This window comes from Aquarana catesbeiana, linkage group LG01 (genome assembly GCF_042186555.1).
Source record: "Aquarana catesbeiana isolate 2022-GZ linkage group LG01, ASM4218655v1, whole genome shotgun sequence".
NCBI lineage: Eukaryota > Metazoa > Chordata > Amphibia > Anura > Ranidae > Aquarana > Aquarana catesbeiana.
The window spans coordinates 302,377,176-302,521,354 of record NC_133324.1 but is presented as its reverse complement, the minus strand read 5'-3'; positions in this window follow the sequence as shown (position 1 = coordinate 302,521,354).

Here is a 144,179-nt window from a genome sequence, read left to right as displayed (position 1 = left end):
AATCTATAGAGTCTACAAACCATGGTATATATTTTTTAATTGATCAATCCTGATGTTCTGGTTGCACGTCTCATTTCTTGACACCCAAAAATGCCAGGAATGGATAATAGAAATACCTCCAAAATGACCCATTTTTGGAAAGTTAGCTCTCTAAAGGTATTTAGTAAGAGGCTTTGTAAGCAAAGCATAGGTATACTTACAATTACAGCACAAAACATTCTTGTACTCATCCTATGAGCATATGTGAGACTTTCACAGTCTAGGGACATAGAGGGGCCCAAAACCCAAAATGCACCATCAGGCTTTCTAGGGGCATGAATTGCGTATCTAATTTCCTGACTACCTATCACATTTTTGGGGGCCCTGGATTAGTCCAGGCAGCAGACAGAAATGGGTCAATTAACAGGCCATGGTTAGCTCAGGTGGAAGGCAGAGTCATAGTCAGTATGCAGGCAAAACATCTTCAATGACTGTGCGAAGTTTCTGGATATTGGCAGGAACTGGAACACGCTGTCGTATACGCTGATCCAGAGCTTCCCAAACATGCTCAATGGGTGGCATGTCCGGTGAGTATGCTGGCCATGCAAGAACTGGGATGTTTTCAGCTTACAGATCCTTGCAACATGGGGCCGTGCATTATCATGCTGCAATATGAGGTGATGGTCGTGGATGAATGGCACAACAATGGGCCTCAGGATCTCATCACAGTATCTCTGTGCATTCAAAATGCCATCAATAAAATGCACCTGTGATCATTGTCCATAGCATATGCCTGCACATACCATAACCCCCAGCCACCATGGGCCACTCGATCCACAACATTGACATCAGCAAACTCACCCACACAATGCTATACACGCTGTCTTATAAAGGTATCCTGAATGGTGAACCGCCCTTCAAACAAACAATACCTCCACCGCACCACTGAAAACTAAATCATCAAAAAAAAAATAATTAATTGATGTGAAAGATGAGTGATAAACTCCAAATAAATTATACTAATTAGTGTTGAGCTGCCCCTTAAGTGAATAAATACATGTACCAAATATTTAATCCCAAATGTCAGCTGCTCACAAAATACCTCCTAAAGACACATAGGATAAATATGAGTCGCTCTAAACGTCCATAATACCAAAGTGTTTCTAACACAATAGTGGTGTGAACCTCTTACTGTGATCTATACACCACAGTGAGGTCTAATATCGCTACAAACCAATAACATTATATAAATATATCAATGAATAATTGTGAATAAGTGACAATCAAGTGAAATAATATGTGCAATCACTTCACTCCATGCTGTGAATCAGCAATTCCAAAGCATAACATATGAGATGCTTTGGAATTGCTGATTCACAGCATGGAGTGAAGTGATTGCACATATTATTTCACTTGATTGTCACTTATTCACAATTATTCATTGATATATTTATATAATTTTATTGGTTTGTAGCGATATTAGACCTCACTGTGGTGTATAGATCACAGTAATAGGGCGTACACACGGTCGGACTTTGTTCGGACATTCCGACAACAAAATCCTAGGATTTTTTCCGACGGATGTTGGCTCAAACTTGTTTTGTCTACACACGGTCGCACAAAGTTGTCAAAAAATCCGATCGTTCTAAACGCGGTGACGTAAAACACGTACGTCGGGACTTTAAACGGGGCAGTGGCCAATAGCTTTCATCTCTTTATTTATTCTGAGCATGCGTGGCACTTTGTTCGTCAGATTTGTGTACACACGATCGGAATTTCCGACAACGGATTTTGTTGTCGGAAAATTTTATCTCCTGCTGTCCAACTTTGTGTGTCGGAAAATCCGATGGAAAATGTCCGATGGAGCCCACACACGGTCGGAATTTCCGACAACACGCTCCGATCGGACATTTTCCATCGGAAAATCCGACCGTGTGTATGGGGCATAAGAGGTTCACACCACTATTGTGTTAGAAACACTTTGGTATTATGGACGTTTAGAGCACCTCATATTTATCCTATGTGTCTTTAGGAGGTATTTTGTGAGCAGCTGACATTTGGGATTAAATATTTGGTACACATACATGCTGTCTGCCATCTGCCCTGTTTAGTGAAAATCAGGATTCATCCGTGAAAAGAACACCTCTCCAAAGTACCAGAAGCCATTGAATGTGAGCATTTGCCCACTCAATTGGTTACAACGACGAATTGCAGTCAGGTCGAGACCCCGATGAGGGCAACAAGCATGTAGATGAACTTCCCTGAGATGGTTTCTGACAGTTTGTGCAGAAATTCTTTGGTTATGCAAACCGATTGTTGCAGCAGCTGTCCGGGTGGCTGGTCTCAGATGATCTTGGAGGTGAAGATGCTGGATGTGGAGGTCCTGGGCTGGTGTGGTTACACCTGGTCTGCAGTTTTGAGGCCGGTTGGATGTACTGCCAAATTCTCTGAAACGTCTTTGGAGACGGCTTATGGTAGAGAAATTAACATTCAATTCAAGGGCAACAGCTCAGGTGGACATTCCTGCAGTCAGCATGCCAATTGCACACTCCCTCAAAACTTGTGACATCTGGCATTGTGCTATGTGATAAAACGGCACATTTTAGAGTGGCCTTTTATTGTGGCCAGCCTAAGACACACCTGTGCAATAATCACGCTGTCTAATCAACATCTTGATATGTCACACCTGTGAGGTGAATGGATTATCTTGGCAAAGGAGAAGTGCTCACTAACAGATTTAGACAGATTTGTGAACAATATTTGAGAGAAATATTCCTTTTGTGTACATAGAAAAAGTCATAGATCTTTAAGTTTAGCTCATGATATATAGTAGCAAACACAAAAGTGTTGCGTTTATAATTTTGCTCAGTGTATATAGGGATGAGCCGAACACCCCCGGTTTGGTTCGCAGCAGAACATGTGAATAGGCAAAAAATTTGTGTGCAAACAACGTTAAAGTCTATGGGACACGAATGTAAAAAATCAAAAATACTCATTTTAAAGGCTTATATGCAAGTTATTGCCATAAAAAGTGTTTGGGAACCTGGGTCCTGCCCCAGGGGAAATGTATCAATGCAAAAGAAAAGTTTTAAAAACTGGTGTTTTTTCGGGGGCAGTGGTTTTAATAATGCTTAAAGTGAAACAATAAAAATGAAATATTCCTTTAAATATTGAGCCTGGGGGTGTCCTTAGTATGACTGTAAAGTAGCGCATCTTTCCCATGTTTATAAAAGTGCCACAGCAAAATTACAATTCTAAAGGAAAAAATGTCATTTAAAACTGCTTGCGGCTGTAATGTATTGTCGGATCCCGGCAATATAGATAAAAATAAAAAAAAAAATGGCATGGATGTCCCCCCAAAATCCATACCAGTTAAACAGTCCTTCCTTTTTCTCACAGGTACCTTCCCCTGCAAGGAGGCTTCCAGATAGGGATGAGCCGAACACTCCCCCATTTGGTTCACATCCAGAACATGCGAACAGGCAAAAACTTTGTTCGAACATGCGAACACCGTTAAAGTCTATGGGACACAAACATGAAAAATCAAAGTGCTAATTTTAAAGGCTTATATGCATGGTATTGTCATAAAAAGTGTTTGGGTACCTGGGTCCTGCCCCAGGGGACATGTATTAATGCAAAAAAAGTTTTAAAAACGGCTGTTTTTTCAGGAGCAGTGATTTTAATAATGCTTAAAGTGAAACAATAAAAGTGTAATAATACTTTAAATTTCGTACCTGGGGGGTGTATATAGTATGCCTGTAAAGTGGCGCATGTTTCCCATGTTTAGAACAGTCTGAGTGCAAAATGACATTTCTAAAGGAAAAAAAGTCATTTAAAACTACTATTGCTAACGCCGGCTAGAATGAATTGTCGGTCTGGCAATACACATAAAAGTTCATTGATAAAAACGGCATGGAATTTCCCCACAGGGGAACCCCGAACCAAAATTTTTTTTAAAAATGCGTGGGAGTTCCTCTAAATTCCCTACTAGGCCCTTAAGGTCTGGTATGGATATTAAGGGGAACCCCACGCCAAAATTAAAAAAAAAAAATGGCATGGGGGCCCCCCTCAAAATCTATACCAGACCCTTATCGGAGCACGCAACCTGGCAGGCCACAGGAAAAGAGGGGGGATGTGAGAGTGCCCCTCCTCCTGAACCGTACCAGGCCACATGGGGAGAAGGGCCTCATCCCCACAACCCTTGCCTGGTGGTTGTGGGGGTCTGCAGGCAGGGGGCTTATCAGAATCTGGAAGCCCCTTTTAACAAGGGGACCCCCAAATCCTGCCCCCTGTGTGACTTGGTAATGGGGTAGAAATGTACCCCTACCATTTCACAAAAAAAGTGTCAAAAATGTTAAAAAAGACGAGACGGTTTTGACAATTTCTTTATTCATTTTTTCTTCCTTCCTGGCTTCTCCTTCCATCTTCTTTCTTCTGGTCTTCCTTTGGTGTTCTTCTTCTTCCTCCATCTTCTTCTTCCTTGCTTCTTCCTCCGCTTCTTCCTCTGGTCTTCTCGTCCGGCATCTTCCTCCGGCTTCTTTTCCGCTTTGTCCTCTGCACGATCCGCCTCAGCGGGAGTTTTCAGCTGTGTGACGCTTCTGTTGAGGTGACAGTTCTTATATAATGGAGGGCGGAGCCACCCTCATGTTGTCAGAGGGGGTGGGGTCATCCTGTTTACGTAAATGGGTGACCCCACCCCCCTACGACACAGGGAAAGCCATAGAAAGTCCCCCGTGTGTCAGAGGGGGTGGGGTCACTGGGTGGCCCCACCCTCTGTTATATAAGAACTGTTACCTCAACAGAAGCGTCACACAGCAGAAGACTCCCACTGAGGTAGACCCTCTTTTCCTGTGGCCTGCCAGGTTGCGTGCTCAGATAAGGGTCTGGTATGGATTTTTGGGGGGACACCCACGCCATTTTTTTTTAAAAATTTGGCGCGGGGTTCCCCTTAATATCCATACCAGACCTGAAGGGCCTGGTATGGAATTTAGGGGGACCCCCATGCATTTTTTTAAAATATTGGTTCGGAGGTTCCCCTGTGGGAAAATTCCATGCCATTTTTATCAATGAACTTTTATGTGTATTGCCGGACCGACAATTCATTATAGCCGGCGCTAGCAATACTAGTTTTAAATGACTTTTTTTTGCTTTAGAAATGTCATTTTGCACTCGGACTGTTCTAAACAGGGGAAACATGCGCCACTTTACAGGCATACTATAGACACCCCCCAGGTATTAAATTTAAAGGAATATTACACTTTTATTGTTTTATTGTTTCGCATTATTAAAATCACTGCTCCCGAAAAAATGGCAGTTTTTAAGACTTTTTTTGCATTAATACATGTCCCCTGGGGCAGGACCCGGGTCCCCAAACACTTTTTATGACAATAACTTGCATATAAGCCTTTAAAATGAGCACTTTTGATTTCTCCCATAGACTTTTAAAGGGTGTTTGCAGCTTTCGAATTTGCTGCGAACACCCCAAATTGTTCGCTATTCGGCGAACGGGTGAACCACCATGTTCGACCCAAACATAAAGCCCATCACTACTTCCAGGCAGGACACTGCCGTTCACTTTTATCACTGTACACAAAACCACCATCCACAGTCTCCTCTACACTCCTCCACACCCACCTACAACTTCCTGTCTTTTTTTAAACCCACTTCCTCTGACAGGTGAGTTAACCGTTTTGTTCCCTTAAAGGGACCACAGTCCAAACAGAGGGGAAATAAAGCGTCCTTCCACGACCCAGCCATGGTGTCCTGTATATTAATACACCGCTTGAAGTGTATTAGAAATAGTACACCACAGAATGTACTGTAGATATATATATATATATATATATATATATATATATATATATATATATATATATTAGACTGTATATATATATATATATATAGTATAGTGGGGATAGAAAGTATTCAGACCCCCTTAAATTTTTCACTCTTTGTTATATTGCAGCCATTTGCTAAAATCATTTAAGTTCATTTTTTTCCTCATTAATGTACACACAGCACCCCATATTGACAGAAATACACAGAATTGTTGACATTTTTGCAGATTTATTAAAAAAGAAAAACTGAAATATCACATGGTCCTAAGTATTCAGACCCATTGCTCAGTATTTAGTAGAAGCACCCTTTTGATCTAATACAGCCATGAGTCTTTTTGGGAAGGATGCAACAAGTTTTTCACACCTGGATTTCTGTCAGGTTGGATGGTAAACATTGGTGGACAGCCATTTTTAGGTCTCTCCAGAGATGCTCAATTGGGTTTAAGTCAGGGCTCTGGCTGGGCCATTCAAGAACAGTCACGGAGTTGTTGTGAAGCTACTCATTCGTTATTTTAGCTGTGTGCTTAGGGTCATTGTCTTGTTGGAAGGTAAACCTTCGGCCCAGTCTGAGGTCCTGAGCACTCTGGAGAAGGTTTTCGTCCAAGATATCCCTGTACTTGGCCGCATTCATCTTTCCCTCGGTTGCAACCAGTCGTCCTGTCCCTGCAGCTGAAAAACACCCCCACAGCATGATGCTGCCACCACCATGCTTCACTGTTGGGACTGTATTGGACAGGTGATGAGCAGTGCCTGGTTTTCTCCACACATACTGCTTAGAATTAAGGCCAAAAAGTTCTATCTTGGTCTCAACAGACCAGAGAATCATATTTCTCACCATCTTGGAGTCCTTCAGGTGTTTTTTTAGCAAACTCCATGTGGGCTTTCATGTGTCTTGCACTGAGGAGAGGCTTCCGTTGGGCCACTCTGCCATAAAGCCCTGACTGGTGGAGGGCTGCAGTGATGGTTGACTTTCTACAACTTTCTCCCATCTCCCGACTGCATCTCTGGAGCTCAGCCACAGAGATCTTTGGGTTCTTCTTTACCTCTCTCACCAAGGCTCTTCTCCCCTGATAGCTCAGTTTGGCCAGACGTCCAGCTCTAGGAAGGGTTCTAGTTGTCCCAAATGTCTTCCATTTAAGGATTATGGAGGCCACTGTGCTCTTAGGAACCGTAAGTGCAGCAGAATTTTTTTGTAACCTTGGATAGATCTGTGCTTTGCCACAATTCTGTCTCTGAGCTCTTCAGGCAGTTCCTTTGACCTCATGATTCTCATTTGCTCTGACATGCACTGTGAGCTGTAAGATCTTATATAGACAGGTGTGTGGTATATGTATATGTATATATTATATATATATATATATATATATATATATATATATATATATATATATATATGTATATGTATATGTATATGTATATGTATATGTATATATATGTATATGTATATGTATATATGTATATGTATATGTATATATATATATGTATATATATATATATATATATATATATATATATATATATATATATATATATATATATATTTATATTTATATATATATATATATATATATATATATATATATATATATATATATATATATATATATATATATATATATATATAAATACACTGCCTGAAGTGTATTAGAAACAGTAAATCACGGAATTCACTGTAGATATAGGCTACACTGAATGCAGAGTATATATATTCTGTCATGGCCTGGATACATAAACATTTTTCATAATTCATGAAACACTCAGCTAAGGAGTTGTCATACCAGAGGAGTGCCCCCCTTCCCAACCCACCAGAAAATGTTGAATGAATCATCTTCTCCAAGTGGAGGGTGGAGGTCAACACACAAACCTTATGTTGAAACAAAGTCACCTGAACAATAGGGCCCATTTTCACGAAAACAAAAGATATTTACCTGTTTTGTTCTCCTCTTGAAACCACTTAAGACAAGAATAGAGAGAAACTGGTTCTTCAGACAATAAACTCATTGCGAAGCAGAAATCAAAGATATTTACCTGTCCTTGTTGGGTAGATAAAAGGATAGACCCAACACTGCCATAAAAAGTTACACAGATACGTAACTGGATTGTTCTCACAGCGAAATCACCATTATTTAACGGACCCTATTGTTTAGATTCTAGGAATTGTGTATACAGCTAAACTCTAAATATTCATTGAGTCTGTCCAAAGTTCACTTCAAAAGACTTTTAGGAAAACATTTGAAAGTTGTGCATTTAGCATTATTTTAAAATACCTATATTTGATTGACAGTCCCTCAAATGTTATATTATATTCCAGATTATAGGTACAATTATGATTTTAGTGTCTACTGACCCAATGATAATTCTGTCGTAGGATAAAAACATAGGACTATGCCCAGTACACACGGTCGGACTTTCCGATGGAAAATGTGCAATCAGAGCTTGTTGTCGGAAATTGTGACTGTGTGTGAGCTCCATCTGACTTTTTCCATCGGAATTTCCGACACACAAAGTTTGAGAGCTGGCTCTAAAATTTTCTGACAACAAAATCCGTTTGCATAAATTCCGATTGTGTGTAGACAATTCCGACGCACAAAGTGCCACAGATGCTCAGAATCAAGCAGAAGAGCAGCACTGGCTATAGAAATTAATTTTTCTCGGCTCGTCGTACGTGTTGTACGTTACCCCATTCTTGACGTTCGGAATTTCCGACCAACTTTGTGTGATTGTGTGTATGCATGACAAGTTTGAGCCATCAGAAAAAAATCTGATGGATTTTGTTGTCGGAATGTGCGAACTTGTGTACAGGGCATTAGATGTAAGAACAAATTAGAAGTAAGAATTGTTTTAAAATGCCAATCAGTGTTATGAAAGACATATGAATTGTGACTATAATGCCGCGTACACACGGTCGGACTTTTCGTCTACAAAAGTCCAACGGACGCCGACGGACTAAAGCTGGCTGGTAATCCGATCGTGTGTGGGCTTCTCCGGACTTTCAGCAGACTTTTTCAGCCTCAAATCCGACGGACTTTAGATTTGAAACATGCTTCAAATCTTTACGTCGTAACTACGACGGACCCCGAAATCCGCTCGTCTGTGTGCTAGTCCGACGGACAAAAACCCATGCTAGGGCAGCTATTGGCTACTGGCTATGAACTTCCTTATTTTAGTCCGGTGTACGTCATCACGTACGAATCCGTCGGACTTTTGTGTGGTCGTGTGTAGGCAAGTCCGTTCGTTAGAAAGTCTGCTGCAAGTCCGCCGAAAGTCCGCAGGAAGTCTGTCGGACAGGCTGTCGGACTTTTGTAGACGAAAAGTCCGACCGTGTGTACGCGGCATAACTGTATAAAAATATACCTCTAGCATGTATTTTCCTAAACAACTACTCACATGATATACCAGAATTATACATTTATCCATATATGTAACCATTTTATATGATATTGATTCATCAAAATTATACTGAGAGTATTTTATATTGGACCGGTTACCAGAGTACTTAAATAATATATATATTCCAGCACCAATACACAAACAGATACACATTATGAAAAGAGAACATATTATTTAACAGATTGTTCAGAACACGTTTTTTCTGCCCTCAGACATGCCTCGTGGTTGAAGGTGATATTACCTGGACTCACCAAAGTAAATCATTAGATTTTTCCAACCAGTGGAAAATAAGCCATACCTTCTGGGCTGAGCTTATTATAATTTTATGAGCTTATTGTCCCAGATGGTATAAAGTATGTGAGGTGCCATAGAGAGGTGCCATAGAGAGGGACCACAGACCCACATGCTGACATACACTCTCTGGATGAACACACAGTAATAAGCGACCACTCCCCATCTCGCTGGACATTGCTGCTAGGACGAATCGGATATACATTCTTTCCTTTAAACAGTGGTGAGATACTGATCATATAATTATTGATATTATTTTTCTCTTCCCTAAATCATAGGAATTGTATCTTACTGTATACTTTTATCTTATCCAATACTGTGTGAAGGGAAAGTTATAGGAATCGTAATTTACTGTCTACATTTATCTTATACAATTCTGTGTGAAGGGTAGATTAGTATACACAAGGCCACGTTATTGGCCTTGTGTGTTGAAGCCATTTGTGGGTGAAATTAAGATCACCTGCATTACAACAAATTTGACTACTGTGGTCCCAGGGAAATTATTTATCGCCCCATCCAATCTGGTAGCTCTGTTAAATTAATACCTCCTTCAAATTGACAATATCTGTTGACTCCGCTAGACATACTTTGTATTCCTTCCGACCGGAGAAATTCAGAGGATTGTTTTTCCGAGCGACAAGAGATTTTGGGGGTTATTTAGGTAATGCAAATCCACTTTGCACTACAAGTGCACTGCAAGTGCACTTGAGAGTACACTGCAAGTGCACTTGGAAGTGCAGTCGCTGTAAATCTGAGGGGTAGATCTGAAATGAGGGGAAGCTCTGCTGATTTTATCATCCAATCATGTGCCAGCTAAAATGCTGTTTTTTATTTTCCTTGCATTTCCCCCTCAGATCTAGAGCGACTGAATTTCCAAGTCACTTGTAGTGCAAAGTAGATTTGCCTTTAGTAAATAACCCACTTTGTGTTTTTGAACCTAAGGCGCGATTACATCAAATTATTTTTTACATAATCATTTGGGCTACACTTGGGTTATTTGTCAAATATTAAGTATAGATAGTGAACCGCAGAGAGAATTATAGTATTCTCAATATGATGTTGCCAACATCCCAAACATTTGTTAAGTAGAGACCCTAAAAAAGGGCACAAGTACCCCCCAGTACATTGGGACTTTATGGGCGAACAAAAAGAAAATCATATATAAAAAAATATCATTTATTTGAAAAAGTTATTCTTAAAAACACACACAGTCAGGTCCATAAATATTGGGACATCGACACGATTCTAATCTTTTTGGCTCTATACAACACTACAATGGATTTGAAATGAAACAAACAAGATGTGCTTTAACAGCAGACTTTCAGCTTTAATTTGAGAGTATTTACATCTAAATCAGGTGAACAGTGTAGGAATTACAACAGTTTGTATATGTGCCTTCCACTTTTTAAGGGACCAAAAGTAATGGGACAGATTAACAATCATCCATCAAACTTTCACTTTTTAATACTTGGTTGCAAATCCTTTGCAGTCAATTACAGCCTGAAGTCTAGAACGCATAAACATCACCAGATGCTGGGTTTCATCCCTGGTGATGCTCTGCCAGGCCTCTACTGCAACTGTCTTCAGTTCCTGCTTGTTCTTGGGGCATTTTCCCTTCAGTTTTGTCTTCAGCAAGTGAAATGCATGCTCAATCTGATTCAGGTCAGGTGATTGACTTGGCCATTGCATAACATTCCACTTCTTTCCTTTAAAAACTCTTTGGTTGCTTTTGCAGTATGCGTCGGGTCATTGTCCATCTGCACTGTGAAGCACCGTCCAATGAGTTCTGAAGCATTTTGCTGAATATTAGCAGATAATATTGCCCGAAATACTTCAGAATTCATCCTGCTGCTTTTGTCAGCAGTCACATCATCAATAAATACAAGAGAACCATTTCCATTGGTAGCCATACATGCCCACGCCATGACACTACCACCACCATGCTTCACTGATGAGGTGGTATGCTTTGGATCATGAGCAGTTCCTTTCCTTCTCCATACTCTTCTCTTCCCATCACTCTGGTACAAGTTAATCTTGATCTCATCTGTCCATAGGATGTTGTTCCAGAACTGTGAAGGCTTTTCTAAATGTTGTTTGGCAAACTCTAATCTGGTCTTCCTGTTTTGTGGTTTACATGTTGTGGGGAACCCTCTGTATTCACTCTGGTGAAGTTTTCTCTTGATTGTTGACTTTGACACACATACACCTACCTCCTGGAGAGTGTTCTCGATCTAACCAACTGTTGTGAAGGGTGTTTTCTTCACCAGGGAAAGAATTCTTCGGTCATCCACAACAGTTGTTTTCCGTGGTCTTTCGCGTCTTTTGGTGTTGCTGAGCTCACCGGTGCATTCTTTCTTTTTAAGGATGTTCCAAACAGTTGATTTGGCCACACCTAATGTTTTTGCTATCTCTCTGATGGGTTTGTTTTGTTTTTTCAGCCTAATGATGGCTTGCTTTACTGATAGTGACAGCTCTTTGGATCTCATATTGAGAGTTGACATCAACAGATTCCAAATGCAAATAGCACACTTGAAATGAACTCTGGACCTTTTATCTGCTCCTTGTAAATGAGATAATGAGGGAATAACACACACCTGGCCATGGAACAGCTGAGCAGCCAATTGTCCCATTACTTTTGGTCCCTTAAAAAGTGGGAGGCATATATACAAACTGTTGTAATTCCTACACCGTTCACCTGATTTGGATGTAAATACCCTCAAATTAAAGCTGAAAGTCTGCAGTTAAAGCACATCTTGTTGGTTTCATTTCAAATCCATTGTGGTGGTGTATAGAGCCAAAAAGATTAGAATTTTGTCGATGTCCCAATATTTATGGACCTGACTGTATGTGTATTGACAAACACATCAACAATTTGTACCGTACATTTGTATGAACAGCATTATGCTCATAATGAGATATTACAAATTCCAGTAAGCGTAATTTTCCTCCTTTGGCCTGACATGTTTCAGGAATTTTATCCCTTCCTCAGAGGCATTATAGCAGAGAGTACAAATACATTCTGAAAAAGAGCAGGAATAATAGTTTTAACATGACATTTCAAAGTGGCATCAACATTGTAGCACATGAGCATGTCCAACATACATTCCGATACTGAATTGTAAACGATTTTCATAGAGATTCTTTAAAATCAAAATTTCATGAAAAAGCAAATTTGCTGCTGCTTGTCCATCGAAAAAAAAAAATGATGAACCCCATCTGGGCTCGGTACAGTCCTCACAAGGGTCTCCACAAAACAGCCCCCACAGTTCAGCCGCAAACAAACTGGTAGGTGGTCAAAAATCCTCATATAATAAAAATGTATATGTAAATATACAGAAAATTAAAATTGTTGAACGATATACAGCTAAGTGGCCAAAATATTTGTATCACATAACAAATAGTGTATAAATAATACACACTATTATTATGAAGTAATGAAGGAGAGGGGGGAAAAAGAAAAGTTTCTCTTCCCCCTTCTCCAGGGATCATCTGAGTATATGAAAAAAGAGAGATACAGAAAATAGCAACGAAAAGGGTACATATATTTTAGCTTACCTAAGATGGATATATGTGTACACGTGGCTAGAATTTTGTTAGTCCTGAGAGGTAAAGTCTGCAATGGCCAGTGTGCCGTCTGCAGACTTTAAAGGACGCTGGCACATGCGCAGTAGGCAATTCAACTGCCATTGGCGATGTTTCCTGGTGTCAGTGAAAGACGTCACCATGTGAGATGACGTAGTGACGTCATCTCACCACGACTAAGGCTAAAGGCGAGTGGGTAACTCGCAGCGCTCGAAAGTGGCGTAAGTATGGTGTCTCAGTGAACCAAACATGGCAAGAAGATATCCCCAATGATCACCTTGGCAACCGCCGAGTACTACAATGCTGATTGGATGTCAAAAAATTTAAAAAACAAAATAAAGAATGAGCACTGAATCAAAAAAGGGGAAGGGGTCTAAGTATGTAAAGAAGAACATGGGGAGACATGTAAATGAGATCCTCAGGGCAAAGGCTGAACAGCATCAACTCATTATTAATAAACATGGGAGAACGTCATGCAGATCAAGCCCACCAGCGCAAAACAGCGGCAAAATATCCCATGGATAATCAAGGGGCACCCGGGCATGCCACGTATAATGAGTGCCCGCCCTCCCAGGAGGAAGAAACAGGCTCCCATGCCCTGGGCAGGGATGAACCGAGCCCGAAAGGCGGGAACATGTATGCAGCAGCAGGGTTATTTTATTCTAATGGCTTGCTTGGTATCAAATAAAGAAATAATTGAGCAATTCTACATGAAAGCCAAAAAAATAATGGCACCATATAGGTAATGAAAATTATATATAGATGTGGATGTGCGGACATGATCAACTGCATTCAATGGAGCCAATTAGGAGAACAATTGTGAAGGCATACAATCATAACATACATGTATATAAAAAAAATTACCCTCCTGAAGTGAAAACATCCAAGGAAACTTAATTGGGTGTTAAGGCCTGGAAGCGAAGTTGCATTAAGGTCAGCAATCCAACAAGCCTCCCTTTGGAGCAGAACTTTGTTCCAGTCACCACCCCTGCCATCCAGATGGACTCGGTCAAGGATGGTGAATAGAACACGGGGGTTTATGCCCGCATGATAATCTTGTACATGCCGTCCCAAAGGGAGGTCGGGATTGGCACATTTAATGCATGTAATATGTCGTGCTGCTCTCTTGTAGAACTCTAAATTGGTTTTTATCTGGTTTTTTTTGGTTTTTATCTCAGACCTTTTGTCACTATCCTATCTTAGTGCATCAAAGATACTATCCATTTATTACAAAACTTAGAGGGATTGCATATCCCACCTCAGTCTCTTTTAGTTGCTATTGATGTTGAAGCGTTATATAGCTCCATTCCCCACGATCTTGGCCTTTTGGCAACAAAACATGCCATATCCCAATCCCATAAGGATGATCTTAAGTTCAACTCTTTCTTGATAGAGGCATTAGACTTTATTCTAACGCACAATACCTTTTCTTTTGACGGATCCCACTACCTCCAGGTGCAGGGGGTTGAGATGGGGACTTGTTGTGCCCCGTCGTATGCCAACCTGTACCTGGGGGAGTGGGAGTGATCTCTTCTATCTAATGACAGCTTATCATCATATACCACCCATGTTTTATCATGGTTCAGGTATATAGATGATATTCTGATGATATGGGACAGTACGCCAGACAATTTACAAGCTTTTATTTGTGCCATGAACAAGAATGCCTCTAATCTCTATTTTACAATGATGTTCAGTGATACTTCCATCACATTCCTTGATTTGAAAATTACCAAATTAGTGGATGGTTCACCTTCCAGCGGTCTATATCGCAAAGAGACCACTGGAAACACCATTCTACATGTGTCCAGTTCGCATTCTGAGCCTCTGGTTCGATCCATTCCATATGGACAGTACCTGAGGCTCAAACGCAACTGTTCTACAGATACAGAGTTGATCTGGGAGGCTAAGTCTCTTAAGAATCGCCTCCTAGATTGAGGCTACTCATCTACATGCCTCAAAAAGGCCTTTAGACGAGCAAACGGACAAATGAGACAGGATTTACTCTTCTCCAAAAAAACATCTGATGTTTCAAAATCAGTCACCAGACTGATAATGACCTATAACAAGCAACATAAAGCTATTAAAAAAAAATCTTACAAAAACATTGGCACTTATTACAAATTGACCCGAACCTAAGTCCACATATATCCGCAACTCCCATCATTACTTTTAGAAGAGCACGATCACTAAAAAACCAATTGGTCAAAAGTGAGTATGTTGGGACCTTTCGGTCTGACCCTTGTAGAATGCACATGTTGTCGTTACATGAATACACAATCCAAATTCTTGTTACCAAATGGCAAAAATGCATAAACCGAGACTTTATGCAAATTGCAAAACACCCGGGGTCATTTACCTACTAATGTGCCAGTGCCAATGTTTTTATATAGGCAAAAACAAATTAGAGTTCTACAAAGAAAGCAGAATGACATATTACAAGCATCAAATGTGCCAATCCCGACCTCCCTTTGGGATGACATGTACAAGATCATCATGCAGGCATACCCCCCCGTGTTCTATTCACCATCCTTGACCAAGTCCATCCGGACGGCAGGGGTGGTGACTGGAAAAAAGTTCTGCTCCAAAGGGAGGCTCTTTGGATTGCTGACCTTAATGCACCTTTGTTTCCAGGCCTTAACACCCAATTAAATTTCCGCCCTTTTCTGGATGGTTTCACTTCAGGAGGGTGTGAAAAAGAGTAATTGTTTTTTTTTTGTTTTTTTTATACATGTATGTTATGATTGTATGCCTTCACAATTGTTCTCCTAATGGGCTCCATTGAATGCAGTTGATCATGTCTGCACATCCACCTCTACATATAATTATCAATACTTACTTATTAATTTCATTGGGAGATATTTATAGGTTGGTAAGAATTCTCCATAGATTAACAAACTCAGGAAATTGTTGTGGTGTGTTACTGATTGTCTGAACAAAGTTCACATTTTTACCGTAAGGTTGGAGGCACTGTGCAAAACACTAACATTTTATGTAATTCAAATTCCCCATATGTATTATTAAGATTCCATACCATACTCACAACAATATATACTAGACTGTATATATATATATATATATATATTAATACACTGCCTGAAGTGTATTAGAAACAGTACACCACCGAATGCACTGTAGATATAGGCTACACTGAATGCAGAGAATATATATATATATATATATATATATATATATATATATATATATATGCTCTGTAAGCAGCCTTATATAGTGTGGGGCATGGACTTAGTCTCCCTGAGCTATGATTGGCCAAAGTCACACTGCCTTTGGCCAATAATGGCTCTCTCAGCAGAACGCGCTGTGATTGGCCAAAGCATGCACCTAACATGCATGCTTTGGCCACATCATCATACAGCAATGGTACATCTCTCAAATTTCCCGCGAACGCCCCCCATATGTTTGGTTCGTTTTAGAACAAACAACCACCCGATGTTCGAGTCGAAGTTATGTTCTAATCGAACCGCTGGCTCATCCATATATATATATATATATATATATATATATATATATATATATATAAACACACTATATTACCAAAAGCACTGGGGCACCTGCCTTTACACGTACATCTCAGTCTCAGTCCATAGGGTTCAATATTAAGTTGGCCCACCATTTGCAGCTGTAACAGCTTCAACTCTTCTGGGATGGCTGTCCACAAGGCTTAGGCATGTGTCTATGGGAATGTTCGACCATTGTTCCAGAAGTGCATTTGTGAGGTCAGGCACTGATGTGGACGAGAAGGTCTGGCTTGCAGTCTCCGCTCTAATTTATCCCAAAGGTGTTCTATCGGGTTGAGGTCAGGACTCTGTGCAGGCCAGTCAAGTTCCTCCACCCCAAACTTACTGAGGAAATGAGGAAACTGAAAAGACAGTTTCCTCTGAATTAAGCAAACCCTATGGAGCCTGTCTGGTTGAGCAACCTGGGTCATAGCCTCTATATATATTATATATATATATATATACACTGTGTGTGTGTGTATATGTATATATATATATATATATATATATATATATATATATATATATATAAATTTTAATAATCAGGGGATGTAGCACCTCAGGACCATGTGCAACAGCTTGTTATCTTAAACATAAAAGTCTTTCTTTTTCTTGAAGCAAACACAAAAGAGCTTTCAGCAGCAAAACAAACTTCAGAAAATGTAGCACAAAAAAGTCAGCTTATCTTCAGCACAAATCAAACTATTAAATAAGCAAAAGTCCAGGAAGGTTTTTACCAGCAAGGTTAGCAGCATCCAGCTTCATGTGTTTTGTAACACACGTGTAACACAGAGCCAGATCTCCTCTCCATTTTTACACACATCACACCTAATACTAGGAGCTTCCTGTTTTATGTGCTGCTTCCTGGAGGCTGCTAAACCCCGCAGGGACTGGAGTCCCGTAGTCAGGAGTGGAGGTTCTTTTCCCACCTGAATGTCACTCCAAACCTCCAAAGTTCAGTGTCCCAAATATGTCTCTGCTAAAACCGAGAGGACTGCAAGTCAGTCCTCTCCTTTACATGACTACCCTGGAATTCCTCACCCATCAAGGGTGAGACCACTTAATACACACACATTTCCCTTGAAGGGACCATAACCCAAATATTGGTGCCACATAGCACCTGTTCAGGATCCATCCTTGGCGTCCTGTACAATTTATATATTATATATATACAGTATCTCACAAAAGTGAGTACACCCCTCACATATTTGTAAATAGTTTATTATAACTTTTCATGTGCCAACACTGAAGAAATGATACTTTGCTACAATGTAAAGTAGTGAGTGTACAGCTTGTATAACAGTGTAAATTTGCTGTCCCCTCAAAATTACTCAACACACAACCATTAATGTCTAAACCACTGGCAACAAAAGTGAGTACACCCCTAAGTAAAAATGTCCAAATTGGACCCAAAGTGTCAATATTTTGTGTGGCCACCATTATTTTCCAGCACTGCCTTACCCTCTTGGGCATGGAGTTCACCAGAACATCACAGGTTGCTACTGGAGTCCTCATCCACTCCTCCATGATGACATCACAGAGCTGGTGGATGTTAGAGACCTTGCGCTCCTCCACCTTCCATTTGAGGATGTCCCACAGATGCTCAATAGGGTTTAGTTCTGGAGACATGCTTGGCCAGTCCCTCACCTTTACCCCCAGCTTCTTTAGGAAGGCAGTGGTCGTCTTGGAGGTGTGTTTGGGTTCATTATCATGTTGGAATACTGCCCTACGGCCCAGTTTCCGAAGGAAGGGGATCATGCTCTGCTTCAGTATGTCACAGTTAATGTTGACATTCATGATTCCCTCAATGCACTCATGCAGCCCAAGACCATGACACTCCCATCACCATGGTTCACTGTAGGCAAGACACACTTGTCATACTCCTTACCTGGTTGCCGCCACAAACGCTTGACACCATCTGAACCAAACAAGTTTATCATGGTCTCATCAGACCACAGGACATGACTCCACTAATTCATGTCCTTATTCTGCTTGTCTTCAGCAAACGGGCTTTCTTGTGCATCATCTTTAGAAGAGGCTTCCTTCTGTGGTGACAGCCATGCCTACCAATTTAATGCTGTGTGCAGAGTATGGTCTGAGCACTGACAGGCTGACCCCCCCCCCCCCTTCAACCTCTGCAACAATGCTGGCAGCACTCATACATCTATTTCCCAAAGACAACCTCTGGATATGACGCTGAGCACGTGCACACTGTTAAACCGCTGTATAGTCTTGGCCACTGTGGTGCAGCTCAGTTTCAGGGTCTTGTCAATCTTCTTATAGCCTAGGCCATTTTTATGTAGAGCAACAATTATTTTTTTCAGATCCTCAGACAGTTCTTTGTCATGAGGTGCCATGTTAAACTTCCAGTGACCAGTATGAGAGAGTGAGAGCGATAACACCAAATTTAACACACCTGCTCCCCATTCACACCTGAGACCTTGTAACACTAACCAATCACATGACACCAGGGCGGGAATATGGCTAATTGGGCCCAATTTGGACATTTTCACTTAGGGGTGTACTCACTTTTGTTGCCAGTGGTTTAGACATTAATGGCTGTGTGTTGAGTTATTTTGAGGGGCAAGCAAATTTACATTGTTATACAAGCTCTACACTCACTACTTTACATTGTAGCAAAGTGCCAATTCTTCAGTGTTTTCACATGAAAAGGTATAATATAAATTTTACAAAAATGTCAGGAGTTTACTCACTTTTGTGAGGTACTGTATATATATAACTTTTTTTTTAGTCTAGGGTAAGGTGAGAAAGGTTTTCAAACTCAGAAACAATGATAGACTTCAATTCAAACAGTGAGTCTTAAAAATAATTGAGATTTCTAAAAATGAATCAATGGACAGGTTACATTGTGCCACAATTAAATTGAATAATTCTTCTGTGAAAAACAAATCATTTGGTGATATTAGGATTGGAGTGGTTTGCAATCAGGAACACTGCTCTTGATTGGGACTGGTCTGATGACATTATGACTGGTGTAGCTAGCATTTAGTAACACTGTTGTTGGTTTACACTGGTCTTGATACACTGGGACTGGTGTTGTTAGTGATCATGGACACTGTTGCTGGCGATGCTGAAAGTTTAAAATATGCTGCTGGTAATCACAGTTAGTAACACAGCCAACAAGTGTATAAGAGGAAACATTGCGATAGATGCAAAATGCAACCTTTGTTTACATTTGTGATTAGCTAAAACAATCACAAGTTACAGGGCCTCTTTTATTCGCTCTTCAACCTCACTGGCTCTAATCACTTGCTTCGAAAAAAAGAAAAAACCCCATTGAAATCCATGCGTCCGGCGCCGTGCATGTAGATTAGGAGCCGGACACATGGATTAGAGGGCCGGCACCCCTGCTCCCCGTATGGAAGGCCTGCCACTGCATCTGACTGTTTTAATATAACGGCCTTATGGCAAGTGGTTAAAGTGTTACTACATCAAGGACCCTGCATTCACTATATCTGGTCTCCCACAGTACACAGGACATGGAAATGCAATTATTTTATTAAATAGAGACTGCTAAATATCTTTTCTCATCAGCAGTTAGATGAATCTTGTGGCTTCCATCAGTGTCCAGCAAAGCACTGATTAAAGCTTGTAGGAGGAGTTTTCTGTCTATCCTATGAGACTGCAAGACTCCTGACCCTCTGTCTGGACAGTGCTGATTGGCCCTCTGCTGATCACACACTCTCCCAAGAAAAAAAATAACCTCTCTAGTAATACCAAACTGAGCATGTGCAGCCTGACTCCATAGACTCTATGTTACCAGGAAATTATCAGGGGACAGTGGAAGGAGGGGAGGATCAGAGAAGCCAGGATCAAACAGCCTTTTTACACAATGCAGAGGGTTAACTTCTTAAGTTACACAGTGAGTATAACAAGCATGTTTTACTGCGTATACAGATTAATTTTACTGTTGTGGGTTTAGTAACACTTTAAGTTTTGATTGTTTGTGCCTTGTCCATCTCTGTTTTGCATGTGCTCTGCTATGTGTTAATCAACTGTACACAAGGGTGTGAAACAAAAGCAATATTATTTCTGTACAAGCTATTTATTTTAATGACTGAATTGTTATCACTTTGGAAAGATATATACTTGCCCTCTTGGTACTACTGGTGCATTAATGACTTTTAGTTGATTGGTGGTATAACTAACGAAGAGATTCATTAATTTTCTAGGGGAGTTTGCATGATTAGATTTACTTACTTACTTTTTTGGCAGTCTTTGTTTCTGGTATTCTAAAATGTTGTGTATATTTTTTCTATTGGATAAAAATGCATCCCAGTAAAAGTGTAACAATTTTAAGTAAAATACAGTATAACCAATACATTGAACTGTTAGAAATGTGTTTATTTCAATTCTTGAAAATGTTAGCATAAATAAACATTCATTTTTCTTATGACCAGGGAGCTAAAGTCCAGAAGATACAGACAGTCACAAGCTTCAGTAGCTGAGGCATCCCTGCCAGCTATATTAAGCTGTCAACCAGGAATTCCTTACTGATAGGTGAATGTATACAAATGGGTGGGGATAGTATAAAAAACGAGGTCCCCAAAAATCTATACCAGACACTTATCCAAGCCTGGCATATCAGGAAAGAGGGGGCACATCACATGCCCTCAATATGGGGAGAGTAACTTGCCAGGGGGACCCTCCTGGTAAAGTAGCTTGTTAGCCCAATGATTGTGGGTATCTACTGGTGAGGCTTATCAGAATCCAGAAGTCCCCTTTAGGAAAAAAAGGGGCCTCCAGCTAATACCCCCATGTGAATGAGTAATGGGTACATAATACCCCTACTCGTTCATGAAAAAAATAATGTAAACAGTAAATAAAGACACATACTTTGTACTGAGTTCTTTATTCCAGAAAAGTGAAAAATGATTATATGAACAGCCATGAGTAACTTGTTTTGTAAGCACTGAATCCTACTTGTCAGTCTATCTGCAGTTCCAACCCAGCTCTCCCTGATCATTATCCAGCACCAATGATTCCCTGTTCAAGATACTTTCCATGATTCCCTGTTCAAGATGCTACCCACAGACAGGTGTCTTTACGTAGACATCCAAACTGAGCAACTGTAATCCAATCTGGAACAAAACAGAAAAGAGGAAATAATGGTCTGAAAGTTTGTTCCAAATACTTATTCTTCCTTCAGCTCCCACCACTGAACAGACTCTTCAATGATTGGCTGGAGAGGATAAATATTATAATTTAGCTATTGGTTTTTCACACTCATAGTGCTGTATCTTCCTCAACAGTAGTAGGCCGAAGCAATCAAAAGCTTAACACAGTACAGAAAAGGTAAACAAATGTTCAGTTACAGTCTTTATAAACCTAACACAAGAAACTAGGGACACTACAGCTTTACGGCAGGATCCCTATATGTAACAAAAAGATAAGGCCATGGTGGCTGGTGCTCGATAAAAATAACAAACATGTTATACTTACCTGCTCTGTTGCAGTGGATTTGCACAGAGCAGCCCAGAGCCTCCTCTTCTCGGGTCCCTCTTCTGCTCTCCTCCCTCCTGTTCAGTGCCCCCACAGCAAGCAGCTTGCTATAGGGGGCACCCGAGCTGAGTCACAGCTCCCATTGTCCATTCAGACATGGAGCCTTTACCCGGCCCCTCCCCTCTCTCCCCTGATTTACTAGCTGACTTTGATTGACAGCAGCGACAGCCATTGGCACAGCCGCTATGCCTCAGTCAATCAGGAGGGAGAGTCTCAGACGGCTGAGACAATCGTGGACTTTGCTGGACAGAGAGGGACCCCAGGTAAGTGTTAGGGGGCTGAGGGGGGGCTGCTGCACACAGAAGGCTTTTCAGTTTTGAATAACGTAGAGAAGGGTTAAATGCTTAGTGGAACATACCCTGTTGGCCTTTACTTACTGTCCTAGAGGAAAAAGTGTGCGGTGTTCCATTAGGTAGCAGTTGTCACCAGAACAGGTACCCCTGTGTTCCTATGGGAAGAATTGCCCTTGACTCTTGTGATATTCTGGTGGCAATTGTAATATGCTGAAGATCTTTGAACTTCCTGCATACTTAGTGACAGTGGTCACAGAAACATAGAAAGGGTGAATTTATCTAGAATAGACAACAATAGACCAGTATTCTAACCTCTCCCTACTCACTAGGTTTTGTCTATAAATACACATTAATTAATATCAGATGGTGAAGATGACAATAACAATCATAATGTGTTTTCATTATATCTACCTTTGCCTTCCTATATTCTATGCAACAATAGACTAGATAAAGATGTATATTAGAGCTTTTCTGTAACAAAGCACAGCTATACTTTAACACTGCTGATAAGCTGGCCAAAGACCAGAAGCATCTGTATCAACAGGCTCCTGGCTATACCATTCACAGCATCCAGTGTATGATGCAGAGAAAGCCAGACTCTGAAAAAGACTGATCGAGACTATTTCTGGCCCTGACATTTTCCTCAAGATATCTGAATTTCCATATATTTGAAAACCTAATATAAACAAGAGAGAAGGAATTTGCATTTCGGGCAGCAAGGAATGAAAAATGGAGGCTGTGTAATCTATTGCAGTTTTGAGAAGAGGAATGACAGTGGTAAAGTTGAGCGCACACAATGTCTTGTGGCAAACTCATTTCCTGGCAGAATATAGGGTTTCATCTGCTGGAACATTTAATAGGTATCAAAGAAAGATCACTCTCAGCCTCGTCTATAGATGGAGATCCCTTCTGTTTAGTTGCTTTCATTCTCCCACTAACATTTTATTAAAACCTATATATGCATTCTTAATACAATATGTATGACTTTACCATAAACAAATATATCTCAGTGCAATTTTGCATTCTAAAGATTCTTTAATGTTTTATTTATAATTCCATATAAATATGAAGGCACAGCAAAGGCTAACTAAAAGTGCAGTTTATTTGTCCTTCTAGAAATGCAGTATTACATTGATCTCATTTTCATGTGTAGGATTTCATGTAAATAGGAGAAATGCATTTGACAGAAATTATATCAGAGTGCTGTATCTTGAAAGCCCTTAAATAATCTTGGTACATAAATGCAAATATGCTCCCAAAGTGCAATAAGTTTTGTGTTTATGGTTGTGAAATGGTAATGAATAGGGGAAAATGAAAGGTAGGTTTATAAGGTCCTATAACTATATTGCTTATTGTTAATTTGATATATGGGGCAGATTTGTGTAGGTGAATAAACAGCTTCATGGACAGAGAAAATTTTAAATCCCTTTAATTTTCCCAAGAAGGCATTAAGGGTCACTTACTAAAAAAAATTACAAATCAACAGTACTTTTAGCAGTGTACAGAAGTATCCAGGTTTATGTAGCCTGCCCTCTCCTGTAAACATGAACACAGTGTAAATAAATCCTCACTAGGGATGAGCCGAACACCCCCCTGTTCGGTTCGCACCAGAACATGCGAACAGGAAAAAAGTTCGTTCAAACACGCGAACACAAGTCTATGGGACACGAACATGAATAATCAAAAGTGCTAATTTTAAAGGCTTATATGCAAGTTATTGTCATAAAAAGTGTTTGGGGACCTGGGTCCTGCCCCAGGGGACATGGATCAATGCAAAAAAAAGTTTTAAAAACGGCCGTTTTTTCAGGAGCAGTGATTTTAATGATGCTTAAAGTCAAACAATAAAAGTGTAATATCCCTTTAAATTTTGTAGCTGGGAGGTGTCTATAGTATGCCGGTAAAGGGGCGCATGTTTCCCGTGTTTAGAACAGTCTGACAGCAAAATGACATTTCGAAGAAAAAAGCCATTTAAAACTACTCGCGGCTATTGCATTGCCGGTCCGACAATACACATAGAAGTTCATTGATAAAAACAGCATGGGAATTCCCCACAGGGGAACCCCGAACCAAAATTTTAAAAAAAAATGACGTGGGGGTCCCCCTAAATTCTATACCAGGCCCTTCAGGTCTGGTATGGATATTAAGGGGAACCCCGGCCAAAATTAAAAAAAAATGACGTGGGGGTCCCCTAAATTCCATACCAGACCCTTCAGGTCTGGTATGGATTTTAAGGGGAACCCCGCGCAAAAAAAAAAAAAAAACGGCGTGGGGTCCCCCAAAAATCCATACCAGACCCTTATCCACACAACCTGGCAGCTACGAAATTTAAAGGGATATTACACTTTTATTGTTTGACTTTAAGCATTATTAAAATCACTGCTCCTGAAAAAACAGCCGTTTTTAAAACTTTTTTTGCATTGATCCATGTCCCCTGGGGCAGGACCCAGGTCCCCAAACACTTTTTTATGACAATAACTTGCATATAAGCCTTTAAAATTAGCACTTTTGATTTCTCCCATAGACTTTTAAAGGGTGTTCCGCGGCATTCGAATTTGCCGCAAACACCCCAAATTGTTCACTGTTCGGTGAACTTGCGAACAGCCAATGTTCGAGTCGAACATGAGTTCGACTCGAACTCGAAGCTCATCCCTAATCCTCACTCTGAGGTGTCCTCAGAGTGCAGATCTTGGGGCAATTGTTGGGAACATGTATGGTGTCATACAGATACATTCACAGGAGGATTATGGAAAATTGTTATCAATACTCACCGTAATTCTCATTTCCTGGTCCGTCCTCCCGTCAGCACACTATGGGTTAACTGTTCCTCATTAACCCTCAGGACCACCTTCTTCCAGCGTTGTAAATCCCTGTCCTCCCCTCCCCCTCCTATTCTTTTGTAGTGGTGCCAGGCCACTTAGGGAGGGAAGCAAAGTTGGGCTGACGGGAGGACGGAGCAGGAAAGGAAAATTACGGTGAGTATTGATAACAATTTTCCATATTCCTGGTCGTCCTCCGTCAGCACACTATGGGATATACCAAAGTCAATATAGGGTGGGAAAGAAACGACAAAGACACTTCTAATTCCATGCTTAACCACATTTTTAATTAATTAATCAAAGGAGTCGAAACTACTGCCGCTCTAAACGCCGAAGAGCTAGCGGCGACTACATCTAGTTTGTAGTGCCGAGCAAAAGTCTCACAGGAGCTCCAGCTAGCAGTCCTGCATATGTCTTCCACCGGGATCTTTGCTACAGACGCCCAAGAAGCTGCCATCCCTCTTGTAGAATGAGCCTGTATAGTCTGCGGAGGGGCAAGGCCCTGTTGCTTGTATGCCAAGGAGATGGTCCTTGTGATCCAGGTGGATAAGACCCTTGATGGTGCGGCCTCCCTCTTCTTGGGTCCCGAAGGGAGGATGAACAAAGTATTCGATTTGCGTATCTGTTGTGCCCTCTGAAAATATGTTGATAACAAGCTGACCATATCCAGAGGTCTCAAATCTAACTGGTGTGCCTGCTCTGGAGGTTGCGTAAAGCAAGGTAACACTGATTCCCAGTTTACATGAAAACTTGACACTACCTTAGAGGCTAGAGCTGAAGAGGGTCTCAGGATCACTCTGTCTGGATAAATAATGCAGAATGGTTCTTCACAGGATAAGGCTGCTAATTCGGATACCCTTCTGGCCCTTGTAATGGCCGTCAAGAAGACCAGCTTGATTGTCAGAGACCCCAGTGTGCATGAGTCAGCTGGACTGAATGGGGGCTGTTGTAGCGCTTTTAGGACCGTGCCCAAGTCCCAAGTTGAGAAGAGGTTCTTCCTTGGTGGCCGTACTCTTATTGCGGCTCTGAGGAATTGTTTTATTAAAGGTTCCTTAGCTCATCTATGTCCGGTGAAGCAGGACAGAGCTGACACTTGGACTTTAATCGAGTTGTATGCCAAGCCTATAGTTAATGCTGTCTGTAGAAATTCCAAAATATTTGCGATACCCGGAGTTAATGGGGAGAAATTATGCTGTAATGCAAAGTCCACAAATCTCCTCCAGATCCTGGAATATGTGGTATTTGTTGTAGACTTCCTTGCCCCTAGTAAGGTAGCAATTACTTCCTCTGAGAGGCCCTGTGCCTGCAGTCGGGCCGATTCAACAGCCAGGCCATCTGCCGCAATCTCTGCGGGTTGGGGTGCATCCATTGCTCCTGCTGTAACAAATCTCTCCTGAGGGGGAGATGTACTGGTGGGGCTGAAGCCATCTGCAGGAGTAGTGGAAACCATGACCTCCTGGGCCAGAAGGGTACAATTAAGATGGCATGCACCTCCTCCTTCTCGATCTTCAGTAAGGTCCTCATAATTATTAATTGGGATTGGAGGAAACAGGTACACTAGGGGAAAACGCCACAAGATTGAAAAGGCTTCTTGGGCTATTGCCCCATTGCACATGAACCTCATGACAAATTCTGGTACTTGAGCATTCGCTGGTGTGGCCATAAGGTCTACACTGGGTGTCCCCCATTTGGCAAAAATTGGTTGAATATAGCGACTGCCGATTGCCCATTCTCCCTGGCTGGGAAAACTCTGGCTCAAGCGGTCCGCTATCTGGTTTTGACTGCCTGGAATGTACACTGCTGTTAAATCTTCCACATGAGTCTCAGCCCAGTGGAGAATCTTGGTTGCCACTTGGAGTAATGCCAGACTCCTGGTTCCCCCCTGTCGGGTGATATATTCTACTGCCGTCTGGTTGTCCAACCGAATCTTGACTCGAGCTCCTTGAATCATCCCCTTGAATGCCATCAGGGCCATGTATGCTGCTTGAAGCTCCAGTAAATTGGAGTGTCTGGTTTCCGTCATGCTCCACCTGCCTTGAACCTCGCCGAGGCAGTGAGCCCCCCAGCCCTGGAGACTGGCATCCGAAGTAATTACAATCCAGTCTCCCGGGCTGAGAGGCATGCCCCATGACAGGGTTTCTGGAAAGGTCCACCAGTTCAGACTCTGACGGATTCGTCCCGGTACCCAGATCTTCTGGTCCAGTCACCGGTCGTCCCATTGTCCCAGGAGGGACGTCTGGAAAGCTCTCATATGGAATCTTGCCCAAGGTAACGCAGGGATAGCTGTGGTGAACATCCCCAACATTGTCATGCAGTCTCTTGCCGACAGTGTCGGAGCCTCCATTACCCTGTAGACACAGGCTTTAAGTTCGGCTGCTTTGCGATGTGGTAGGAGAATCTGACCTGACTGCGTGTCGAACACCATGCCTAAATACTCCATCCATTGGGAAGGAATGAGATTGCTCTTCTGACTGTTTATTAGCCATCCAAAGTTGGACAGGATCGCTATCACCTTGTCGCATTGTAGTGTCAGCTGTTTGCTTGAACGTGCCACGACAAGAATGTCGTCTAAATAATGAAAAATCTTTATTCTTTGCAATCGGATAAATGCTATAGTCTCTAAAAGGATCTTGGAAAAAAACCTGGGAGCTGTGCTGATGCCAAAGGGCAGACATCTGAATTGATAATGTCTTTCCTCTATTGCGAATCTGAGGTACTTTTGATGATGTTTGTAGATTGGGACATGTAAGTAGGCATCTGCCAAATCGATCGATATTAGCCAATCTCTCTGTTGAACTACGGATGTTATTGTATATATTGATTCCATCTTGAATCTTTTGGGTATGATGAAAAGATTTAGGGACCTCAAGTCCAACACTGGTCTGAGCTCTCCAGATGCTTTGGGTACTAGGAATATTGGAGAATATACTCCCTTCCCCTGGCACTCCTGTGGCACTGGAATAATTGCTTGTTTTTGAGATAATTCGGCAACGTAGTCCTGCAGGCACTTGCGTTTCTTCAGATCCTGTGGATAATGAGTTTGGACAAAAATGTTTGGAGGTTGCCTTCGAAATTTTATCTTGTATCCATGTTTGACTGTCTGTCGGGTCCAGCAGTTCTTCACCTTTGTTGCCCATTCCCTCCAGTATCTTGCCAACCTGGCTCCAACCTGGAGGGTTTGGATGGAATGACTGTCAAAAAGACTTTTCAGACTTTTTCACCGCCTGTCCTGCGGTTGACTTCACCTTGCGCAGAAAAGAGCTCTGTGTACCCCTCCATTGCGGTCTGTTGTATTCCCGGCCTGGTCTATATGACCTGGCCTCGCCCCTTTTGGAATCAAACCGACCCGACCGAAAAGGTTGCTGTCTTTTCTTAGAGGTCTGAGGTAACAGGCCTGACTTTCTACCTGTGACCCGCTTGATTGCCTCCTCCAGGGTCTTTCCGAACAACATCTTACCATTGTATGGAAGATTGCATAGTGCCTGTTTAGATGCCGTATCCGCGGTTCAATGTCTGAGCCATAATGCCCTCTTTGCGGTCACTGCATGTGCCATCAATCTCGCCATTAATCTTACCATATCAATCAAAGATTCAGCCAAAAAGGCTGCAGTCAGGTTGAGTTCCTCCAGTGCGTCAATAACTTTGGCTGCTTCTACTCCAGCCCGCAGTGCCGTTTCCACATTCGAAACCCAGACTTTTAGGGCTCTTGAGATTGATGTTAGGGCTATGGATGGGCGACAGGCTGCTCCTGCAACAGCATAAATTCTTTTAAGATCGGCGTCTGTTTTTCTATCCATCGGATCTCTAAAAGTTGTGGAATCTTCCATCGGGAGGGAGACATGCCTTGCAAGGCATTGTAGGGCTGCATCTATCCCTGGTGCCGATTCCCAAAAAGAGGCATCTGATGGGTTAAAGGGATAGAGTTTATTAAAGCGATTTTGGATTCTCGCCCTTCTCTCTGGCTTCTCCCATTCATCCTCCATCAATTCCCGGATTTCTTCCATAAATGGGAAAGATGGCCCCTGTTTCCTTAAATTAGGAAAAAAGCTCTTAACCTTCTCTGGAGGTTTTGAGTCCTGATCCCATTCTATGGCCTCTTTTATGGCCGTAACATATGGCTCAATCAGATGATAGTCGAACAAATGCTTGGGCATGTCCTCTGTCTCTGATGAGGAATCTGATAAGGTCACACATATCCTTGATGATCTTTGTGTTTGATCTGTGGAGGAGCCTGGTGTAGGCTCCTCTTTAGAGCAGGATGCGCTGGAGGCTAGCTGCATACTTTCGGTCACTGCTTCCTGAATATAATCCTTAACCCTCTGGGCTTCTGCTTCCTTATCCGTGGCCACATCTTTAATGCATTCGGTACATAGAAGTTTCCCGGCAATAGCTGGTGCTGCGCAAGCCCAGCATAAGCCCTCTGCCGGTCTCCCGGATTGTCGTGGTTCTACCGCTGAGGATTTGCTACAGCTTGGACCACTAGGAGATTGATCCCTCCGTTTGGAGCGGGACCTAGAACGGTGGTGGGAATTTTCATTCCAGGAATGTCTTTTTTTAGGGCTCTTGCTCCTAAAAAAGATTAAACAACACGTTACTTGCATGTGCGGCACTCTTTTGCAGCATTTTGTCCCCCATAGACCCCCCCTACCTTTCTGCAGATCTTCGTGCCTGCTGTGGCGAGCTCATAGCTACAGATGAATGAGAGAACAATAGGTTAAACAATAGACGCATCCTTGTAACTATCCTCTTCCTCTCCCTTAAAAATTTTTTTTTTTTGTCCTACCCCTTTAAATCATCGGCCATCTTGCCTGCAACAAACAAACTGAGAAGTGCAGGCTGACAGAGAGGCCAGTGGTAGTAACAGCAACCAATTCAGCCAAACCTGGATGGAAAGGAAGAGCAAGCAGAGTGTAAGAAGCACATAAGACATTTAAAGAAAAAAAGTTTGGAGATAAGGACCGTGAATCACCTGCCGGAATCCTCTGCAACACACAGCGATCAGCGCCTGCCACCGCTGTGGTGTCCGGCTTTATGGTGTGCTGGTTTCCCCAGCAACGCTGACCACTCCCGCTAAGCCCTGCCCCCCCCGTGAGGTCATTCGGCGGCGATCAAGGCTCCAGAGGGGAAGATGCAGGTAAAAAACCTCTTCAGCTCACCACAGTTTTAAGTGTGTCCTTTAGACAACAAATGCCCACAGCCTGGCACAAGGCATCCAGTGTCATAAGAGGCTTTACCTCCATCATTCTGGACCCTCTAACCCCAAGAGAGGCTCAACCTGGGGGGGAAAGGTTCAGTAGGGGGGTATAAGCTAGAATTCAGTCCGGTGGTCTGGCGACCAATGAAAAAAGAACACGAGGGGGAGGGGAGGACAAGGGATTTATAATGCTGGAAGAAGGTGGTCCTGAGGGTTAATGAGGAACAGTTAACCCATAGTGTGCTGACGGGAGGACGACCAGGAAAATATTATTACTGGGAGCATATTGAAAAAAATATAAAATAACCATAAAATAACTTGTAGATAACCAATTTAGGTGGGATCGTCACCATACAAGATGAACATGTCCTGACTAGTTCATATTTACTACCATATTCTTATGCTGGTTTTTGTGGTACATGTGATTTTCTTTCTATGGATATGTCAAAGCAGGGGTAGATTATGTAGGTTAATATCATGATGTGACAAATGGATGGATTGAACCGACAACACTGTAGTCCGTATAACAATTTATTGTTATACGGACTACAGTGTTGCCAGCTCAATCCATCCATTTGTTTTGTTCTGGTGTGTACGGACATACTGTGACTAGGCACCTGTGTGTGGATCTTGCAGTCAGATTGGGTGTTCCTCGTTGTGTGCTCTGCTCCTCTCATTGTGCCCCATTTGTGTTACACAAACCCACATTACTTAAAAATTTGAGGTAAAGCTCTCAGATATTGAAGGGTTAAAAAAAATAGCCAGTGGCCCTAAAGATACAGATTGTTAGCTCTCCTTTTTTCCTAACACCTCACTGCATTATTTTAAAAAGTAATACAAAAGTGTACAAAAACCACTTCACACATAAGCCCACATTTCCTGCAAACCATCCCCCCATTTTTAAATTCCCAAATTTCTATATTAAAGCTACACCCCTCAGGTATGGTTAGGTAGAAGTTGGCTACCAGCAGATTAGTTTGCCTCGGTACTTACAATGAGTATAAATGTGGACACACAAGGTACAGGTAGGCTTTTTTCTTTTTAAATCAGAGCTTCAGAGCTTTAGCTCTTAGACACAGTTGTGCCGAGATTAACCAGTTGCAGCGGAGTTTGCCAGCCAGTACAAAAGTTCTATATGTGGAGGTGCATGGCCTGGAAGGAGACGGGCTGAAGCTGTTTTTTATTCATAGTTTCGTATGTCTTCGGTGTGCGGCATCCTATTCTTGTTGTCAAATATTCCTATATGTGGAGCCACAATGCACAGGTAGCTTTTTTTTCACTTCAGTGTATCTGAGGACTGATGCTCTAATTTTTATAATTAAAGCATTCGTCCTCAGCTGCACTGGAGGGCTAAATAGCATTAACCACCTCCTGTTGCTTAATTTGCTTTCTCCCTTCCTCAGCCCCTACAAGTCCACCTCCAGAGAAGAAAGGAAGATGAACTTATCATAATAATCTGCCCTTGTTTGCAGCACCTCCTGCTGCAAACATAAATGGAGTGCTGGAATAATTTCTCCAACTCTTCATGAACACTTTGCAGGGATAAGATGAGAATTTATTTAGGTAATTTAGGTTTATTGCCCTACTGCAGTTTTTCTGGGCTATACAAATCCCAGAGTTTCTCCTCAGCTAAAAACTGATAGCTGTTTGTCGTCATTTTGCAACATAAAAAAAAAAACTTAGTTTAAAAAAGTTGGTATTAGAGTTATAGAAGAAATGTGTGCAGGAGAGATTACAATTACCACAAGCCATAGTATAACATATTGTGATAATTCATTATTATTGCTATTATAACTCTTTTTTCTCACTGACTACTACAACATTTATTTTTGGATTTGATTGCTGTGGCAGTAGAAAAGGTGTGTGTGTGTGTGTGTGTGTGTGTGTGTGTGTGTGTGTGTGTGTGTTTGAATTTACATAGAGGCCAGGAGATCTGAGATGTTAAAAAAGACCAGTGGGCTAATGAGGACAGATAGTTAGCTGACAAATGAATGTTAATTCACTTTATTTATGCCCCCTTCTTCCCCAACAACATCTGTCCACAGTACTGGTCCCTTGTAATTTACTGACTATGCTGGCAGCTCTCCTGCTACCTGCCCCATAGACATACTTTATGCTAAGATCAACAACAGTAGGGAGGTCATATCAAAAGTTTGTTGTAGTGCTCCATGATCTATAGTTGTGACAAAGAAGAACAATGAAGCACAGTTAACATGCAGTACTTCTAAGCAGGAAGCAAAACCTGCACATGCAATCAATAAACATGGCTACCCCTATGTACTTATGTATATTTGCACACTAATGTGCAGTATATACTGTATAAACACAATGTTTTTAGAATATCAAGTAATTAATTAGCTATATAAAGCTAATGTGATTAGCTTTAACTATTTAAAGCTGATCACATTAGCTATATAGCTAATTAATTGGAAAAAGGCTATCGTTTCCCTATATATTATAGTGCTAGGAATTAAAGGGTCATTCAGCTATCTTCATATTCTGAACTATGAATTGTTTTACTTGATAAGGAGGGACCCTACTATATATTATCCTGCTCCAAAATAAATTTACTTTATCTGTATGTATCCATAACTTTAACCCCTTTCCAACCAGCCGCCGCAGTTATACTGCGGCAGGTTGGCTCCCCTGCGCGAGCCGTCGTAGCTGTACATCGGCTCTTTAAGACACTGTAGCAGGCGCATGCGTGCCCACAGCATGTCCCCAGATCCTATGCGTGTCCCTGGTAGGCGCGATGACTGCCGGGCACCCGCAATCGCTCGTGACAGAGCGAGAACTGGGATCTGTGTGTGTAAACATCCATGTTCTGTCAGGGGAGAGGAGACAGATCGTGTGTTCCTAAGTAGGAACAATCTCTAGTTAGCCACATCCCCCTCCCACAGTTAGAACACACATAAAGAACACGGTTAACCCCTTGATTGCCCCTAGCGTTAACCCCTTCCCTGCCAGTGACATTTATACAGTAATCAGTGGCTATTTATAGCACTGATCGCTGTATAAATGTCAGTGGTCCAAAAAAAGTGTCAAAAGTGTCCAATTTGTCCGTCACAATGTCTCAGTCCCGATAAAAATCGCTGATCGCCGCCATTACTAGTAAAAGAAAAATAATAATAAAAATGCCATAAATCTATCCCCTATTTTGTAGATGCTATAACTTTTGCACAAACCAATCAATATACGCTTATTGAGATTTTTTTTACCAAAAATATGTAGAAGAACATATATCGGCCTAAACTAATGAAGACATTTTTTTTTGGATATTTATTATAGCAAAAAGTACAAAATATTGTGTTTTTTTCAAAATTGTCGCTCTTTTTTTGTTTATAGCGCAAATAAAATAAAAACCGCAGAGGTGATCAAATACCACCAGAAGAAAGCTCTATTTGTGGGGAAAAAAAGGACATACATTTTGTTTGGGTACAACATCGCACGACAACGTAATTGTCAGTTAAAGTGACGCAGTGTCGTATCGCAAAAAAATGGCCTGGTTATTAAAGGGGAAAATCTTCCGGGGCTGAAGTGGTTAAACAAACACATATTTTATAATATGGCTCTTTCTATTAACATGCACACACATTTTTGCTAGGCTAAATTTTCTGAGATATTTAGAATGGGATTGACCAGTTGATGTCTGCAGAAGTTGTAGTCTATTCATACACTTACAAACCTGTTTAATATATTTATTCATTTTACACATTGTGATAACAAAAAGGCACTTGGGTTGCAGGAAAGATAGTCAACTTGGTTTGCGTGTTACAAAAAAATTTGTACACATACATCAACATTGTGTGCAACAAGGAAACCTCTCTAAGTGAGTGATCATTAGCAGGAGTTCAAATGAATGACAGTGAACTAGAGCATGAATTCAATATGGATAGATATGTAAAGACCAATAGTAATGGTCTTACAGTTCAAAGTGCTAACAAAACAGGGAGTGGTGAGTTTGGGATCCTCAGTTGCATTTGAACAAATAGGAAAAGGAAGGGAGGGGGGGAGGAAGAGGGGTGTGCGAGGGTAAAGGGGATGGTGCCCTGGGGGATTGCTTGACAACTGTATTGAAGGAGCATCATTACAATATAAGGGTGAAAGTCATCAACACAGCAGCAAAAGTGTGGCATCGAAGTATTGGGGCTTCAAACTATGGACCTCCAGTTGTTCAGGAACTACAATTCTCATCATGCCCAGTCATGTCTGTCAATGTCAGAGTTTTACAATGCTTCATCGGATGTGTAGTTCCGCAACAGCTGGAGGGCTGTAGTTTGAAAATCCCTGGTGTACATTGCTCTTCTCATGTTCGGAAATTTATAATAGGGCTCCCTCAACACCCTCTGCACCAATGGGAATCTGTAACAATCTGAATCTCACTAAAAAATAACTGCAAATTGTTTTAAAGACGCCAATGACAAAATCAAGTACACAACATTCTTGACAATAAACTATTCCAAAATTACAGGAACTATCTTCTCATAGCACACACTTAATAATGAAAAACCTCTAAAACCCCAATAAATGTACCCCATAAAACCAATGCTATTCACAAGACCAATATGTAATAGATCTTCTGAGGTCTAACAATGTTGTTTCAAAAGAAAAAAAAAAACAGGACAGAGCTTCACAAAAATACAGATTCCTAATAATATATATAAAAAATCAGTGTATTTTAAACACACCATATAGCAGTACCCTATTGCCCATTGTGACTATGGGGGTCATTTACTATAACTCCAGGAAGTACTGGGCACTATGGCAAATAATAGAGCCCATTTTAGCCAAATGGAAACAAACCGGCGAATTTGCGCATGAAAATTAGCGATATAAGCGGGGAACAAACGTTTGTAAATTCTAAATAGCCGCTAATTAGCGCTTCCGCATATATACAAATGCCAATTCTTATCAAGTTGTTATATAGCACTGTACTGTAGCCATGATCCATGTATGTGAAAGAAACATTTTCATCAGAGATGTGCTCTAGTTCCCGTGCATCTATTGATTTATATTGCAATTAGTATTCCTAGTTTTTTTTTCCTTCTTTTGCTAAGAAATGCAGTTCTGAATGATAATTACATAGTAATGTCTGCTATTCTGTAAAGTTACATGTATTAATCATTTAAGTTACCTATTTGTTGTATGTTGTTTTTTTCATGTTTTTGATTTATTATTTATTAATTTAGTTGACTATAAAGCAGTAATTATTTATGTTCATTCTTTAATAATACTACACTCTTATGCAGGTCTTGTACTTAGCACAATGGCTTAGTGGTCTGCTTGGATATCTGCACACCACTCATGGTATGAGTTCAAACAACAGCCAACCTACCATCCACCAGCTGTGTTTATTTTTTCAGTGCACAAGTGAATTAAAATAAACAAACAAATAAATGTAAACTGCCCTTTAGTTAGTGTGTGGTGTTTGGAATGTCACATCATATTATAATTGAATACTTACATACCATTGCAGGCATTTAAAGAGTTACAATAAAAACTTTCACATAAAAGTGCACTGGCTACTTGGCAATCACCTATTTTCAGTGTATGTATATATATATATATATATGTATATTTGTGTTGCTTTGGCTAATTGGCTAACTGGCATTCTTCTTTTCCCACCAATGCAATCTTTTAGGATTTTTCTGTGGGATTTGAACCCATGAGTCTTTCAATACCTGAATGTTTGAAGGTAGAGGTGCTAACTGCTAGCCTATTGGGCCGAGCACAATTATATGTACACAATACTTTTACTAGTGTTTGATGTGTTATATACTATACAATAAAGTTTATCAAATGTAAACTGCTTGTTAGCTAGTGTGTGGTGTTTGGAGATTCACACCATAATATTAGTGAATACTTACATACCATTGCAAGCATTTGAAGAGTTAATACAATAATATCAACCACATTAAAGTGTATTGGCTACTTGGCATTCACTGTATGCTGCTTTGGGTAATTGGCTAACAGTAATTCTCCTTTTCTCCACCAATAGTAATCTTTTAGGATTCTTCTGTGGGATTTGAACCCATGAGTCTTTCAATACCTGAATTTTTGAAGGTAGAGGTGCTAACTGCTAGCCTATTGGGCTGAGCACAATTATATATACAAAATACTTTTACTAGTGTTTGATGGTGTATATACCATACAATAAAGTTTATCAAATGTAAACTGCTTGTTAGCTAGTGTATGGTGTTTTGGAGATTCACACCATAATATTAGTGAAGACTTATTTATTTTTATTTAAGGTACTTCTATAGTGCCGTCAATTTACGCAGTGCTTTACATATACATTATACACTCACATGGGCCCCTACCCTCAAGGAGCTTACAATCTAAGGTCCCTAACTCACATTCATATACTAGGGCCAATTTAGACAGAAGCCAATTAACCTACCAGCATGTCTTCGGAGTGTGGGAGGAAACCGGAGTACCCGGAGGAAACCCACGCAGGCACAGGGAGAACATGCAAACTCCAGGCAGGTAGTCTTGTGGTGTGGTTGGGAATACGAACCAGCGACCCTTTTTACTGCTAGGTAGGGATAAGCCGACCCCCTCCCCCCTGTTCGGTTCGCACCAGAAGATGTGAACAGGAAAAAAGTTTGTTCGAGCACGTGAACACCGTTAAAGTCTATGGGGGTCATTTACTATAGTGCCAGGAAGTACTGGGCACTATGGCAAATAATAGCTCCCATTTTAGCCAAATAAAATTTCAACAGGCGAATGTTCGAATGAAAAATTAGCGATATTAGTGAGAAACACATGTTGGTAAATTCTAAGCTGGCGCTGATTAGCGCTTCCGCGTATATGCAAATGCCAATTCCTACCAAGTTGTTATATAGTACTGCACTGTAACCATGATCCATGTATGTGAAAGAAACATTTTTATGTGAGATGTGCTCTACCTCGTGTGCATCTATTGATGTATGTTGCAATTAGTATTCCTAGTTTTTTCCTTCTTTTGCTAACTAACGCAGTTATGAATGATTATTACATAGTAATATCTGCTATTCTGTAAAGTTACATGTATTAAACATTTAGGTTACCTATTTGTTGTATGTTGTTTTTTATTTTTTAATTTAGGTGAATATAAAGTGGTAATTATTTATATTCATTCTTTAATCATACTACACTATTATGCAGGTCTCATACTTAGCACAATGGCTTAGTAGTCTGCTCAGATGTCTCCACAGCACTCACGGTACAAGTTCAAATACCAGCCAACCTACCATCCCCCAGCTGTGTTTACTTTTTCAGTGCACAAGAGAATTAAAATGAACAAACAAAAAAATGTAATCTGCCCATTAGTTAGTGTGTGGTGTTTGGAATTTCACACCATAATAGTATTGAATACTTACATATCATTGCATGCATTTGAAGAGTTAATATAATAGAATCAGCCAAATTTAAAGTGCATTGGCTAATTGGCATTCACCTCTTTTCAGCATATGCTGCTTTGGCTAATTGGCTAATAGTCATTTGCTTTTTTTTCACCAATTCAATCTTTTAGTATTTCTCTGTGGGATTTGAACCCATGAGTTCTTCACGGTAGAAGTGCTGACCGCTAGCCTATTGGGTGTAGCACAGTCATACATAGAAAATACATTCACTAGTGTTTGATGTTTCTTCTCTCCGAGCTGTCTCTCCTGCTGCCACCATCTTCTTCCGCTGATGTGTTCTTCAGCGCAGCCGGTTACCCACTAATAAAAAAAAAGCCGCTCTTCTTGTGGCCATCCGATAATGTCACCCGGAGAGTCCGCTCCATGGCTATGTAAGAGACGCCACACAGCGGGTGACAACACAGCGAAGGAAGACCACCATGGAAGAAGAGCAGCTTTTTTTTATTAGCGGGTAACCAGCGGTGCGGAAGAACACAGCAGATGGAGAAGATGGAGGCGGCAGGAGAGACGGCTCTGGGAGAATACAGCTCGGGGAGAAGATGGAGGAGGGAGAGACAGCGTCTGGAGAAGATGGCTCAGGGAAGAAGACAGCTCAGAGCTATTTTACAATAAAGGACTTGTCAAAAACCGGCTATTGATTTTTTTACATTTCACTGCTTTTTTTGGTGAATGGGTAGGGGTAAAATGTACCCCATACCTATTCACATAGGGGGCAGGATCTGGGAACCCCCTTTTTAAAGGGGGCTTCCAGATTCTGATAAACCCCCTGCCTGCAGACCGACAACCACTGACCAGGGTTGTCGGGAAGAGGCCCTTGTCCCCATCAACATGGGGAAAAGGTACTTTGGGGCATGAGGCCTGGTAAGGTTCAGAAGGGGAGGGTGCTCACTCATCCCCCCCTATCCTGACCTCCAGGCTGCATGCTCGGATAAGGGTCTGGTATGGATTTTGGGGGGCCCCATCAAATTTATTTTACATTTTGGTGTGGGGTTCCCCTTAAAGTCCATACCGAAGGGCCTGGTATGTACTGGGGGGACCCTACAACATTTTTTCCTTGAATTTTGGAATTCCATACCATAATATTATTGAATAAGTACATACCATTGCATGCATTTGAAGAGTTAAAATATGGAATAAAGCAAGTTGATGTGCTTTTGCTAATTATGCTTCTGAGTACAATGCACACTTCCAGGAGGTGATGCTGTCAGTGGCATTTGAATTCATGGCTTGAACTTTTGGGGGCAGCAGGGTATACCGCTATGCTACAGAGCTGAGCACATACCTACAGAGAAAATACATTTACTAATGTTTGATTCTATACAATAATGTTTTGCATTTCAGGCATTAATATTATAGTAACAACCATGCTCATGCCGATGTGGCATTGGCTAATAGGCATTTGCCTCTTTTCAGCATATGCTGCTGAGTACAATGCAAGCTTTCAGTAGGTGATACCATCTGTGTGATTTTCAGCCATTTGAGCACAATTATATTGAGAACATATGTTTACTAGTGTTTGATGGTGGGACTACTTTATATTCTAGGTATAAAATAGTACTCAGCACAGTGACTTAGGCACCTTTCACACTTGTGCGACCTGAAAGTTGCGAGATTTTAATGTGACTTTAAGCAATGCCTGTGTAGTCGCAGGGAAAGACACGCGACTTTCCCACGATTTTGCATCAGCAATTTTGCTGCAATTCCAGGGAATGCCTGTGTAAACTTGAGGTCTATGGACCTCAACTCGCATCAAATTCAGACCAAAGTAGTACAGGGACTACGTTGAAGTCAGTGTTACTTGAAGTCGCACAGATATGAATGGTACACATTGAAAATCATGGGGTATGACTTGTCATATGACTCTGATGTCCAAAGTTGCACAAGTGTGACTCAGCCCGACTTTGTCAGCGATTTCATAGACATCAGTGCACTTTCCTGCACAGATTTCTAGTGAAATCACATAGGTCCCAACTGTTCTCCTTTAAGAAGGTGTCCTATGCCTACCTACTTTTGCTAATAGGTGTCCCTTATACCCATCTCAAAAAGTTGGGAGGTAAGAAATCGCCCCCTGAAGTCGCCCAAAGTAGTGCAGGAACTACTTTTGGGAATCGTTGTGGCATCGCACCAATTCGGACAGTTCCATTGCCATCAATAGGCGCCGATTTGGCCTACAATTTGACATGTCAATTCAGACGTATGTGAACATGGGTGAAGTTGCATAGATATTAGAGCTGCACAGTTCTGGCCAAAATGAGAATCACAATTTTTTTGCTTAGAATAAAAAGATCACGATTCTCGCGACGTAAAATCTTTCACATTATCCCACAAGAAATTGGGCTAACTTTTCTTTTTTTTTTTTTATTCATTAAAGTAATTTTTTCCAAAAAAAATTCATTTGAAAGGCGCAAATACAGTGTGACATAAAATATTGTAACAACCACCATTTTATTCTCTAGGGTCTCTACTAAAAATATATATAATGTTGGGGGTTTTAAGTAATTTTCTAGCAAAAAAAAAAAAATGATTTTAACCTGAAACCAACAAATGTCAGAAAAATGTTTAGTGTTTAAGTGGTTAAACTTTCCTCACTTACACAGAATTCTATTTAATTGACAAATTGTTACAAGGTTTCTAGTTAAGTTCACTGATAAAGAATGTTCTAATTCTTGGCAGACTTCCTGGTTTTTCGGCTGTGGCTTCAGAAGAGCAGAGAGAGTTCTTTGCATAGCAAGAATCGTGAAACGCTTTTTTCAAGATCTTAAAGGGGAAAAAAATCACGATGACGATTAATTGTGCAGCTCTAATAAATATGCATGGAAATCAAGGGGGACAACTTTTCATGTGACTTTGAGGTCCAAAGCTCCATGAAAAGTCACCCAAGTGTGAAAGTAACCTAATGCGATTAATTGATAACACCTTTGAATAAGGCCCCATTTGCACTTGTGCGACCTTAAAATTGCACAGCTTTGTCATGACTTGAAGCAATGTCTATGTAATCTTGTGGTGTATGGACCTCAAATTGTATCAAAGTCAAACCAAGGTAGTGCAGGGATGAATTTGCTACACTTTCAGTATGCACAAGTGACAATAGGGCCAAATTTAAAGGTGTTATCCTTGAATCTCATTCACACTGCTGCAACCTGAAAGTCACACTATTTTGCTGTCACTTTACCGCTGCAACTTGGCCCCAACTTCTGGGAATGCCTGTGTAATATTGTACCCGATATAACTCAAGTCACACCAAAGTAGTACAGGGACTACTTTGAAGTTGGTGTGACTTAAAGTAGCACAGATATGAATGGTTATCATTGAGAATAATGGGGTACAACTTGTCATGCAACTCAGAGGTCCAAATTTGCTGGAAAATTTGCCCAGGTGTGAAACAAGTCATATATATTTTAATAAAAGGAGCTCTCGTTTATACTTGCATAGTCCTTACTGATTTACATCAGCAGAACAAATGCAGGAAGTGATTTGTGCACATGGGACGGAAGCAAATGTGTGGTGATGCCAAACAAATCAATGAACCCCACCCACACCAAATCTAACTATGACATCCACCCCCGCATTGATTAAGTACAAGTACATGTCCTACACTTACCCGGCCAATGAGCAGCACCTCCTCTCTGCTGAAGAGACCTCGCCATGTCCACCTAGATGGAGATCCTGACCAGCACAAGAACTTCCGGGTGCATACAATGACTAATTTCCAGGTCAGAAGGTGAAACCACTCTTTTGATTGCAGCTGCGAATATTTGATCTCAACTATGATTAGTATTTTTTATTTTCAGATATGCAAATCTGTATTTCTACATATATTTGAAGGTAAACTTAAGGGAGTTTGATAAGAAATGGTGTCCCTGGGTTAGCAGTAGGTGAATTACAAAGGCAAAAAGGCCCAGTTTGAGCCCTGGTTCACACTGACAGCAGGAGGAAGGCGTTCAGCTGAACTCCCACAATTTCATTCCTGCATGTCAGTCCCAACTATGGGGGCAACATCAGAGACATCAGTGCAGGTTTCTGCACCAATATCAATACAAATCGCACCAATTAGAATAGTACAATTGCCACAGATTTGACATGTCAAAACACACCAATGTGAACCAGAGCTGACACATTCAAACACTGCCTATCCACCAGCTGAATTCATTACCTGCAATTCTCCACAGCTGTTAATGATAAAGGTGGAATCTTTATATAGAACTTGCAGAAGCTTAGGTTTACATTGGAGCGATTGGTCATGTGATTTGAGAGATCAAATCGCATGACTATTGGCAATGGCACTGTTCCAATCGATGCAACATTTTTTTGTGGCACCGCATCAATTTGCTAAAGTAGTTCCTGCACTACTTTTGCCGATTTCAAGTGTAACTTCAATAGACATTTGTGTATGAAGCCACCTGAAATTACGCTGACCTTGCTACTTTGAAATCATGCTATTTCAAGTGAAGTAGCGCAATTTCAAAGTAGCATGTGAACCAGGGCAAAGAGATTAGTTTTTTGGTGCACAAATACATATTGAAATAAAATATAAGAGATATTGCACTTTCCCAAAACCACCACCCACAAAAACTAAAGAGAAAGAAAAGTAGAAGGAAAACACACACACACACACACACACACACACACACACACACACACACACACACACACACACACACACCAAAAGCTCAATAATGTACTTTTATTTTACCAGCAGAAAAAAAAAAAATTTACATTTACTAGCTTCAAAAAAAATGGACAGGATATATGGTGCTACATTTAGCAACGGAATTTTAAGGGCCCTGCTCATAGGAGCTTACAATCTAAAATTAGACAAAACCTTAGAGTGGACACAGCTTTAATTTCAGTGTATAGCGGGCAACACATCACATTATTATCTGCAAGATTATAGAAACATACTTAACAGTCATTCTTACAAAGCATTCCAACATAATATTACAAAAGACTCATTCAAAACACCCACCACCAGCCCACAATCCACACATACATAGGTGACCATGTTCTGCTGGAAGCTGCATTTCGGTGTACGTGATTAAATGAGATCAAAAAGAGTAGGTCAGCAGATGCTTCCAAATGATGTTTGCATGATCAGACAGGAACAATACACGCACAACATTGACAGCATGGCCACATAAACCCACTTTTGATTGAAAAAATGCACAAGAATTTCATCAAATCTCCCAATATCATTCCTTCTCCCTCACAACAAAAAAACCTGACCTTCTCAGGCCAAACTAACCCCCTACTGCAGGCCTTTATATAAGAGAGGTTGTATTGTTAGCACACTGACACACCCAATAGAAGTACACGCCCAATAGAAGTACACACCCAATAGAAATACACGCCCACCAGTATCTTTCAATCTTTCTCTTCATGTATGTCTAACCACTTCAATACCAGGCACTTAGACACCTTCCCGCCCAGACCAATTTTCAGCTTTCAGTGCTGTCGCAATTTGAATGACAATTGCGCGGTCATGCTACACTGTACCCAAACAAATTTTTTATCATTTTGTTCCCAAAAATAGAGCTTTCTTTTGGTGGTATTTGATCACCTCTGCGGTTTTTATTTTTTGCGCAACAAATAAAAAAATACCAAAAATTTTGAAAAAAAACACGTTTTTCTTTGTTTCTGTTAAAACTTTTTGTAAATAAATACGTTTTCTTCTTCAATGACGGGCACTGATATGGCTGCACTGACGGGCACTGATATGGCGGCACTGATGGGCACAGATGAGGTGGCACCGATGAGGTGGCACTGATGAGGTGGCACTGATGATGGGCACTGATAGGCGGCACTGATGGGCACTGATAGGTGGCACTGATGGGCACTGATAGGTGGCACTGGTATGCGGCACTGATGGGCACTCATAGGTGGCACGGATGGGCACTTATAGGCGGCACTGATGGGCACTCATAGGTGGCATTGATGGGCACTCGTAGGTGGCATTGATGGTTACTTATGGGTGGCACTGATAGTTGGCACAGATGGGCACGGATGGGCACTGATAGATGGGCACTGATGGGCATGGATGGGCACCGACAGGTGGCATGAATGGACACTGATGGGTGGCACTGATGGCATTGCTTATTTGCAGTGATGCCCCTAAGGGTGGCATTGCTGGGCATCACTGCAACATAATTGTGCCAATCAGTGCCCATTTGTGGGCACTGATTGGCACAGATTTGGCACACTGGGCACATGTGGATGGCCATGGGGTACATACCTGGCCATCCACATGTTGCCCCTTCCCTGGTGGTCCTAGTGGCGATCCCTGGTGGTCCAGTGTGGTGATCTGCGGGGGGCTGCGCTGATAAACAATCAGCGCAGACCCCCCCTGCCAGGAGAGCCGCCGATCGGCTCTCCTCTACTTGCATCTGTCAGACGCGAGTGAGGAAGAGCCGATCAACGGCTCTTCCTATTGACATCGTGATCAGCCGTGATTGGACATGGCTGATCACGTGGTAAAGAGCCTTCGCCGGAGGCTTTTTACCAAGATCAGTGTAGCGGTGTGTCAGACTGACACACCGCTCCACCGATCGCCGCGATGCGCGCCTCCGGGGGCGCGCTGCGGCATGTTATCCTGCTGGACGTCATATGACGTCCAGTCAGGATAACAGAACCACTTCCCGGACGTCAATACGCTATAGGGCGGGCGGGAAGTGGTTAAAGTGATTGCACCTGATGAGCAGGAACACATAATACTATTTGCAACTGTGTTAGCCTTGGCTATGTGCATCAAATCTCCAACTACAGGCCAAAGATCAAAGTCCATTTGCATCCACATAAACAAAGCAACAGTTTTCTAAGCATATGTACCTGTGCAGTGTAAACCCTAAAATTTGAAATGTCCAAGTCCCTGAGCATAATTAGTGCTAATAAACATTAACATCAGTCCCTGGCTGCAATAAGCTTCCAATATAAAGTCCAAAATTAACTTTCTTACATTAGAACTTATTTCGACAGGAGACAAATAAAATGCCAGCATGTTTTTGGATTGTGGTGAGAAACCCACACAGGGAGAACATATAAACTTCAACACAAGCATTTGCATGTTGGGGAATTGAACCAACATTCCAGGTACTGCTAGACAGAACTGCTACCCACTTAGTCACCAGGCAGCCCCACACATGTTCTCTGCATCTCTGTGGTGTGAACCAGCCCTAAGTCCATAGCCATGCTCAGTGTCACAAGCAATATACAGTATATTGGCCTAAGTATTGGGATGCCTGCCTTTAAACACACATGAACTGTAATGGCATCCCAGTATTAGTATTGGGTTCAAAACTCATTTGGCCGACGGGGGCAGGAGGCGGAGCCTAGCAGAGCAGACATGCATTGTTAGAGCTCCACACCGCTGAGGAGAGAAGAGAAGGACAAAGCGGAGCCTGCAGGCTCAAAAGGTATCCATTTGAACCTTTTTGCCCCAGGGAACAAACTGTGAAAGTTTGGGCAGGAAATATGGTACTGGGAGGAAACCGTGGCAGAAATAAAAATCACCTCACAAAGAGCTCACAGGCACTCACTGCAGCTGAAGCAGCTCCAGTCACCTCACAAGATACAGCATCAGGGCGCTCTCACAGACAGAAAATGTCACAGCAAGACTCTCCATTTGAGTCAGATACAGAACAAATCCTCTCACAAACTTCTCCACAAGCCTCCTCAGTATCCCCAGAAATATTATTACAATTTGAAAAGATGCTTCATAAGGCTTTAAAACAAACCTCAGACCAAATAACAAAAAGCCTAACCAAAGAAATAAGAGAGCTGGGAAACCGCACCGCAGCCTTAGAAATAAAAATGGATGAAATTGAAATTACAACCCAAGAAAATATAACAGAATTGGAACAATTAAAAAAAGAGAATTTAATACTTCAAACTAAGCCCGAAGATTACGAAAATAGAGCCAGACGTTCAAACTTGCGCATAAGGGGAATACCTGAAACTGTGACAGACCTGCAATCTACTATTACTGCTCTATTACAAGAACTAAAGCCAGATATCCCTATTGAACGTTTAGAACTGGACAGAGCACACAGAGCCCTCACAGCCAAAAAGAAAGATGGACCCCCACGTGATATAATCACAAAATTTCATTATTACAGAACGAAAGAACAAATACTAATTGCTGCAAGAGAAAAAAAGGAACTTAATTTTCAAGGACACAATTATCAAATTTTTGCTGACCTATCCCAACTTACTATTACTAAAAGACGATCCATGAAACCCCAACTAATGGAACTGCAACGCCACAACATTATGTATCAATGGGGCTTCCCCTTTTCAGTCAGATTTAACTACCAAGGTACAATTTACAGAAGCAGATCAGCAGATGAACTACAACAAACCCTTTTAAAATTAAATCTGACAGAACCCACAAGCAGCAACTCTCCCACACGCAGAAGAATGGCGTCATCTTCACCTTCAGGCAGCACCCAGAAAATTTCAGAACAAAATGGGAATCATCATTCTCACAAAAGAGGCCGTTATGCCACATCATCCATGGACCAAGAAGATTCAATGGACTGACATCCTAATTCCTGATATCTCTTCATTTATTATACTAAGAGATGGTTCTCTATAAAAAACCTGTATTTATAACTGAATGTAACTGCATTCTGATAGTCACACACTGTGTGGGATCATGTTACATTCCAGTTATATTTCTTATTACTTCTGATTCATATAGCCTTAGAATATATAAGTGAAATAAGGAAATTCTTGTTCAGTTATATATTATCAGGTAATAATAGATTTATTACTTTTTAGGACAAATATGTTCAATAATCCAGAAGTAATGGAAGCTTTTTCTTTCTTTTCTTAAAACAAATATATTATTATCTAACTAGTTCCTAGAATTATGTTTTTGTTTATTTTAATCTGAAGCAATACAACCTCAATTTTATGAGTTAACATATCTAAACAGTTGCATATGAATAAAATATGTAATTGTTTACTCTTAAATGGTTAAAATCCCAAAATAATTCAAACTATCTTCATCAATACCAAAGTTATTAACAGTACCTTTCTAACTGAATTATTTAGCCTAGGGCAAGACTAACCATATACAACCACCCTGGAATAAATAATTTCAACAAAAACTATATTCTGCACTCCAATTAATGAAACATCATTTTGATGTCTTTTGACATAGCACTTCTCTCCTGTAAGCGGAAGATCCGTGTACCCCCATTAGCCCTCCTCATTCTCCCAATCATATTATGTGGGAGTGTGACGAAGGCACTTATTCCCCTGAGAGAGATATTTACTCTCTTTCACGGGTAAATTGTGATTACTTGCAAAAAATAATTTATACAATGTATCATTTAATCTCATATGTTTTTTGTTTACTCTTTACTCCAGAATTCACTGGTTTCTTTTCTATCTATTCATCTCTTCAGTCCACACAGGTTGATCTGCGCAGTCAGCTCTGCATAACAAAAAGTAAGTCAAAACTATTTGATCTATTGCCATGGCACCACTGAATATACTTTCCCTGAATGTTCAGGGAATAAATGTCCCTCAAAAAAGGACCAAAGCCTTCCGTACTTTCCATAACAAGAAGGCTCACATAGTATGCCTCCAAGAAACACACTTCACCAAAGATTCTACTCCAAAATATATTTCTCCTTTTTATCAACAAATTTACACGGCTTCTGCCTGTACCAAGCAAAGGGGAACTCTAATTGCATTTCACCGATCCACACCATTCACCTTATCATCAGAAATTAAAGACCCAGAAGGTAGATACCTGATACTCATGGGTTATATAATGGATACAGCAATCACTGTGATTTCCTACTACGCTCCTAACAAACAACCTACACCATTCCTCTCACATATATTACAAGTGATTAATACACACAAAATAGGAACAGTGATAATGTGTGGGGATTCGAACCAGGTCCTCCTCCCATTTCTAGATAAATCACCTTTTACACCATCCAAAATAACCTCTAGATTACCTTTTTCTCAACTTCTTTCCAAATACAATCTGGTAGATTCATGGAGAGAAAGTAACCCAATGAAAAAGAAATTCACTTATTTCTCGCACCCTCATCAAACCTTCACCAGAATAGATCATATTTTTCTAACAATAGGAATGATACCAGAAATTATTGCATCAGATATAATTCCGATTCCGTGGTCTGACCATAATGCAGTATACACTACTATAGCCTCAGCCATACCAAAAGCGCATGACCCAACGTGGTACTTACCGGACATAATGCTCAAACACCCACTACATCAGATGGCCATTGAACAAGCTTTAAAGGAATACATATCAATTAATAATACAACAGACATCTCCCCAATAACACTGTGGGAAGCTCATAAGCCTGTCTTGCGTGGTACAATACAAAGACAAATGGCACTATTTAAACGGGAATGCAAAAATCTAGCAAAAAAACTAGAACTCAATTTTAATGCAGCCTACATATCATTTCAAGATAATCCATCTCAGAGTACAAAATCTCATCTGGAAAAATCTAGATTGGAATACGATCTATTTCTCACTGAGTCAGTTGATAAATCCCTCAAACGCTCCAAACACAATTTCTACATGAATACAAACAAACCTGGTACATATTTGGCTCGGGCATTAAATTCAACTAACAAATCTTTCAAACCAATACGTTTGAAATTATCAAAAAATGTTTACACTTGTAATCCAGTTAAAATAGTCCATAAATTTCACTCACATCTCGCAACTTTATACAAGACAAACAATGAATTTAATCCTACAGAAGCTGAACCCTTCTTCTCAAAAATAAACTTACCTGAGTTATCTCAGAATCAAAAAAGCAGTTTGGATGAGCCTATAACTATAGATGAAGTTGCTAACGCCATAAAAGACCTAAAACTTAACAAAAGACCAGGCCCAGACGGCTACTCGGCTTTATACTATAAAACATTCTCAGAAATACTCTCTCCCATTCTCACTGAAACTTTTAACAAACTTCTAGATGGACATTCGTTTCGGCAAGAAACACTAATGGCAATTGTTTCTATGATCCCAAAACCCCTTTCTGATGATACTTCCTGTGTGAATTATCGGCCTATCTCTCTGTTAAACCTCGATATTAAATTATTAGCAAAAATAATAGCAAAACGCCTCAATAGCATTATAGGAAAATTAATACATAGAGATCAAGTAGGCTTCATGCCAAATAGACAGGCAGGCAATAATATACGCAGGGCAGTGTTATTGGCACATATTGCTAAAAAACGGAAAATCCCTTTATGTTTTCTATCTCTCGATATTAAGAGGGCATTTGACACAGTATCCTGGCAATATATGCAATATTCATTACAAAAATGGGGTTTTGGACCCCACTTTTTAACATGGATCAAAGCATTATATAATAAACCCAAAGCCTATATAAAATATGCTGGATACAAATCTGAAGCCTTTAATATCGAAAGAGGTACCCGACAGGGTTGCCCATTATCTCCCTTATTATTTGCCCTTATACTCGAACCCATGGCCCAATACATCAGAACAAACCAAACTATAACTGGCATTGAAGTAGGAGGTATTACACACAAATTATGTATATTTGCAGACGATATATTACTTTTTCTATCATCACCACAGGTCTCTGGTCCTAACTTAATACCAGCTCTTGATGGATTTGCAGCCCTATCCGGCCTTATGATTAATCCTAAGAAATGCCTAGTGCTTAATATTTCACTCACAAACATGGAATTGATCCCGGCTAAGGCTGCACTCCCATTCACATGGGCAGAAAAATCAATCCCATATCTTGGAATTCATTTAACAGCATCTCATTCTGACTTATTCTCAACCAATTATCCTCCTGTATTAAGACAGATCACAAATCTAATAAAACAATGGTCGCAACTTCCTTTATCCTGGATAGGGAAAATTAATGCAATCAAAATGACTATTCTACCCAAATTGCTTTATCTATTCAGAGTCCTCCCTATTCCAATTCCTTCCTATTTTTTGAGAATAGTACAAAAAAGAGCAACTTCGTTTATATGGGGCTCTTCTAAACCACGTATACCTATACACACACTACATCTTCCCAAAAATAAAGGAGGCCTGGGATACCCTAATTTTACTAACTACTACAGAGCAGCACATTTGGCCAGTCTGTCCAAATACCATGCAAAACAGGAAATCCCATTATGGGTATTTATAGAGGCTTCAGAAAATGACCCTCTATTAATATCAAATTTATTATGGCTTGATCCTAAAGACCGCTTTAAAATTCATAATCCCATAACTAAACACTTCTTATCTCTCTGGGATAAACTAAAAACCAAATATCAGTTACAATCTCCACACAATCCTCTCCTTTCTTTTATCAGAAATCCGGCCTTTTATCCGGCATGGATCTACCCAAATTCTTTTAAAGCTTGGACAACATCAGGCATTCAGACACTAAATGACTTCATAGCATCTAAATCATTCCTTTCATTCCCATCGCTTAGAGAAAAATATGATCTACCAAACTCTGAGATATTTAGATACCTCCAAATCAAAAATTTCTATACACCATTCCTAAAGGGGGATACACCATTATCCCAATTATCCATTTTTGAATCAATCTGTACAAAAGATCCACTTGCTAAAGGTACAATTTCATCACTTTATAATCAATTATATGGAGTAGCAAATCTTAATAGACCCTCTTACGTTCAGAGGTGGGAGGAGGACCTGGGACGAACTTTAGAAGACACGGACTGGTCTAACATATGGCTCACATCTAAGTCATCTTCACCCAACATCTTAGCACTGGAGACAAATTATAAAGTCCTAACTCGCTGGTACCTTGTACCCGCTAGAGTGGCAAAATATTCACCTAATACCTCAGCTCTTTGTTTTCGAGGATGCCCAGAAATAGGCACATATTTACACATATGGTGGACGTGCCCAGTAATCCAAACCTTCTGGAAGGAAGTTTTCGTGATTGCATCTAAAATATTTAAAAAGATAATACAACCAGATCCATATTTAACTTTACTTAATCTAAAACCGGAATGGTTAACACTCTCTCAATTCAAACTTATGATCCAACTAATAACGGCTGCAAAACAAACAGTGGCCAAGGCATGGAAATCTCCTACATTGGTACTAGCAGAAACAATTCACAGAATGAATAATACAATGTCCCATGCTAAGATGGTAGCCATCGATCAAAATCAAATTCCAAAATTTGAAAAACTTTGGCACCCTTGGATAAAACAACAGTTCCTGTCAAATTTCAATGACTCTGTCCTGTTGCCATGGTAACAGATTAAATGACTTACAGAGACACCCATTCTAAGGCTTCAAAGAGAACTAAAAAGAATAATAAACTGACGAGCGGGACAACCTTGTGGACCATACCTCTACCTTTCAACCCTTTTTCTTCTTTCTCTTTCCTTTTCTCCACCTTACGATTAAAGCTCATTATCAGAATTTATTTGACCTATATACACTCTACTTGTAAACAATATGTATAGTAGGTATAAATCATTTAAATACCTACAAAAGTAACTAAGGAAATGATATATATCTTTAATTTAGGTTTACGTGAACCCAATGTTTAATATTTGAAATTTCATGATATTTACCTATATAAACCCTACTGTAAAACAATGAGCTTACTTTATAGATCCTTGTAAACTTACTTTATGTATCTTTATAACATTGTATACTCAATAAACTTCTTTTGACAAGGAAAAAAAAAAAAAAACTAATTTGGCCCACCCTTTGCAGCTATAACAGCTTCAACTTTTCTTGTCCACAAGGTTTAGGAATGTGTCTATGGGAATGTTTGACCATTCTTCCAAGTGCATTTGTGAGGTCAGGCACTGATGTTGGACGAGAAGGCCTGATCTACAGTCTCCTCTCTAATTCATCCCCAAGGTGTTCTGTTGTGTTGAGGTCAGGACTCTGTGCAGGCCAGTCAAGTTCCTCCACCCCAAAATCACTCATCCATGTCTTTATGGACCTTGCTTTGTGCACTGGTCCAAATGATTTAATGGAGGGGGATTATGGTGCGGGGTTGTTTTTCAGGGGTTGGGCTTGGCCTCTTAGTTTCAGATAAGGGAACTCTTAAGGCGTCAGCATACCAAGACATTTTGGACAATTTCATGCTCCCAACTTTGTGGGAACAGTTTGGGGAAAACCCCTTCCTGTTCCAACATGACTGCACACCAGTACACAAAGCAAGGTCCATAAAGACATGGATGAGCAAGTTTGGGGTGGAGAAACTTGACTGGCCTGCACAGAGTCCTGGCCTCAACCCGATAGAACACCCTTTTGCTGAATTAGAGTAGAGACTGCGAGCCAGGCCTTCTCATCCAACATCAGTGCCTGGCCTCACAAATGCACTTCTGGAAGAATGATCAAACATTCCCATAGGCACACTAAACCTTGTGGACAGCCTTCCCAGAAGCTATTCTAGCTGCAAAGGGTGGACCAAATCAAATTTTAACCCTACGGACTAAGACTGGGCTGCCATTAAAGTTCATGTGTGTGTAAAGGCAGGCGTCCCAATACTTTTGGCTATATAGTATATCTGGAAAAGACTTACAATGGTGGTACCCTCCTACACATAACTACTACATTTAGACAAAGTTATAGGACCTGGGGGATGAGACAACTTCTCTACATGAAGTAACATGGTTGGGATTTGAACCCAGACCCTCAGAGATACTAAGCAGAAGTTCTAACCTCTAAGCCACAGAGCTGCCACGTGTGAGACCCTCCTACACATAACTACACATAAATACACATAAAAACACATTAATACTGCATTTCTATGGACATACAGGTGATGGAATTACATTACTCAAGAGTTATTCTTCTTGATTTATTCTGTGATATTTGGTGTTTTTTTGTGGGTGAGAGTAGAATATTACCCTCAAATTTTTGGGAATTACTATTTGCTTTCTGATGTTGGTGCACATATCACATTTTTTGGGCTCAAATTATGAATATTTGGAAATAATAAAAAGCACAAAAAATTGTGATTCATTTTAAATTTTCATCAGCAATGGTATTGTTTGTAGATTGTAAAGACACCTGTGTGAGTTTGGGGTAAAGATTGTTGTGAGATGAAGAGTAACAAGTGAAAGTGACAGAGAAAAATATATTTTACCAAAACATCAAAACATTCCACATTGTTGCATTCTTAAAATCAAAATATTTTAAGTAGAAGCAACAATGTTGCAAAGGAAAATTTATTTCACAGAAAGATACATTTCATCTCAACATTAAAAGGTTTTTTTGTGAAAGTTAGAATTGTTCAATTAGAATCAATGACTGAAACTTCATTTGGACTAAAATAGAGCAGATTTTAACTCCCAAAAAATTATCTCTAATTAGCTCTCATTTTGGTATTTACTATAGCTCCGGGTAAAAAAGACACTTGAGTTAAAATGAGAGTTATATTCAGGTCTGAGCATGCTCAGTTGTGTTGGCACCTAGTTGATCAAAACAGCAGATAATCTTTAAATAATATACCGCATATTTCAGTACCATTTAGGCAATGATATCATGCTCTAAACATTATTTCCATGTGCAATTCTCTAGGTTTTAGCAGAGTAAGGGTTTGGGAGCTATTTAGTTTCAGGGAGCTATAGTAAATTCGATTTTGGGAGTATTTTCTCACCAGCGCTATAGTGAATACTGTTTTAGCATGAATTAGCGCTATTAGTGCTAATTCGCGCTAAATTGCTGCGAATTAGCGCTAATTTGCGGCAATTTGCGCGAATTAGCGCCATAGCGCTATAGTAAATGACCCCCTATGTGTACCAAATGCTAATTGAGGTCAATGTTAATGATTGTTTGCTCAGATTAATTGAGTATCAGTTAATGTATTACAAAATCCACCATAGGTTCAATAGTCATATACTGTATGTCAACATGTGTACTATATTTAATTATACATAGGATATAATGAACCTTTAATGGATCAAGAATTAAATATATGTTCTATTATCTGTGTTACATTTTCCATGTAATTATCAACAAAAGCCCCTAGATGGCTGATCATATACTGTATATCATTTCCAGGTAAACCAAGTGCATCTAAAAAAAAAAAAAAAAATTCAACTTGTCTTAACACTTCTTATCACTAGTTTAATCACTTCTCTTGGGTCTACAGTATATGTTTTTTATACCTTTTAAGGTCTTTGTTGATAACAACTGTGGACACCCGTGGGAACCTGGATAAAAGTATTTCCATTATCTGAAATGAAGATCAAATTCAAGATGCCCCAACTAATTTTTATTGATAGAGCAATTCCAAAATAGAACCAACCAATATGAAGATAACCCATTCTAATTTTAAGAGACCCTATCATTCACTATACGTGAATAAAAGACCTAAAGCAGTACACAGTCTATCAAAGCTTCAAACCTGTAATGAGTACCTAGTAATAATATGTTACTCCATGGTTTCTAATCCAGTGGTGGTAAACGTTTTTGATATGGGGGGCCGCAAGTGTGGCCCCCCACATCACCAAAAGATTGCACATAAAATTAAGATAGCAGACACTCAACAGAATATAGTCAAAGACTGTGGATATGATACAAGAGATGGAAAGAGACTGCAAGCATCATGCAAGACATGGTTAGAGACTGTGAACCTGGTTACACTTTTAACTTTATTTTTAATATGCTAAGATCGCCAGTGAGTGGGAATACAAAGTTTTGCCGCATTGATGAGGTGCAAGGTAAGGGATTTTTTATAGGCCGATTGTGGTATTGACGTATGGTGTAGGAGATATTGGGCTGGCGTGAAATCTGGGGTATATGTGGTGATCTGTGATGTGAGACGGTGAACTTCGTTTCAGTAGGGTTGGATTAGGGGACATTCCCACCAGATGTGGATTAAAGAGCCGTGAGCAGTGTTGCATCTCCAACAAAGTGAAGAGACACTGGGGTGGAATTTGTGAATTCTATCTGGGGTTCTATACCACCTGGAGTATATTTTATACCCGTTTTCTTGCGCGGAATGTGGGTGTATATGTTTTGCCAGTCCTCTTGCATAAGGTCTGTGGATAGGTCTCTCTCCCATTTTTGGCATGTCACATCGTCAGTGGTAGGAGTCTCGGGAAACATTAAAGAGTATATAATTGAGATTACATGTTTCTGATGGTCGTGTCTGTTGCAAAGGGCTTCGAACGGAGTATGGTTTCTAAACCATTGAGATTGTGGATTCAAGTTTTGTAAAAAATGACGAATTTGAAGATACTTAAAGAAGGGGATGTCCGTGTCTGGGAGCCGGGCTGAGATGTTGAGGAAGGATACCAATTTGCCGTTATCGAAGAAGGATTCGGCTCTAACAGAACTTGAGGTAGATCCGTCATGGTCAGCAAGGAGCGGAATACCCGAGGGAAAATCTGGGTTTTGATTGAGCGGGGTCATTGAACCAGGAGAGGAGGCAATATTCAGTTTTTTACAGACTGTGTGAAAAACCTTTATCGTGGGGCCTGTCAAAGGGTGTGATCTGATTTCCTGCAGAGCGTTGTGAGGGTTTATCCAGGGCAGGTGATGAATAGGTAGGGAGGAGAACGCCTCCTCAAGGTCTATCCATGCTTTGGTTTTGGAATGTAAGTGCCAGTCTACGATCCTAGCTAGGTGGCATGACCAATAATATTTTTGTACATCAGGGAGGCCAATGCCTCCTTTTAACTTTGGGGTCACTAATTTCCCCCATCTTACCCGTGCTTGATTGGCAGCCCAGATAAAGTTTAGACATAGTCTTTTATAGGTAGAAAAGAATGCTGGTGGCAGTTTAATCGGGATTGTTTGTAGTAAATAAAGAATTCTGAGGAGGATGTTCATTTTTGCAATCGCCGCTCTCCCAAACCATGAGAAAGTACCTCTGTTCCAGTCCTGGAAGTCTTTCTGTAATGTTTTTAGAATGGGGGCAAAGTTTTTAGAATACAGGGGGTCCCCGGGTTACAAACAAGTTAGGGACTGTAGGTTTGTTCTTAAGTTGAATCTGTTTGTAAGTCGGAACAGGTAAATTTTTTAAGTGTAGCTCCAGCCAAAAAAAATATTTTTAAGCTTTTTGGATAGCATAGGTAAGAGTTAACACCCCTATAACATTTGTTTTGCTGTCTGTGCCCCTGTTAAGAAGATTTCACCTCACTTTCTGTCCCAATGACAATTGGATTTTGAAAATTTTGGGTTGTTGTGGAAACAAGCCTTGGTGATAAAGCATCAGTGGAGGTATCTTTTCCCCATAATAGCTCTTACAGGAGCGAATTTCCCTTCCTAGGGGTAGATTTCCTCTCACTTCCTGTTGTCTCCCTCCGTTTGTAAGTAGGAGTCGTTTGTAAGTCGGATGTTTGTAACTAGGGGACCCCCTGTATAGGTCACTTAGTTTAGATGGTAGCTGAATCCCTAGGTAAGTTATGGCGTTTGAGTCCCAACCAAATGGGAAATTGGTCTTGCATAAGATCACTGTGGATTCCGGTAGGGATACATTAAGGGCCTTGGATTTGGTGAAGTTTGGATAGTTCTTTGAAGAGGGTGAAGTCTTTTAGTAGGTTGGGAAGTGTGATAATGGGGTCCGTGAGAAACAATAGGACATCATCAGCGTACGCTGCAATTTTGTATTGTTTATTGGCTATGGCTACTCCTTTGATGTCTTGGTTGGACCTAATCTTACGGAGTATGGGTTCCATCAAGAGTATAAATATAAGGGGGGGATAGTGGGCATCCCTGTCTAGTTCCATTCGACACAGAGAAAGCCTCCGACGGGTGGCCGTTAACCCTGATTTTTGCAGTTGGGGACGAATATAGGGCTAGAATATATTGAAGCATGCGTTCCTTAAATCCTATTTTACGTAGGGCTTCCGTCATGTAGTCCCAGGCCACTCTGTCGAATGCCTTCTCTGCGTCGAGGGAAAGAAAAAAACCTGGAGTGTTGGAAGACGATAGCCAATGATGGATGTTAATGGTCTTTAGGGTCTTGTCTCTGGCCTCTCGGCCTGGGACAAATCCCACTTGGTCCAAAGAAATTAAAGAGGGGAGTAGAGGAAGTATGCGATTTGCTAAGATTTTAGCGTAGATTTTTAGCGATAAATGGGATATAAGTGCTTGTCTGGCTTTGCGTTGCTGTGCGGCTATTGAAATTAATTTCCCTCTGATGACGCATTTATGAGCCGACCAGAGGGTCAATGGCGAGGTATCAGAGGATGCGTTTTCTCGGAAATAATGCGATAAGCAATCGTTAAGTCTCTTCGTATGTTCAGAATTTGTGAGGAGAGAGTTGTCTAATCGCCAGGTCGTATGTCTCGTGGAGGATGCCGGGAATGTAATGGTGACGGAGACTGGGTGATGGTCTGAAAGGACCATTGGGTCTATTGTAGCAGTCAAGAGTGAGTCTAAGTCAGGTTGAGATAAAAAAAAGTAGTCTATCCTTGTATATTTGTGGTGAGGGGGAGAATAAAATGTGTAGTCTTTAGTATTTGGGTGAACTGTACGCCACGTGTCATGTAAGGCCAGGCCGGTCAATTGTGTTTTGATTGCACGGAGAGCACAATAGGTGGTAGAGGAGGCATCTGATGATGCGTCAAGATAGGGGTTGAGGGCTAAGTTGAAGACGCCCCCGACGACCAGCAGACCCTTGGAGAATGTGGTGAGGTTTTGGAGAGTGTCTCGAAAAAAGGGGACTTGCTGTTTGTTGGGGGCGTATAGGTTGGCCAATGTAACAGGTTTGTTGTGCAATTTGCCCTTTAGAAAAATGTAGCGTGAGTTGGTGTCAATCAATGTGTCATGGATATGTATGGGGCAGTTTTTGGAGATTAGGATGGAGACCACCTTAGATTTAGAGTCTTTATTGGTGGCGTGGTATACCGTGGGGTAATATGAGTTGGAAAGTTTGGGAATACTGTCTGATCTGAAATGTGTTTCCTGGAGAAAGGTCACATCCGCCTTGGCTTTCTGTAGTAGTAGGAGCAGCTGTGATCTTTTCTCGGGGGTGTTGAGTCCCCTTATGTTTAAGGAGTAAAGCTTGACCTGGGGGGAGGGGGTACTTGTCGTGGGAGGAGGCATGATGGGGTCTGACTTTTGCGTCCTGTGTTCGCCGGTATTGTGGATGTGGTGTGAAACAGTTAAGGGGGAGGGGGTAGGTGTGGGAGGGGGTGTAGGGTAGGAGAACGTAGGCGGGTAGTGTACCTGGAATGTAAACCGATTAGGTTAGGGGACTGACCCTTCACCTGTAGATGTAGGTTCGATTGGGTACAGAGTGAGGATAGAAAGAGCCTATCAAAGACAGGCAAACCCGGATCCAAACTGCTGTGTGGGGGTTGGAAAAGACCACACGTAGAAGGGGTGAGTGAACATTGGGATAATCCGTTACCCTCATTGCCAAATATTGCAAGTGTATGTGTGTCGGAAGCCTTGGTAGTATGTAGTTTAGGTCCAACCATGGGTATGGTGTATATGTGGAGATGAGTCCTAAGTGGTTGATCTGATATATTATTGTGATCAAGTAGTAGGTAAGGAGCTAACATAGGGGCAGAATATTGCTGCCTATGTATGTGTAAATGGGACTGGGTGGTCCATGGAGTCCAGACTGAATAGGGTGCATACATTTTTAGTCTCTCTAGAACTAATAATATAACTGATAGCAGCTAGTAAAACAGGAAAACAAACAACAAACATAACTCTGTAATCAACTAGCATCATACTCCTGCGTGCTATGGACGCAACCAAGATGTAAGATTACCGGGAGAGCTTTAATTTTTGTCCCTTAGGTGATGACATGCAGGAACCTCATGGTTAAGCATACCGTCCCCTGATGGACCAGACGTTGGGGTATTTTGAATGGGGTGTGGTGAATCCAGTATGCCTGGTTACTGCATAGCCGGGAGTCTTATTCGTCCACAGGTGGATCATAATATGGTCACCACCTTCATGGACGGGATGATTACCATAACCTAGGCAGTAAGGGGATCAATCCCGTTCAAACATTAAGTTGTGTGTGGAATATGGAAAATGTAGTCATTGTTATGAGTCAATCCGAGCCACCCCTACCGTCCTCGTCTGCCCCGTGTGATTAAAGTATTCGTAGGGTGGGAGGGAAGCCAAGTGGGCGTTGTATAGTTTAAGAGGAACCGACTGTGGCGAGGCGGTCCAGAGTCAAAGGGGTCTCCCAAACAGAGAGGGATGGGGAAGCAGGTTATTGGGGTGACTGGTAGCAGGGGGGCTCAGATTAACTCGCATTTGCAAACCTTGCCCATTTATGTTGGACACAAAGTAAGCATATCTTTAGATTTCCTGCACTAGGATGTTTCGATTCACCACATTCCATAGCAGGAATACCAATAAAAAAACAACAATTTAAGTCACTTAGATTTGCGTGGGCAGGAGAGAAAAGAAATAAGAATAATACAATGATGAACCTGTGTCATAACTAAGTAAGTAGCATTAATAGGATTATTAAGTCTCCCCATTAGCAGAGTTAATTGACAGTAATATGAGAGCTCTATTGCCTCTATTAGATGGTAGGGGGTGAGCAGAGTCTCTCATATGATGGGATATCTTGACGCGTGAGGGTGCGTTTCTTACCCATCCTGTGGAAACGACCCTTCTCAAAGGTCCCGGTTGTAGAAGAGAGGCGCTGTCCAACTTGAAAAAAATGAGTTCAAACATTACCTGTAAAAAAAAATGTTTTTTTAAAGAAACTTGTTGTACCAAGAAAAGAGGGATTCAAGCAAACAAGAGAACTGTGCTGTGGATCTGATGGTTTTCCTGTATTTTAACTCGATGGGGGATGATCTCGGTTCGGTCCAAAATCCCATCTGGCCCTTCGAGGGCGCGGAGAGTCAGATGGGCTGTTGCTGTTGTGATGACCTCTGGTGGATGCATGTGACCTGGTGCCTGATGTAGATCTGCGACTGTGTCTGCAGCTGTGGTATCTGACGTTCTGCGCATCCATAGGTTCTTCATGGCGTTGATCTCTCTTGGATGTAGGATGGCGGAATTCGGCGTACCAGTTCGGTACTTCCACCATTGGGATGCCCATGATGTCACAGAAGGAAGGCAATTCTTCGGGTACTCTTAGCAGGGCTGTGCGGCCTTGACATGTAGCAGAGAGACCAAAGGGGAATTTCCACCTGTATGGTATGTTTTTGGCGCGAAGAGTGTCCAGAAGTGGTCTCAGGTCTCTTCTGTTCTGCAGGGTAATGCCGGACAGATCTTGATAGATATGAATCTCTGACCCTCCATGTGTGAGGTGAATCCTGTTTCTCGCTTTGCGGAGTATATCTTCTTTCAGTTTGTAGTCAACTAGGCAACACACAACATCTCCGGGGGGTCATTTTCTCTGCCTTTTGGTCTGAGGGACACAATGAATGCTCTAGCTCTATGTTTGCATGTACAGGTCTGTCTAGCAGGTTGTTAAACATAGCTGTGATGGTGGCGGGAAGCTGTTCTGTATCCACTGTTTCAGGCAGTCCCCTGACACGCAAGTTATGTCTTCTGCCCCTATTATCCAGATCTTCCACGTGTCTCTGGAGATCTCTTAGCTGTAGTGTGTGGGCACTTACCCTGTGGGGCGTTCTGCGGAGGATCATGTGGTGTTGGGCTGTGGTGTGCTCCACTTCCTGTACCCTGTCAGCAATGGCGCGGATGTCAAGGCGCAGGTCCGCAATGGCCGCTGACAGGGTGTCCTTAATATCCACTGCCACTGCTCTGAGGTCCAGGAGGCTCGGGTGAAGCTGTGCTAGTGCCGTATGAGCGCCTGTGTCTGAGGGGGAAAGATCGTGTGCAGCTCCAGGCAGTAGCGGTGTTGAGGACTGTGAGGGAGTCTGACGAGACGTCGCCATGTTGGATCACTGGGAGTGGAATAGCTTGGGGAAACTCTGACTTGTACTGCCTCTGCTGTCTCCTCGGTGAGCGGGAACGGGAGGCGGAGGAGGTCCGTGAGGCAGTTCCCATTGTGGTGGGGCCGGCAGTGCGAGGAGAGGCTTTCCTGCAGCGGAGAGGCTGTGAGGTAACGGGAGCTAGTCTTCTATGCGTCCATCTGCTACCCAGACCCACCCCCTCTGTCAAACAACCAATGTAATCAAAGAGCCGGCCAGAGCAGTCAGTTTTTTTTTTTCGTTCAGCCTGTTGGTTGAATGAGAAAAAAATGAATAGTGTGTACCCAATTAGATTTTCAGTTAAATGTCAGCTTTAATGTGTCCCCACACCAGGGATGGGGCTTGGCACAGAGCAAAGCATTCACCAGGTGCCTTACAAACAGACAGACAGACAGACATATGGCAGGGATGGTGTCAGCAATGGAGGCGCTCAGCTCTAGTACTTATCTTTTACTTTGATCTGAATAGAGGATGACAGGTTCTCTTTACTATAAACAAACAAAAAAAGAGAACTTATGAACCAAGGAGCTTTGCTTAATTCAATATAAGTAATAACAGGTAAGGGAAGTACCCTTGCAACATCTGTATATATATAGAGCTAATTGCAAACACCCAGAGGCTTAATGAATCACAGAAGGGTGTGTTCCTCTGAATTAGGAAGCATATAAAAAAAAGGGGGGCACATGGGAAAGGAACGGGATAAGGTACCAGTTCCACCCAGGTGAAAGAATTCTTCAACAAGGAACCAGCAAAATAGCAAAAATATAAATGAATTTATTGTAGAAAAATGACTCCACATATACACCAAACGAAAAATCAAAAAATGACAATAAGTGAACCAAAAACCACCACTGAAAGGATAAATAAAATAGACAACGTTGTCTAAAAACAGAACAACACACAGATGGCCACCACTAAACACATACATACACCCAGCTGGATCAATAAATTGAAAAAAACAGTCTAATAATTATATATCTGAAAAATACTGGTAGGGGCCAGGGGGTGAGTGTATGCGGCCGTAGATAATGGGAGTCCGTCTTGCAGGGTGCCGGTAACAGACCTTAAGTGAATCCTGTGGCATGGGCCGTGAAGGTAGCTGATTATAGCACTTGCAGCTAGATACCCCACAGTGGCTGATAATATGGGTTAAATACTATGTAGAGGCTGTACGTAGGTAAGGATGGGAGTGTGCCTGCATCGGTAGTGATGAATGGACACAGTGTGATTGCTGAGCTGTGGAAGGGAGACACATGTATTGCTGTAGTGACAACAGTCACGAATTTGAAAAAATAAACATATACAGTCTCACCAATCCATGGATGTCGATATACGGCAGGCATGCAGAGCACTCCGGTCCTACTCAAACCGACTCAGGCTGTGCGGGACAGCTAAATCCTTCTCCGGCCGACTTGATGTGATTCATGGGTCTGTGTGGTCAGATGTCTGCAAAGATTTGTGGGGAGTGGAGGCGTGTTGAGGCGTACCGCCTGTGTGCGGTGTAGATTACCATCCACTTCCTGGTTCCATACAGCGGGGCTTCACCAGCAGGAGGACAGGATGCCCAGGGCTTGTGGGTAGGTCCGTGTGTATGCTAGGTTGAGCGTGATGGCATCATGCTGACGCGTTTCATCCATCACAGGGATTTCTTCAGAGCATTTTTTTTTAATTTATTGATCCAGCTGGGTGTATGTATGTGTTTAGTGGTGGCCATCTGTGTGTTGTTCTGTTTTTAGACAACGTTGTCTATTTTATTTATCCTTTCAGTGGTGGTTTTTGGTTCACTTATTGTCATTTTTTGATTTTTCGTTTGGTGTATATGTGGAGTCATTTTTCTACAATAAATTAATTTATATTTTTGCTATTTTGCTGGTTCCTTGTTGAAGAATTCTTTCACCTGGGTGGAACTGGTACTCTATCCCGTTCCTTTCCCATGTGCCCCCCTTTTTTTGAGGTTCTCTTTACTGCCAGACACCCCTAGGTGCCTGATCCCCCTCTCAGATCTCCTGTAGGGAGCCCACACACTGGACAGATCCAATCTTCAGAGAGATACAATATCTGCAATGAAAGATCCCACCAATACATACAGAGAGCTGAGGGGTAGGCCAGCCTGACACATCATTTCCCACCCACCAGCACAGCATGTAGTACCCAGGAAGTGATATCGTCAGCACTGTACATAGTGATGGCACAATAAAAAACATCAGAGCTGCAGACACACAAACCTTCTCAGAAAGCAGTTGACATACATGCTGGGACCTGTAGTCCCTCCTGTGAATGTCTCAATCAGAGCTCAGCCTCCTCTCACTATACACTCACCTCACATTCACCTGCTGCTCATGCCAGAAGGGACGTAGGGGGGAGGGGCGGGGCTTAGATACAACGTTCTAGAGGCTGCTGTGCTCTGTGTAAGGGAGGAATGGGGAAGTGTGGTGTGCGGATGTGATAAAGAGGGGGAGAAGCACTGCATATAATGAAGTATGAAGTGAGACGGCTCTTTCATTACATTGGTTGTTTAACAGAGGAGGCGGGTCTGAGTAGCAGTCCCGCCCATACCCGACATCACAGCTTGGATCTGACAGGTGAAGTCTTTAATCGGAACTGCCCAGTGTGCCCATGCGAAAAGACGGCCCTGCCTCTACATGCTTTGTAAGTAGGAAAACCTGCAAAATCGGCAGTGTATCAAATACTTGTTCTTGCCACTGTATATATACCCAGATGAGAAAGTTCAACAGTAAACTATGAAACACAGGGGCGCTTTCTTATTAATCCCTTCTGGCCTGGATTTAATAGCGGCTTTTTCATAGATAGGACATGTGGTCTCAGACTTTCTCTCTCTCCACTGCCTGGGATTTTCAATCTAACAACCCAGAGACAGGAAGTGCATACATAATATATCAGCATCCCAGGCATTTACAAATACAGACAGTAGAGGGCAACAGATCCATACATAAGGCTAATAATAACTATTCTTAAAAAATATTCCCTACCTATCCTGCATACCCTGTATAAAATAGATCAATGTACTTTTTTAATCTGCTCTTGTCAGGTCAGTGAGTGTCAGTGTGTCAATGAGTGGCTGCTGCAGGGGACAGGAGGGTATACCAACAATGGTTGGGCTATAGGAGCCTGTGAGTGACGTCACAACTTCAGGAATTCACAGCCATTGTAAAGCACTCCCTTACTAAGGGGAGCTGGAGCTGCAGGATCATGTGACTTGATTGAACAAGTTTAGAAATTTGGAAGCAAACAGATCTTTTTTATGAAGGGTATGCAGGATATGTAGGAGGAGGGAATTTTTTTTTTAATAATAGTTAGTATTAGCCTTTACAACCACTTTAATGTAACTAGAAATTATACAGTCTTCCATTTGTGGGCAGCTGTATTACAAATGGCCCCATTCGTAAATGGGGCCTTAAAAAGGAAAAAAAAAGGTAATTTCTGAAGCTTAAAGAATAATTTAACCTTTTGTTTCTAAATTCCAGCTCCCCTATGTACCAATATATCATTAACCACTTCAATACCGACGTATAGTCAAATGACGTCCACAGGAGGGCTCTCCCATCCTGGGCGGGCATCATATGACGTCCTACAGTTCTCAACGATACGGCAATCGGGGATTGGGCGTGTCCCTCGGGACACAGCCCCTCCCTGATCAGGGTAAAGAGCCAATGAACTTATCTCTTTACCGCATGACCAGCTGTGTCCAATCACAGCCGGTCACTATGCAGATCGGCATGCACACTGTTCGTGCGCACCTCCGAGGGGCTTTGTCCCTTGGACAAAGCCCCTCCCGATCAGGGTAAAGAGCCAATAAAATTGGCTCTTTACCATGTGACTGGCTATTTCCAATTACAGCCTGCCACAAATGTAAACACACCGCGGGTAACGGCTGTTACTGGGTTCTCCTCCTCACACAGTGTGAGGAGGAGATCGCGGTAAACAACGAGTTACCAAAACTGTGAGTTTACTGTGCCCAGATTGCCCCCCTGAATAAAGATGACATGTCATCATTCCATCCGAGTACCTGTCTGAGCTCATCAGAGTGCCTGTCATCTATCCATCTCATCTGGGTACCTGTCATCCATCCCATCTGAGTGCCTGTCATCCATCCATCCCATCTGTGTACCTGTCATCCATCCCACCTGAGTACCTGTCAACTATCCCTTCAGAGTACCTGTGATCCCGTCGGAGTTCCTGTTATCCCGTCGGAGTACCTATCATCCCATCTGAGTACCTATCATCCCATCTGAGTACCTATCACCCCATCTGAGTACCTGTCATCTCGTCAGAGTACTTGTCATCCCGTCTGAGTACCTGTCACACCATCAGAGTACCTGTCTGTGCAGCCAATTACTACCTACGTGCAGCCCATTAGTCCCTGACGTGCAGCCCATTAGTCCCTGATGTACAGCCCATCGGTGTCATCCGTCATACAGCCACTATGTCCAGAAAAGTATACACTTCAGAAGAGGCATATCAAATACTGAGTCTGACCGATGAGAGCAGCGGGGAGCTCTCACCACCCAGTTACAGCTCTGATTCCGATTCTGGTTCGGAATATGAGCCTGTCGAAGCCAGTACATAGGCATCCGAATCAGAGGAGGAAGTAGCCCATCAAAAAAGAAGATGGTCTGAAGACCAGGCAGCTACCAGCAGTGCCAGACACCCCAATGGGCAATCGGCAAATGCCAACGCTGCTAGACCCCAGAAGGACAGGCCCAGTGCAAGCCCTGCTAGACCCCAGGAGGAAAGGCCCAGTACAAGCGCTGGAATTTCACACCAAAGAATTAGGGCCCAAACCCAGCTTCCGGATACCTTGGCAAACCATTGTGGCTGCCTTCTAGCATAGGGCCAGCTACAATCCCCCCTTTCACACACAGCCAGGTGTGCAGGTCAACAGCAAAGGTTTCTCTGAAATTGATTTTTTAAATGTATTTTTCCCTGATTAATTAGTTCAAGGCATTGTGAACCAAACCAATCTTTTTGCCCATCAATTCATAGAAAACAACCCCAGCTCAAGCTATGCCGGCCCTTTTGAATGGAGACCCCTAAGAGTGGAGGAGCTTAAAGTGGAGTTCCACCCACTTTTATAACTCTTCAGCATCCCTTACTAAACTGTGCACTATTGGATATTTTTAATTTTTTTTTCTCAGCACCTACTGTATATCTGCTGTATTCATTTTTCACTTCCTCCTCCCTGGCCGTGGCCCATTGCATCATTTCCTGTTTGCAATGCCTTCTGGGAAGGGGCGGCAACTTCCTCTGGCACTGCCGTTGCTATGGAAACCTGACCTGAAACCTATTGCACTGCTTGTGCTGCACTGAGCAAGTGTAAGATCTGCAAGGATGAGATCCAGGAAGAAATACAGTCTGGCTTCAGATGCCTACACTTAAGATGGCCACGGCCTGCTGTAAGTTTATAGAATAACAAACTACTGCTATAAACTAACAAAACAGACCTTAGTTTACAGACTAACTTTACTATAATACATTAAGCTTGTGTATTATAGGGGGATTTTTATTTAAAAAGTATAATTTTGTCCGGAACACCACTTTAAATTGTTTTTAGGCCTTACGCTCTACATGGGGCTTACAAAAAAATTAAGTGCATGCATATTGGTCTACCAACTCCATCCACCACATGCCAATTTTTTCATCTGTCAAGTCCAGGTCCTGCTATGACATTATAATGCGCTTCCTGCATTTCAGTGAGAACTCGCAGTGCCCCTCCGAAATCATCCCGGCTTTGATAAATTATATAAAATACGCCCCCAAATGAATTTCTCTCCAAGAGATTTGCCAAACTTTATATCCCTGACCAGAACATCTCTGTGGACGAATCCCTGGTCCATTTCACAGGCCAGCTGCGAATCAAGCAGTATATCCCCAGTAAGAGGGCAAGGTACGGGTTGAAGCTCAACAAGCCCTGTGAAAGCTCCACCGGATATGTGCACTCCTTCCAAGACAAAGACTCCCAGCTCCATCCCCCTGAGTGTCCACCGTACATGGGAATAAGTGGAAAAATTGTCTGGGAGTTGGCATTCCCGCTCTTGAAAAAGGGGTATCACATTTATATGGACAATTATTATACAAGTTTGCCCCTTTTCCACCACCTATACCTAAAGAATTCTTTGGCCTGTGGTACAGCTAGGAAAAACGGAAAGGGCTTCCCGCAGAGTCTAGTCACCACAAGGCTACAAAGGGGGGGATTGACAAGCTTGAGGAACGAGGAAGCGTTGGCTGTGAAGTGGAGGGATAGGAAAGATGTGTACATCATGTCCCCATCAATGTTGACACCTCGGTGGAACTTTTCAGAAGACACGGTCCCATTTCGAAAGCCTTCCTGTATCCATGAGTACAATATATTCATGGTGGGGTGGATTTAAATAATCAAATGTTGCAGCCCTATCTATCAACATGAAAGTCCCTCTTTTGGTATAAAAAAGTCGCAATTTATTTTTTTTCATTTGGCCATGTATAATGCTTTCATCACCTATCAAAAATCGACGGAAACACTGAACACCTTCCTAAAATGTATTGAAGACATTGGGATTTATTTACTAAAGCTGGAGAGTGCAAAATCAGGCTCACTTCTGTAAAGAGACCAATCAGCTTCCAGGTTTTATTGCCAAAGCTTAATTGAACAAGCTGAGGTTAGAAGCTGATCTATCAATAAGGATCCCCCCAGAAAGAATTCACTCCGATTGTGTCAGCAGACTGCATGAGCATCATTTTTCTGACTATTTCCTGTCTATTTCTGCCTTTTACCTGCACTGACCTCGGCCTGTTGACCATGTTTTTTCCTGCCCCTTGGACTGATGTTTCACGCTGCTACACAGGGGTCTCACATATGTGAGGGGCTCCTGAAGAGTGTTCTGAGTTGAGAAAAACAGTTTTTTGTTTTCTCTTTGTTTTGTAATTCCCAGAACAGGGTTTGGAGTCTGGAGGCTTCAAATCGATTTGGGTGGGAAAAGCTTCTGCTCCTGTCCCCATTCTTTCCTGACTGAGGCCCTAAGCTTCATGGTACTGCCTGCTGCCTGGACAAATACTTTGGCTGTGCTGACAATATCTCTGCCTGCACTGACCCAGGACTTTATGGACCATGTGCCTGTTGCCTGGACCAAGACTTTGGCTATACTGACCATATCCTGCCTGCTGCCTGTACTAACTATGGACAGTATTTCTGCCTGCTGCATGGACGATCCCTTGGCTGCTGCTGACCACATTCCTACCTGCTACCTGGACCAATGCTTTAGCTGTGCTGACAACATCTCTACCTCTACTGACTATGGACAGTATTCCTGCCTGCTTCCTGTTTTGCTGTCACTGTCCACATTCCTGCCTGCTGCCAGGAACGATGCTCTCCTTTGTGGACCACTGCACTACTAAAACCGCAGGCAATATTTTCTTTACCCTTTCTGCTCAGCAGAATATATTTTGGTTTGTAATTGTTATGTACAGTACATGCTATGTGTTAGAAATATGAAGGGCCTTCAACAATGTGATAGGTTAGTAGGAATTTATGTGTGTAATTTATGCTTCTAGAATGACTGAAGGTGCTACTTAAATGTTGTGCCTCTATATGTGGCCAGGCTGTGTACATTTCACACATGTGGTATCGCCATACTCAGGAGGAGTAGCAGAATGTATTTTGGGGTGTAATTTTTGCTATGTACATGCTATGTGTTGGAAATATCTTATAAATGGACAACTTTGTGTAAAAAAAAAAAAAAAAAATCATTCAAAAGACTCATTATGCCTCATAGATATTACATTGGAGTGTTAGCTTTCCAAAATGGGGTCATTTTGTGGGCGTTTACATTGTCCTGGTGCTCCAGGGCCTTTAAAAGTGTGATAGGTTGTCATCAAATTAGGTGTGTAATTTATGCTCTTAGAATGCCTGGAGGTGCTGGGCCTCTGTATGTGGCCAGGCTGTGTAAAAGTCTCACACATGTGGTATCGCTATACCCAGGAGGAGTAGCAGAATGTATTTTGGGGTGTCATTGCATGTATGCATGTGCTGTGTGAGAGAAATAACTTGTTATTATGACAATTTTGTGTATAAAAAAAAAAAATCTTTATTTTCCTAAGAATTGTGGGAAAAAATTACAACTTCAAAAAACTCACCATGTCTCTTACTAAATACCTTGGAATGTCTACTTTCCAAAAAGGGGTCATTTGGGGGGTATTTGTACTTTCCTGGCTTGTTAGGGTCTCAAGAAATGAGATAGGCCTTCAGTACATCAGGTGTGATCAATTTTCAATGATTTGCACCATAGCTTGTAGACTCTAAAGCCTCGTACACACAATCGAACTTTCCGACGGGAAATGTTGGATGTCAGGCTGTTGTCAGAAAATCCAACTATGCGTATGCTCCATCGGACAATTGTTGTCGGACTTTCCGCCAACAAATGTTGGCTAGCATGTTTTCAAATTTTCTGCCAACAAATGTGTGTTGTCAGATTTTCCGATCGTGCGTACACAAGTCCGGCGGACAAAAGTCCAAAGTACAAACACGCATGCTCAGAAGCAGAAGCAATTGGTCTTGTAAACTAGCGTTTGTAAAGGAGAATTAACATTCGTGACGTGGCAAATTATGAAATCTTCAAATGCAGCGCACAATTCTCTTCTTCTTTAATGGGATAATAATGAAGCTGCTTTGCTGGTAATACTGATGGAGTTATTGCAAACAAATTTTCAAAGACTTTTTTTTTCTAGTGATATCAAGAATAATACTATTATGTTTTTTTTTATTTGTGCAAGTTACCACAACACCATTATCCCCTAGTTTATCAGATCAAAGACACAACTATGTTGGTGTTCCTTGTCAATTTTACATTGTATTTTTTAAAATGTAACTGCCTACTCCCAAACTGTCATTTGAAGTAAAACACATAGCCAAGTATTATTCTCCACAATTTTTTTATTGTGCATTAAAAAATAAATATTAGACATGATATCTGCTAATAAAACATAACCAAAACGTGCATGCTATGCATCCAAAAATATAGAAAATATACCAAATCAAATCATTATTCAATCAAAAAAATAATGCCAAAGCAATAACTCCAAGGCCAATAATAAATAACACGTTATCTCCTCCGATTCCGCAACATGTCTGGTTGACGAACGGCCATTCAGAAGCGAACTGAAAAGCACAAAATGAAAAGCACAAACTGAAAAACGATAATTGAAAAACACAAAAAGAAGAGTGCGAATCAACACTCACCAAACTTCTACTAACATGAAATTAGCAGAAGGAGCTCAAAGGGTGGCGCTAAAGAGCTGAAAAACCACATAGTACGTCTAGTACGTCACTACGTTCAGAATTGTTGGGCAACATTTGTTTGACAAGTTTGAGCCAACAGCCTTTGGACAATATTCCACGGTTTTGTTTGCGGAAAGCCCGATCGTGTGTAAGAGGCATTACTTTCACAGAGACTAAATAATTTACACTAATTTGGGTTATTTTTACTAAATGTATATATCAATATAAATTCTGGCCCAAATTTATGAAGAAAAATTACTTCTTTGCAAAATGTTACACTAGAAACTAAAAAAAGTGTTTTTTTTTTTTCTCAAAATTTTCGCTCTTTTTTGGCTTACATTGCAAAGAAATTAAAAACCCAGCGGTGATTAATTACCACCAAAAGAAAGCTCTATTTGTGAGAAAAAATGAGAAAAATTTTGTTTGGGTACAGTGTAGTACGACTGAGTAATTGTCATTCAAAGTGTGAAAGCGCTGAAAGCTGACAATTGGTCTGGGAAGGAAGGGTGTATCAATGCCCTGTATTGAAGTGGTTAATGTACCTTGGTTGCAGAAAAATAAAAACATTCTTTGATTTTTAGAACAAGACCTTACCTTAGCCCTTGCTTAGAAAGCCTCATAGACTTCCTGGTATATAGATTTGGAAAGGAGAAACTAGTAAGACACAGGAAGCATGAAGCACAGTTGACCTAGTTGCAAGTCACCTAGCAGTGACCAACTGACCTAATTAGCACACACGCTGCACCCATCAACTATGTTTGCACAACATCCCTCTACACATGAATTTGCCTGGCTTGTCAATGTAGGCTGCCACAGCTGCTATGTTTGCTATGTCCACATGCTAAACTCTGGGGCCGCACGCGGCCCACAGGTCACGAGTTGGACACCCCTGATGTAGTACAAGGGCCTGCCTGATTGCATAAAGAGTGATTGGATAGATGGCATCTCCTCCTATTCCATAGTCTTGGTAAATATAAAGAATTTGTATAATATAAAAGAAATTGCGTTGCGCTTGATTAAATGTCATACATAGAAATATCCTAAAAAAATATATTTTTTAAAAATCTCACTATTCACATCCATTATGCATAACTGTGCTAAAAAATAGTAATTTAAATATAACTAAAAAATAACAAAATACTCCTGTGGAAAAATGGTATCACTCCTGTGCAATGTGCATATGTATAAACCTGTGGACCATCAATAAAAAGTGCATATAGTGCCAAATATATATACAATTGTGCATAAAAATATATATTAAAGGTGACTGCAAACATAAAAAAGCATGCAATACTTCATATATCGTGCAGCATGCAAAACATCAAAGAAACGCAAACTGCGTTTAAATGGCCTTGATACAAAGTTCTTATATAAGTGTCCAAAAATGCAACAAAAAAGTGTTTCCGTGTCCATAAATCTCCATAGATGTCCAGGTAATCCAATGTGCCGAATTCCAGTGCTTACAAAATAATTTTGTGCCACAGTGCCCCCCCACAGTGGTTGCGCTCACCTTAGAGCGTGTGACACAGCTTTTACCTTGTGTCAAAACACGCTATGTAGCCACCCCCTGGGCTATGTGCGAACGCTAAATCGATCTCCACTCTGGGTCAGTTAGGCTCCATAGACATTAATCATAAAAACAAGAAGAGACTATATAGTGTAATTCCACTTTAAAAACGTTTATTCCAACGAGACAACTTTCCCACAAAGGGGTACTCACATATCATGGGTGCTGTTGTACACCAAACAATAAAAAAGCTCCAAAGGGTATATTGTGTGGTCTGCTGCGGGGTATGTGCTGCTCCCGGCTCAGCTGTTCGCTATTCCGCTGTACGCTGCTCGCTCCGTCCTGGCCCCTCCCCTACGCGTGTTCAACACAGGGAGTCACGTGTCTTCATCAGGGGGATATAATTGGACGGGCGCTCTATCTCTTAAATACTCTCCCGGCGGCCATTTTCCCTAAGATCTCAGACTACTAGTCAGCAGGCTACATTACTCTATCTAATATGTGACGCTAGAAACAGCTCAAACGAAGGACATGGTATCTAATAGACCATCCACCGCAAATAGGATTTTAACCTAGCTCAATCCAGGACGGAGCTTGGGAAAGCAGCATACCGCACAGTATCCCAATAATGCAAATAGATACAAAAAAATACATATATAATATATATAATAGATGGTCACTTCGAAATATCATAATCATAACCCATTAAAATCGTATGTTTATTGAATATATGTTAAAAAAATTTATATTAAAAAATATTTTTATCTTAAAACCATATACCAGGGAACATTTTATTTTATTAAAAAACTATATATATAGATATATACTTATATTGGGGGAAGACTCTCAAAATAGTGATCATCATAAGATAAAAAATATTAAATCGAAAAAATATATGTATAAAAAATATATGTGTAAAAAATGAAGAAATATATATATATATAAAAATCTATATATGAGAAAAATAAAAAAATATATAAAAATATATAAAATATATATGCGAAAGAAGTTTAAACCCCCAATAATATTAGTAATACATTGCACAGCAAAACAAAATATATATATTGATAAAGAAAAAAGTATTTTTAAAATTTAATTAAACCCAGGTTTATAGTAACTAGGCAAATATAGACGAAGCGAGTAAGAACCCTTAATGGCCTTGTGGATAATTTGATCCCAAGGGGATATATACGCTAATTCAAAAAAATCAAATATATCAAGTATACAGAGATATTAGCATTATTAAAGATTATTATTAAAAATTACTAAGAAAACATGTGAGATCAAACTCCTTGTTCAATCCACCCGGTGATAAAGAACCAAATTGGTGTATCCACCAGGATTCTCGTTTGCTAATATCTCTTACATAATTTGAACCCCTCCAATTACGTTTGGGTGCTTCCAATCCCCAAAATTTCATACCCTCCGTACTCTGGTTATGCTTTATTTTAAAATGTATTGAGAGGTGGTGTTTATCATATCCCTTTCGTATGTTTCGCACATGCTCCTCCATACGATCTTTTAGGGCCCTGGTGGTACGACCAACATAAATAAGATTACATGGGCATTTAATAGCATATACCACCCCTATTGTTTCGCAGGATATGAAATCTTATATAACATGCAGTTGGTCCCTTAGGGGGTTATAGAATTCCTTGACTCTCTTGGTATTGAATGGAACCCTGATACAACTGTAGCACCTCCCACAACCAAAAAAACCTTTTAGGTCCCAGAACATTTTTGGTTTCGGTCTGGGTGGTTCCACTACATTGTGTACCAACCTATCCCGCAAAGATGGCGCCCTTTTGTAAACAATTTTGGGTTTATTAGATAAAAGATCTTTCAAATGAGCATCTTGTTTGAGCACACTCCAATATTTTTTTTAAATTTTCTCTACCTCCCTACTTTGTAAACAATAATCCAGCACTATACAGGTTCCATCGAACTCATCATTGTCCGCATCAGCATTTTTGTCCTTCCATAGGTCCTCCCTCTTAAGACCTCTCACCACACCTTTTTCTCTCTCTAAAAACTCTTTATGGTATCCCTTATCTAAAAACATTTCTTCTAGCTTATTAGACTGAACCTCAAAATCGCTTTCACGGGTGCAGTTTCTGCGCATCCTCACAAATTGGCCTCTAGGGATATTATCAAGCCAGGGCTTGTGATGGCAGCTTGTGGTCGGGATATAGGAGTTCCTATCTGTGGCCTTGAAAAAGGACCTAGTGATCATGCCCTCTGCTGCATTGAGTATCTCCAAATCAAGGAAGTGTATCCGGTCTTTATTTATATCCCACGTCAGAGAAATATTGCGATCATTCTCATTCATGGATTCCAACAAAGACATCAATAATTCCATACTCCCTTTCCATAAGATTAGCAGATCATCAATAAATCTCCTATACAGCAATATATCCCTAAACTGCTCAACCTCCCACTTTGCCATGTAGAGGTTCGCCACACTTGGGGCGAATTTAGCGCCCATGGCGACTCCTTTCACTTGCAGATAAAACTTCTCATTATACCAAAAAAAATTGTGGTGTAAACAGAAATCTAAACATTTTAAAATAAATCCACTAAGGCCCTTATCGAACCCTTCCTCTTTGTCCAAAGCCCACTCCACGGCCTCCAGGGCCCCATCATGGTCAATATTGGTATATAATGATGATACATCACCAGTAACCATGATTACGTTTCTCTCCTTAACATGTTCTCTCAATAATTGGAGGGTGTGCTTCGTGTCTTTGAGGTAAGCCTGCGTTTTCCTCACCAGGGGTTGTAAGTGGAGATCTATGTATTCCCCCAGTCGGGATGTCAAAGACTCAATTCCACTTATAATAGGCCTTCCAGGGGGGTTCGAGCTGTCCTTGTGAATTTTCGGTAAGTAGTAAATTACAGGAATCCTGCTAACCGTAGGAACCAGATATTTAGCTTCTTGCTTATTCAAGAATTTATTATCTATCCCATGTTTAATGATGAGGTCTAATTCTTTCTTAAAGGTTTTCGAAGGGTCGGCCCTCAATATTTGATATGTGCTGTTGTCACTCAATATCCTGTTCATTTCATCCTTATATTGCTGCAATGACAACACCACAATGCCCCCTCCTTTATCCGCTGGTCGTATTACTATGTCATTTCTCTTCTCTAATAAACTTAAACCTCTTTTAAAATCTCTGTGCTCATATGCCCTTTTAATCGGTAACTGCTCAAGCTCTGTCGTGACTAATTTTTTAAAAAGATCCACATACTTGTTGTTAGCCACATGCGGGTTAAAAACGGAGTTATTCCGCAAATTAGTGAATTTGTTATTTGTAGCCATTTTTTCAACCGGGTTCAAAGCATAATACTTTTTAATATTCAATTTTCTAATGAATTTTTGCACCCCCACGTAGGTTTCAAATTTGTTAAGCCCTTTCTTTGGTGCGAATTTAATTCCCTTATCAAGGGGCGAAACAATAGGGGTGGTATATGCTATTAAATGCCCATGTAATCTTATTTATGTTGGTCGTACCACCAGGGCCCTAAAAGATCGTATGGAGGAGCATGTGCGAAACATACGAAAGGGATATGATAAACACCACCTCTCAATACATTTTAAAATAAAGCATAACCAGAGTACGGAGGGTATGAAATTTTGGGGATTGGAAGCACCCAAACGTAATTGGAGGGGTTCAAATTATGTAAGAGATATTAGCAAACGAGAATCCTGGTGGATACACCAATTTGGTTCTTTATCACCGGGTGGATTGAACAAGGAGTTTGATCTCACATGTTTTCTTAGTAATTTTTAATAATAATCTTTAATAATGCTAATATCTCTGTATACTTGATATATTTGATTTTTTTGAATTAGCGTATATATCCCCTTGGGATCAAATTATCCACAAGGCCATTAAGGGTTCTTACTCGCTTCGTCTATATTTGCCTAGTTACTATAAACCTGGGTTTAATTAAATTTTAAAAATACTTTTTTCTTTATCAATATATATATTTTGTTTTGCTGTGCAATGTATTACTAATATTATTGGGGGTTTAAACTTCTTTCGCATATATATTTTATATATTTTTATATATTTTTTTATTTTTCTCATATATAGATTTTTATATATATATATATTTCTTCATTTTTTACACATATATTTTTTATACATATATTTTTTCGATTTAATATTTTTTATCTTATGATGATCACTATTTTGAGAGTCTTCCCCCAATATAAGTATATATCTATATATATAGTTTTTTTAATCAGATAATAAAATGTTCCCTGGTATATGGTTTTAAGATAAAAATATTTTTTAATATAAATTTTTTTAACATATATTCAATAAACATACGATTTTAATGGGTTATGATTATGATATTTCGAAGTGACCATCTATTATATATATTATATATGTATTTTTTTGTATCTATTTGCATTATTGGGATGCTGTGCGGTATGCTGCTTTCCCAAGCTCCGTCCTGGATTGAGCTAGGTTAAAATCCTATTTGCGGTGGATGGTCTATTAGATACCATGTCCTTCGTTTGAGCTGTTTCTAGCGTCACATATTAGATAGAGTAATGTAGCCTGCTGACTAGTAGTCTGAGATCTTAGGGAAAATGGCCGCCGGGAGAGTATTTAAGAGATAGAGCGCCCGTCCAATTATATCCCCCTGATGAAGACACGTGACTCCCTGTGTCGAACACGCGTAGGGGAGGGGCCAGGACGGAGCGAGCAGCGTACAGCGGAATAGCGAACAGCTGAGCCGGGAGCAGCACATACCCCGCAGCAGACCACACAATATACCCTTTGGAGCTTTTTTATTGTTTGGTGTACAACAGCACCCATGATATGTGAGTACCCCTTTGTGGGAAAGTTGTCTCGTTGGAATAAACGTTTTTAAAGTGGAATTACACTATATAGTCTCTTCTTGTTTTTATGATTAATGTCTATGGAGCCTAACTGACCCAGAGTGGAGATCGATTTAGCGTTCGCACATAGCCCAGGGGGTGGCTACATAGCGTGTTTTGACACAAGGTAAAAGCTGTGTCACACGCTCTAAGGTGAGCGCAACCACTGTGGGGGGGCACTGTGGCACAAAATTATTTTGTAAGCACTGGAATTCGGCACATTGGATTACCTGGACATCTATGGAGATTTATGGACACGGAAACACTTTTTTGTTGCATTTTTGGGACACTTATATAAGAACTTTGTATCAAGGCCATTTAAACGCAGTTTGCGTTTCTTTGATGTTTTGCATGCTGCACGATATATGAAGTATTGCATGCTTTTTTATGTTTGCAGTCACCTTTAATATATATTTTTATGCACAATTGTATATATATTTGGCACTATATGCACTTTTTATTGATGGTCCACAGGTTTATACATATGCACATTGCACAGGAGTGATACCATTTTTCCACAGGAGTATTTTGTTATTTTTTAGTTATATTTAAATTACTATTTTTTAGCACAGTTATGCATAATGGATGTGAATAGTGAGATTTTTAAAAAATATATTTTTTTAGGATATTTCTCTGTATGACATTTAATCAAGCGCAACGCAATTTCTTTTATATTATGGTTTGTGCACGGTTATGAGTACGTGAACTGCGTTTGCTGCTGGTTATTCTTCTTTGATATACCTGTGGTATATAACTACTTGTTGCTGCTGGTTTATTAAGCATAGGAACATTGTGGCTCGCAAGATTTTCTTCTTTGTCTTTGTTCTTCACGTCATACACTTGTTGGTAGCCTATGGATCCTTTTGCTTTTTTTGAGAATAGGGAAGTGGATCTGGAGGATCTATTCTCTGACAAAAAAACCAAGGACGATGATATTGCACAGTTGTTTAAAAAATTAGGTCACTGTATGGACAAAAAAAGCAATGTTTGGTGGGATAAATCTACCATGGATAAATATCTAAAAGATAATCTGATCCCTAGGAAACTCCGATGGGATGTCCCGATTAATGATGGCCTATTAGGAGAGGAGGATGTGGAAGAGTGGTATACCTTCTTTGAGGGTAAAGGGAGAGAGGTCATGGAGTTTCTGATTAAGAGGAAACAGCGTAAGCTTATATTATTGGAAAAACAAATTAAGGAAATTAGAGATAAGATTTATCCTTTTAGAGAGACTTCCGAATATAATAAATTGATGGGAGATCTACAGAAAAATATGCAAAAGAAAGATTTGGAGAACAAAAATGGGAAAAGAAAGAAATATTTACGAGATCTGGAGGATTACCAGAATAAACGAGTATATCGTTGGCAATCCACGCTGGAAAACAATAATATGATTAATCCACAAACCGGGGCCACTGTTAACCAAAACGAAGATACAAGAGCGACACGCCCACAGGAGCGACAGAATCACCAACAGGAGAGGGGACCATCCAATGGAAGGCATCCACCTCACCGACATGATGATAAGCAACCGCATACACCCTACCAACAACCCATGAGAAGGATGCAGCAAGATCAGCATGAATATCAGGGGCCACCTATGAATAGAGGTAATAACCCATATCAAGGCCCCCCCCCCAACCAAGGGAATTGGGGCTATAGGGCACCTTATCATCAAACCTATGGATATAGGACATACCAAGGTGGTAATCAATATGGGAGAGGTTACCAATCCAATTATACACCCAGAGGAGGTGGACAGCAAAGGGAGCAACCCCCTTATGGACCACAACCATACAGAAATCAGGGGTATCAACAAGGGACACCATATAGGGGTGGTCGGCGACAACCCTATGGGGGCCCTCCACCACCCCAATTCCGGAACCAAGGATATCCCCCCCAACACAGAGATGATCCCCTAAGGGGCGAACCATATTATTCCCCGAAACCACAAAGAACGAGGTATGATAGGCCCACACAGGACCAGTATGGAGTACCTGTGTATAATAGCTATCAGCCGCTGGAGGATGCTGGACAGCAATATTTGAATGAGCCTTTTTTAGGGAAGGACAGGGATGGACACAACCGAGAAATAAGAAACCCAGGAAGAGAGGAGGAAGAGCCGGACGAAGGATACAGCAGCAAAAAAAGAAGGCTGGAAGACTAGGTGAGGGGATTTATAATCTGAGTGGCAAGGACCTTTCAAAGGAAGAAATTTTGACCCTTGATAAGGGAATTAAATTCGCACCAAAGAAAGGGCTTAACAAATTTGAAACCTACGTGGGGGTGCAAAAATTCATTAGAAAATTGAATATTAAAAAGTATTATGCTTTGAACCCGGTTGAAAAAATGGCTACAAATAACAAATTCACTAATTTGCGGAATAACTCCGTTTTTAACCCGCATGTGGCTAACAACAAGTATGTGGATCTTTTTAAAAAATTAGTCACGACAGAGCTTGAGCAGTTACCGATTAAAAGGGCATATGAGCACAGAGATTTTAAAAGAGGTTTAAGTTTATTAGAGAAGAGAAATGACATAGTAATACGACCAGCGGATAAAGGAGGGGGCATTGTGGTGTTGTCATTGCAGCAATATAAGGATGAAATGAACAGGATATTGAGTGACAACAGCACATATCAAATATTGAGGGCCGACCCTTCGAAAACCTTTAAGAAAGAATTAGACCTCATCATTAAACATGGGATAGATAATAAATTCTTGAATAAGCAAGAAGCTAAATATCTGGTTCCTACGGTTAGCAGGATTCCTGTAATTTACTACTTACCGAAAATTCACAAGGACAGCTCGAACCCCCCTGGAAGGCCTATTATAAGTGGAATTGAGTCTTTGACATCCCGACTGGGGGAATACATAGATCTCCACTTACAACCCCTGGTGAGGAAAACGCAGGCTTACCTCAAAGACACGAAGCACACCCTCCAATTATTGAGAGAACATGTTAAGGAGAGAAACGTAATCATGGTTACTGGTGATGTATCATCATTATATACCAATATTGACCATGATGGGGCCCTGGAGGCCGTGGAGTGGGCTTTGGACAAAGAGGAAGGGTTCGATAAGGGCCTTAGTGGATTTATTTTAAAATGTTTAGATTTCTGTTTACACCACAATTTCTTTTGGTATAATGAGAAGTTTTATCTGCAAGTGAAAGGAGTTGCCATGGGCGCTAAATTCGCCCCAAGTGTGGCGAACCTCTACATGGCAAAGTGGGAGGAGGAGACAGTACGGGTTGAGCAGTTTAGGGATATATTGCTGTATAGGAGATTTATTGATGATCTGCTAATCTTATGGAAAGGGAGTATGGAATTATTGATGTCTTTGTTGGAATCCATGAATGAGAATGATCGCAATATTTCTCTGACGTGGGATATAAATAAAGACCGGATACACTTCCTTGATTTGGAGATACTCAATACAGCAGAGGGCATGATCACTAGGTCCTTTTTCAAGGCCACAGATAGGAACTCCTATATCCCGACCACAAGCTGCCATCACAAGCCCTGGCTTGATAATATCCCTAGAGGCCAATTTGTGAGGATGCGCAGAAACTGCACCCGTGAAAGCGATTTTGAGGTTCAGTCTAATAAGCTAGAAGAAATGTTTTTAGATAAGGGATACCATAAAGAGTTTTTAGAGAGAGAAAAAGGTGTGGTGAGAGGTCTTAAGAGGGAGGACCTATTGAAGGACAAAAATGCTGATGCGGACAATGATGAGTTCGATGGAACCTGTATAGTGCTGGATTATTGTTTACAAAGTAGGGAGGTAGAGAAAATTTAAAAAAAATATTGGAGTGTGCTCAAACAAGATGCTCATTTGAAAGATCTTTTATCTAATAAACCCAAAATTGTTTACAAAAGGGCGCCATCTTTGCGGGATAGGTTGGTACACAATGTAGTGGAACCACCCAGACCGAAACCAAAAATGTTCTGGGACCTAAAAGGTTTTTTTGGTTGTGGGAGGTGCTACAGTTGTATCAGGGTTCCATTCAATACCAAGAGAGTCAAGGAATTCTATAACCCCCTAAGGGACCAACTGCATGTTATAGAAGATTTCATATCCTGCGAAACAATAGGGGTGGTATATGCTATTAAATGCCCATGTAATCTTATTTATGTTGGTCGTACCACCAGGGCCCTAAAAGATCGTATGGAGGAGCATGTGCGAAACATACGAAAGGGATATGATAAACACCACCTCTCAATACATTTTAAAATAAAGCATAACCAGAGTACGGAGGGTATGAAATTTTGGGGATTGGAAGCACCCAAACGTAATTGGAGGGGTTCAAATTATGTAAGAGATATTAGCAAACGAGAATCCTGGTGGATACACCAATTTGGTTCTTTATCACCGGGTGGATTGAACAAGGAGTTTGATCTCACATGTTTTCTTAGTAATTTTTAATAATAATCTTTAATAATGCTAATATCTCTGTATACTTGATGTATTTGATTTTTTTGAATTAGCGTATATATCCCCTTGGGATCAAATTATCCACAAGGCCATTAAGGGTTCTTACTCGCTTCGTCTATATTTGCCTAGTTACTATAAACCTGGGTTTAATTAAATTTTAAAAATACTTTTTTCTTTATCAATATATATATTTTGTTTTGCTGTGCAATGTATTACTAATATTATTGGGGGTTTAAACTTCTTTCGCATATATATTTTATATATTTTTATATATTTTTTTATTTTTCTCATATATAGATTTTTATATATATATATATATATTTCTTCATTTTTTACACATATATTTTTTATACATATATTTTTTCGATTTAATATTTTTTATCTTATGATGATCACTATTTTGAGAGTCTTCCCCCAATATAAGTATATATCTATATATATAGTTTTTTTAATCAGATAATAAAATGTTCCCTGGTATATGGTTTTAAGATAAAAATATTTTTTAATATAAAATTTTTTAACATATATTCAATAAACATACGATTTTAATGGGTTATGATTATGATATTTCGAAGTGACCATCTATTATATATATTATATATGTATTTTTTTGTATCTATTTGCATTATTGGGATGCTGTGCGGTATGCTGCTTTCCCAAGCTCCGTCCTGGATTGAGCTAGGTTAAAATCCTATTTGCGGTGGATGGTCTATTAGATACCATGTCCTTCGTTTGAGCTGTTTCTAGCGTCACATATTAGATAGAGTAATGTAGCCTGCTGACTAGTAGTCTGAGATCTTAGGGAAAATGGCCGCCGGGAGAGTATTTAAGAGATAGAGCGCCCGTCCAATTATATCCCCCTGATGAAGACACGTGACTCCCTGTGTCGAACACGCGTAGGGGAGGGGCCAGGACGGAGCGAGCAGCGTACAGCGGAATAGCGAACAGCTGAGCCGGGAGCAGCACATACCCCGCAGCAGACCACACAATATACCCTTTGGAGCTTTTTTATTGTTTGGTGTACAACAGCACCCATGATATGTGAGTACCCCTTTGTGGGAAAGTTGTCTCGTTGGAATAAACGTTTTTAAAGTGGAATTACACTATATAGTCTCTTCTTGTTTTTATGATTAATGTCTATGGAGCCTAACTGACCCAGAGTGGAGATCGATTTAGCGTTCGCACATAGCCCAGGGGGTGGCTACATAGCGTGTTTTGACACAAGGTAAAAGCTGTGTCACACGCTCTAAGGTGAGCGCAACCACTGTGGGGGGGCACTGTGGCACAAAATTATTTTGTAAGCACTGGAATTCGGCACATTGGATTACCTGGACATCTATGGAGATTTATGGACACGGAAACACTTTTTTGTTGCATTTTTGGGACACTTATATAAGAACTTTGTATCAAGGCCATTTAAACGCAGTTTGCGTTTCTTTGATGTTTTGCATGCTGCACGATATATGAAGTATTGCATGCTTTTTTATGTTTGCAGTCACCTTTAATATATATTTTTATGCACAATTGTATATATATTTGGCACTATATGCACTTTTTATTGATGGTCCACAGGTTTATACATATGCACATTGCACAGGAGTGATACCATTTTTCCACAGGAGTATTTTGTTATTTTTTAGTTATATTTAAATTACTATTTTTTAGCACAGTTATGCATAATGGATGTGAATAGTGAGATTTTTAAAAAATATATTTTTTTAGGATATTTCTCTGTATGACATTTAATCAAGCGCAACGCAATTTCTTTTATATTATGGTTTGTGCACGGTTATGAGTACGTGAACTGCGTTTGCTGCTGGTTATTCTTCTTTGATATACCTGTGGTATATAACTACTTGTTGCTGCTGGTTTATTAAGCATAGGAACATTGTGGCTCGCAAGATTTTCTTCTTTATAAAGAATTTGTAGACAGATTTTACAATCAGATTGTATAGTGCATGGTCACCTTTATACACCTAAAATTGTACACTTCCATACCGGGCCAATTCTAGCATTCCTCCCCTACATATAAAAATCATAATATGTTTGCTAGAAAACTACTCAGTACCCCCAAACATTATATATATATTTTTTTTAGCAGAGAACCTAGCAAATAAAATGGCGATTGTTGCAATTTATGTCACACAGTATTTGCACAGAAAATGTTCAGACTCAATTTTTTATTTTTTTTTTAAATACACTTTAATGAAAGTTTAAAAAAAACACAATATTTACCCCAATTTTTTTGTATAATGTGAAAGATGATGTTACACCTAGTAAATTGACCCTTAAAATGTCATGCTTTAAAATTGCAAAAAAAAACTTGTGAAATGGCACCAGACTTCGGTACTAAAAATCTCCATAGGCTCTGCCTATGTATCATCATTTATTTTTATTTTTTTATTTTTACACTCTCCCTTTAATTTCTAGTTTTTTTTTATTTTATCACTTTTCTTCATAGTACAAGAAATGTAACTATCCTTTGTAATAGGAATAGGGCATGACAGGTCCTCTTTATGGAGACATCTGGGGTCTCACTGACCCCAGATATCTCCTCTGCCATGGAAAGCATGAGATCAAAAAAAAAAAACATCGATCTCTGCTTTCCAGGAAAAAAAATCTGGCAGTGTTTACATCTGCCAGTGCCGAAATTGAAGTCATGACGTAAAGGCATAATTCAGATTTTGTAAGGGGTAAATCTGCGCAGTGGTTAGATCTTTCTTGGGGAATAGAGCTGCTGCCCCTACATATACAAATCCACCTAAGTGGAGTGTATTGAAATTAGTGTGAAAAAACAGAAGTAGGCATGGCGCTGCCCTTATGGAGAAAAAAAAAAGAGAAAAAAAAGGAAAAAAGCTGTTTTCTTTTTGTTGGTGACACTTATATATTTTATGAATTAATTAGTCATATTTATACTGAACCTCTTAAAAAATAATGAGAATTCTTATGTACCTAAAATGAATAAATGTTGGTCTCTTTTGATTGTGTACGTAATTTAGTTTCAAACTATTATGTGATCTATTTGTGGTGTGAGAAAAAGACCCAATATAAGGTGCTTCAATCTCCACTTAATAATACAAACCAAAATATAAACTGTACAAAATATTATAAACAAAATGCCAGCATGCAATATTGTGCATCAAAAGTGCTAAAAGTGACTTGTGCTAGATTATACAGTAAAGTGACATATGTGTATAAAACCAGTATTCGTTGGATAAGAAAATTTCCATTGATTTAAAAAAGTTCTTTTTTCTTTTTGGAAAGACTCTGAGGGAAACCCCTCTGGGAAGCAAATTGATATGGGAAGCTTCTTGTCCAGGTGTTGGCTGGTTAGTGGTGCCTCTGCGGCGTGCTCTTATTCCGTTTGCACTCACCAGATAAACTTCCCCCTGCAGGGGGGCAGGCAGTCACAGTATTTGCCACTGTGTAGCATCCCTGGATGTTCCCGATCCGTACTTTATATGTTGTGCCGTTTACATATGAAAGGAAGGAGGAATGATCTAGAGGTGCTACAAGACGTCCGTAAGTCCCGCCCTACATCGTCAGACTTCTACTGGGCCCCAGTAGAAGTCTGACGATGAAACGTACGGCGGGACTTACGGACGTCTTGTAACACCTCTAGACAAGCTGACAACACGCTCTTTCTTATGCCTGATTTTTACCTTGCAAATGTGAGTACCACTATTTATTAGATACAATAAAGCTCTTTATGCGGTTTTACACTATGGGCATTCCTCCTTCCTTTCATATGTAAACGGCACAACATATAAAGTACAGATCGGGAACATCCAGGGATGCTACACAGTGGCAAATACTGTGACTGCCTGCCCCCCTGCAGGGGGAAGTTTATCTGGTGAGTGCAAACGGAATAAGAGCACGCCGCAGAGGCACCACTAACCAGCCAACACCTGGACAAGAAGCTTCCCATATCAATTTGCTTCCCAGAGAGGGGTTTCCCTCAGAGTCTTTCCAAAAAGAAAAAAGAACTTTTTTAAATCAATGGAAATTTTCTTATCCAACGAATACTGGTTTTATACACATATGTCACTTTACTGTATAATCTAGCACAAGTCACTTTTAGCACTTTTGATGCACAATATTGCATGCTGGCATTTTGTTTATAATATTTTGTACAGTTTATATTTTGGTTTGTATTATTAAGTGGAGATTGAAGCACCTTATATTGGGTCTTTTTCTCACACCACAAATAGATCACATAATAGTTTGAAACTAAATTACGTACACAATCAAAAGAGACCAACATTTATTCATTTTAGGTACACAAGAATTCTCATTATTTTTTAAGAGGTTCAGTACAAATATCACAAATTAATTCACGAAATATATAAGTGTCACCAACAAAAAGAAAACAGCTTTTTTCCATAATTCAGATTTTACCACTTCAACCTAAGGACATCATATGACATCCTACAGGTGGGACTAGGTTAACTAGTTGTGCTTTCAGTGCCAATAATTGTTAATGGCACACCACACATAGAAGCAAATACACATTTTGAAACATGAAAAAAGGGGTGACAAACGCAGCAAAATTGTGATATGTATGGTCACCTTAATTACTTCCTGTCTGTGCTATAGCCGAAAGATGGCTACAGCACAGGCTTAGTTTGCTGGGAGGGTTTCGATAGACGGCGCACTCTGTGATGATTGAGTCCTCTGGACTTACCTGATCACAGACCAATGACAGCTGATCACAGGATGTAAACACAAGCCAGTTATCGGCTTTTCTTTCCTCACACTGACAGCATGAGGAGAGAAGAAGAAAGCTGATAACTGGCTTATGTTAAAGGGACATCGGCACTGATAATCAGGGCACTGGTTATCAGTGTCCTGATTATCAGTGCAGTCCCACCAGTGCTGCCAATTAGTGCCCACCAGTGCTGCCAATTATTGCCTATCATTGCCACCTTTCAATGCTGCCAATCAGTGCTCATCAGTACCTCCTTATGAGTGTCACCTATCAGTGCTGCCTATCAGTGCCCATCATTGTCGCCTACCAGTGCCTATCAGTGCCCCGAAGTGATTTCTATTAGTGCCACGTTATCTCCTCTGATTCCGCAACATATCTGGTTGACGAACGGCCATTCAGAAACAAACTGAAAAGCACAAAATGAAAAGTGCGAACTGAAAAGCACTAAATGAAAAGCGTGAAATGAAAAGCATGAAAAGAAAAGCGCAAATCAACACTCACCAAACTTCTACTAACATGAAATTAGCAGAAGGAGCCCAAAGGGTGGCACTAAAGAGCTGAAAAAACACGTAGTACGTCACTATGTTCGTGTTTGTTGGCCGCCAATTCCTTGCTGTTTGTATGCAAGACAAAATCCAGGCACACGCCTTCAGACAAACATCAACAGTTTTGTTGGCCAACAATCCAATCGTGTGTATGAGGCTTTAGGCCAGTCTGGGCCTGCTCTGCAAATTGCTATTTCACATCCTCTCATCTTGTACTCTGAGCTGTTCATTCTCTATTCGACATCTCCTCATTCCATACTATGTGCTCTGTTGATTAGATTTTTTTTTAATATATAGATGCTGTAAAGTATTGCAAAGCCACACACATTAAAATAGGCCAAAAACAAGGTTTTAAAATACCTTATTTAGCTTTTTTGGTATCTCATCTCTTCTGGGTATTGCCCACGCCATTGTTACTCCTGTTTGCTGAATCATTTGTGGATGTCATTTCCGCCCTTACTTTGTTTCCCTGTCCAAATCTTGTGCATGCGCATGACGTCTTATAATGTCACAAGGTAGGAGCACCAGGAAGGAGAGGATCAGAGTACAGCATTGCGGGGTTTCCCCCTGTGCCATTCTCAGTGGAAGATAATGACCCGGCATGCGGAGGATACAGAAATGGCACAGATAGTGTGCCGTTAAACACTATACGGAATGCACAAGCATGGCTGATGTCACTCACCATTTCAGAATGATTTCTATGGCAACTAAATACCCTGGAATGTTTGGCCTTGGTACAGACACAGAAGGTGGCACACACAGGTTAAAATAGCAATTAAAGGTTAATTTCCCACATTCGTGGCTTTTTAAATCACATTTAGTGTCTGTGTATAAATAGTCAATGCATTTGTTAGCTCACACATGGATACACTTAGCAGGCTAGACACTGAGCCATGAGGAGGTAGAAAAGAACAGTCAAAAGACCTGCGAAACATAGTAATGAAACTTTACAAAGATGGAAAAGGATATAAAAAGATATCCAAAGCCTTGAATATACCAGTCAGTACTATTTAATCACTTATTAAGAAGTGGAAAATTAGGGGCTCTTTTGATACCAAGCCAAGGTCAGGTAGACCAAGAAAGATTGCAGCCACAATTGGAGGAAGAACTCACAGGTAACGCAGGAGAAATATAGGCTGCTTTCCAAAAAGACAATGTTGTAGTTTTTAAAGCGGAGTTCCACCCAAAAATGTAACTTTCCCTGATCGGATCCCCCCCTCCATTGTCACACTTGGCACCTTTTGGGGGGAAGGGCGAGCAGATACTGGTCTAATCCAGGTATTTGCTCCTACTTCTGGGCATAGATCGCCGCAGGCTCCACGGTGATCTACGTCATGTCTGGCCCCACCTCCATCCCCCCACTGTCTTCTGGGAGACACACAGGTCACAGAAGACAGCAGGGACCAGTGAGGACATGCAGCGCGTCTCGTGCATGCGCAGTAGTGAACCAGGCTGCGAAGCCGCAAGGCTTCACTTCCTGATTCCCTTACCGAAGATGGCGGCACCTCCACCCAAGAGCCGAGGGACAGATCGGCTTCGGGTGAGGACATTGTGGGTGCCCTGGACAGGTAAGTGTCCATATTTTAAAAGTCAGCAGCTGCAGTATATGTAGCTGCTGACTTTAAATAAAAAAAAATTGGTGGAACTCCGCTTTAATGAGCACGATTTAACAATACTTGAACAAAAAAGAGCTGCATGGTTGAGCTGCCAGAAGGAAGCCTTTACTGTGCCAATGCCACAAAAAAGCCAATGAGGCATGTCATGGTGTTGTTGGACATATTGTAACTAGGCTTATTAAGCAAGTTGAACAGTACTGACTGGCATATTTAAGGCTTTGGATATGTTTGTATAACCTTTTCCATTTTTGTAACATTTTGGTACCTTGTTACGCAGGTCTTTTGACTGTTCTTTTCTACCTCCTAATGGCTCAGTGTCTAGCCTGCTTAGTGCATCCATGTGAGAGCTAACAAACTCATTGACTATTTATACACAGACACTAATTGTGATTTAAAAAGCCACACATGTGGGAAACTAACCTTTAATTACCATTTTAACCTGTGGGTGCCACCTTCTGTGTCTGTACCAAGGCCAGACATGGTGGGTATGTAAACTTTTTATCAGGGCCAGTTGGGTGATTTCTATTATCATTATGATTTAAAAAGGATCCAAAAAAACATGTGATAATAAATGGCTTCATGTGATTGCTATCCTTAAATAAGTTTTTTGGCATTATCAGTCATATTTTCAATACTAATGGCAAAATTTCACAATTTCTGCCAGGGTATGCAAACTTTTGAGCATAGCTGTATGGGGGCAGTGCTTCATAATACTGCAAATACCACACTAGACAATATTAACAAGGCAATGTACAGTGCAAGTATGGTGTAAGTTTGCAGACCCTTTCACGCTGCTCCATAGATAAATCCAGGAAGAAAAAGTCATATGCGTTTTTGATGCATTTTTATGCTTTTTTGGTCAGTTTTCTATAGAAATCAATGGGAGGTGTATATTTGATGCATTTTTTTTTTTTTTTTTTTTTTTAGCAGGGTACCAAAGAGACAGCATGCAGGACTTTACATAAAATGCAGTGCACCCACAGTGGACTGGTGTGAAAAGCTCCCTAGAATTTAAAGGGAGATATGTTTCTTGCATTTGTCTTGCACTTTTAGACAGGGAAAAAGCACAGGAAGAATGGATCAGTGTGAAATGTCCCTACCTCTCAGCTTCATGTCTGGTCATGCAAATTGCTTTTGTGTCACATAAAAAAGAGAGAGGACATGGTTTGATAAACAATCATACATTATATCTTCTCTTTTTGGTACAGTGGCTACCAAATGTACATGGGGCACAACCTGATGGGATGATCTAAATAAGGTTAATATATACAGCCTACATGAGATGTGATAAGCAAAGAAAAAAATGTGATGTGATAACCAAATAAAACAACTGTATGTACCCTGTTCTGCACAAACTTTTTCAATGCTGTGCACTGTACATTCCCTATTCTGACTGCTGCACTCTATATGCTATGTTGTACATTGCATATTCCTCACTGCATCCCTTTATATACTTCCTTGTATGTTACATAATCCTTGCCAAAGTGTTTGTTGTCTTAGCAATTACTGGTTACTAAGTCTCCAGTTTTTTTAATTGCATTTTTCTTTAAAGCAGTATCAGACAAAAAAAGCATATATAGTTTTTAGAATCATCCTTTGTCCGGAGGTTTATGTGTGTCTGCGAGACTTTCATTTGTGGCATGATAATGAACCCTTACAGTACATGAGCAGAGTTTTTTTAAGCTTAGATATCCAGACCAAGTTTAGCAGCATCAGTATGCATACATTAATTTGACAATAACTCTATAACTATTTTTTTTACAACAGGTTTGAGAACTAGGAACACACAAAGCTGCACATTCCTAGTTCTTTTCTGTAAGGTATGTGCGTTAACAAAAGTATTTTGTGTGTACAAGGACTGTGGCAAACATGTGGAGTGTATGCCATGAGTAGACTCAGACTTTTCTAAAACGATTTCACAGTGTTGGGTGATTTGGCTACAGCTATCAGAGTTGCTTTCTTCAGTAATGTATACCCTAGATTCTTTTCTTACTTATTTGAACTTCTTCCTACATTACTTGTTTGTGCTCTTTCTTACATTGCTGGTAACCTATGTCTTATTCAGTTTTCAAGCACAGTGGGGATTTTGATTATATTCTTCATTACGAAAAATGATTCAGCCCACCAAACTTAAAAATCCATAGATGATGATATAAAATACTCTTATAAAACATCCCTGGTTTTTATTAGTTTTTTTTTTTTTTTATTATTATTAATATGGTACTTTAGTACAGCTATAAGTCATTAGGTGCATTAAGTAATGTGAAGTTTTACAGCATGAAGATACTGTACAAAAATGTAAACGTTTGACTGGTATGTAGTGACAAAATTTAACAAAATCTGGTATCCTAGAACAGAATATCTTTATGTACTGCCTGCAAGGACCAGCTTATGACACATTCAAGTATTCAGCCTCACCCAGGGTAAATAATCACTTACCAGCTACACTTTTATTTACAAATTTTTATCCTTATGATCTATTGCTTAAACCAAACTACACAACTCTTACATGATTTTATGTTATTAAATAAAATACCTTTTATTTTTATGTACTGAAACATCAGAAATATATTTGACAGTTTTCCTTAAACTTGTTATACTCACATATCTGATATATATTAATATTAAATACAAAATACATAGCAATGAAAGGGTATGCATTTCCTAACAGGTTTACTGAACCATGCTGTATAGTTATAAGATATGCTAGGTTGCAAACGTGGATGTGAATTGTTATTGTCTGTAATCTAACCATGTGTGAAGCACCTAATGATCCTAGAACCTCATTTTACAGGGATTGCTTCAGGCTCTGGTTAACATCTATATTTATTTCTAATCTTTGATGTCATTGATTTATTTACCATTTAATAGATAAACTTTATACTATAAACTGTAACACTTTACCCTTGAATTTTCTACTTTAATTTTTCATACAGTATACCATAAAACTATTGTTCTAGGTGAAAACTTCTTCAGCTCTTTAAAAACAGTGTCACAAGTAGGGATGAGCCGAACACCCCCCTGTTCGGTTCGCACCAGAACATGCGAACAGGAAAAAAATTCGTTCGAACACGCGAACGCCGTTAAAGTCTATGGGACACGAACATGAATAATCAAAAGTGCTAATTTTAAAGGCTAATATGCAAGTTATTGTCATAAAAAGTGTTTGGGGACCCGGGTCCTCCCCCAGGGGACATGAATCAATGCAAAAAAAAGTTTTAAAAACGGCCGTTTTTTCAGGAGCAGTGATTTTAATAATGCTTAAAGTCAAACAATAAAAGTGTAATATCCCTTTAAATTTCATACCTGGGGGGTGTCTATAGTATGCCTGTAAAGGGGCGCATGTTTCCTGTGTTTAGAACAGTCTGACAGCAAAATGACATTTGGAAGGAAAAAACTCATTTAAAACTACCGCGGCTATTGCATTGCCGACAATACACATAGAAGTTCATTGATAAAAACGGCATGGGAATTCCCCACAGGGCAACCCCGAACCAAAATTAAAAAAAAAAAATGATGTGGGAGTCCCCCTAAATTCCATACAAGGCCCTTCAGGTCTGGTATGGATATTAAGGGGAACCCCAGCCAAAATTTAAAAAAAAAATTGACGTGGGGTTCCCCCTAAATTCCATACCAGACCCTTCAGGTCTGGTATGGATTTTAAGGGGAACCCCGCGCCAAAAAAAAAAAAAAAAAACGGCATGGGGTCCCCCTAAAAATCCATACCAGACCCTTATCCGAGCACGCAACCTGGCAGGCCGCAGGAAAAGAGGGGGGGACGAGAGTGCGGCCCCCCCCCCCTCCTGAACCGTACCAGGCCACATGCCCTCAACATTGGGAGGGTGCTTTGGGGTAGCCCCCCAAAACACCTTGTCCCCATGTTGATGAAGACAAGGGCCTCATCCCCACAACCCTGGCCGGTGGTTGTGGGGGTCTGCGGGCGGGGGGCTTATCGGAATCTGGAAGCCCCCTTTAACAAGGGGACCCCCAGATCCCGGCCCCCCCCCTGTGTGAAATGGTAAGGGGGTACAAAAGTACCCCTACCATTTCACTAAAAAACTGTCAAAAATGTTAAAAATGACAAGAGACAGTTTTTGACAATTCCTTTATTTAAATGCTTCTTCTTTCTTCCTTCATCTTCTTCTTCTTCTGGTTCTTCTGGCTCTTCTGGTTCTTCCTCCGGCGTTCTCGTCCAGCATCTTCTCCGCGGCGTCTTCTATCTTCTTCTCCTCGGGCCGCTCCGCACCCATGGCATGAGGGGAGGCTCCCGCTCTTCTCTTCATCTTCTTCTCATCTTCTTCTCTTCTTCATCTTCTTCTTCATCTTCTTCTTCCTTCTTCTCTTCTTCCTGTCTTCTCCGGGCCGCTCCGCAGCCATGCTGTGGCATGGAGGGAGGCTCCCGCTGTGTGACGGCGTCTCTTCGTCTGACGGTTCTTAAATAACGGGGGGCGGGGCCACCCGGTGACCCCGCCCCCCTCTGACGCACGGTGACATGACGGGACTTCCCTGTGGCATTCCCCGTGACGTCACAGGGAAGTCCCTCAAGTCACCGTGCGTCAGAGGGGGGCGGGGTCACCGGATGGCCCCGCCCCCCGTTATTTAAGAACCGTCAGACGAAGAGACGCCGTCACACAGCGGGAGCCTCCCTCCATGCCACAGCATGGCTGCGGAGCGGCCCGGAGAAGACAGGAAGAAGAGAAGAAGGAAGAAGAAGAAGAAGAAGATGAAGAAGAAGATGAAGAAGAAGATGAAGAAGAGAAGAAGATGAAGAGAAGAGCGGGAGCCTCCCCCCTCATGCCATGGGTGCGGAGCGGCCCGAGGAGAAGAAGATAGAAGACGCCGCGGAGAAGATGCTGGACGAGAACGCCGGAGGAAGAACCAGAAGAGCCAGAAGAACCAGAAGAAGAAGAAGAAGATGAAGGAAGAAAGAAGAAGCATTTAAATAAAGGAATTGTCAAAAACTGTCTCTTGTCATTTTTAACATTTTTGACAGTTTTTTAGTGAAATGGTAGGGGTAAGTACCCCCTTACCATTTCACACAGGGGGGGGGCCGGGATCTGGGGGTCCCCTTGTTAAAGGGGGCTTCCAGATTCCGATAAGCCCCCCGCCCGCAGACCCCCACAACCACCGGCCACGGTTGTGAGGATGAGGCCCTTGTCCTCATCAACATGGGGACAAGGTGTTTTGGGGGGCTACCCCAAAGCACCCTCCCAATGTTGAGGGCATGTGGCCTGGTACGGTTCAGGAGGGGGGGGGGGCCGCACTCTCGTCCCCCCCTCTTTTCCTGCGGCCTGCCAGGTTGCGTGCTCGGATAAGGGTCTGGTATGGATTTTTAGGGGGACCCCATGCCGTTTTTTTTTTTTTTTTTTTGGCGCGGGGTTCCCCTTAAAATCCATACCAGACCTGAAGGGTCTGGTATGGAATTTAGGGGGAACCCCACGTCAATTTTTTTTTTAAATTTTGGCTGGGGTTCCCCTTAATATCCATACCAGACCTGAAGGGCCTTGTATGGAATTTAGGGGGACCCCCACATCATTTTTTTTTTTTTATTTTGGTTCGGGGTTGCCCTGTGGGGAATTCCCATGCCGTTTTTATCAATGAACTTCTATGTGTATTGTCGGCAATGCAATAGCCGCGGTAGTTTTAAATGAGTTTTTTCCTTCCAAATGTCATTTTGCTGTCAGACTGTTCTAAACACAGGAAACATGCGCCCCTTTACAGGCATACTATAGACATCCCCCAGGTATGAAATTTAAAGGGATATTACACTTTTATTGTTTGACTTTAAGCATTAATAAAATCACTGCTCCTGAAAAAACGTCCGTTTTTAAAACTTTTTTTTGCATTGATCCATGTCCCCTGGGGCAGGACCCGGGTCCCCAAACACTTTTTATGACAATAACTTGCATATAAGCCTTTAAAATTAGCACTTTTGATTTCTCCCATAGACTTTTAAAGGGTGTTCCGCGGCATTCGAATTTGCCGCGAACACCCCAAATTGTTCGCTGTTCGGCGAACTTGCGAACAGCCAATGTTCGAGTAGAACATGAGTTCGACTCGAACTCGAAGCTCATCCCTAGTCACAAGTAAAACTTAAAGTGATACATAACCGTAGTTTTAAGCACTTTCAGCAGCTGATTGAATCACTCACTGAGTATGTAGCTTCTTTATTTTTAATCCTTGCCTATATTCCAGTTTAAGCTGGTAACATGACTGTTGCCTCGGGTTTCCTGCTTTAGTGTGTCACCTTTCTTTTGCAGCATCCTATGGAGCCACCCTTGCATACAAGGGCTAATGTTGTGTCTTCCTACACTGTGTGTCTCAGTGTCTCAATAGAGACACACAGCCCTGTAGCCTAGGATGGAAAGGCACTCCCCTGCTCCTCCCTACTTCTCCCACCTTCCCTTCTACAAACTAACAGACTGACTGGAGACTGCACTACCTATTGCTAACTCTTTCCTAGGGAGACTGGAAGATGTAGGAAGCATTGAAGGTTGTAAAATGAAAGTGCTTAGCTAAGAATTTTAACAAATGGTTTACTGGAAAATGTTTAATTTATAGTACTCAATGTGTTAAACTAAAAAAACACTACAGGTTTATACCAATTAGTGGTTTCTAGCGGTTATATACAATTAGTGGTTGACCATGATGCTCCAGCTTTAACTTAGCCACATAACAGTATGGGCAACACCAACAAAAATAATCATATAGAGATAGCAAAAAAAAAAAACTGTATTGTGGTATAACTATTAGTAATGAGTGATTCCCTAATAGTTCACCCAAAGTTCAGCAAATTGATACAAAAAAATTTGCCTTGAGTGAAATATATTAAGTTCATTTAAAAAAAAAACTTAAGAAAGGACAGTAAGTCAAGGGGCACTTTCACACGACTTTGTGGATGACATGGAAGAAGTTACTTTTTTTTCTAATTTCTACAAATAGCCTTGCTTGCAGATCGCAGATGCACCCCAATCTACTATTTAATTTTAAAAACTGTGGATGACCAGGAAAAAAATGATAACGCCCACACCTGTCCTTCCACCACTGTGCCCTGAATAGTCTACCTCTTGTGAGCTGCCACTTAAACCAAGAAAAATGATATAATCTGAAAACACCCTATGGATGTCTAGTGGCACTATATCCCTAATGATGAGAGTGAGATGACCAGTCAATTCACTCTCAATTAAATGAGTGGATTACATGTGTTCAAACTGATCCTGGAGGATCCAAAACCATATATGTGAATGGTGTGATCAACACTTAATGTGAAAAAAGTGTATGTGTAAAATCAATCTCCTAGTGTGGTATGTCACCACACTCAGGAGACTAAATGACCTGAAATACTGAGTATATACGGAAAAAATATATATACAGTGGAAAATATTATAAAGTGAAAATCATTAAATAATACATTTCATAAACATTCCATTAAATAACATAGTGAACAAAATGATCAGCCTTAATGACTCGGCTTCAGCATATAGTGATGATATAAACCAGTTCTTGAAACGAAAAGCCAGATGAAACAAAATAATAGTGAAAAATCAACATATATATGTGTGATCGTGCCAAAAAAAAAGAGAGAAAGACGTTTCCAAAGGGTGAGTGTCTCTATTTCACAATCCTGTGCCGTATTGTCCACCACACCTCAGTGACATGAATCCACTCCCTTACGAATGGCAAACTCACCAGCTGTTGAGGCCTTACACTCTCGTGTTTGGCCGGACAAGGCTTTAACCCACTAACACGGGGGTTACCATGTGAGCACAGACATCCACTGCTCAAAGCACTGAACACTGTTCTTGTGCAGTGAAAAAAGAAGGATAGATGCTGGTCTGAAAGGCCTGAGTGTAAGGCCTCAACAGCTGGTGAGTTTGCCATTCGTAAGGGAGTGGATTCATGTCACTGAGGTGTGGTGGACAGTACGGCACAGGATTGTGAAATAGAGACACTCACCCTTTGGAAACGTCTTCCTCTCTTTTTTTTGGCACGATCACACATATATATGTTGATTTTTCACTATTATTTTATTTCATCTGGCTTTTCGTTTCAAGAACTGGTTTATATCATCACTATATGCTGAAGCCGAGTCATTAAGGCTGATCATTTTGTTCACTATGTTATTTAATGGAATGTTTATGAAATGTATTATTTAATGATTTTCACTTTATAATATTTTCCACTGTATATATATTTTTTCCGTATATACTCAGTATTTCAGGTCATTTAGTCTCCTGAGTGTGGTGACATACCACACTAGGAGATTGATTTTACACATACACTTTTTTCACATTAAGTGTTGATCACACCATTCACATATATGGTTTTGGATCCTCCAGGATCAGTTTGAACACATGTAATCCACTCATTTAATTGAGAGTGAATTGACTGGTCATCTCACTCTCATCATTAGGGATATAGCGCCACTAGTCATCCATAGGGTGTTTTCAGATTATACTATTTAATTTTGATTGCACAGATCATGAGCTCCCCTTTTTTTTGTAACACCGCCATGCGAAAAGTGCAATATCACCTTTAATCACTAGTCCTGACTATTATCTTTTTATCTAATTATAATTACCTTACCATCAGCCAATTCCGTTGCGTTCATACACAAATATATCTCTATGCATAGGAAGCAGCATATTTGAATAATTGACACAGCAAAGTTGCTTCATACACTGTTCGGTTTTATTATCCCAGACATGGTGTTAAATATGAATGAAAGATCGGAGATACCAATCATCTTCCAACAATAAGGGGTTCAGGGGCGTAACTACCACCATAGCGACCCATGCGGGCGCTATGGGGCCCGCAGAGGAGTTGGGCCCAGTGAGGATGAGAGCACCACTGGCACAGTCTCCCAGCCAGGGGAAGAGAGAGGAGAGAAAGAGGCGAGCAGTCCGTATCAGCAGAGAACTGAATTGCCCGATGTAATAGCTTTCATTAGAACTTCCAGTGTTCCCGGGGCTCACGTCACATAGCTCCACCTCTTGGCCCGGCGCCTTTGATAGACAGAACGCCGATCCAATGCGGGACATGTGACATCATCAAAGACGTCGGGCCAAGAGGTTGGGCTATGTGATGATGAGCCCCGGGAAGACGGGAAATTCAAATGAAAGCTATTACAGTGGGCAATCCCGCTCTCTGCTCATCCGGGTGGCTTGCCTCTTCCTCTGCATAGGTGAGGCTGTATGGGGCACAGGCAGACCAGGCTGTATGGGGCACAGGTCACGCTGTATGGGGCACAGGTCACACTGCATTGGGCACAGGTCATGCTGCATTGGGCACAGGTCACGTTGTATGGGGCACAGGTCACGCTGTATGGGGCACAGGTCACGCTGTATGGGGCACAGGTCACGCTGTATTGGGCACAGGTACCGCTGTATGGGGCACAGGTCACGCTGCATGGGGCACAGGTCACGCTGCATGGGGCACAGGTCACGCTGTATGGGGCACAGGTCATGCTGTATGGGGCACAGGTCACGCTGCATTGGGCACAGGTCACATTGCATGGGGCACAGGTCACGCTGCATGGGGCACAGGTCACGCTGCATTGGGCACAGGTCACGTTGTATGGGGCACAGGTCACGCTGTATGGGGCACAGGTCATGCTGTATGGGGCACAGGTCACGCTGTATGGGGCACAGGTCACACTGTATTGGGCACAGGTACCGCTGTATGGGGCACAGGTCACGCTGCATGGGGCACAGGTCACGCTGCATGGGGCACAGGTCACGCTGTATGGGGCACAGGTCATGCTGTATGGGGCACAGGTCAGGCTGTATGGGGCACAGGTCATGCTGCATTGGGCATAGGTCACGCTGCATGGGGCACAGGTCACGCTGCATTGGGCACCGGTCACGTTGTATGAGGCACAGGTATCGCTGTATGGGGCACAGGTCACGCTGCATAGGGCACAGGTCACGCTACATGGGGCACAGGTCACGCTGTATGGGGCACAGGTCATGCTGTATGGGGCACAGGTCACGCTGTATTGGGCACAGGTCATGCTGCATTGTGCACAGGTCACGCTGTATGTGGCACAGCTCATGCTGCATTGACACTAGGGCAGCTGTGGGGGGGGGGCTGTTTGCAGGGGGGCCCCATACAACATTTTGCTATGGGGCCCTGCTATTTCTAGTTACGACCCTGAAGGGGTTCATATTAAAATGACACATTTCCCTTTACAGTGGCCATAGGAGACAGCGTTTCTACACATGCAGATGTGGTGTCTTGCTGGATGCCTTTCCCTGCATGGCTGTCTACCTGTAGAAGTCTCGGAGTCTGCCAATTAACATTGCAACTACCTAAGGGTGTCCTGGCCCTAACCCTCTCTCCCACAGTTCTGTTTAAGAGAAATAAATCTCTTTGCATTCATGAAGTGTCTGGCACCCATGAATCTATCTTGCATTACACCCACCATGCCTTGCAACCCATTCTATACAGAAGGATGTCAGCTGTCCCTGGCTCTGGAGGTTCTCATTAGACTAAAGGAGGCCTGGGACCTCGCTACACAACTTATTTAGGGGGATAATCTGAGGCCAGTCACTTCACTGGGCTTTACAACAACTTTAAGTGAAGACCTAAACACAGGGGAGCACCCAGGCATGCAATAGAATCCACACTGAATACACTAACTGCAAATTCCCTTAAAATGCTTTGGCCAGAGACAAATATAAATCCTGCAAATTTGTATGCATGCCAATCCTTATCTCATGCAGAGCAACTATCGAGAACTTAAAATGGGAATTTGAAAACTCAGAATTTTTGGGTATAGTATAGTGCACAGAATTGCAATAATGATATGTTTTTTTCCTAGAATTAATAAAAAGTTATTTGGAATTGATGATGTTGTTCAGGTATTAAGTATTCAATATCACTACCATATTAGTTTGTTAAAATAATTATGTAGTCCAAATGAGTTATACTAAGGTGCAAGGAGTCATTCCCCATGTGAATATGTTGATGTATACCCTGTTAGTGATGTAAGGCGCTTTATTTTTGGTTTCTTGGATAAATCTATAGATGAAATAGAAATGCCTTTTTATGTACTACTACTGTATATACTGTAATTTGATAAACCTACAACTAAAGAAAACAGGGTCATAAAGAAACACGCCCTATAAACAGCAATCTGAAAGCTACAACATGCAGATAGAATATTGACTCTAATCCTTTGAAGTGAAATAGACCAATTGGGAGGTGTGCACCTGACTATATCTAAACAAATTAATAGGCCAGGTATGCTAGTTTCAGATGCCAGGGCAGGAGAAAATCATCCACAAAACAGGAAGCAAGTAAGGACAGTAGGAGAACCAAATAAACAGAAACAGATGTATAGCAGGGCAGGCGGAAGATACAGAAATCAAGGGGGTTGTGGGACTTTAAATGAGGTGCATGATAACATGCACCTCCATCTCTAAATTAGAAATAAGAAAGGGTTTTTTGGGACTTTGAGTGAGGCACAAGACACGCGGTTGGAGAAATTGTAAAATTGTTTAATTGGCATATAAACAAAGCGTTGAACATGAGTATTTTTATCTATATACATAAGGTGATGGCATACAAAAAAGAAGAATTCATGTATGTACATGCACACATCTGAAATCGCATAGTATCCCATGGAAGTAACTAGCATAAAAAGCCAATGCTTATTGAGTAAAGGATACAAATGGGTTATAGGATGCAAATGAATCACAGTTGAGGTCAAGCTTTGTGTTGGGAACATGATGACATTGATAGGCTCAACGCATTTTGTGGCCAGTTGCCACTCATCAGCTATGCGTTTGCTCCTGATGAGTGGCAACTGGCCACGTAATTTTAAAAAAAAATGGCATGGGGGTCCCCCCAAAACCAATACCAGGCCTTTTTCCGAGCATGCAGCCTGGAGGACAGGATAGGGGGGAAGTGTGAGCGCCCCCCTCCTGGACCATACCATGTCACATGACATCACATGATGTCAGGAGGGGGGCGGGGTCACTCAATTACATCACCGGGTGGCCCCACCCTTGCCTATATAACAGCTGTCACAGCCAAGAGACAGCAGTCACTGGGAGGCCTCCCATCAAGGCAGAGTTTTGTTTTTTCTATTTTTCCAGTCCGTCGGGTGGCGTGATTAAAGATGGATGGACATCACGGGACACTTTTTTTCTTTTTTAATAAAGGAATTGTCAAAAACTGACACTTTTTTTGGTGAATGGGTAGGGGTACAATGTACCCGATACCCATTCACATAGGGGGGGTGGGATCTGGGGGCCAGCTTGTTAGAGTTACCCTTAAAATTCCCCAAAGGGTCTGGTGTGGATTTTGGGGGGACTCCACGCTGGTTTTTTAAAAAGTTTGGCATGGAGTTCCCCTTATAATTTATACCAGACCCAAAGGGCCTGGACTCCATGCTGTTATATATATATATATATATATATATATATATATATATATATATATATATATATATATATATATATATATATGTATATATTAATACATTGCCTGCACTGTATATATATTCTACACTGACTATGTATTCAGACCCCCTTAAATTTTTCACTCTGTTATATTGCAGCTATTTGCTACAATCATTTAAGTTAATTTTTTTTTTCCTCATTAATGTACACACAGCACCCCATATTGACAGAAAAACATAGCATTGTTGACATTTTTGCAGATTTATTAAAAAAGAAAAACTGAAATATCACATGGTCCTAAGTATTCAGACCCTTTGCTCAGTATTTAGTAGAAGCACCCTTTTGATCTAATACAGCCATGAGTCTTTTTGTGAAAGATGCAACAAGTTTTTCACACCTGGATTTGGGGATCCTTTGCCATTCCTCCTTGCAGATCCTCTCCAGTTCTGTCAGGTTGGATGGTAAACGTTGGTAGACAGCCATTTTTAGGTCTCTCCAGAGATGCTCAATTGGGTTTAAGTCAGGGCTCTGGCTGGGCATTCAAGAATAGTCACTGAGTTGTTATGAAGCCACTCCTTCATTATTTTAGCTGTGTGCTTAGGGTCATTGTCTTGTTGGAAGGTAAACCTTCGGCCCAGTCTGAGGTCCTGAGCACTCTGGAGAAGGTTTTCATCCAGGATATCCCTGTACTTGGCCGCATTCATCTTTCCCTTGATTGCAACCAGTTGTGCTGTCCCTGCAGCTGAAAAACACCCCCACAGCACGATGCTGCCACCACCATGTTTCACTGTTGGGACTGTATTGGACAGGTGATGAGCAGTGCCTGGTTTTCTCCACACATACCGCTTAGAATTAAGGCCAAAACGTTCTATCTTGGTCTCATCAGACCAGAGAATCTTAATTCTCATCATCTTGGAATCCTTCAGGTGTTTTTTTAACAAACTCCATGCAGACTTTCATGTGTCTTGCACTGAAGAGAGGCTTCCGTCGGGCCACTCTGCCATAAAGCCCTCACTGGTGGAGGGCTGCAGTGATGGTTGAATTTCTACAACTTTCTCCCATCTCCCGACTGCATCTCTGGAGCTCAGCCACAGTGATCTTTGGGTTCTTCTTTACTTCTTTCACCAAGGCTCTTCTCCCCCGATAGCTCAGTTTGGCCAGACTGCCAGCTCCAGGAAGGGTTCTGGTCATCCCAAACATCTTCCATTTAAGCATTTTGGAGGCCACTGTGCTCTTAGGAACCTTAAGAGCAGCATACATTTTTTTGTAACCTTGGCCAGATTTGTGCTATGCCACAATTCTGTCTCTGAGCTCTTCAGACAGTTCCTTTGACCTCATGATTCTCATTTGCTCTGACATGCACCGTGAGCTGTAAGGTCTTATATAGACAGGTGTGTGGCTTTCCTAATCAAGTCCAATCCGTATAATCAAACACAGCTGGGCTCAAATGAAGGTGTAGAACCATCTCAAGGATGATCAGAAGAAATGGACAGCACCTGCGTTAAATATATGAGTGTCATAGCAAAGGGTCTGAATACTCAGGACCATGTGATATTTCAGTTTTTCTTTTTTAATAAATCTGCAAAAATGTCTAGAATTCTGTCAATATGGGGTGCTGTGTGTACATTAATGAAGAAAAAATTAACTTAAATGGTTTTAGCAAATGGCTGCAATATAACAAAGATTGAAAAATTTAAGGGTGTCTGAATACTTTCCGTCCCCACTGTATATATACACTAAACTGCCTGCACGCCACTAAGTAACCTGCTTAATCTAACTCAAGTTCTCTCAATCTCTCCATGTTATCACACTTCGTAAAGCTGCTGTGTAAGCAGCCTTATATAGTGTGGGGCATGGTCTTAGCCCCCTGGGCCATGATTGGCCAAAGGCACCCTGCCTTTGGCCAATCATGGCTCTCCCAGTAGATTGGCCAAAGCATGCAGGTCAGGTGCATGCTTTGGCCAATCAGCAGCCATCAATGCACTGCGATCTCGCAGTGCATTATGGACTGCTCCATGGCACTCGAATTAGCCATGAACGCCCCATATGTTCGGTTAGTTTATGAACAAACGAACACCCGATGTTCGACTCGAATTTAGGTTGACACAAGTCCAGTCTATGAACAGGGTGGGGAGGAGTTCATGGACCAAGAATTGGTTGCTTCAGCATGACCAGTTCTGTCATATGCCTTTGCTCCGTGAGATCCGTGAGAATAATCCTGATGATTTCAGGAACTTTCTCAGGATGACGGACCCCGTATTTCACCGTCTGTTGGCTTTGCTGACCCCTTATATTAGCAGGCAGGATACCTGCATAAGGCAAGCCATCACTCCAGAGCAGAGGCTCGTCGCTACCCTGCGGTATTTGGCGACAGGGAGAAGTCTGCAGGACTTGAAGTTCTCGACAGGCATCTCCCTCCAGGCTCTGGGTATCATTATCCCAGAGACCTGTTCTGCCATCATACAGGTCCTGCAGAAGGAGTATATGAAGGTAAGATTTTTATCCTTTAATGTCACATCTTATTGTATTTAATGTTTGATAATGTATTGTATTTCTTTCCTCATTCCCTAATTACCATGATTGGAATATGCTGTGAATGTCCCCTTTGTCCTTATGCATGCTGGATTTTTGTGTAATTAATTTTTTAGGTCCTTCATACAGATTGGCCTTCAATAACCTCCCCAGCATGCTCTACGGGCCCTATATTGACCTAATGTAGTCACTTAAAACAATGTATTTTATCAGCTCCATAGTAGTGCTTTACCCCAAACACCCCCTAAAATGTTTTGAAATGTTATTTTCGCTTTAAATTCAGGCAGAGTGGCAGAGGCTTTTTTTTGTGGTGTCCCCAAATTATTTTTAGTAACCCTCCCTCCCCCAACTGCTAAGTTAGCTGATCCCAATTCTCTATCTATCCTCAATCATCTATCTGCTGACTTTGCCAAACCCATACACACTATACCCATCTCTTTTGTGGTCAGATTTATGGATGAATTGCTCAAAGCATGTAGTTCAAGGGCCTGCCTGTATACTTTCCAATGGTAGTGTTTAAACTTTTTAGATCCTATTATTATCTTGATAGGTAATAGCAGAATGTCCAAATGTGCTCAAATGTGTACAGTGTGTATTTAAATCTTTGTATTATGACACTTCTTACCTGTCCAGTGGGCTGCCAATAGTGTAACTAAGGAGGGGCTGTTTCAAGTAATACCCTGTATTTAGGCATTCATCTCTCAATGAAGTGAAGAGGGTTACCTGTCCACGATTCCCCCTCCCTATAATGTTAGAAATGGCCCATGAGAGGGGGGGGGGAATATGATAGGTGTACCTTATACTTTGGTGTTGTTAAATTCCCCTTAATAAATGCTATCTGGAGGTTGCCCCAGAATGTTTGTGCCTAATCTGCTTGCCATGTTTCTGAGCAAAAATATTAATATTTTTTTTTTCCTCAACAGTTTCCTTCCACGCCACAGGAATGGCAGACTGTGGCCTCCCACTTTGCCGAGCGGTGGGACTTTCCTAACTGCGGAGGGGCAATTGATGGGAAACACGTCCACATCATCCCACCACCCAACTCGGGGTCGTACTATTTCAACTTTAAGGGGTTCAATTGTATTGTGATGTTGGCGGTGGTGTCGGCTAATTACGACTTCTTGTATGTGGACGTGGGGAAGAATGGCCGGATGTCCGATGGTGGAGTCATCACCCAGACGGAGTTCTACAGGCATCTCCAGAATGGCAGCTTGGACTTGCCAGCTCCAGAGGACAATGTGGAAGGACTCCCATTTGTGTTCGTTGCTGATGAAGCATTTGAGCTGGGGGACCATCTTATGCGGCCATTCCCGATGAGGACCCTCACCCCAAAACAGAGGGTTTTTAATTACCGGCTTGCCAGAGCCTGAAGAGTGGTGGAGAACACATTTGGAATCCTGGCCAGCCGGTTCTGCCTATTTCTGACACCTATCCAAATGGCGGAGTATAAACTTAATCATATAATCATGGCGTGCTGTATTCTCCTAAACTTTTTACAGAAACATTCGGCCAATTATGCTGGCTCAGTTGGGCCTGAGGCCGGAGTGATCCCTGAAACAACACTGACGGCGCTTGAAAGTGGCCATCCTGGCTTGCCCTCCCTGAGTGCCCGTGATGTCCGGTTACGATACCTGGAGTTCTTTGCGGGTAGGGGGGCCATCAATATGCCTGCAAATTTGTGAAGCCTTTTTCAAATAAAAAAGCAAAAAAAAGAAATTCGTTGTGGACATTTACTGCTTGTGTTTGTTTTAGCTGAGCCTGACAGCAATGTGGGGAGTCCAGAAAATGGCGTGATTGTGTAACCTTATACAAAGCACTGTTGGCTGTTATTTACTAAAGGCGTATACACTTTTTATACTACAAGTGCTCTTGAAACTGCAATGAAAATGCTCTTGTAGTGCAAAGAGGATTTGCCATTAGGAAATAACCACCATTTTATCCGAAAACAGCTATTACATCACGACAAAAGTGTTGTAGCGTTGAGACAATAAACCACACATTCTTGATTAACAAACTTTTTAATACCTGCACAATCACATGTGCATTTAGAAAAGGTTTTTAAAACAAACCAACACGTTTGTTGTGTAACAATTTTTGGGGTGGCATTATCAAAAATAGAAATGTCCATTTACGATAAAACAGGCCTGTGTAAAACCAACAAGAAAGACAAAAAACTTGAACTTACAAAGTTCACATATGGTAAAACTTGAAGGCAATATCAGACATCAGTATTTAGGAACTGTGTTTGATATTGCGTTCAGATGGGGTCAAATCACCCCTTGAAAAGCCAAATTTGGAAGATGCACACCAATTTACGAATGTCAACATGTGCTAGCTGCCATCACGGGGGATCAAGGGACGTGTTTTGGTGGTGCAACCCCTTCCTCAAAGCTACTTTATTATTGAGGAAGGGTTTGCACCCCCAAAATGCGTCCATTGATCTCCCGTGATGGCAGATAGCACATGTTGGCACACTGTGTGCATCCTCCAAATTTGGCTTTTTGAAACATTTCAAAAAAAATTTAAACATTGTACCACACAAAAACAAAAGTGATTTTGTGGGGTATTAAATTCGCCCCAAAACATCAATGATGTTATTATTTTTTTTAATCACATCATTGATTTTTGTCTTGATGTTTTCCAATTCTAAATTACACCCCATGATTTCCCCGATCAGCATCTGGGCACTTTCTGATGTGAAAGGATCTCGATCCCTAACATCACGATCACCTAAAAAGAGAGAAACCAAACAAAAACAGGTATCAAAAATCTGCCAGCATCCATCTCTTACCTGAGCCTGTGGTCGCAGACACTCACCTGTTGTGGTGCCAATATCAACCACATCTTCTTCCTCCTCCTGCTCCACTTGGGTTGGGGGTATTTTGCCTTCTTCCACAGGTGGGGGGTCTCTGGTCTCCTCGGATGAGGGGTGTCCTCCGAGTCTTTTCTCCCCTATGTAAAACAAAAATGGTAGAATTAGCACACAGTGATTTGATGGCAGAACTATAAATAGGAAACATTGCTTGGAAGTGGGGTACAATTGTCAATTTTAGCAGAGTTCCAAGATGTCGCTTTTTTATTGTCCTTTGTCAACCTGCAATACTTACCTGTTTAGTACAAGCTTCACCGATGGAGACCCCCCTATAGTATACACTGGAGCACCTGTGTGCCCCCCCTAATAAAAATGGTGTTCTTGTGTCCTACACTAGTGCTCCAGTGTCCAGATGTGAAAACAGCTGCTCAGTGTCCTCTCCTTACACAGAATCTAGTTTGCATTTCATTCTAGTAACAAACCCATCTACACAACCAAATATTTTGCATCCAAGTAGGCCCTAAAAAATGTTGGCAAATGCATATGGCCTAAACAATGGTGTTTTAGAGGGCGAAAAAAAATGTTGGATACGAACGAATAATGGGCCCATGAACATTAAAATTGACATTTTAAACTGTACAATTAAGATAAGCATATGGAGCAGCACGAACGTAATAAACACAAAAAGAATAGGAACACAGCACAATTACTTACTTTTTTGCAGCACTCTCTGGATCTTTCGGTACAGCTCGGGCTCTCTTAATTTGAGGTCTGACCACCGCTTCCTGAGCTGATCTTTGATCGTCGTACCCCAAAATTCCTGTGCAGACTTTTGACCACTTTCGCCATGATCTTGGCCTTTCTGATATTGGGGTTGGGGTAAGGTCCATACTTCCCGTCATAGTCGGCCTTCTTCAGGATGTCCACCATCTCCAACATCTCCCCAAAGGACATATTTGTGGCCTTAAATTGTCTCCTTCTGGATCGGGACGTGTCCGGATCCAGGCTTTCCTCCTCCTCCTCCTCGTTGCTATAATTAGCACGCACCTGCTCTGACTCCGCCATGTGCTCTTCACCCACTGCGCCGAACGAAAAGGGGCAGGGAATAGACTAGAAAGAACATCAGGGGCGGGCGGAGTTACACGCATGCGCAGTGTGTATAAAGCGTAACACGCGTGTGTAGTACGTACGATCTGTGAGCGGACGAAGGAGCATTGGACGCGCTGATCGTAAGAATGAAGGTAAGAGCCAAACTTGTGCCTATACTGCTTCTAGATTGAGGCCTATATTGTAACAAGATTAGGAGAGTTTTGTCTGACATTAGGCTTTGTCTTGTGTTGTGTCTTGCAGTGAACATGGATATCTTATTAAAAGATAATGACTTCATGTCACTATTCATTGATATGTTAAGGGAGCTGTCATGTCTGTGGGAGATCAACAACCCACATTACAAGAACCAAATAAAGAGGAAGGCAGCACTGGATAAATTGTTGGAAATTGTGAAGCAGGTGATCTCCACGGCAGACATCACATTTTTGAAGATCTTAATTGGTGGCCTGAGGAGCACTTATGTAAGGGAGCACCAGAAAGTCCAGGATTCGCAGAGATCCGGAGCAGCAGATGACATCTATGTCCCCAGGATGTGGTACTATGACAGGCTGCATTTTCTGGCAGGCCAGACTGAACCCAGGTCATCACTCTCCAGTCTTCCTTCCATGCTTCCTTTCCCCCCAGCTGAGGCGTCTGACGCCCAACCTGGGCCTTCCAAGCAACAACATGTGGAGGAGCCCAGCTTGAGCCAGGTATAGCATTCCTCTAAATAGTTCAGGTTGTCCAATCAATGATGTTAACTAGATGTTAGTTTGGAGTACTAATTTATGATTGTGATTGATGATGCAAAAACTAAAACCATGTCCCTTTTTCATACACAGGGAAGTCGCAGCCAGGAGGTGGCCGGGCCGAGCCGGCTGCCTGATATGCCGGTCCCTCCCCAACACCTGGAAAGAGAAAGTGGCAGGAGGAGGAGTGCCCTAGAGGAGGCTGCCATAGGCCTCTTTTGGAGGGCTACAGAGGCCCTGGGAGCACCACACACCGTGGAGGAGGACATTGCTGCCATCATTGCCTCAAAAATGCAGAGGATGGAGGAGGGACAACAACTCATGTGTGAGTCGCTCATATTGGAGGCTCTTAATAAAGGTATGAGGGGCCAAATTACATCTCAGACACACCTTTGCGAACTCACAGATGGTCCTCCTCCTCCTCCTGCAGGTCCTCCTCCTCCTTCTCCTCCAGGTCCTCCCAGTCCTCCTCCTCCTCCAGGTCCTACTCCTCCTCCTGCCACATCTCCAGCAGCACAGCCACAGCCCGGAATGAAGCGTGGAAGGAAGACCAGAAAGTGAGGACCCTGGACCAAATCTGGTCGCCAAAAGATGCAGCCTCTTGTGGTACCACAGCCTGGGGACACAGATGTCATCTGCTGCTTTCTGGATCTCTGCGACTTCTGGACCAGACTGCCCTCCCTTACATATGGACTCCTCAGGCCACCAATTTTGATGTTCAAGAATTGATGTCTGCCCTGGGGGTCCCAGGCTTCGCTAATTTCTCATGTTTATCCAGTGTTGCCTCCCTCTTTGTTTGGTTCTGAGCCCTTAATAAAGGATTTTTGGTTTGAATTATACTTGCCTATGTGTGTTTTACTTCAAAAAGGACAATTTGTTTGTGAGGATTCGGGTACATATCAAAAATACAATGTGAAATTAACAAGGGACACCAACAACAAACAATCTCCTTGAGATTAAATAATAAAAGATATCAATGGTGTTGTGGTAACTTGACACACAAAACACACACAAAAATAGTCTGGAGTAAAAAAAAAAATAACATTAAACAAAGATCAGCCTTGGAAAAAATGCAAACATAAAATCTAAACCAAAAATGGCTTTAAAACCAAAAAAAAACAAAAAAAACAAAAAAACATTCTGTCAGATGTGACAAATAACAATATATTTTAAGGGAATCCCAAGAAAAAAACAAAAAACTAAGTTTGTGAGAAGTGTGTGTGAATATGAGCAGCAAAACTACTTAATTCTTGTCACATTATAAAGAAGAAGAGAGTACGCTGTATTAAACCATTTTTAACATTGCACCGCGACGAAAGTGCTGTATCCATTGCGAACGCTAATTTTACCAGACCGAGCTTTTCGATCTCTAAATTTCTTCTGAGCATGCGTGGCACTTTGTGCATCGGAACAGGCCACACACGGGGGAAATTGATGCGATCAGATTTTATTGTCGGAAAATCTTATCTCATGCTCTCAAACTTTGTGTGTCGGAAAATCCAATGGAAAATGTCCGATGGAACCCACACACAGTCGGAATTTCCGACAACACGTTCCGATCGGACATTTTCCATCGGAAAATCCGACCGTGTGTACGGGGCATTACATCGGAACCCTAGAGAGCGGAATCCTTTTCATTAAATGCACACACTTCCTCACATGGGTCTCCTGACAGCCTGCACCCCTTCACCTGAGGATCTTGGGAATGGTATCCCTGGCTTTGAGCAGCATTCTAAGTCCAGCATACAGGTCACAATCCGCTTTTCATGTACCTGGTCTGAGGCCTAAGTGACAAGAGAGCTTCCATTGTGGTTTACAGCATCCCTGAGAGTGGTGACAGGGGATGCTGAGCCCAGATAAGCACGGGTTGCCGACTGTACTGTAGCCGGATGGATTAGCAGTTATGAGGCACCTCCTGGAGACAGGTCACATTGGAAAGGCAGCTGGGTCAGGTGGTGCAATGGATGTGCAGGCGGGTTCAGAACAGCAGAGTTAACAGGAGACATAGTCAGGAGCAGGAGCAAGGTCAGTAATGGTAATAAGGCAGGCGCATAATAGAAGTGTAGTCAGGAACAAGCCAGGGTCATAAACAGGGAGCAAATAAGAGCAAATTTGTGAACGCAAGCCAAGGTCAGAGCCAGGAGAGAAGCAGGGAAGAGGTCCAGGAAGCAAGCTGGGTCAGTAACAGGAGATCCAAGAATACTGAGGAACAAGAGATACAGATTATCTTGAGAAAATGTAGAAAAACACCTGTGGTATTGTTCCAAGGTCTGGTTGGTCCTTTATGTCAGGCCATTACTTTGAGGATGGTAGACAGAGGATAGACAGACCCCAATTTTCAGAAACTTGCAAAAAGTATTCCAAATCCTGGAGGCGAACTGCACACCTCTTTTAGAGATAATGCTGTTAGGCAGACCATGAAGGCAGACTGTTTCTCTGATAAATGTATATGCCGTGTCCGTGGCTGAGGGCGTACCCACCATTGGCAGAAAATGGGCCATTTTGGTCAACCGATTTACTACTACCAGAATGGTAGTAAACCCCTCTGAGGGAGGTACATCCACTATAAAATCCATGGATAACATTTTCCAAAGATGGTTTGGAACTGGTAGTGGTCTTTAAAATCTTTACTTAGACTGGGCTACCAAAATAACCGTTGAATCAGTTTAATTGTTTTAGCACTCCAAAATGCCCGGCTAGCTGGAGATCATGGAAAGGCCTAAGACTTATCTTCTGAGGTACAAAAATCTTGTCATTGTACCAAAGAAGTCCCTATTGTTTCTTTAGTGTGTAGACTTCAGATTCAGGGCACTGGAGAGAAGCTTGCTTCATAGACGTCTTCAGATCAGCTTGTAGTAGCAAGAAGTTTAGAGAGGATAAAATTGTACTAAGCGATACAAACTCAGGGGGTCTCTAGGAACATATGTTAAAATGCAACAGCCTTTCCATTCTTGGAGCCTGGAAAGTAGGTTATATGGAAGTTGAATCTAGAAAAGAACAAGGCACTCCGGGCCTGTCGAGGTCTAAGCGTTTGGCAGTCCTGAGGTATTCCAAGTTCTTGTGGCCTGCAAAATCATAATAGGATGAGCTGCCCCCTCCAACAAATATCTCCACTCTTCCAAAGCAGCTTTGATGGCCAACAGTTCCCAATCACCCACATCATAATTCTTTTCGGCTTGACTCAGCTTTCAAAGACAAAAAAAGCCACTGGGTGGAACAATGCTTTGGACCCTTGGCATTGAGACAAAACTGCTTCTGTTGTGACCTCTGAAGTGTCAACCTTCAGACATAGAACAAGGCAGGAGCTGGGTGTTCCAACACTGGATCAGAAGTGAACAGGGCCTTTCATTTTTCAAAAGCCAATTAGGTCTCCTGAGTCCACTGGAACCAAGTGTATTGACTAGTGACTGGGGCAATAATAGTTGAGAAACCTCTTATGAATCTCTGATAAAAGTTGGCAATGCCCACAAATGCCTTTTATCAGTTGGGGCAGGCCAAGTAAGAATTGTGGACACCTTTTTTGGATATTATAAAGGCCCAAGAACTGGATGGATGAGCCCAGAGAATCACAGGTTGTCAATTGTACTGTTGCCAGATGGATCTGCAGTGATGAGGCACCTCCTGGAGACAGGCCAGACTGGAAGGACAGCTGGGTCAGGTGGTGCACTGGATGTCCAGGAGGGTCTGGAACAGCAGGGCTAGACAGGAGACATAGTCAGGAGCAGGAGCTGATGTCAGTAATGGTAATCAGACAGGAGCATAACAGGAGAGTAGACAGGAATAAGTCAATGTCATACACATGAAACAAATAAGAGCAAGTCTGTGAAGGCAAACCGAGGTAACAGCTGGTTGTCTAATACAATTGGCTGACCTTGGAACTATTGAAACCTGTGAAATAACTCCCAAGATCTGTGTTAGGATGCTAACCTGAAAAAGAATGCACAAAGACCTGGCACATTTGCCAATGTCCAACGTGGCCATGCTTACAGTACTTGCGCAGGTGACAGGTTCAGGAAGCAACCCGGGTCAGTAATAGGATATTCAAGAATTCTGAGCACACGGAAACACAGGATACAGATAGCTGAAGACCAATCAGCAATGTCTATATGTGTCTGGCATCCTTATAAAGGCCAGAATAGTGCTAGGAACTATCGTGCATTGCGTGTGCCAGCATGCACAAGCATGTCCCAGAGCTGTTCCCATATGTATGCACGCCATATGGCCATGTTAGACATTGGCATATGTGCCAGGTCTTTATGCATTCTTCTTCCAGTTAGCACCCTGGCATAGTTCTTGGGAGTTCTCTCACAAGTTTCAATAGTTTCTGGGTCAGCCAATTGTATTAAGCAAGTATATGGAGGGTCCACGTTCAGCAGCAACAGCTACTCACAAAAGGCAGTCTCTCGACTCATTTGTATTAGTCCAAATTCTTTCTTTTTATTAATCTATATCACAGGCTCACAAACTTTATTAAAAGCAAACCATGCTTTTCAGTATCTTTTCAAACCTTTAAAATAAATTAATAAATAAGAATGATTTGAATGATGTAGCTGAATCCTAAAATTGTTTTTTAGTATAACCTGTCAACCTTTAGGTTGCAGAGCACGTTAAATGGTCATTTCTTTATCGTACATCACGGGACACAGAACAGCTATAGTAATTACTATCTGGGTTGTACGCCACCTTTAGGTAAATGGACACTGGCACACCCAAACGACAGGAAGTCCCCCCTCTATATAACCCCTCCTATACAGGAAGTACCTCCATTTTTTTACCAGTGTCTGTAAGGTGGTGGTCACTAGGGATGAGCCAAACACCCCCCGGTTCGGTTCGCACCAGAACCTGCGAACGGACCGAAAATTTGCATGAACTTTAGAACCCCGTCTATGGGACTCGAACGTTCGAAATCAAAAGTGCTCATTTTAAAGGCTAATTTGCATGGTATTGTCCTAAAAAGGGTTTGGGGACCCGGGTCCTACCCCAGGGGACATGTATTAATGCAAAAAAAACTTTTAAAAACTGCCGTTTTTCGGGAGCAGTGATTTTAATGATGCTTAAAGTAAAAAAAAAAAGTGAAATATTCCTTTAAATATTGTACCTGGGGGGTGTCTATAGTATGCTTGTAAAGTGGCGCGTGTTTCCCGTGTTTAGAACAGTCCCTGCACCAAATGTCATTTTTAAAGGAAAAAATCTCATTTAAAACTGCTTGCGGGTTTAATGTAATGTCCGGTCCTGGCAATATGGATGAAAATCAGTGAGACAAACGGCATGGGTACCCCCCAGTCCATTACCAGGCCCTTTGGGTCTTAAACCCCCGCACCCAAATTAAAATAAGGAAAAGTGTGGGGCCACCAGGCCCTATATACTCTGAGCAGCAGTATACAGGCGGTGCAAACAAGACAGGGACTGTAGGTTTGTTGTTAAGTAGAATCTGTTTGTAATTTTGAACGGGTACAACGTGTTTAGCTCTAGCCAAAAAATCTTTTTTAAGCTTTTTGGAAAACATAGGGAAGGGTTATCACCCCCGTGACATTTGTTTTGCTGTCTTTCCTCCTCTTCAGAAGATTTCACCTCACTTTTTGTCCCAATGACAAATGTTTTTTGAAAATTTGGGGTTTTTTGTGGAACAAGGATTGGAAAGCATCAGTGGAAAGGAGAAATGTTTTTCCCATATTAACTCTTACAGGAGAGAATTTCCCTTCCTAGGGGTAGATTTCATCTCACTTCCTGTTGTCTCCTTCCGTTTGCAAGTAGGAGTCGTTTGTAAGTTAGATGTTTGAAAGTAGTGGCCTGCCCTATATAATCAGCAGAAATTTGGGCCTTAGGTGTTGTTGTGGCCACAACACTGTAAGCCCTCACAGGGCCCTGCTGTGAAATATTAGATCAAGAATTGTAATTACATGCCCCTGTTGAACAGGGGCAGAAAAATTGGGCCTTTGGTGGTGGTGGTGGTGGTGCTGGTGCCACAAAACTGTAAGTCCTCACTCGCTCTTGGTGGGTGCAGAAATGGGCCCTGCTGTGAAATATTAGATCAAGAATTGTAATTACATGCCCCTGTTGAACAGGGGCACTGGTGCTGGTGCCACAACACTGCAACCCCTCACAGACACTCTAGTTGGAACGCAGGAACGAGCCCTGCTGCAAAGTATTGCATCAAAAATTGTAATTACACGCCCCTGTTAAACAGGGGCAGAAAAATTGGACCTTAGGCACTGGTGCTGGTGCCACAACACTGCAACCTCTCACAGATACTCTAGTTGGAATGCAGGAACAAGCCCTGCTGCAAAGTATTGCATCAAAAATTGTAATTACACGCCCCTGTTAAACAGGGGCAGAAAAATTGAGCCTTAGGCACTGGTGCTGGTGCCACAACACTGCAACCCCTCACAGATACTCTAGTTGGAATGCTGAAATGAGCCCTGCTGCAAAGTATTGCATCAAAAATTGTAATTATACGCCCCTGTTAAACAAGGGCTGAAAAATTGGGCATTAGGCACTGGTGCTGGTGCCACAACACTGCAACCCCTCACAAATACTCTAGTTGTAACGCAGAAACGAGCCCTGCTGCAAAGTATTGCATCAAAAATTGTAATTTCCACAACCCTGTTAAACAGGGGCTGAAAAATTGGGCCTTAGGCACTGGTGGTGGCGCCCAGAACCAAAAATGTTCTTACAAGCTATCAGCGTGATGATTGAGGAGGAAGAGGATAATTTCTCAGGGATAGTCACTCAGCATCAGTATAGGCAGTCTTTGAAGGGATCTGAGATTTCAAAAAAAATTATTCGGTTACATCAGCATCAGGTGCTTGGTAGCTGGTGGTGACCCAAGACTGATTAATTTTTTTTTTTTAACAGAAAAGTTTTTATTTATAACAAATACAAAAATAATACAAAAGAAAACAAACAAAACACGGTACATCATAAGTATATCTTAGCAATGTAACCTATCTAGAAAAAAATAATAGATCACAATTGAATAGGGCGAATGTAATTTGATGATGCTACAAAGATCTGTTCTGAAGTATAATGCGGAGTATGGTATTCTGGCCTGGCCTATGTGCTGGTATAGAAAAGTGTCCATATAATTGACCATATAATTGATGGGGAAGGGTGGGAGGAGGAAAGGGGATTATAGTAGACCTAGCTATATTATTGTATCTTCTCAGGCATATACTTGATTATGACAAGTCAATTAAGCTTGTTAGTTGGGTACACATGAACAGAAGGGCTTAGCGCTCATACAGGGCTTCTTTGGGGAGGTAGAGGGCTTCACCTATAGGTTCCTGTGATTTCTGTCTCAGTCATACTGGGTAGGCGAGTGTTATCTCTACATCTGTTTGTAAGAAATATTTGAAGGTCTGGTTAGTCAACCCATATACCCATCAGTATTCTTATTTATTGAGCTATCTTCGTGGGGCGGGTCAAACTGAAGGTGATCTAATGCTCACCCATGATTTCCACACCTTGTCAAATTTTTGGGGACATTTGCGACCCATATACGTTAATTTGTATAAGGGTAGCACCGCATCCACCAGGGCACGCCATTGATTTACCGTGGGAGGAGTCATTAGTTTCCATTGTTGGAGGAGGGCTTTTCTAGCATAAAAGCATAAATAAAATATTAGTAATTTGTCATATGTGGAGTGAGTTATCAATTCAGTAATTCCCAAGATAAGATTCTTAGGATCCAAGGGTACAGAAAGATTGGTGACAGAGTTAATTTCTTCAACCACTTTCTTCCAGTACTCCTGGATGACAGGACATTCCCAGATGACATGGTAAAACGTCCCTACCGACTGCTGACATTTTGTACATTGCTCTGATTGCGTAGGATATATCCGTGCTAGCTTCTGCGGTGTATAATAAGCTCTGTGTATGAATTTGAGTTGGATAAATCTATCCCTAGCCGAGATCACTGTTGGTATATAATTTTGAATTGCCAGTTCCCATTGTTCGTCAGAGAGATCAGTGATGTCTGTCTTCCACATCTGCAGTAGATGTGGGGTCTTCTCTGCCTCTCCGCAGGTAAGGCGTAGATATATGGAAGAGATTATCTTGTCTACCCCCCGTGAGGTAAGGAAGCTTTCCACGATATTTGGGACCACTGTAACCACTCTGGGGAACTGTGCTTGCGTAGCATGTTTTAGCTGAAGATATCGAAATAGCATCCAGGAAGGAAGCTGGTAGGTCATTTTGAGTTCTGGGAATGGGAGAATTTTTCCGTTAGGCATAATCTGCTTAATCTTCACTATCCCAAATTTAGCCCAAATCCTGGGGTCTGGGATGGATCTAAAGTGTGGAAGTTTGGGATTATCCCATAGTGGGGTGTGAGGGGAGATAGTATCTTGTTTGGCTATAGCTGCAGTGACCTTTTCCCATACTTGTAGTGTGGTGCGCATTGGTAGGGTTACTTGTGGGCTGGCCTTTACTCCTCTATAGACAAGGTTCGTAAGAGCTGAGTAGGAACCCATTATAGCTGCTTCGAGATTTACCGCAGAGTTTGATCTAGGCTGTTTGAACCACCAGCGAACAGTGACTAGCACTGCCGCCCAGTAATATTTCTGAAAGCATGGTAATGCCAGGCCTCCAGAAGACAGGGGAAGTTGTAACTTGGCTTTCGCTATTTTTGGAGTTTTCCCTCCCCATATAAAGGAGGAGATTACCCCGTCTAGTTTGCGGAAAAAAGAAACAGGGATTGGGACCGGAGTGTTCCTAAAAATGTACAAGAACTTAGGGAGGAATGTCATTTTTAATAGATTCACCCTTCCCACTGGTGTCAGCGGAAGCGTTTTCCAGGCCTGACATCTTGCAATAAGGGTTTGAAGGATTGGGTATAGATTATGCGTCAGGTATTGGGTCAGGTCTCTACATATCTCAATACCAAGATATCTAAACTGGGTAACTCTGCGGAGGGGGGTCAGGTCAGGTGTGGGGGGGTTATTATCAGAGAGACTAAACAGATTAGATTTACTCCAATTAATTTTGACCCCAGAGAAATCTCCATAATAGTTTATTATTTCTAGAGCCGCAACTAAAGAATGGGTATCGTCGCCTAGATATAAAAGCGTATCATCCGCGTATAACGAGAGTCGTTCCACCAGTGGTCCCATCTCCAGTCCCCTCACCGCGGAAGCCGAGCGGAGCAATATAGCCATAGGTTCAATGGCCAGGGCGAAAAGTCTTGGGGACAGTGGGCATCCTTGCCTTGTCCCTCTGCATAGTTGGAAGGGGGGGGAGAGGAGACCACCCACGCGTACCCTGGCCGATGGGGATTTATAGAGTAGTTTGACCCAGCTGATAAATTTAGCTCCGAATCCAAATTTAGACATTACCTCCCAGAGAAAGGCCCACTCAACCGAGTCAAAGGCCTTCTCGGCGTCTAGCGAGGCCACCACTCCACTCTCCTTAGGGTCACGGGGCAGCACTATGTTAGTATGGAGTCTGCGGATATTTATGTTGGTGCCTTTGCCCGGCATAAACCCGGTCTGGTCACCATGTATTAGGGAGAGTATCATCGAGTTTAATCTACCCGCCAGAATCTTAGTAAGGATTTTGGCATCCACGTTCAATAAAGAAATGGGCCGGTAGGATGAGCACAATTCCGGGTCCTTCCCTGATTTTGGAATGACAACAATTACCGCCTCCATCATTGAGGGTGGGAGACATTGTTGAGTTAGTGCTTTAGTGATCGTGGAGTGGAAGTGGGGGCCTAATATTTCCAGATTAGTTTTGTAGAACTCCGTGGGCAGTCCGTCCGGTCCCGGAGTTTTACCTGCCTGAAGTGACTTAATGGCTCTCTGGACTTCTTTTAGGGTTATAGGAGCTTCCAGCGCCTGGCTCGTTTCTGTTCTTAAGGTAGGGAAGTCTATCTTTTGGAGAAATAGATTTAATTCCTCAGGGGAGTATGTTGCTCTGGATGTATAGAGTTGCTGATAATACCGCTCAAATCGCGCATTGATATGCACGGGGTCAGAGAGCAAAGTATCATCTTCATCTCTAACATTTGCAATACAGGAGCTTCCAGCCCGTTCTGTTGCCAGCCAGGCTAGCAATCTACCCGATCGTTCGCCCTGCTCAAACATACGTTGAGTCTGGGCAAGGAGGAAGCGCCGGCAGGAGGCTGCGCGAATAAGCGCCACCTCCCTATATGCTGTGAGCATATCAGTATGTGTGGCCTGATCTGGTGAGGCTGTGTATTGAGTCTCAAGTCTTAGTGCCCTTTTTTCAGCCGTCGAAAGCTCCAGTTTCGACTCTTTCCTAATTTTAGAAATGTTAAACTGATATCTGCCCCTGGCAAACGCTTTGAATGCGTCCCATACCATTGGTGGAGGGGCTGTGAGATCGTTATGTGTCCAGTATTCCCCAAGCTCCATTAACATTATCGGTTCCATTTTCTCATCAGTGATCCAGTATCTGGAAAGTCTCCACAGTCCCGCACTAGCTGCTGAGCCTGTGGAGAGATCCAGCATGACAGGGGTATGGTCCGATATGCCACGCGGTAGAAGGGAGACAGCGGACACCCGGGATAGCAGGGGGTCAGTAACATAGATTAGGTCAATGCGTGATAATGTTGCATGGGTAGCAGAGTGGCAGGAAAATTGTCTACCCTGTGGGTTTTTCCATCTCCACGTATCATAGAGGCCATACACCTCCACCCAACGAGACAGCGCTGTTTCGGTCGTCTGACCTGGGTGCAGTTTATCAGCACTGGGGTTGGGGGTCATGTTGAAGTCACCTGCTATGATTATATTAGGGGTGGAATAGCCTGCAATAATAGTTTGAATTTTATGCAGAATCGTCATTTTGGCCGGTGGTGGTACATATACCCCTACTATTAACATTTCCAATCTGTCACACAGTGCGTGTAAAATTACATATTGCCCGTCCGGGTCTAGGCGAAGGTCCAGAAGCACAAAGGGGAGCGCCTTGTGTATGAGGACACTAACTCCCCGGGAGTGGGAGGAGTATGTGGAGTGGAAATATGATCCCACCCATGGCTTCTTGAGAGAAAGTATCTTCGAGCCCGTAAGGTGGGTTTCCTGGAGTAAGCAAATGTGCGGGTGATATTTTTTCAAGTATGAAAATACTAGGGATCTCTTAAATTTGGAATTGAGCCCCCGCACATTCCAAGATATCACTCTAAGGGGGGCCATATTTGTAAGTGGGCAATTATCACGACCGCTCCATCCTCCGGACCTCCACCCAGACCCAGGCACATATCCAGTACACCTGATTCACTATTTCCTACTACATTTCCTACTCCTAATAAACAGGTCAAATAGAAGTCTGTCATATGAGCATCAACACAAACATATTTTATGGTGTACCGTTGAACAAAACCCCTTCCCCCCCTCCCCACGCAACCCCTTAAACTCAGGTGCGTTTGATCACCCAAACAAAGCATGACTTTAAGTCCTTGGGAGGCGATGCGCCAACAGGGCGCCTCGGAGGCACAATAAGAAAGCTCACAAACTGTTTAACAGTCGTGGTGTCTGCCAGCTAAACCTTATCAAGGTAAAAACATAAAAATAGAAAAAGGGGGAATCAGTTCCCCTGCGGAAGAATTATGTCCCTTATATAATAGAGGAGGTCCCTCCATCACCGACCGTTACCCAGCTGGCGATGAAGGTGCACCCGGGTTCAAAAATTGAAGGATCCCTGTAACCAATTCCCTAACTCCCTCTTAACAGAATGTGGGTAGGGGATTCCTCTGCATGAGTTAGAGTCACGAGGTGCACCGTCGATTCTCCTGTGTAATATAAACATGTGTCACACCGTGAGCGGTGGTGCATACGTACGTCATAAAGTTCTGACCAAGAGTATCTTGTTGCATTAAAAGTCCATCTTCAGGAGGAGTAAAGGACCGTGTGTTAACGGCATCAGTGACCGGCTAATTTCCAGAAACCAGCAGGGTAAAACAAATTAAAAGTGCGTTGCCGCAAACAAAAACTCACCCACTGGAATATGCCATTCAATGCGGCCTTTTGCTGCACAATGCAGTCACTGGTGTTCATGTATGTCTCAAAGGTCTGGTCAGCAGTAGCTTGTCATATGCAAGTTCCATAGTAAGTAGTAGTTATTTTGCCTCAGCAATGGTGTCGGTTAGTTCAGGTGGTGTGTTCATCATGACGTGATCACTGGTTGATATGTATATCTCCGATTTCCACTGGAAAGAGAGAGCAGGTAGCAATGAGGGCCCATTTTCAGCGCTGTGGAATAGTGTCCAGCCAGTTAGCAGCTTCTTCTGGGACAGTAAAGAATCTGTGTGTTTCTCCGTCTTGGACCCGTAGACGGGCCGGGAAAAGCATACTGTATTTGAAGCCTCTTTTGCGCAGCTCTTGCTTCACCTGGTCAAATGTTTTGCTCTGTTTTTGCGTCTCGACAGAGAAATCTGGGAAGATCATCAGGCGGGACCCCTCGAATCGCAGTGCTTCCATCTTCCTACTTTCTCTCAGCACAGCATCGCGGTCTCTATAGTTCAGCAGCCGGAGGATGAGCGTGCAAGGTGGCGCCCCAGGAGGCCCCCGAGCCGCCGGCATCCTGTGGGCGCGCTCCACCGCAAAGAAGGGGGAGAAAGCCGCCTGGGGGAACAACTGACGTAGAAAGCTGGATCAGGATCTTCAGCCTTCTCAGGGAGGCCAATAATTCGGAGGTTATTCCTCCTGTTGCGGTTCTCCGCGTCTTCCGCACGATATTCCAATGCCTTTACTTTAGTGGTGAGGGTTTGGAGAGCTGATGTGTGTTCACCCAGCACGTCTTCCGTGTCCCCCACGCGGCGCTCCACCTCCGACAGCCGGGTTCTGAATTTGTCCATATCCTTACGAATAAGACCCATCTCCAGCTGTATTTTATCAATTTTACCTGTTAATGTAGTTTGGCAAGTCCCGATCGCCTGCATCAGCGCTGTGAAGTGGTCTGCGTCTTGAATCTCAGGATCCGCTTCCTCGGTCTGTGACGCCATATTAGCCGTCTTGTTACTATCAGCTTTCCCGCCACGGGGAGTATTGCGGGCTGTAGAGGGCTTCTTGTGGGCGGCGGAGCGGCGATTGTAGGGCATACCAGGTCTGTAAGTTCAGAGCTGTGTCTGGGTGATTCCAGGTTGTGAAAATCCGCAGGGAAAAAGGATTATTAGCCGGCAGGGTGCTGGAGCCTCTCAACTATGCGTCCATCCCGGTCGCCATCTTGGACACGCCCCCCAGACTGATTCATTTTTATGAAGGTCAGTCATACATAGTTACATAGTAGGTGAGGTTGAAAAAAGACACAAGTCCATCAAGTCCAACCTATGTGTGTGAATATGTGTCAGTATTACAATACATATCCCTGTATGTTGCGGTCATTCAGGTGATTATCTAATAGTTTCTTGAAGCTATCAATGCTCCCCGCTGAGACCACCGCCTGTGGAAGGGAATTCCACATCCTTGCCGCTCTTACAGTAAAGATCCCTCTACGTAGTTTAAGGTTAAACCTCTTTTCTTCTAATTGTAATGAGTGGCCACGAGTCTTATTAAACTCTCTTCTGCGAAAAAGTTTTATCCCTATTGTGGGGTCACCAGTACAGTATTTGTAAATTGAAATCATATCCCCTCTCAAGCGTCTCTTCTCCAGAGAGAATAAGTTCAGTGCTCGCAACCTTTCCTCATAACTAAGATCCTCTAGACCCTTTATTAGCTTTGTTGCCCTTCTTTGTACTCGCTCCATTTCCAGTACGTCCCTCCTGAGGACTGGTGCCCAGAACTGGACAGCATACTCCAGGTGCGGCCGGACCAGAGTCTTGTAGAGCGGGAGAATTATCGTTTTATCTCTGGAGTTGATCCCCCTTTTAATGCATGCCAATATTCTGTTTGCTTTATTAGCAGCAGCTTGGCATTGCATGCCATTGCTGAGCCTATCATCTACTAGGACCCCCAGGTCCTTTTCCATCCTAGATTCCCCCAGAGGTTCTCCCCCAGTGTATAGATTGCATTCATATTTTTGCCACCCAAATGCATTATTTTACATTTTTCTACATTGAACCTCATTTGCCATGTAGTCGCCCACCCCATTAATTTGTTCAGGTCTTTTTGCAAGATTTCCACATCCTGCGGAGAAGCTATTGCCCTGCTTAGCTTAGTATCGTCTGCAAATACAGAGATTGAACTGCTTATTACATCCTCCAGGTCGTTTATGAACAAATTAAATAGGATTGGTCCCAGCACAGAACCCTGGGGAACCCCACTACCCACCCCTGACCATTCTGAGTACTCCCCATTTATCACCACCCTCTGAACACGCCCTTGTAGCCAGTTTTCAATCCATGTACTCACCCTATGGTCCATGCCAACGCACCTTATTTTGTACAGTAAACGTTTATGGGGAACTGTGTCAAATGCTTTTGCAAAATCCAGATACACCACGTCTACGGGCCTTCCTTTATCTAGATGGCAACTCACCTCCTCATAGAAGGTTAATAGATTGGTTTGGCAAGAACAATTCTTCATGAATCCATGCTGATTACTGCTAATGATATCATTCTTATTACTAAAATCTTGTATATAGTCCCTTATCATCCCCTCCAAGAGTTTACATACTATTGATGTTAGGCTAACTGGTCTGTAATTCCCAGGGATGTTTTTTGGGCCCTTTTTAAATATTGGTGCTACATTGGCTTTTCTCCAATCAGCTGGTACCATTCCAGTCAATAGACTGTCTGTAAAAATTAGGAACAACGGTCTGGCAATCACCTGACTGAGTTCCCTAAGTACCCTCGGATGCAAGCCATCTGGTCCCGGTGATTTATTAATGTTAAGTTTCTCAAGTCTAATTTTAATTCCGTCCTCTGTTAACCATGTAGGTGCTTCCTGTGTTGTGTCATGAGGATAAACACTGCAGTTTTGGTTACTGAAGCCCCCCGATTCACTCGTGAAGACTGAGGAGAAGAATAAATTCAATACCTTTGCCATCTCCCCATCCTTTGTAACCAGATGTCCTTCCTCATTCTTTATGGGGCCAATATGGTCTGTCCTCCCTTTTTTACTGTTTACATAATTAAAGAATTTCTTGGGATTTTTTTACTCTCCTCCGCTATGTGTCATTCATGTTCTATCTTAGCCGTCCTAATTGCACCCTTACATTTCTTATTGCATTCTTTATAAATTCTGAATGCTGAGGATGATCCCTCAACCTTGTATTTTTTGAAGGCCTTCTCCTTTGCTTTTATATGCATTTTTACATTGGAGTTAAGCCATCCAGGATGTTTGTTCGCTCTTTTAAATTTATTACCCAATGGGATACATTGGCTAATGCCCTTATTTAATATGCTCTTAAAGCAAACCCATCTCTCCTCTGTATTCTTTGTTCCTAATATTTTATCCCAATTTATGCCTTTTAGCAAGGTTTGTAGTTTAGGGAAGTTGGCTCTTTTGAAATTCAGTGTCTTTGTGTTCCCTTCATGTTTCCTATTTGTGTGATTTATACTGAAACTAATTGACCTGTGATCGCTGTTACCTAAATTGCCCCGTATTTCCACATCTGTGATCAGGTCTGTATTGTTGGTAATCAGTAGATCTAGTAATGTTTTATTTCTAGTTGGTGCGTCTACCATCTGACCCATAAAATTGTCCTGCAAGACATTAAGGAACTGGCGAGCCTTAAATGAATGCGCGGTTCCCTCCGCCCAGTCTATGTCTGGATAATTAAAATCCCCCATTATGATAACACTTCCCATCCTTGCTGCTAATCCAATTTGTGATAGGAGATCCGTCTCCACTTCCTCCCTCAGGTTAGGGGGCCTATAGCATACTCCCAGTATTATTTTCCCCTTAGCTTCATCCCTTTGGAGCTCTACCCATAAAGATTCCACCTCCTCCCTAGCCCCCTCAGTGATGTCATCTCTCACATTCACTTGTACCTTATTCTTGATATATAGGCATACCCCTCCCCCTTTTTTACCCTCTCTATCCTTGCGGTATAGGGTATACCCTTGAATGTTTGCCAGCCAATCATGAGAGCTGTTGAACCAGGTCTCTGAAATTCCCACAAAATCCAAATCCTCCTTGTACAACAGTATCTCTAGTTCACCCATCTTGTCCGCCATGCTCCTGGCATTAGTGGACATGCCACATAGTTTAGACCGGTCGCATATTGTGCTCGTATTGGGTGTTTCAAGATTGCAACTAGGACTTGCTACTATACTCACCTTGTGTTTTTGTGCTTTGGTTAACCTACCACTAATGCCCCCAATACTACCCTCTGGCTATCACTGTCTCTGGACCCTCCCCCCCATCGCCTAGTTTAAAAACCCCTCTAACTTTTTGGCCATCTTCATTCCCAGCAGATCTGCACCCTCCTCATTTAGGTGCAGTCCGTCCCTTCTATAGTACCGGTTACCGACTGAGAAGTCGGCCCAGTCCTCCAGGAACCCAAACCCCTCCTTACTACACCAGCTCTTCAGTCACTTGTTTACTTCCCTAATCTCCCTCTGCCTTTCTGGTGTGGCTCGATGTACCGGTAGTATTCCTGAGAACATTACCTTGGAGGTCCTTTTCCTCAATTTAGCTCCTAAGTCCCTAAAATCGTTCTTTAGGACACTCCATCTGCCTCTGACTTTGTCATTGGTGCCAACGTGCACCATGACAGCCGGGTCTTCCCCAGCCCCTCCCAGTAATCTGTCCACAAGATCCGTGATGTGCCGAACCCGAGCGCCCGGTAGACAACATACTTCGACCGAATCGGTGGACAGATGCACCCTGTGATCGGTTACAAAGCCTCCAGCAGCACTGAATGTGCGTTCCGAAAGAACGCTGGATGCAGGACAGGCCAGTAGCTCAATTGCATACTGTGCAAGCTCCGGCCAGTGATCCATCCTCAAGACCCAGTAACCCAGAGGATTTTCGGTGGGAAAGGTGTCCAAGTCAGATCTTGCCCCTAGGTATTCCTGCACCATGTAAAACAGACGCTGGCAATGGTTGCTGGAACCGATCATACCTTGGGGCTGCGGACCAAAAAATTGTCTGAACGCATCGGTCAGACAGCCACCTTCTCCACCGCTCCTTCTTTGACTGCCCAAAGCCTCAGCAACACGTTGTCCAGAAACAGGAGTTTGTAACCTCCCAGTCTCTGGGAACGCGTTGCACAGACCTTTCTGCAAGGCCTCCCGAAGATGTTTCATCCTCTGCTCCCTCTGCGATGGCAAGATAAGGTCTGCAACCTTACCCTTGTAACGTGGATCAAGGAGGGTTGCCAGCCAGTATTGGTCCTTCTCCTTGATACCACGAATACGAGGATCCTTACGCAGGCTTTGCAGGATCAGGGAGGCCATGCAGCGTAGGTTTGCTGAGGCATTCGGTCTGGAGTCCTCTGGGTCACTAAGGACGACATGGTCCGCAGCCACCTCCTCCCAGCCACGTACAAGTCCATGTGTTTCTTGGGATTGATCCCTTAAAGACTGCTGCTGATGCTGAGTGCCAGGCTCCACCTCCATACTGACACAATCTTCCTCCTCCTCCTCCTCATCCTCGTCCTCTTGCTGTGTGATCGGTGGGCACGCAGAAACACTGTCTGGATAAAGGGGGCCTTGAGAGCTAAGGAAGTCCTCCTCTTCCTGCCTCTGTTCTGCCTCAAGTGCCCTGTCCATTATTCCATGCAGTGTGTCCTCCAACAGGTGGACAAGGGGGACAGTGTCACTGATGCATGCACTGTCACTGCTCACCATCCTCGTGGCCTCCTCAAATGGTGACAGGACAGTGCATGCATCCCTGATCATGGCCCACTGGCGTGGGGAAAAAAAACAAGCTCCCCTGACCCTGTCCTGGTGCCATAGTCGCACAGGTACTCATTGATGGCCCTCTGCTGCGTGTGCAGCCGCTGCAGCATGGCCAACGTTGAGTTCCACCTGGTGGGCATGTCACAGATTAGGCGGTTCTTGGGCAGGTTAAACTCCTTTTGGAGGTCCGTCAGCCGAGCACTGGCATTATATGACCGGTGGAAATGCACACAGACTTTCCTGGCCTGCCTCAGGACATCCTGTAAGCCCAGGTATCTGCCCAAGAACCGCTACACCACCAAGTTAAGGACATGAGCCAAACAGGGCACATGGGTCATTTGTCCCTGTCGGAGGGCAGAGAGGAGGTTGGTGCCATTGTCGCAAACCACCATTCCTGCCTTAAGTTGGCGTGGCATCAACCACCTCTGAACCTGAACCAGAGCTGACAGAACCTCTGCCCCAGTGTGACTCCTGTCCCCCAAGCACACCAGCTCAAGCACCGCATGGCATCTTTTGGCCTGCGTACTTGCGTAGCCCCTTGAATGGCTACGGAGCACCGCTGGTTCCGAGGACAAAGCACAGGAAGAGGCCATGGAGGAAGAAGAAGAGGAGGGGGTGGAGGAGAGAGGTGTGTCACAATCATTAGCATTTTGGAGGCGTGGTGGCGGAACAACCTCCAACACTACTGCACCTTGTCCTGCATCCTTCCCAGCAGCCAGCAGAGTCACCCAATGCGCCGTGAAACTTAGGTAACGTCCCTGTCCATGCCTGCTGGACCATGAGTCAGAGGTAATATGCAATTTACCGCTGACCGCCCTGTCCAGCGAGGCATGGACATTGCCTTCCACATGGCGGTAGAGAGCTGGAATCGCCTTCCATGAGAAAAAGTGGTGTTTGGGTACCTGCCACTGAGGAACCGCACATTCCACAAACTCATGGAAGGGGGCAGAGTCTACCAACTGAAAAGGCAGCAGTTGAAGTGCTAGCAATTTTGCCAAGCTAGCATTCAACCGCTGCGCATGTGGATGGCTGGGAGCAAACTTCTTTCGGCGGTGCAGCAGCTGGGGCAGGGAAATTTGCCTGGTACAATCTGACGTCGGTGTACTAAAAGCACATTGCCCACAAGTACTTGGCTGTGACACACCTAATTCTACACCTTCATTCCTCTCAGTGCAGGTCTCAGAGAGGATTGAAGGTATAGTGGGGTTGGAGATCTCAGCTGATGAGGAGCAAGGAGAGGTCCTCTTTGTTCTTTGGTGTGGGTCTTTTAGATACGCTTGCCAACGAACTGCATGGCAGGTCAACATATGTCTGGTCAAGCATGTGGTACCCAAGCGGGAGATGTTTTGGCCACGCGAGATAAGCTTGAGACATATGTTGCAAATAGCAGCGGTGCGATCTGATGCACTCGTCTCAAAAAAGGCCCACACCAAAGAACTTTATGAATAACGCGCAGAGACTGCAGCGCCCTGCACATGTGGAGCTTTGGGGTGTGATGCAGTCAATGTGCTGCCCTTAGGCTGGCCCCTGGAGGGCATCCTGCCTCGTTGGTGATGTGCCGCCTCCTCCTCCTCCTCCTCTTCCTCTCTCCTATCAGGCACCCACATTGAGTCAGTGACCTCATCATCTCCTCCCTTCTCATCACTAGAGCAAACCTGGCAGTATGCTGCAGCAGGGGGAGCATGACTGCCAGATTGCTGTCCTTCTTGGCCACCCCCTCTGTCCGTGCTCATGTTACTACCTTCATCGAGCTCAGTATCATCATCAGAGCCTTCAAAACGCATCCTCCTGGAGCATGTACCCAACACTGTGGTCAAAAAAAGGCCAAGCGTGTCCCACGGCCATGTGCTGATGAGGATGCACCGTCTCCACGACCAGCACTAGACACAGAGCCTGCTTGCCCTCTCTTATTGGCTTGTGACTGTCTGCCTCTCCTTCTTGGCCTTCCAGACATACTATTGGCCTGTAGCTGCACTAAGCTGGGATATATATATATATATATATATATATATATATATATATATATATATATATATATGTACTGATACTACAGCTAGCAAAATCAACTGCCTGCCTGTAGTATGAGAACACCACCAACTTTCTACAGGTAGCTTTAGCTGAACACTGTGCAGAGCTCGCAAAAAACTAACTTGTAGCTTTTTTAGCTGCCTGCGGTAGTGATAGGATCAGGAAAACACCACCAACCTTCTACAGGTAGCTTTAGGTGAACACTGTGCAGAGCTCGCAAAAAAATAACTTGTAGGTTTAGCTGAACACTGTGAGGTGGACACACCACACTAACTTGTAGTTTTAGCTGAACACTGTGAGCAGGACGCACAGCACTAACTTGTAGTTTTAGATGAACACTGTGAGCAGGACGCACTGCACTAACTTGTAGCTTTAGATGAACACTGTGCAGAGGTCTCACTACACCAACTTGTAAGTTTAACTGAACACTGTGAGCAGGACGCACAGCACTAACTTGTATTTTTAGCTGAACACTGTGAGCAGGACGCACAGCACTAACTTGTAGTTTTAGCTGAACACTGTGAGCAGGACGCACTGCACTAACTTGTAGCTTTAGATAAACACTGTGCAGAGGTCTCACTACAGCAACTTGTAGGTTTAGCTGAACACTGTGAGCAGGACGCACTGCACTAACTTGTAGCTTTAGATGAAAACTGTGCAGAGGTCTTACTACACCAACTTGTATGTTTAGCTGAACACTGTGAGCAGGACACACAGCACTAACTTGTATTTTTAGCTGAACACTGTGAGCAGGACGCACAGCACTAACTTGTAGTTTTAGCTGAACACTGTGAGCAGGACGCACTGCACTAACTTGTAGCTTTAGATGAACACTGTGCAGAGGTCTAACTACACCAACTTGTAAGTATAGCTGAACACTGTGAGCAGGACGCACAGCACTAACTTGTATTTTTAGCTGAACACTGTGAGCAGGACGCACAGCACTAACTTGTAGTTTTAGCTGAACACTGTGAGCAGGACGCACTGCACTAACTTGTAGCTTTAGATGAACACTGTGCAGAGGTCTCACTACACCAACTTGTAGGTTTAGCTGAACACTGTGAGCAGGACGCACTGCACTAACTTGTAGCTTTAGATGAAAACTGTGCAGAGGTCTTACTACACCAACTTGTATGTTTAGCTGAACACTGTGAGCAGGACACACAGCACTAACTTGTATTTTTAGCTGAACACTGTGAGCAGGACGCACAGCACTAACTTGTAGTTGTAGCTGAACACTGTGAGCAGGATGCACTGCACTAACTTGTAGCTTTAGATGAACACTGTGCAGAGGTCTCACTACACCAACTTGTAGGTTTAGCTTAACACTGTGGGCAGGACGCACCGCACTAACTTGTAGCTTTAGATGAACACTGTGCAGAGGTCTCACTACACCAACTTGTAGGTTTAGCTGAACACTGTGAGCAGGACGCACAGCACTAACTTGTAGTTTTAGCTGAACACTGTGAGCAGGACGCACTGCACTAACTTGTAGCTTTAGATGAACACTGTGCAGAGGTCTCACTACACCAACTTGTAGGTTTAGCTGAACACTGTGAGCAGGACACACGCACTTACTGTAAATAGTCTAGTTGCCTGACTGTGGTACTAATAGGATCAAAAGAACACCAGCAATTTTATTCAGGTAGCTGTAAATACTGTAACAAGACATGCCTGCCTGTCAGCAAGAAGATAACAGGAACGGATCTAGCTGAACACTGTGAGCAGGACGCACTGCACTAACTTGTAGCTTTAGATGAACACTGTGCAGAGGTCTCACTACACCAACTTATAGGTTTAGCTGAACACTGTGAGCAGGACGCACCCCACTAACTTGTAGGTTTAGCTGAACACTGTGAGCAGGACGCACCCCACTAACTTGTAAGTATAGCTGAACACTGTGAGCAGGACACACAGCACTAACTTTTATTTTTAGCTGAACACTGTGAGCAGGACGCACAGCACTAACTTGTAGTTTTAGCTGAACACTGTGAGCAGGACGCACTGCACTAACTTGTAGCTTTAGATGAACACTGTGCAGAGGTCTCACTACACCAACTTGTAGGTTTAGCTGAACACTGTGAGCAGGACGCACTGCACTAACTTGTAGCTTTAGATGAAAACTGTGCAGAGGTCTTACTACACCAACTTGTATGTTTAGCTGAACACTGTGAGCAGGACACACAGCACTAACTTGTATTTTTAGCTGAACACTGTGAGCAGGACGCACAGCACTAACTTGTAGTTTTAGCTGAACACTGTGAGCAGGACGCACTGCACTAACTTGTAGCTTTAGATGAACACTGTGCAGAGGTCTCACTACACCAACTTGTAGGTTTAGCTTAACACTGTGGGCAGGACGCACCGCACTAACTTGTAGCTTTAGATGAACACTGTGCAGAGGTCTCACTACACCAACTTGTAGGTTTAGCTGAACACTGTGAGCAGGACGCACAGCACTAACTTGTAGTTTTAGCTGAACACTGTGAGCAGGACGCACTGCACTAACTTGTAGCTTTAGATGAACACTGTGCAGAGGTCTCACTACACCAACTTGTAGGTTTAGCTGAACACTGTGAGCAGGACACACGCACTTACTGTAAATAGTCTAGTTGCCTGACTGTGGTACTAATAGGATCAAAAGAACACCAGCAATTTTATTCAGGTAGCTGTAAATACTGTAACAAGACATGCCTGCCTGTCAGCAAGAAGATAACAGGAACGGATCTAGCTGAACACTGTGAGCAGGACGCACTGCACTAACTTGTAGCTTTAGATGAACACTGTGCAGAGGTCTCACTACACCAACTTATAGGTTTAGCTGAACACTGTGAGCAGGACGCACCCCACTAACTTGTAGGTTTAGCTGAACACTGTGAGCAGGACGCACCCCACTAACTTGTAAATATAGCTGAACACTGTGAGCAGGACACACAGCACTAACTTTTATTTTTAGCTGAACACTGTGAGCAGGACGCACAGCACTAACTTGTAGTTTTAGCTGAACACTGTGAGCAGGACGCATTGCACTAACTTGTAGCTTTAGATGAACACTGTGCAGAGGTCTCACTACACCAACTTGTAGGTTTAGCTGAACACTGTGAGCAGGACGCACTGCACTAACTTGTAGCTTTAGATGAAAACTGTGCAGAGGTCTTACTACACCAACTTGTATGTTTAGCTGAACACTGTGAGCAGGACACACAGCACTAACTTGTATTTTTAGCTGAACACTGTGAGCAGGACGCACAGCACTAACTTGTAGTTTTAGCTGAACACTGTGAGCAGGACGCACTGCACTAACTTGTAGCTTTAGATGAACACTGTGCAGAGGTCTCACTACACCAACTTGTAGGTTTAGCTTAACACTGTGGGCAGGACGCACCGCACTAACTTGTAGCTTTAGATGAACACTGTGCAGAGGTCTCACTACACCAACTTGTAGGTTTAGCTGAACACTGTGAGCAGGACGCACAGCACTAACTTGTAGTTTTAGCTGAACACTGTGAGCAGGACGCACTGCACTAACTTGTAGCTTTAGATGAACACTGTGCAGAGGTCTCACTACACCAACTTGTAGGTTTAGCTGAACACTGTGAGCAGGACACACTGCACTTACTGTAAATAGTCTAGTTGCCTGATTGTGGTACTAATAGGATCAAAAGAACACCAGCAATTTTATTCAGGTAGCTGTAAATACTGTAACAAGACATGCCTGCCTGTCAGCAAGAAGATAACAGGAACGGATCTAGCTGAACACTGTGAGCAGGACGCACTGCACTAACTTGTAGCTTTAGATGAACACTGTGCAGAGGTCTCACTACACCAACTTGTAGGTTTAGCTGAACACTGTGAGCAGGACGCACCCCACTAACTTGTAGGTTTAGCTGAACACTGTGATCAGGACGCACCCCACTAACTTGTAGGTTTAGCTGAACACTGTGAGCAGGACGCACCCCACTAACTTGTAGTTTTAGCTGAACACTGTGAGCAGGATGCACCGCACTAACTTGTAGGTTTAGATGAACACTGTGAGGTGGACGCACCACACTAACTTGTAGGTTTAGCTGAACACTGTGAGCAGGACGCACCCCACTAACTTGTAGGTTTAGCTGAACACTGTCAGCAGGACGCACTGTACTAACTGTAAATAGTCTAGCTGCCTGACTGTGGTACTAATAGGATCAAAAGAACACCAGTAATTTTCTTCAGGTAGCTGTATATACTGTAACAAGACATGCCTGCCTGTCAGTAAGAAGATAACAGGAACGGATCTAGCTGAACACTGTGAGCAGGACGCACTGCACTAACTGTAAATAGTCTAGCTGCCTGACTGTGGTACTAATAGGATCAAAAGAACACCAGTAATTTTCTTCAGGTAGCTGTATATACTGTAACAAGACAAGCCTGCCTGTCAGTAGGAAGATAACAGGAACTGATCTAGCGGAACACTGTGAGCAGGACGCACTGCACTAACTGTAAATAGTCTAGCTGCCTGACTGTGGTACTAATAGGATCAAAAGAACACCAGCAATTTTCTTCAGGTAGCTGTAAATACTGTAACAAGACAAGCCTGCCTGTCAGTAGGAAGATAACAGGAACGGATCTAGCTAAACTGAATACAGTGTATATATATATATATATATATATATATATATATGCAACACCTGGGATGCATATATATACACAATACACTGTAAGTGCAGCTAAACTGACTGACTGCTCTGCCTAATCTATCTAACTCAAATCAAATGACACTGTCTCTCTGTCTATCTCTTTCAACGCCGGAACACACACTACACAGGGCCACCGTGCAGGCGGCCTTATATAGTGTGGGGCATGTACTAAATCCCCTGAGCCATAATTGGCCAAAGCCTCCTTGGCTTTGGCCAATTACAGCTCTCTGTTCAGACGGCGCTGTGATTGGCCAAGCATGTGGGTCATAGTGCATGCTTGGCCAATCATCAGCCAGCAATGCACTGCGAAGCCGCAGTGAATTATGGGCCGTGACGCGCCACACGAATTTGGCGCGAACGGCCCATATCGTTCGCAATTCGGCGAACGATCGAACAGACGATGTTCGAGTTGAACATGGGTTCGACTCGAACACGAAGCTCATCCCTAGTGGTCACTCATGTGATACATGTGCTCTTGGAGCATACTTGAAGGTCTGGATGGTTCTATTAAGAATCATGGACTTCAATCGGATTCCATTAGAAAAAGATATCAGCCAAAATGGATGGTACTTGAGCCTCATTGGAAGGAGAGAAGATTCCTCGAGGTTCGTTTGGAGGAATGGAACTCTGTGCAATGTTTGTTCTGACCAAGGTGCTTTCCTGCATGGTTCTATACAGGTCCAGGGGAGTGGACCCCAAATTAAGGGGGACCCAGTCTTTTATGACAAAGCTCGCCATGATGGGTGAAGATTGGACTCCTATTATGTTCAGAGTCCTGCAGCAGGAATGGTAAGTCATGCATTTGTTTGCAGTTTCTCTTTTTTTTTAAACAGAGAGAGTTCTGACTGTCTGTTCTCTCGGTGGCCACTTGGAGCAGTGTGCTGTTTAATCATGCTATGTACTCTTACTCATGTGGGCTGCTGTTTCTCCCCCAGTCACTAGAGGGCGCAGGCTCGCTGAGTTTGGCCTATTTTTATATAGGCAGGAAGGGCGGCCATGCCATGTGGCAACAGGTTCAGTAGCCCTCTGCAGACCTAGCAGCAGCCCATGGATACTAACAAAGTGTGAGTACTTACTATGGGAGAACTGTGTGACAGACAAGTCATGATTAGGGATGAGCTTCGAGTTCGAGTCGAACTCATGTTCGACTCGAACATTGGCTGTTCGCAAGTTCGCCGAACAGCGAACAATTTGAGGTGTTCGCGGCAAATTCGAATGCCGCGGAACACCCTTTAAAAGTCTATGGGAGAAATCAAAAGTGCTAATTTTAAAGGCTAATATGCAAGTTATTGTCATAAAAAGTGTTTGGGGACCTGGGTCCTGCCCCAGGGGACATGGATCAATGCAAAAAAAAGTTTTAAAAATGTCCGTTTTTTCAGGAGCAGTGATTTTAATAATGCTTAAAGTCAAACAATAAAAGTGTAATATCCCTTTAAATTTTGTATCTGGGGGGTGTCTATAGTATGCCTGTAAAGGGGCGCATGTTTCCTGTGTCTAGAACAGTCTGACAGCAAAATGACATTTTGAAGGAAAAAACTCATTTAAAACTACCTGCGGCTATTGCATTGCCAACAATACACATAGAAGTTCATTGATAAAAACGGCATGGGAATTCCCCAAAATTAGAACCAAAATTTTAAAAAAAAAATGACGAGGGAGTCCCCCTAAATTCCATACCAGGCCCTTCAGGTCTGGTATGGATATTAAGGGGAACCCCGGCCAAAATTAAAAAAAAAAAATGACGTGGGGTTCCCCCTAAATTCCATACCAGACCCTTCAGGTCTGGTATGGATTTTAAGGGGAACCCTGCGCCAAAAAAAAAAAAAAAAACCGGCGTGGGGTCCCCCCAAAAATCCATACCAGACCCTTATCCGAGCACGCAACCTGGCAGGCCGCAGGAAAAGAGGGGGGGACGAGAGTGCGGCTCCCCCTCCTGAACCATACCAGGTCACATGCCCTCAACATTGGGAGGGTGCTTTGGGGTAGCCCCCCAAAACACCTTGTCCCCATGTTGATGAGGACAAGGGCCTCATCCCCACAACCCTGGCCGGTGGTTGTGGGGGTCTGCGGGCGGGGGGCTTATCAGAATCTGGAAGCCCCCTTTAACAATGGGACCCCCAGATCCCGGCCCCCCCCCGTGTGAAATGGTAAGGGGGTACAAAAGTACCCCTACCATTTCACTAAAAAACTGTCAAAAATGTTAAAAATGACAAGAGACAGTTTTTGACAATTCCTTTATTTAAATACTTCTTCTTTCTTCTATCTTCCTTCATCTTCTGGTTCTTCTGGTTCTTCTGGCTCTTCTGGTTCTTCCTCTGGCGTTCTCGTCCAGCATCTCCTCCGCGGCGTCTTCTATCTTCTTCTCCTCGGGCTGCTCCGCACCCATGGCATGGGGGGGAGGCTCCCGCTCTTCTCTTCTTCTTCATCTTCTTCTCTTCTTCTTTTCTTCTCTTCTTCATTTTCCTCTCCGGGCCGCTCCGCACCCATGCTGGCATGGAGGGAGGCTCCCGCTGTGTGACGGCGTCTCCTCGTCTGACAGTTCTTAAATAACGGTGGGCGGGGCCACCCGGTGACCCCACCCCCCTCTGACGCACGGTGACTTGACGGGACTTCCCTGTGACGTCATGGGGAATGCCACAGGGAAGTCCATCCGATGACCTACAGTCTACCTTGTCTCTGAAGTCGCTGTGTATGCAATTTCCAGTACTGTCCATTGGCACGCCTCACCGAGTTTCCAGTGAACACCCATAGGATCATCTGGATCCACAAGACCTTATGACACCCCGCCATACGGTGAGAGTGTCCATCCCTTCTGAGAGCTCTGGCATCACACTCTGGATATGTAAAGGTGTACCATTGGAGATCATACATTTCCCCTTACTGTGTGGGATAAAGGCTTGGTGGCCCTGACACGAGAGTTTGGGCAAAAGGAGCCGGTGTGTTTATTTACCTAAGGGGAGTGGATTCACAGTCACAGAGGTGCGGTGGAAGATTCAATTAAGTGGAAGATCTGCACTGTATCACGTCACGGAACTTTTTGGATTATTCATTTTTGGATTGTTTGTGGACACATATTTATTTTTCATATATATTTTTTATATTTTTGTGGATTCATTCACATTGATTCACACAGTATATTATTTATAAATCATATTTTGTGTGCACAGTTATGTTATTCAATTTATTGGTTTGCGCACCATTTTTTGTGAATTTTTGATCATATCACTTTATGCACATTAATGGGGAGGAGTGATGTTATGATTATATCATTTGGTTGATTGAATGTTTTATCACTCTTCACTTTATGATTAGGGATTGTTTTAGCGCTGCTATTTTGAGTTCACTTGGGGCGAGTTTATGGTGAATCAATTTTTAATTTATGCATAAAGATACATTGTTGCATAAAGATGCATGGTTATTCATGTTTGTATAAATAAACATGGTTATCCATGATCACATAAAGATACGTGATCGTATAAAGATGCATGTTTATACATGTTTGCTTGGATATACATGGTTATACATGATCGCATAAAGATACATGGTTGCATAAAGGTGCATGTTTAGACATGTTTGTATAGATATACATGATTTTACATGGTTGCATAAAGATACATGGTCGCATAAAGATACTTGATTGCATAACGATACATGGTTGCATAAAGATGCATGTTTATACATGTTTGCTTAAATATACATGGTTATACATGATCACATAAGTATACATGGTTGCATAACGATACTTGATTGCATAAAGATACATGATCGCATAAAGATACTTGATCGCATAAAGATACATGATCACATAAGGATACATGGTTGCATAAAGATCCATGTTTATACATGTTTGCTTAAATATACAGGGTTTACATGATCGCATAAGGATACATGGTTGCATAAAGATACTTGATCGCATAAAGATACATGATCGCATAAGGACACATGATTTCATAAAGATACATGGTTGCATAAAGATGCATGTTTATACATGTCTGCATAGATACGTGTTGTGTAATGTTGCATAAACACGTTTCATAAACGCATGCTTGCTTATTGCGATAGGGACATGTTGCATGAATGCGTGTGTACACCGCATGCTTTCATATTTTGCCTAAATGCATAGTTACATAAGCACATGCTTCCATAGATGCATATTACTTAAACACATGCTGGCATGTTTTCATTTGTACTGCATACGTATGTTTATTTACATTAAGCTGTATACATATGTACTTGTTTTCCTGGGACTACATACATATGTGCTTATTTGCATAGGACTACATGCATATGGGCTTATTTGCCTGGGTGCTTGTTTGCCTGGGGGTACATGCGTGTGTGTTTATCGACCTTGTACTGCATACATAAATGCATGAATGGCAAGAATATTTGTATAACTGCATGTTTGCGTACCTAGGTACTTGCATACCTAAGGGGTTGCATAGAGGTAAACCAACATTGTTTTAGGCCTGCATCCTTGGAGGACTGTATATTAGGTGGGATAATGTAGTTGCTGCATTATTTACCTGTTATACCAGTTAACTAGTTCCAGAAAAGAGGCAGCTGGGGGAAGCAGGGGCAACGCTCTCAGGTTCAAGGATCTGGCAGTGTCCACATCTCCTGATGGACAGTGGTTTTCGAGTGCATCTGAGCCACTGTGGTGTTTGGCATTGCAGTGTTTCCTGGCACATTCATTTTTTGTCAGACTGAGGCTGCATCACCTTGATCATGCCTGATCTCAGGTGATTGAAGCCTAAGCAGGATCAAACCTGGTTAGTATATAGATGGGAGAATACCTGGGGATACCAGGTGCTATAAGTGAGGCATCCTGGGTGAAGGAGGCATCTGAGGCTGCTGGGTTTTGAGAGTATTTCAGGACAGAAAATCTTAGGGCAGTCTCTGAGGTGGTTTGTTCCATCTTTAGCCTGCAGAAACCTAGTAGGTTAAGTGCACCTCTTGGGACTGTCGGGGTCTGTCACAGAGTCATCAGTTTTTTGCCTTGCATTTGCTCTTGGAACAGAAGTTATGGGCTCATTATTATTATTATACAGTATTTATATAGCGCCAACAGTTTACGTAGCACTTTACAACTTTAGGGTAGACAGTACAAATACAATACACTTTGATACAGTAGGAATCAGAGGGCCCTGCTCCTTAGAGCTTACAATCTAAGAGGGAAGGTCAAGAGATACAAGAGGTAATAACTGTGGGTCATGTGCTGATTGAGAAGATAAATGTACAGTTGTTAGGTGGGGGCCAGATAGGCTTCTCTGAAGAGATGAGTTTTCAGGGATTGTCTGAAAGTGGATAAAGAAGGAGAAAATCGGACGGATTGGGGTAGAGCATTCCAGAGGATGGGGGAGGCTCTGGAGAAGTCCTGAAGGCGAGCATGGGATGAGGTGACAAGGGAGTTTGAGAGCAGGAGGTCTTGGGAGGAGCGAAGAGAATGATTAGGTTGGTATTTTGTGACTAGGTTAGAGATGTAGCTGGGGGCCAGGTTGTGGATGGCTTTGTAAGTTATAGTTAGTATCTTGAATTTAATTTGGTGACTGAGTGGCAGCCAATGGAGGGATTGGCAGAGGGGTGTAGCAGACACTGAGCGGTTTGTGTGGTGGATGAGCCTGGCAGCAGCGTTCATGACAGACTGAAGTGGGGATAGCCTATTTAGAGGTAAACCAATGAGGAGGGAGTTGCAGTAGTCGAGGCGGGAAATGACCAGGGAGTGGATTAGAAGCTTTGTGGTGACATTGGTTAGGAAGGGGTGTATCTTGGAGATGTTGCGGAGATTGAGGCGGCAAGCTTTGGATAGTGATAGAATGTGGGGTCGAAAGGTTAGTTCAGAGTCCAGGATTACACCTAGGACCTTGGCGTGGGGAGATGGGTTGATAGTTGAGCCGTTGATATTGACAGGGAAATCAGGGGAAGTGGCACCTGAGGGAGGAAATATCATGAGCTCGGTTTTGGATAGGTTGAGTTTGAGGAAGTGATGTGACATCCAGGCTGATATGTCTGCTAGTAAGTTGGTAATGCCTGAGGAGACAGATGGAGAGAGCTGGGGGGTGGAGGGATAGTTTTGAGTGTCATCAGCATAGAGATGATATTTAAAGCCATGGGAGGCAATCAACTGACCCAAGGAGGTGGTGTAGATTGAGAAAAGGAGAGGTCCAAGAACAGAAATTTGGGGGACCCCAATGGAAAAAGGGAGAGGAGAGGAGGAAGTAGAGTTGTAAGTGACACTGAAGGAGCGGTGGGATAGGTAGGATGAGAACCAGCGAAGAGTACAGTCACGGAGACCAAAGGAGTGGAGTTTTTTGAGGAGGAGGGGGTGGTCCACTGTGTCAAAGGCAGCAGAGAGATCCAGGAGAAGTAGTACAGAATAGTGTCCATTGGCTTTAGCCATTAGTAGGTCATTTGAGAGTTTAAGGAGAGCAGTTTCTGTGGAGTGTTGAGGGCGAAAACCGGACTCAAGGGGATCAAGAAGTTTATACATGGTCAGATGGTCGCTTAGTCGGTTGTAGACCAGTCTTTCAAGAAGTTTGGAGGAGAAGGAGAGTAAGGAGATGGGACGTAAGTTGTTGAGATTGGTGGGATCCAGTGAGGGCTTTTGTAGTATGGGGGTGACTAGCGCATGTTTTAGAGAGTTTGGGAAGATGCCACAAGAGAGGGAGAGGTTGAAAATGTGAGTTAGAGAGTGTAGAATCGAGTCAGAGGGTGAGCATAGCATTTGCGAGGGAACAGGATCCAGGGGGCAAGTGGTTAGATGAGTGCTAGATAAAAGTTTAGCAACGTCAGTAATAGTAGCAGGGTTGAATGAGGGAAGTAATGATTATGTCTGTGGACATGGGGTGTTGCATGGGGGAGGTTTTTGCGCTTTGGTGATCTCCTCATGATTTGTATCAATCTTAGTTTTGAAGTGATTGGCAATCTCCTGGGCAGTGAGTGAGTTGGTGGGTGGAGGCAGTGGAGGACAGAGTAGAGTGTTGAAGGTAGAGAAGAGTTGACGTGGACTGGATGAGAAGGTGTTAATGAGTGTGATAAAGTAGGTCTGTTTGGCAGTGTGAAGGCAGGAGTAGTATTTTAGGAGGGCAGATTTATATTGTGTGAAGTCTTCCTGGATCTTAGTCTTATGCCACAGGCGCTCAAGAGCGTGGCTACGTTTTCTGAGACTTCTGGTGTCATCTGTTTGCCAGGGTTGTAGCAGTCGGGGCCTAATTCTGCGTGTAGTGAGGGGGGCAAGCTTGTCTAGGGAGGAAGACAGTGAGCTGTTATAGATGAAAGTAGCTAGGTTGGGGCAGGACAGAGGTGAGATTTTGTCATAGAGGTGATCAGTAGCAGAGTAGAGAAGAGAAGGGTTGAGGTGTAACTGTTAGGCGGGTGGAGGGAGAAGAGGTGGAAGACAGGGAGAGAGCAAAACTAATAAGGTGGTGATCAGAGAGTGGGAGTGGATTGTTGGAAAGGTTGCACGGAGTGCACAAATAGGAGAAGGCAAGGTCAAGGGTGTTGCCGTTGGAGTGGGTAGGAGCCTGTATCCATTGCTTCAGGTCAAGCGATGAGGTTAGACTGAGAAGTTTAGAAGTAATAGTAGTGTTAGTGTTAACAGGGATGTTGAAGTCCCCAAGAATAATTGTGGGGATTTCAGAAGAGAGAAAGTAGGGTAGCCAGGCAGAGAAGTCATCAAGAAAGGCTGATCATGTCTCTCATTATTGTGAGACAATTAAATGGTAACAGTTCCAAAGCCAAATAATGACATGAGGTCTATCTTAAGATCTCAAGCTGTTGAACATCCTTCTGTTTCAGATAGGCTAGACTGTTCAGTGATGACCTCTCTGCAAGAGGTAGAATTTGGGGTCCATAATCACCTGTAAACTGACATCTTCGTGTGGCAGTTTGTTTCCAGGCTCATCAAAGATTTCTGTAATTGCAGTGGACAGCCATTTTTTTTGTGAATCTTCCCTTTGGGTTGTCCACAGCTCCGGAGGTTTCTCAAAGCGTCTAGCCCCAGTGCTGGGCTTGCTGAAGACACCTCAATACTCTTTACCTCAATAATCTTTTCTTAGGATGCAGTCAATTCCAGGGGTTTCTTCAATTTATTTATACAGGAAGAAGCTGTGTTTAGGTCAAAGCACGTTCTCTACATACAGCCCTACTCCAGGTCTTGGTAGAGGTTTATTCTCTGTCTGGAACTTGAAGATCCAGGCATTGCATTGCTGGAAGGCTCTGTTTCCAGGGTGTTGCAGAGCAAAAATTGGTGCTTGGTATTCTTACTTTTCAGGAATTTGGAAAATAATAACCACTAACGCCAGTCTCTCTAAGTTGACTCGAGGCTGGCTACAGTTCAGTGGGCTTGGTCTCCACAGGAGAGAATACTGTCCAATAGCATAAAATTTTTGGCTAGTATGCCGTGCTCTGGATTATAATACAAACCTGTTTGTAGGTTCAATCTGGAAATGCCTATGCAGGCATATATATATCAACCACCAGGGCGGAAGCAGAGGTCATGCAACTCAGGGAGGTGTACCACATTCTGTGTGGGACAGTACAAGTGCTGTCTCTATCGTCAATACATATTCCAGGTATAGGATAGTGGCAAGGGGAATGCTAAAGGGGAATCTATTAGATTCCAAGTTCTACAACAGTTTGGGACAGGTGTGTCCGGGACAAGAGTCCCACTGCTAATAAGGGTACATGTACTGGTAACACCTTAAGGTCTGGTTCTCCCTTAATTGATTTTTTTTCCCCGTTTCAGATTCTGACACATCTTTTGTGAAGAATCCCTAAGGTGGTAACACTGATATCAGTGTTGGCTGAACTAGCCCAGGGGGAGCTTGGTACACAGGCATAGCGAGTCTTGCGGGGGTTGCCTCTTTTGGACACTCCCAGTCCAGCAGGACCTGATGGTCTTGAGTCCTGTATCTCAGTACTGTTGAGCCCCTGGAAGCCAGCTTCGCGGAACTTCAATTACAGGACTTGAAAATATTTTTTTGCCTGGGGTGAAGCCAGGAATTGGCACCCGCAGAAATATGTGGGTGGGAGATTTTCTTTTTCTTTCTCCAATCGGTAGAGGAAAGAAGTTTGGCCTTAAGTACCGTTAAGGGTCAGAGTTCGTCCCTATCCATTTTTTTCCAGGGGCCGTTGTTTTTTACTCCTTGTTTCATACCTCATACAGCATTTAACTTGAACAGTTCCGCCTGTCAGGCCATTCTTGTGTCCTTGGGACTTGAATTGATCTTGATTGTCCCTGCAGAGGCCACTATTTGAACCAGTCGGGGGATTCTGTTGGTCCTTTTATCTCAGAAGGTGGCTTCTTTGGTTGCTAACACTTCAGGAAGTGGAGTGTCAGAGTTAGCAGCTCTTTCATGCAAGGAGCCATTCTTGGTCTCGCATCATAAGGTGATTTTGCATCCTCATCCATTTTTATTGCCTAAAGTGGTTTCTAGTTTTTCACTTGAATCAGGACAGCGTCTAGCCTTTTATTTTTCTCCTAATCCCCAGTCGGCAGGAGAAATATCACTACCTACTCTAGAGGTAGTTCAGACACTCAGGATCTACTTGAGTTGTCGGCACAAGTCAGGAATCCTGGTTTGTGCTGTGAGAAGAGCCCAGGAAGGGCAGGTAGCATTCAGGTTGAATATTTAGCAGTGGATCTGCCAGTTTATCAATGATGCCTATGGTTTAAATGGCAAAAAACTATTTTATTTTCTGGGGAGAGATTCTCTACCAAGTGTGTGAGTATCTTGCGCCATCCATCGTCGGATGTCAGTGGCCTAGGTGTTCCAATCCACTATTTGGTCTTTTGTTTATACATCTACAGGGTTTTTACCAGGTCGATGTCAGTCAAGTAGAAGATACTGCCTTTGGCCTCAGTGTATTACAAATAGCAGAGTAGGTCCTTCTTTGGTGGCAGTTTCTATGATAGTAATTACTATAGCTGCTCTGTGTCCCCTGATGTACGATGAAGAAAATAGGATTTTTCCTACAGCTTACCTGTAAAATCCTTATCTTGGAGTACATCACGGGACACAGAGGCCCCTCCCCTGTTTTGGGAATTGCATGCTACAAAACTGAGGTACTTCCTGTATAGGAGGGGTTATATAGAGGGGGGGACTTCCTGTCTTTTGGGTGTGCCAGTGTCCATTCACCTATAGATGGTATATAACCCAGATAGTGATTACTATAGCTGCTCTGTATCCTGTGTTGTACTTCAAGAAAAGGATTTTACAGGTAAGCTGTAGGAAAAATCCTATTTTATTTCCTGAATTCCAGCCTAGGGCCTCCACAGTTGAGTTTACTACCCTGTATTTTTTTTTCTTTGTGATAGGGAAAACCCAGCTGTCGATAGAATTAAAAAAATCCCCAACTCTGATCATTTATTTCAGATTGCTTTAGATTTTCCTGCATGCTTTATGTTACTGGATTGCAAGATAGTCAGGTACTTACAGATAACCTCATAATAAAGTCCCTTGGTATTTATATCTGTACAGTATGTAATTATTTGTATCACTTTTGTTTTGCTTGAGAGTATAATATATACTGGTATTATACAATTTCTGAAAAAAAGAGAATAATATTATTAACAACAATATTTTAATCATTTGTCATAGTTGTACATTATTGTCACATGTGTTCAGGTGCAGTTGATGTTGAAATATTTCATATGACCTTCCATTTTATAGCATTGTAAAGGTGGTTTGTGCTTCAATGAAGGTGTGAAATGATGAAAGAAGAGGCCTGCACTTATTCCAGCAATGGCAGAGGATCGGAAGCGAAAATTGCACTTTTCTTTTTTCTTTTTTTTTTTCGTTCTCCAGGTCCGTCACATGCAGGGTGGAAAGGATTGTATTTATCACCTGTCAGGGTTTGGCAGAACTGAGTTACGTGGAGCAGGACAGCATAAAATTATCATACACAAGCATGAAATTACAAAATCGTTCGAAACTGAACAACAAAATTATTTCATTTCAGAGAGAGGCTATTCTATTTTTTAGCCTTGACATGTACGCTTCCAAACTTTGAATTGAAATAGAATATGATGTGTATGGAATATAGACAGCGGAAACAGGGGAAGATGTAAACAGTTCATGCAAATGCTGTACAGTAATGCTCCTGCTTGCCCTTAATGATATGACTTCATGTTATGTAGTATGGCAAGTGTTTTTGTAACAAAATGTTGCACAAACAAATTCACTCAGATTATAAACACATTTATAAATTTATAAATGTATAAATACATTTTTAAAATACACATATTTAATATTTCATGAGATTATTTTCAGTTCTTAGAAAACCTAATGTGTTAAAGCCAATCTTTGTTCAATTTTGTCCCTCCATATATAATACCTCTTCATACCCTTGCTCCCATCATGCATTCAGTAATGTAAAAAAAAAAAAAAGTTTTAACTTAGCTGAGCTTGCCATTGCATGTCCTTCATTGGTGCCTCTTCCAGAAGCTTAGACTACTGATCCAGAATTGCATTTTGTGCCAGCCATCCCTGTATCCTTGTTATGAAGTCATCACACTGCTGTCCATGTCACCCAGGCAGTAATGTGGGCACCTGGAGGACTATCTCCCTCTGCGGTGAGAGAAGGTTCAGAACTTGGAACCTTTTTCCACAGCTATTAGTTAGGGGGTTAAGGATTTATGTTTGGGGTTCAGAACCCCCTACTAGAGAACAGTGTTAAGTCAAGTATTATGAATCATTTAAATAAAACATTTCAATGGTGGCTCAGACTTCTTTAGGAGAAATCATAAAATTTCAACAAAAACTGACTTTAACCATCTCCCGCCCATCCAATGTATGTGTATGTGTATATATATATATATATATATATATATATATATATATATATATATATATATATATAATATATGACTTATATATGGCTGGACGGGAGCAGCACCGATGCGGGTGAACATACCTGTATATCAATGTAAAAATTTTCAGCATTTTTGTTTACAATCCAAAATGTGGTCATTTTGTGGGTGTTTATACTGTGCTGGTAATCCAGGGCCTCCAAAATATGATAGGTAGTCAGGAAATGATATGTGTAATTTATGTCCCTAGAAAGCCTGATGTTGCTCCTTGAATTTTGGAGCTCTCTATGTGGTTAGGCTGTGAAAATATCCAACACATGTGGTATCCCCACACTCAGAAGGAGTAGTAGAATGTGTTTTGGGCTGCAATTCTAAGTATGCCTATGCTGTGTTTTGGAAATATCTAATAAATTGACAACTTGGTGTTTTAAAAAATTAAATTTTCATTTTTATTCCGCATTCTCTAAAAACTTGTAGCAAAAAAAATAAAGGCTTCAAAAGACCCACCATGCCTCTTAGAAAATACCTTGCAGTGTTTGCTTTCTAAAATATGGTCATTTTGTGGATTTTTTACACTGTCCTGCTGCTCCAGGGCCTCCAGAAATGTAATAGATTGTCAGGAAATTAGATATGTAATTTATGCCCCTAGATTGCCAGAAGGTCCTGCTTGGTTTTGGGCCCT